The sequence below is a fragment of the Carcharodon carcharias genome, chromosome 12 (genome assembly GCF_017639515.1).
Source record: "Carcharodon carcharias isolate sCarCar2 chromosome 12, sCarCar2.pri, whole genome shotgun sequence".
Lineage (NCBI taxonomy): Eukaryota > Metazoa > Chordata > Chondrichthyes > Lamniformes > Lamnidae > Carcharodon > Carcharodon carcharias.
This window is the reverse complement of record NC_054478.1, coordinates 14298736-14442914: the sequence shown is the minus strand read 5'-3', so window position 1 is coordinate 14442914 and position 144179 is coordinate 14298736. Positions and strand designations below refer to the sequence as shown.

Genomic DNA, 144179 nt, shown 5'->3' with positions numbered 1-144179 from the left:
ACACTATGGTGCACCCTGACACTATGGTGTTTCCTGACATTATGTTGTTCCCTGATATCGTGGGTGCCCCGTGGCAATATGGTGTACACTGACACTATGGTGCTCCCTGACACTATGGTGCTCCCTGATACTATGGTGCTCCCTGACACTATGGTTCTCCCTGTCACTGTGGGTGTTCCCTGACACTATGGTGCACCCTGATACTATGGTGCTCCATGACACTATGGTGCTCCCTAACACTGTGGGTGCTCCCAGACACTATGGTGCTCCCTGACACTGTGGTGCTCACTGAATCTATGGCGCTCCCTGACACTATGGTGTACACTGACACTATGGTGCAACCTGACACTATGGTGCTCCCTGACTCTGTGGTGCTCCCTGACACAATGGTGCTCCCTGACACTGTGGTGCCCCTGACACGATGGTGCACCCTGACACTGTGGGTGCCCCCTGACACTATGGTGCGCCCTGACACCGTGGGTGCTCCCTGACACTATGGTGTTCCCTGACTCTATGGTGCTGCCTTACACTGTGGTTCTCCCTGACACTATGGTGCTCCCTGACACTATGGTCCTCCCTGACTCTATGGTGCGACTTGACACCGTGGGTGCCCCCTGACACTATGGTGCTCCCTCACACCGTGGGTGCCCTCTGACCCTATGGTGCTCCCTGACACCGTGGGTGCTCCATGACACTATGGTGTACCCTGACACTATGGTGCTCCATGACACCGTGGGTGCTCCCTGACTCTGTGGTTCACCCTGATACTATGGTGCTCCATGACACTATGGTGCTCCCTAACACTATGGGTGCTCCCTGACACTATGGTGCTCCCTGACACTGTGGTGCTACCTGACACTGTGGGTGCCCCCTGACACATTGGTGCTCCCTTACACTATGGTGCTCCCTGAAACTGTTGGTGCTCCCTGACACTATGGTGCTCCTTGACACTGTTGTGCAACCTGACACTATTGTGCTCCCTGTCAATTTGGTGCTCCCTGACACTGTGGTGTTCCCTGACATTATGTTGCTCCGTAACACTATGGTGCTCCCTAACACCGTGGGTGCCCCCTGACACTATGGTGCTCCCTGACACTGTGGGTGCACCATGACACTATGGTGTTCCCTGACACTATGGTGCTCCATGACAACGTGGGTGCTCCATGAAACTATGGAGTTCCCTGACGCTATGGTGCTCCCTGACACTGTGGTTCTCCATGACTCTATGGTGCTCCCTGACACTATGATGCCCCCGGACACCATGCGTGCTCCCTGACAATATGGTGCTCCCTGGGACCGTGGGTGCCCCCTGACACTATTTTGCTCCCTGACACTATGGTGCTCCCTGACACCGTGGGTGCCCCCTGACACTATGGTGCTCCCTGACACAGTGGGTGCCCCCTGACACTATGGAGCTCCCTGACACTATGGTGTTCCCTGACACTGTGGTGATATCTGACACTATGGTGCTCCCTGACACTGTGGGTGTTCCCTGACACTATGGGGCTCCCTGACAATGTGAGTGCTCCCTGACACTATGGTCCTCCCATCACCGTGGGTGCCCCCTGACACTATGGGGCTCCCTGACACCGTGGTTGCCCCCTGAAACTATGGTGCTCCCTGATACTATGGTGCTCCCTGACACTATGGAGCTCCCTGACACCGTGGGTGCTCCCTGACAATATTTTGCTCCCTGACACTATGGTGCGCCCTGACACTATGGTGCTCCCTGACACCGTGGGTGCCCCCTGACACTATGGTGCTCCCTGACACAGTGGGTGCCCCCTGACACTATGGAGCTCCCTGACACTATGGTGTTCCCTGACACTGTGGTGATACCTGACACTATGGTGCACCCTGACACTATGGTGCTCCCTGACACTATGGTGCACCCTGACACTGTGGGAGCTCCCAGACACTATGGTCCTCCCTGACACTGTGGGTGCTCCCTGACACGATGGTGCACCCTGATACTATCGTGCTCCCTGACACTATGGTGCTCCCTGACACTGTGTTGCTCCCTGACACTATGGTGCTCCCTGACACTATGGTGTTCCCTGACACCTTGGGTGCTCCCTGACACCATGGTGTTCCCCGAGACTATGGTGCTCAATGATATTGTGGTTCTCCCTGACGCTATGGTGCTCCCTGACACTATGGTGCTCCCTGACACCGTGGGTGCCCCCTTACTCTATGGTGCTACCTGACACCATGGGTGCCCCCTGACACTGTGGTGCTCCCTGACACTGTGGTTCTCCATGACTCTATGGTGCTCCCTGACACTATGATGCCACCGGACACTATATTGCTCCCTGACACTATGGTGCGCCCTGACACTATGGTGCTCCCTGACACCGTGGGTGCCCCCTGACACTATGGTGCTCCCTGACACAGTGGGTGCCCCCTGACACTATGGAGCTCCCTGACACTATGGTGTTCCCTGACACTGTGGTGATACCTGACACTATGGTGCACCCTGACACTATAGTGCTCCCTGACACTATGGTGCTCCCTGACACTGTGAGTGATCCCTGACACTATGGTGCTCCCTGACTCTGTGGTGCTCCCTGACACTATGGTGCTCCCTGACACTATGGTGCTCCCTGACACTATGGAGCTCCCTGACACTGTGGGTGTTCCCTGACACTACGGTACACCCTGATACTATGGTGCTCCCTGACACTATGGTGCTCCCTGACACTGTGGTTGCTCCCGGCACTATGGTGCTCCCTGACACTATGGTGTTCCCTGACACCGTGGGTGCTCCCTGACACTATGGTGCACCTTGACACTATGGTGCTCCCTGATACTATGGTGCTCCTGACACTATGGTGCTCCCTGACAACATGGGTGCTCCCTGACACTATGGTGTTCCCTGAAACTATGGTGCTCCCTGACACTCTGGTTCTCCCTGACACTATGGTGCTCCCTGACACCGTGTGTCCCCCCTGACACTACTGTGCTCCCTGACACTCTGGTTCTCCCTGACACTATGGTGCTCCCTGACACTATGGTGTTCCCTGATACCGTGGGTGCCCCCTGACACTATGGTGTTCCCTGACACCGTGGGTGCTCTCAGACACTATGGTGCACCCTGACACTATGGTGTTTCCTGACATTATGGTGTTCCCTGACATCGTGGGTGCCCCGTGGCAATATGGTGTACACTGACACTATGGTGCTCCCTGACACTATGGTGCTCCTTGACACTATGGTGCTCCTTGATACTATGGTGCTCCCTGACACTGTGGTGCTCCCTGACACCGTGGGTGATCCCTGACACTTTGGTGCTCCCTGACACTATGGTGCTCCCTGACACTATGGTTCTCCCTGATACTATGGTTCTCCCTGTCACTATGGTGCTACCTCACACTGTGGTGCTCACTGAATCTATGGTGCTCTCTGACACTATGTTGCACACTGACACAATGGTGCAACCTGACTCTATGGTGCTCCCTGACACTGTGGTGCACCCTGACACAATGGTGCTCCCTGACACTGTGGTGCCCCGGACACGATGGTGCACCCTGACACCGTGGGTGCCCCCTCACACTATGGTGCGCCCTGAAACCGTGGGTGCTCCCTGACACTATGGTGTTCCCTGACGCTATGGTGCTCCCTTACACTGTGGTCCTCATTGACACTATGGTGCTCCCTGACACTATGGTGTTCCCTGACTCTATGGTACTCCCTGACACCGCGGTTGCACCCTGACACTATGGTGCTCCCTGACACCGTGGGTGCTCCATGACACTATGGTGCACCCTGACACTATGGTGCTCCCTGACACCGTGTGTGCTCCCTGACACTAGGGTGCTCCCTTTCACTATGGTGTTCCCTGATACCATGGGTGCTCCCTGAGACTATTGTGCCCCTGCCACTATGGTCTTCCCTGACACTTTGGTGTTCCCTGACACTATGGTGCTCCCTGAAACTATGGTGCTCCCTGACACTGTGAGTGCTCCCCGACACTATGGTGCTCCCTGACTCTGTAGTGCTCCCAGGCACTATGGTGCTCCTTTACGCTATGGTGCTCACTGACACTGTGGGAGCTCCCTGACACTATGGTGCTCCCTGACAAAATGGTGCTCCCTGACACTATGGTGCTCCCTGACACTGTGGGTGTTCCCTGACACTATGGTGCACCCTGATACTATGGTGCTCCCTGACATTATGGTGCTCCCTGAAACTGTGGTTGCTCCCTGACACTATGGTGCTCCCTGACACTATGGTGTTCCCTGACGCCGTGGGTGCTCCCTGACACTATGGTATTCCCTGAAACTATGGTGCTCCCTGACACAATGGTTCTCCCTGACACTGTGGTGCTCCCTGACACTATGGTGCTCCCTGACACCGTGGGTGCACCCTGACACTATTGTGCTCCCTGGCACAGTGGGTGCTCCCTGACACTATGGTGTTCCCTGACATTATGGTGCTCCCTGACACTATGGTTCTCCCTGATACTATGGTTCTCCCTGTCACTATGGTGCTCCCTGACACTGTGGTGCTCACTGAATCTATGGTGCTCCCTGACTCTATGGTGCACACTGACACTATGGTGCTCCCTGATAGTACGGTGCTCCCTGACACTATGGTGCTCCCTGACACCGTGGTTGCTCCCTGACACTATGGTGTTCCCTGAAACGATGGTGCTCCCTGACAATATGGTGCTCCCTGGCACCGTGGGTGCCCCCTGACACCGTGGGTGCCCCCTGACACCGTGGGTGCCCCCTGACACTATGGGGCTCCCTGACACGGTGGGTGCACCCTGACACTATGGTGCTCCCTGACACTATGGTGCTCCTGGACACTATGGTGCTCCTTGATACTATGGTGCTCCCTGACACTGTGGTGCTCCCTGACACCATGGGTGCTCCCTGACTCTATGGTGTTCCCTGACACTATGGTGCTCCCTGACACTATGGTTCTCCCTGATACTATGGTTCTCCCTGTCACTATGGTGCTCCCTGACACTGTGGTGCTCACTGAATCTATGGTGCTCCCTGACACTATGGTGCACACTGACACTATGGTGCAACCTGACACTATGGTGCTCCCTGACACTGTGGTGCTCCCTGACACAATGGTGCTCCCTGACACTGTGGTGCCCCGGACACGATGGTGCACCCTGACACCGTGGGTGCCCCCTGACACTGTGGTGCGTCCTGACACCGTGGTGGCTCCCTGACACTATGGTTTTCCCTGACACTATGGTGCTCCCTTACACTGTGGTTCTCCCTGACTCTATGGTGCGCCCTGAAACCGTGGGTGCCCCCTGACACTATGGTGCTCCCTGACACCGTGGGTGCTCCATGACACTATGGTGCACCCTGACACTATGGTGCTCCCTGACACCGTGGGTGGTCCCTGACACTATGGTGCTTCCTGACACTCTGGTGTTCCCTGATACCGTGGGTGCTCCCTGACATTATGGTGCCCCCTGCCACTATGGTCTTCCCTGACACTAGTGTTCCCTGACACTATGGAGCTCCCTGACACTATGGCGCTCCCTGACACTGTGATTGCTCCCTGACACAATGGTGCTCCTTGTCTCTGTGGTGCTCCCTGGCACTATGGTGCTCCTTTACACTATGGTGCTCCCTGACACTAAGGTGCTCCCTGACACAGTGGGTGTTCCCTTACACTATGGTGCACCCTGATACTATGGTGCTCCCTGACACTAAGGTGCTCCCTGGCACTGTGGTTGCTCCCTGACACTATGGTGCTCCCTGATACTATGGTGCTCCCTGACACTCTGGTTCTCCCTGACACTGTGGTGCTCCCTGACACTATGGTGCTCCCTGACACCGTGGGTGCTCCCTGACACTATGGTGCTCCCTGGCACCGTGGGTGACCCTGACACTATGGGGCTCCCTGACACCGTGGGTGCACCCTGACACTATTGTGCTCCCTGGCACAGCGGGCGCTCCCTGACACTACGGTGCTCCCTGACACTATGGTGCTCGTTGACACTATGGTGCTCCTTGATACTATGGTGCTCCCTGACACTATGGTGCTCCCTGACACTGTGGGTGTTCCCTGACACTTTGGTGCACCCTGATACTATGGTGCTTCTGACACTATGGTGCTCCCTGACACTGTGGGTGCTCCCTGACGCTATGGTGCTCCCTGACCCTATGGTGTTCGCTGACACCGTGGGTGCTCCCTGACAATATGGTGCACCCAGTCACTCTGGTGTTCCCTGACACTATGGTGTTCCCTGACATTGTGGGTGCCCCCTGACACTCTGGTGTTCCCTGACACTATGGTGTTCCCTGACACTATGGTGCTCTCTGACAATATGGTGCTCCCTGATACTATGGTGCTCCCTGACGCTATGGTGCTCCCTGTCACTGTGGGTGTTCCCTGACACTATGGTGCACCCTGACACTATGGTGCACCCTGACACTATGGTGTTCCCTGACACTATGGTGTTCCCTCACATCGTGTGTGCCCCCTGACACTATGGTGTTCCCTGACACTTTGTTGTTCCCTGATACTATGTTGCTCCCTGATACTATGGCGCTCCCTGACACAGTGGGTGTTCCCTGACACTTTGGTGCACCCTGATACTATGGTGCTTCTGACACTATGGTGCTCCCTGACATTGTGGGTGCTCCCTGACGCTATGGTGCTCCCTGACACTATGGTGTTTGCTGACACCGTGGGTGCTCCCTGACAATATGGTGCACCCTGACACTCTGGTGTTCCCTGACACTATGGTGTTCCCTGACATTGTGGGTGCCCCCTGACACTATGGTGTTCCCTGTCACTATGGTGCTCCCTGACACTATGGTGTTCCCTGTCACTATGGTGCTCCCTGACACTATGGTGCTCCCTGATACTATGGTACTCCCTGACACTATGGTGCTCCCTGTCACTGTGGGTGTTCCCTGACACTATGGTGCACCCTGATATTATGGTGCTCCCTGACACTATGGTGCTCCCTAACACTGTGCGTACTTCCTGACACTATGGTGCTCCCTGACACTGTTGTGCTCTCTGACACTATGGTGCTCCCTGACACTATGGTGCTCCCTGACACTGTGGGGTTCCCTGACACTTTGTTGCTCCCTAACACTATGGTTCTCCCTCACACTGTGGATGCCCCCTGACACAATGGTGCTCCCTGACACTATGGTGCTCCCTGACACTGTGGTGTTCCCGGACACTTTGTTGCTCCCTAACACTATGGTTCTCCCTCACACTGTGGGTGCCCCCTGACACAATGGTTCTCCCTGACACTATGGTGCTCCCTGACACTGTTTGTGCTCCCTGACACTATTGTGCTCCATGACACTGTGGTGCTCCCTGATACTATGGTGCTCCCTGACACTATGGTGCTCCCTGACACTGTGGTGTTCCCTGACAATATGTTGCTCCGTAACACCATGGTGCTCCCTGACACCGTGGGTGCCTACTGACACTATGGTGCTCCCTGACACGGTGGGTGCTCCCTGAAACTATCGTGTTCCCTGACACTTTGGTGTTCCCTGACACTATGGTGCTCCGTGACACCTTGAGTGCTCCCTGACACTATGGAGTTCCCTGACACTATGGTGCTCCCTGACACTGTGATTCTCCCTGACACTATGGTGCTCCCTGACACTATGATGCCCCCTGACACCATGGGTGCTCCCTGACACTATGGTGCTCCCTGACACCGTGGGTGACCCATAAACTATGGTGTTCCCTGACACTATGGTGCGCCCTGACACTATGGTGCTCCCTGACACCGTGGGTGCCCCCTGACACTATGGTGCTCCCTGACACAGTGGGTGCTCCCTGACACTATGTTGCTCCCTGACAGGATGGTGTTCCCTGACACTGTGGTGCTCCCTGACACTATGTTGCTCCCTGACAGGATGGTGTTCCCTGACACTATGGTGCTCCCTGACACTGTGGTTGCTCCCTGACACTATGGTGCTCCCTGACACTATGGTGCTCCCTGACACCGTGGGTGCTCCTTGACACTATGTTGTTCCCTGAAACTATGGTGCTCCCTGACACTGTGGTTCTCCCTGACACTATGGTGCACCCTGACACCCTGGGTGCTCCCTGACACTAGGTGCTCCCTGACACCGTGGGTGCCCCCGACACTATGGTGCCCCCTGACACCGTGGGTGCTCCCTGATTCTATGGTGCTCCCTGACATCGTGGGTGCCCCCTGAAACTATGGTGCTCCATGGCAGAGTGGGTGCTCCCTGACACTTTGGTGCTCCATGACACTATGGTGCTCCTTGACACTATGGTGCTCCTTGATACTATGGTGCTCCCTGACACTATGGTTCTCCCTGACACCGTGGGTGCTCCCTGACACAATGGTGTTCCCTCACACTATGGTGCTCCCTGAAACTGTGGTTGTCCCTGACATTATGGTGCTCCCTGACACTATGGTGCTCCCTGACACCGTGGGCGCTCCCTGACACTATGGTGCTCCCTGACTCTATGGTGCTCCCTGACACTGTGGGTGCTCCCTGACACTATGGTCCTCCCTGACACTGTGGTGTTCCCTGACACTATGGTGCTCCCTGACACTATGGTGTTCCCTGACACCGTGGGTGCACCCTGACACTATGGTGCACCCTGACACTATGGTGTTCCGTGACACTATGGTGTTCCCTCACATCGTAGGTGCCCCCTGACACTATGGTGTTCCCTGACACTATGTTGTTCCCTGACACTATGGTGCTCCCTGATACTATGGTGCTCCCTGACACTGTGGGTGTTCCCTGATACTATGGTGCACTCTGATACTATGGTGCTTCCTGACACTATGGTGCTCCCTGACAGTGTGGTGTTCCCTGACAATATGTTGCTCCGTAACACCATGGTGCTCCCTGACACCGTGGGTGCCTACTGACACTATGGTGCTCCCTGACACTATTGTGTTCCCTGACACTTTGGTGTTCCCTGACACTATGGTGCTCCGTGACACCTTGAGTGCTCCCTGACACTATGGAGTTCCCTGACACTATGGTACTCCCTGACACTGTGGTTCTCCCTGACACTATGGTGCTCCCTGACACTATGATGCCCCTGACACCATGGGTGCTCCCTGACACTATGGTGCTCCCTGACACCGAGGGTGACCCTTAAACTATGGTGTTCCCTGACACTATGGTGCGCCCTGACACTATGGTGCACCCTGACACCGTGGGTGCCCCCTGACCCTATGGTGCTCCCTGACACAGTGGGTGCTCCCTGACACTATGGTGCTCCCTGACAGGATGGTGTTCCCTGACACTGTGGTGCTCCCTGATACTATGGTGCACCCTGACACTATGGTGTTCCCTGTCACTGTGGTGTTCCCTGACACTATGGTGCACCCTGATACTATGATGCTCCCTGACACTGTGGTGCTCCCTGACACTGTGTTGCTCCCTGACACTATGGTGCTCCCTGACACTGTGGGTGCTCCCTGACACTATGGTGCTCCCTGACAATGTGGTGTTTCCTGACACTATGGTGCTCCCTGACACCGTGCGTGCTCCCTGACACTATGGTGCTCCCTGACACTATGGTGCTCCCTGACACTGTGGCTGCTCCCTGACACTTTGGTGTTCCCTGACACTGTGGTGCTCCCTGACACAATGGTGCTCCCTGACACTTTGAGTGCTCCCTGACACTATGGTACTCCCTTACTCTGTGGTGCTCCCTGGCACTATGGTGCTCCCTGACACTATGGTGCTCCCGGACACTGTGGGTGCTCCCTGACACTATGGTGCTCCCTGACACTATGGTGCTCCCTGAAACTATGGTGCTCCCTGACACTGTGGGTTTTCCCTGACACTATGGTGCATCCTGATACTATGGTGCTCCCTGACACTATGGTGCTCCCTGACACTGTGGGTGCTCCCTGACACTATGGTGCTCCCTGACACTATGGTGTTCCCTGACACCATTGGTTCTCCCTGACACTATGGTGCTCCTTGAAACTATGGTCCTCCCTGATACTATGGTGCTCCCTGACACTGTGTTTCTCCCTGACACTATGGTGCTCCCTGACACTATGGTGCTCCCTGACACCGTGGGTGCTCCCTGACACTATGGTGCTGCCTGACACCGTGGGTGCCCCCTGACACTATGGTGCTCCCTGACACTATGGTGCTCCCTGACACTATGGTGTTCCCTGACACTGTGGTGCTCCCTGATTCAATGGTGCACCCTGACACTATGGTGCTCCCTGACACTTTGGTGTTCCCTGACACTATGGTGCACCCTGATACGATACTGCTCCCTGACATTATGGTGCTCCCTGACACTCTGAGTGCTCCCTGACACTATGGTGCTCCCTGACACTTTGGTGCTCCCTGACACTGTGCTGCTCCCTGACTCAATTGTGCTCCCTGACACTGTGGGTGCTCACTGACACAATGGTGCTCCCTGACACTGTGGTGTTCCCTGACACTATGGTGCTCCCTGACAGTATGGTGTTCCCTGATACTATGGTGCTCACTGACACTGTGGGTGTTCCCTGACACTATGGTGCAGCCTGATACTATGGTGCGCCCTGACACTATGGTGCTCACTGACACTGTGGGTGCTCCCTGACACTATGGTGTTCCCTGAAACTATGATGCTCCCTGACACTGTGGTACTCCCTGACACTATGGTGCTCCCTGACACTATGGTGCTCCCTGACACTATGGTGCTCCCTGACACTGTGTTTCTCCCTGACACTATGGAGCTCCCTGACACTATGGTGCTCCCTGACACCGTGGGTGCTCCCTGACACTATGGTGCTGCCTGACACCGTGGGTGCCCCCTGACACTATGGTGCACCCTGACACTATGGTGCTCCCTGACACTATGGTGTTCCCTGACACTGAGGTGCTCCCTGATTCAATGGTGCACCCTGACACTATGGTGCTCCCTGACACTTTGGTGTTCCCTGACACTATGGTGCACCCTGATACGATACTGCTCCCTGACATTATGGTGCTCCCTGACACTCTGAGTGCTCCCTGACACTATGGTGCTCCCTGACACTTTGGTGCTCCCTGACACTGTGCTGCTCCCTGACTCAATTGTGCTCCCTGACACTGTGGGTGCTCACTGACACAATGGTGCTCCCTGACACTGTGGTGTTCCCTGACACTATGGTGCTCCCTGACAGTATGGTGTTCCCTGATACTATGGTGCTCACTGACACTGTGGGTGTTCCCTGACACTATGGTGCATCCTGATACTATGGTGCGCCCCGACACTATGGTGCTCACTGACACTGTGGGCGCTCCCTGACACTATGGTGTTCCCTGAAACTATGATGCTCCCTGACACTGTGGTACTCCCTGACACTATGGTGCTCCCTGACACTATGGTGCTCCCTGACACTATGGTGCTCCCTGACACTGTGTTTCTCCCTGACACTATGGTGCTCCCTGACACTATGGTGCTCCCTGACACCGTGGGTGCTCCCTGACACTATGGTGCTGCCTGACACCGTGGGTGCCCCCTGACACTATGGTGCTCCCTGACACTATGGTGCTCCCTGACACTATGGTGTTCCCTGACACTGTGGTGCTCCCTGATTCAATGGTGCACCCTGACACTATGGTGCTCCCTGACACTTTGGTGTTCCCTGACACTATGGTGCACCCTGATACGATACTGCTCCCTGACATTATGGTGCTCCCTGACACTCTGAGTGCTCCCTGACACTATGGTGCTCCCTGACACTTTGGTGCTCCCTGACACTGTGCTGCTCCCTGACTCAATTGTGCTCCCTGACACTGTGGGTGCTCACTGACACAATGGTGCTCCCTGACACTGTGGTGTTCCCTGACACTATGGTGCTCACTGACACTGTGGGTGTTCCCTGACACTATGGTGCACCCTGATACTATGGTGCGCCCTGACACTATGGTGCTCACTGACACTGTGGGTGTTCCCTGACACTATGGTGTTCCCTGAAACTATGATGCTCCCTGACACTGTGGTACTCTCTGACACTATGGTGCTACCTGACACTATGGTGCTCCCTGACACTATGGTGCTCCCTGACACTGTGGTACTCCCTGACACTATTGTGTTCCCTGACACTCTGGTGCTCCCTGACACCGTGGCTGTTCCCTGACACTATGGTGCACCCTGATACTATGGTGCTCCCTGACACTATGTTGTTCCCTGACACCGTGGGTGCTCCCTGACACTTTGGTGCTCCTTGTCACTCTGGGGCTCCCTGATACTATGGTGCTCCCTGACACTATGGTGCTCCCTGACTCTGTGGTTCTCCCTGAAACTATGGTGCTCCCTGACACTATGGTGCTCCCTGACACCATGGGTGCGCCCTGCCACTATGGTGCTCCCTGACACCGTGGATGCCCCCTGACACTATGGTGCTCCATGACACAGTGTGTGCTCCCTGACACTATGGTGCTCCCTGACACTATGGTGTTCCCTGACACTGTGGTATTCCCTGACACTATGGTGCACCCTGTTACTATGGTGCTCCCTGACACTATGGTGCTCCCTGACACTGTGGGAGCTCCCTGACACCAGGATGCTCCCTGACACTGTGGTTCTCCCTGACACTGTGGTGCTCCCTGACACCATGGTGCTCACTGACACTGTGGGTGATCACTGACACTATGGTGCTCCCTAATAACTGTAGTGTTCGCTGACACTTTGGTGCTGCCTGATACCGTGCGTGCTCCCTGACACTATGGTCCTCCCTGACACTATGGTGCTCCCTGACACTGTGAGTTCTCCCTGACACTATGGTGTTCCCTGACTCTGTGGTGCTCCCTGGCACTATGGTGCTCCCTGACACTATGGTGCTCCCTGACACTATGGTGCTCCCTGACACTGTGGGTGTTCCCTGACACTGTGGTGCACCCTGATACTATTGTGCTCCCTGACACTATGGTGCTCCCTGACACAGTGGTTGCTCCCTGACACTATGGTGCTCCCTGACACTATGGTGCTCCCTGACACCGTGGGTGCTCCCTGACACTATGTTGTTCCCTGAAACTATGGTGCTCCCTGACACTGTGGTTCTCCCTAACACTATGGTGCTCCCTGACACTATGGTGCTCCCTGACACCGTGGGTGCTCCCTGACACTAGGTGCTCCCTGACACCGTGGGTGCCCCCGACACTATGGTGCTCCCTGACATCGTGGGTGCCCCCTGACACTATGGTGCTCCATGGCAGAGTGGGTGCTCCCTGACACTATGGTGCTCCATGACACTATGGTGCTCCTTGACACTATGGTGCTCCTTTATACTATGGTGCTCCCTGACACTATGGTCCTCCCTGATACTATGGTGCTCCCTGACACTATGGTGCTCCCTGATATCTTGGGTGCTCCCTGACACCATGGTGTTCCCTGAAACTATGGTGCTCCCTGACACTGTGTTTCTCCCTGACACTATGGTGCTCCCTGACACTATGGTGCTCCCTGACACCGTGGGTGCTCCCTGACACTGTGGTGCTGCCTGACACCGTGGGTGCCCCCTGACACTATGGTGCTCCCTGACACTATGGTGTTCCCTGACACTGTGGTGCTCCCTGATTCAATGGTGCACCCTGACACTATGGTGTTCCCTGACACTTTGGTGTTCCCTGACACTATGGTGCACAATGATACGATACTGCTCCCTGACATTATGGTGCTCCCTGACACTCTGAGTGCTCCCTGACACTATGGTGCTCCCTGACACTTTGGTGCTCCCTGACACTGTGCTGCTCCCTGACTCAATTGTGCTCCCTGACACTGTGGGTGCTCACTGACACAATGGTGCTCCCTGACACTGTGGTGTTCCCTGACACTATGGTGCTCCCTGACACTATGGTGTTCCCTGATACTATGGTGCTCACTGACACTGTGGGTGTTCCCTGACACTATGGTGCACCCTGATACTATGGTGCGCCCTGACACTATGGTGCTCACTGACACTGTGGGTGCTCACTGACACTATGGTGTTCCCTGAAACTATGATGCTCCCTGACACTGTGGTTCTCCCTGACACTATGGTGCTCCCTGACACTATGGTGCTCATTGACACCGTGGGTGCTCCCTGGCACTATGGTGCTCCCTGACACTATGGTCCTCCCTGACACTGTGGGTGTTCCCTGACACTATGGTGCACCCTGATACTATGGTGCTCCCTGACACTATGGTGCTCCCTGACACTATGTTGTTCCCTGACACCGTGGGTGCTCCCTGACACTATGGTGCTCCTTGTCACTCTGGGGCTCCCTGATACTATGGTGCTCCCTGACACTATGGTGCTCCCTGACACTATGGTGTTCCCTGACACCGTGGGTGCTCCCTGACACTATGGTGTTCCCTGAAACTATGGTGCTCCCTGACACTGTGGTTCTCCCTGAAACTATGGTGCTCCCTGACACTATGGTGCTCCCTGACACCATGGGTGCGCCCTGCCACTATGGTGCTCCCTGACACCGTGGGTGCCCCCTGACACTATGGTGCTCCATGACACAGTGTGTGCTCCCTGACACTATGGTGCTCCCTGACACTATGGTGCTCCCTGACACTGTGGTATTCCCTGACACTATGGTGCACCCTGTTACTATGGTGCTCCCTGACACTATGGTGCTCCCTGACACTGTGGGAGCTCCCTGACACTATGATGCTCCATGACACTGTGGTTCTCCCTGACACTGTGGTGCTCCCTGACACCATGGTGCTCCCTGACACTGTGGGTGCTCCCTGACACTATGGTGCTCCCTAATAACTGTAGTGTTCGCTGACACTTTGGTGCTGCCTGATACCGTGCGTGCTCCCTGACACTATGGTGCTCCCTGACACTTGGGTGTTCCCTGACACTATGGTGCTCCCTGACACTATGGTGCTCCCTGACACTGTGAGTTCTCCCTGACACTATGGTGCTCCCTGACACTATGGTGCTCCCTGACACTGTGGGTGTTCCCTGACACTGTGGTGCACCCTGATACTATTGTGCTCCCTGCCACTATGGTGCTCCCTGACACAGTGGTTGCTCCCTGACACTATGGTGCACCCTGACACTATGGTGCTCCCTGACACCGTGGGTGCTCCCTGACACTATGTTGTTCCCTGAAACTATGGTGCTCCCTGACACTGTGGTTCTCCCTGACACTATGGTGCTCCCTGACACTATGGTGCTCCCTGATACCGTGGGTGCTCCCTGACACTAGGAGCTCCCTGACACCGTGGGTGCCCCCGACACTATGGTGCCCCCTGACACCGTGGGTGCTCCCTGACACTATGGTGCTCCCTGACATCGAGGGTGCCCCCGACACTATGGTGCTCCATGCAGAGTGGGTGCTCCCTGACACTATGGTGCTCCATGACACTATGGTGCTCCTTGACACTATGGTCCTCCCTGATACTATGGTGCTCCCTGACACTATGGTGCTCCCTGATATCTTGGGTGCTCCCTGACACTATGGTGCTCCCTGAAACTATGGTGCTCCCTGACACTGTGTTTCTCCCTGACACTATGGTGCTCCCTGACACAGTTGGTACTCCCTGACACTATGGTGCTCCCTGACAGGATGGTGTTCCCTGACACTGTGGTGCTCCCTGATACTATGGTGCACCCTGACACTATGGTGTTCCCTGACACTGTGGTGTTCCCTGACTCTATGGTGCACCCTGATACTATGGTGCACCCTGACACTATGGTGCTCTCTGACACTGTGGATGCTCCCTGACACTATGGTGCTCCCTGACACTGTGGTGCTCCCTGACACTGTGCTGCTCCCTGACACTATGGTGCTCCCTGACACTGTGGGTGCTCCCTGACACTATGGTGCTCCCTGACAATGTGGTGTTTCCTGACACTATGGTGCTCCCTGACACCGTGCGTGCTCCCTGACACTATGGTGCTCCCTGACACTATGGTGCTCCCTGACACTGTGGCTGCTCCCTGACACTTTGGTGTTCCCTGCCACTATGGTGCTCCCTGACACTCTGGTGCTCCCTGACACTTTGAGTGCTCCCTGACACTATGGTACTCCCTTACTCTGTGGTGCTCCCTGGCACTATGGTGCTCCCTGACACTATGGTGCTCCCTGACACTGTGGGTGCTCCCTGACACTATGGTGCTCCCTGAAACTACGGTGCTCCCTGACACTGTGGGTTTTCCCTGACACTATGGTGCACCCTGATACTATGGTGCTCCCTGACACTATGGTGCTCCCTGACACTGTGGGTGCTCCCTGATACTATGGTGCTCCCTGACACTATGATGTTCTCTGATACCATTGGTTCTCCCTGACACTATGGTGCTCCTTGACACTATGGTCCTCCCTGATACTATGGTGCTCCCTGACACTATGGTGCTCCCTGATATCTTGGGTGCTCCATGACACTATGGTGTTCCCTGAAACTATGGTGATCCCTGACACTGTGTTTCTCCCTGACACTATGGTGCTCCCTGACACTATGGTGCTCCCTGACACCGTGGGTGCTCCCTGACACTATGGTGCTGCCTGACACCGTGAGTGCCCCCTGACACTATGGTGCTCCCTGACACAGTGGGTGCTCCCTGACACTATGGTGTTCCCTGACACTTTGGTGTTCCCTGACACTATGGTGCACCCTGATACGATACTGCTCCCTGACATTATGGTGCTCCCTGACACTCTGAGTGCTCCCTGACACTATGGTGCTCCCTGACACTTTGGTGCTCCCTGACACGGTGCTGCTCCCTGACTCTATTGTGCTCCCTGACACTGTGGGTGCTCACTGACACTATGGTGCTCCCTGACACTGTGGTGTTCCCTGACACTATGGTGCTCCCTGACAGTATGGTGTTCCCTGATACTATGGTGCTCACTGACACTGTGGGTGTTCCCTGACACTATGGTGCACCCTGATACTATGGTGCGCCCTGACACTATGGTGCTCACTGACACTGTGGGTGCTCCCTGACACTATGGTGTTCCCTGAAACTATGATGCTCCCTGAAACTGTGGTACTCCCTGACACTACGGTGCTCCCTGACACTATGGTGCTCCCTGACACTGTGTTTCTCCCTGACACTATGGTGCTCCCTGACACTATGGTGCTCCCTGACACCGTGGGTGCTCCCTGACACTATGGTGCTCCCTGACTCTGTGGTGCTCCCTGGCACTATGGTTCTCCCTGACACTCTGGTGCTCCCTGACACTATGGTGCTCCCTGACACTGTGGGTGTTCCCTGACACTGTGGTGCACCCTGATACTATTGTGCTCCCTGCCACTATGGTGCTCCCTGACACAGTGGTTGCTCCCTGACACTATGGTGCTCCCTGACACTATGGTGCTCCCTGACACCGTGGGTGCTCCCTGACACTATGTTGTTCCCTGAAACTATGGTGCTCCCTGACACTGTGGTTCTCCCTGACACTATGGTGCTCCCTGACACTATGGTGCTCCCTGATACCGTGGGTGCTCCCTGACACTAGGTGCTCCCTGACACCGTGGGTGCCCCCGACACTATGGTGCCCCCTGACACCGTGGGTGCTCCCTGACACTATGGTGCTCCCTGACATCGAGGGTGCCCCCGACACTATGGTGCTCCATGCAGAGTGGGTGCTCCCTGACACTATGGTGCTCCATGACACTATGGTGCTCCTTGACACTATGGTCCTCCCTGATACTATGGTGCTCCCTGACACTATGGTGCTCCCTGATATCTTGGGTGCTCCCTGACACTATGGTGTTCCCTGAAACTATGGTGCTCCCTGACACTGTGTTTCTCCCTGACACTATGGTGCTCCCTGACACAGTGGGTACTCCCTGACACTATGGTGCTCCCTGACAGGATGGTGTTCCCTGACACTGTGGTGCTCCCTGATACTATGGTGCACCCTGACACTATGGTGCTCCCTGACACTATGGTGCACCCTGATACTATGGTGCTCCCTGACACTATGGTGCTCCCTGACACTGTGGGTGCTCCCTGATACTATGGTGCTCCCTGACACTATGATGTTCTCTGATACAATTGGTTCTCCCTGACACTATGGTGCTCCTTGACACTATGGTCCTCCCTGATACTATGGTGCTCCCTGACACTATGGTGCTCCCTGATATCTTGGGTGCTCCCTGACACTATGGTGTTCCCTGAAACTATGGTGCTCCCTGACACTGTGTTTCTCCCTGACACTATGGTGCTCCCTGACACTATGGTGCTCCCTGACACCGTGGGTGCTCCCTGACACTATGGTGCTGCCTGACACCGTGAGTGCCCCCTGACACTATGGTGCTCCCTGACACAGTGGGTGCTCCCTGACACTATGGTGTTCCCTGACACTTTGGTGTTCCCTGACACTATGGTGCACCCTGATACGATACTGCTCCCTGACATTATGGTGCTCCCTGACACTCTGAGTGCTCCCTGACACTATGGTGCTCCCTGACACTTTGGTGCTCCCTGACACGGTGCTGCTCCCTGACTCTATTGTGCTCCCTGACACTGTGGGTGCTCACTGACACTATGGTGCTCCCTGACACTGTGGTGTTCCCTGACACTATGGTGCTCCCTGACAGTATGGTGTTCCCTGATACTATGGTGCTCACAGACACTGTGGGTGTTCCCTGACACTATGGTGCACCCTGATACTATGGTGCGCCCTGACACTATGGTGCTCACTGACACTGTGGGTGCTCCCTGACACTATGGTGTTCCCTGAAACTATGATGCTCCCTGAAACTGTGGTACTCCCTGACACTATGGTGCTCCCTGACACTATGGTGCTCCCTGACACTGTGTTTCTCCCTGACACTATGGTGCTCCCTGACACTATGGTGCTCCCTGACACCGTGGGTGCTCCCTGACACTATGGTGCTCCCTGACTCTGTGGTGCTCCCTGGCACTATGGTTCTCCCTGACACTATGGTGCTCCCTGACACTATGGTGCTCCCTGACACTGTGGGTGTTCCCTGACACTGTGGTGCACCCTGATATTATTGAGCTCCCTGCCACTATGGTGCTCCCTGACACAGTGGTTGCTCCCTGACACTATGGTGCTCCCTGACACTATGGTGCTCCCTGACACCGTGGGTGCTCCCTGACACTATGTTGTTCCCTGAAACTATGGTGCTCCCTGACACTGTGGTTCTCCCTGACACTATGGTGCTCCCTGACACTATGGTGCTCCCTGATACCGTGGGTGCTCCCTGACACTAGGTGCTCCCTGACACCGTGGGTGCCCCCGACACTATGGTGCCCCCTGACACCGTGGGTGCTCCCTGACACTATGGTGCTCCCTGACATCGAGGGTGCCCCCGACACTATGGTGCTCCATGCAGAGTGGGTGCTCCCTGACACTATGGTGCTCCATGACACTATGGTGCTCCTTGACACTATGGTCCTCCCTGATACTATGGTGCTCCCTGACACTATGGTGCTCCCTGATATCTTGGGTGCTCCCTGACACTATGGTGTTCCCTGAAACTATGGTGCTCCCTGACACTGTGTTTCTCCCTGACACTATGGTGCTCCCTGACACAGTGGGTACTCCCTGACACTATGGTGCTCCCTGACAGGATGGTGTTCCCTGACACTGTGGTGCTCCCTGATACTATGGTGCACCCTGACACTATGGTGTTCCCTGACACTGTGGTGTTCCCTGACACTATGGTGCACCCTGATACTATGGTGCACCCTGACACTATGGTGCTCTCTGACACTGTGGATGCTCCCTGACACTATGGTGCTCCCTGACACTGTGGTGCTCCCTGACACTGTGCTGCTCCCTGACACTATGGTGCTCCCTGACACTGTGGGTGCTCCCTGACACTATGGTGCTCCCTGACAATGTGGTGTTTCCTGACACTATGGTGCTCCCTGACACCGTGCGTGCTCCCTGACACTATGGTGCACCCTGACACTATGGTGCTCCCTGACACTGTGGCTGCTCCCTGACACTTTGGTGTTCCCTGCCACGATGGTGCTCCCTGACACTATGGTGCTCCCTGACACTTTGAGTGCTCCCTGACACTATGGTACTCCCTTACTCTGTGGTGCTCCCTGGCACTATGGTGCTCCCTGACACTATGGTGCTCCCTGACACTGTGGGTGCTCCCTGACACTATGGTGCTCCCTGAAACTACGGTGCTCCCTGACACTGTGGGTTTTCCCTGACACTATGGTGCACCCTGATACTATGGTGCTCCCTGACACTATGGTGCTCCCTGACACTGTGGGTGCTCCCTGATACTATGGTGCTCCCTGACACTATGATGTTCTCTGATACCATTGGTTCTCCCTGACACTATGGTGCTCCTTGACACTATGGTGCTCCCTGATATCTTGGGTGCTCCCTGACACTATGGTGTTCCCTGAAACTATGGTGCTCCCTGACACTGTGTTTCTCCCTGACACTATGGTGCTCCCTGACACTATGGTGCTCCCTGACACCGTGGGTGCTCCCTGACACTATGGTGCTGCCTGACACCGTGAGTGCCCCCTGACACTATGGTGCTCCCTGACACAGTGGGTGCTCCCTGACACTATGGTGTTCCCTGACACTTTGGTGTTCCCTGACACTATGGTGCACCTGATACGATACTGCTCCCTGACATTATGGTGCTCCCTGACACTCTGAGTGCCCCCTGACACTATGGTGCTCCCTGACACTTTGGTGCTCCCTGACACGGTGCTGCTCCCTGACTCTATTGTGCTCCCTGACACTGTGGGTGCTCACTGACACTATGGTGCTCCCTGACACTGTGGTGTTTCCTGACACTTTGGTGTTCCCTGACACTGTGCGTGCTCCCTGACACTATGGTGCTCCCTGACACTATGGTGCTCCCTGACACTGTGGCTGCTCCCTGACACTTTGGTGTTCCCTGCCACTATGGTGCTCCCTGACACTATGGTGCTCCCTGACACTTTGAGTGCTCCCTGACACTATGGTACTCCCTTACTCTGTGGTGCTCCCTGGCACTATGGTGCTCCCTGACACTATGGTGCTCCCTGACACTGTGGGTGCTCCCTGACACTATGGTGCTCCCTGAAACTACGGTGCTCCCTGACACTGTGGGTTTTCCCTGACACTATGGTGCACCCTGATACTATGGTGCTCCCTGACACTATGGTGCTCCCTGACACTGTGGGTGCTCCCTGATACTATGGTGCTCCCTGACACTATGATGTTCTCTGATACCATTGGTTCTCCCTGACACTATGGTGCTCCTTGACACTATGGTCCTCCCTGATACTATGGTGCTCCCTGACACTATGGTGCTCCCTGATATCTTGGGTGCTCCCTGACACTATGGTGTTCCCTGAAACTATGGTGCTCCCTGACACTGTGTTTCTCCCTGACACTATGGTGCTCCCTGACACTATGGTGCTCCCTGACACCGTGGGTGCTCCCTGACACTATGGTGCTGCCTGACACCGTGAGTGCCCCCTGACACTATGGTGCTCCCTGACACAGTGGGTGCTCCCTGACACTATGGTGTTCCCTGACACTTTGGTGTTCCCTGACACTATGGTGCACCTGATACGATACTGCTCCCTGACATTATGGTGCTCCCTGACACTCTGAGTGCCCCCTGACACTATGGTGCTCCCTGACACTTTGGTGCTCCCTGACACGGTGCTGCTCCCTGACTCTATTGTGCTCCCTGACACTGTGGGTGCTCCCTGACACTATGGTGCTCCCTGACACTGTGGTGTTCCCTGACACTATGGTGCTCCCTGACAGTATGGTGTTCCCTGATACTATGGTGCTCACTGACACTGTGGGTGTTCCCTGACACTATGGTGCACCCTGATACTATGGTGCTCCCTGACACTATGGTGCTCCCTGACACTGTGGGTGCTCCCTGATACTATGGTGCTCCCTGACACTATGATGTTCTCTGATACCATTGGTTCTCCCTGACACTATGGTGCTCCTTGACACTATGGTCCTCCCTGATACTATGGTGCTCCCTGACACTATGGTGCTCCCTGATATCTTGGGTGCTCCCTGACACTATGGTGTTCCCTGAAACTATGGTGCTCCCTGACACTGTGTTTCTCCCTGACACTATGGTGCTCCCTGACACTATGGTGCTCCCTGACACCGTGGGTGCTCCCTGACACTATGGTGCTGCCTGACACCGTGAGTGCCCCCTGACACTATGGTGCTCCCTGACACAGTGGGTGCTCCCTGACACTATGGTGTTCCCTGACACTTTGGTGTTCCCTGACACTATGGTGCACCTGATACGATACTGCTCCCTGACATTATGGTGCTCCCTGACACTCTGAGTGCCCCCTGACACTATGGAGCTCCCTGACACTTTGGTGCTCCCTGACACGGTGCTGCTCCCTGACTCTATTGTGCTCCCTGACACTGTGGGTGCTCCCTGACACTATGGTGCTCCCTGACACTGTGGTGTTTCCTGACACTATGGTGCTCCCTGACACCGTGCGTGCTCCCTGACACTATGGTGCTCCCTGACACTATGGTGCTCCCTGACACTGTGGCTGCTCCCTGACACTTTGGTGTTCCCTGCCACTATGGTGCTCCCTGACACTATGGTGCTCCCTGACACTTTGAGTGCTCCCTGACACTATGGTACTCCCTTACTCTGTGGTGCTCCCTGGCACTATGGTCCTCCCTGACACTATGGTGCTCCCTGACACTGTGGGTGCTCCCTGACACTATGGTGCTCCCTGAAACTACGGTGCTCCCTGACACTGTGGGTTTTCCCTGACACTATGGTGCACCCTGATACTATGGTGCTCCCTGACACTATGGTGCTCCCTGACACTGTGGGTGCTCCCTGATACTATGGTGCTCCCTGACACTATGATGTTCTCTGATACCATTGGTTCTCCCTGACACTATGGTGCTCCTTGACACTATGGTCCTCCCTGATACTATGGTGCTCCCTGACACTATGGTGCTCCCTGATATCTTGGGTGCTCCCTGACACTATGGTGTTCCCTGAAACTATGGTGCTCCCTGACACTGTGTTTCTCCCTGACACTATGGTGCTCCCTGACACTATGGTGCTCCCTGACACCGTGGGTGCTCCCTGACACTATGGTGCTGCCTGACACCGTGAGTGCCCCCTGACACTATGGTGCTCCCTGACACAGTGGGTGCTCCCTGACACTATGGTGTTCCCTGACACTTTGGTGTTCCCTGACACTATGGTGCACCTGATACGATACTGCTCCCTGACATTATGGTGCTCCCTGACACTCTGAGTGCCCCCTGACACTATGGTGCTCCCTGACACTTTGGTGCTCCCTGACACTGTGCTGCTCCCTGACTCTATTGTGCTCCCTGACACTGTGGGTGCTCACTGACACTATGGTGCTCCCTGACACTGTGGTGTTCCCTGACACTATGGTGCTCCCTGACAGTATGGTGTTCCCTGATACTATGGTGCTCACTGACACTGTGGGTGTTCCCTGACACTATGGTGCATCCTGATACTATGGTGCGCCCTGACACTATGGTGCTCACTGACACTGTGGGTGCTCCCTGACACTATGGTGTTCCCTGAAACTATGATGCTCCCTGACACTGTGGTACTCCCTGACACTATGGTGCTCCCTGACACTATGGTGCTCCCTGACACTGTGTTTCTCCCTGACACTATGGTGCTCCCTGACACTATGGTGCTCCCTGACACCGTGGGTGCTCCCTGACACTATGGTGCTGCCTGACACCGTGGGTGCCCCCTGACACTATGGTGCTCCCTGACACTATGGTGCTCTCTGACACTATGGTGTTCCCTGACACTGTGGTGCTCCCTGATTCAATGGTGCACCCTGACACTATGGTGCTCCCTGACACTTTGGTGTTCCCTGACACTATGGTGCACCCTGATACGATACTGCTCCCTGACATTATGGTGCTCCCTGACACTCTGAGTGCTCCCTGACACTATGGTGCTCCCTGACACTTTGGTGCTCCCTGACACTGTGCTGCTCCCTGACTCAATTGTGCTCCCTGACACTGTGGGTGCTCACTGACACAATGGTGCTCCCTGACACTGTGGTGTTCCCTGACACTATGGTGCTCACTGACATTGTGGGTGTTCCCTGACACTATGGTGCACCCTGATACTATGGTGCGCCCTGACACTATGGTGCTCACTGACACTGTGGGTGTTCCCTGACACTATGGTGTTCCCTGAAACTATGATGCTCCCTGACACTGTGGTACTCTCTGACACTATGGTGCTACCTGACACTATGGTGCTCCCTGACACTGTGGTGTTCCCTGACACTATGGTGCTCCCTGACACTATGGTGTTCCCTGATACTATGGTGCTCACTGACACTGTGGGTGTTCCCTGACACTATGGTGCACCCTGATACTATGGTGCGCCCTGACACTATGGTGCTCACTGACACTGTGGGTGCTCCCTGACACTATGGTGTTCCCTGAAACTATGATGCTCCCTGACACTGTGGTACTCCCTGACACTATGGTGCTCCCTGACACTATGGTGCTCCCTGACACTATGGTGCTCCCTGACACTGTGGTACTCCCTGACACTATGGTGTTCCCTGACACTCTGGTGCTCCCTGACACCGTGGCTGTTCCCTGACACTATGGTGCACCCTGATACTATGGTGCTCCCTGACACTATGGTGCTCCCTGACACTCTGTTGTTCCCTGACACCGTGGGTGCTCCCTGACACTATGGTGCTCCCTGACACTGTGGTTCTCCCTGACACTGTGGTGCTCCCTGACACCATGGTGCTCACTGACACTGTGGGTGATCACTGACACTATGGTGCTCCCTAATAACTGTAGTGTTCGCTGACACTTTGGTGCTGCCTGATACCGTGCGTGCTCCCTGATACTATGGTGCTCCCTGACACTGTGGGTGCTCCCTGACACTTGGGTGTTCCCTGACACTATGGTCCTCCCTGACACTATGGTGCTCCCTGACACTGTGAGTTCTCCCTGACACTATGGTGTTCCCTGACTCTGTGGTGCTCCCTGGCACTATGGTGCTCCCTGACACTATGGTGCTCCCGGACACTATGGTGCTCCCTGACACTGTGGGTGTTCCCTGACACTGTGGTGCGCCCTGATACTATTGTGCTCCCTGCCACTATGGTGCTCCCTGACACAGTGGTTGCTCCCTGACACTATGGTGCTCCCTGACACTATGGTGCTCCCTGACACCGTGGGTGCTCCCTGACACTATGTTGTTCCCTGAAACTATGGTGCTCCCTGACACTGTGGTTCTCCCTGACACTATGGTGCTCCCTGACACTATGGTGCTCCCTGACACCGTGGGTGCTCCCTGACACTAGGTGCTCCCTGACACCGTGGGTGCCCCCAACACTATGGTGCTCCCTGACATCGTGGGTGCCCCCTGACACTATGGTGCTCCATGGCAGAGTGGGTGCTCCCTGACACTATGGTGCTCCATGACACTGTGGTGCTCCTTGACACTATGGTGCTCCTTGATACTATGGTGCTCCCTGACACTATGGTCCTCCCTGATACTATGGTGCTCCCTGACACTATGGTGCTCCCTGATATCTTGGGTGCTCCCTGACACTATGGTGTTCCCTGAAACTATGGTGCTCCCTGACACTATGGTGCTCCCTGACACCGTGGGTGCTCCCTGACACTGTGGTGCTGCCTGACACCGTGGGTGCCCCCTGACATTATGGTGCTCCCTGACACTCTGAGTGCTCCCTGACACTATGGTGCTCCCTGACACTTTGGTGCTCCCTGACACTGTGCTGCTCCCTGACTCAATTGTGCTCCCTGACACTGTGGGTGCTCACTGACACAATGGTGCTCCCTGACACTGTGGTGTTCCCTGACACTATGGTGCTCCCTGACAGTATGGTGTTCCCTGATACTATGGTGCTCACTGACACTGTGGGTGTTCCCTGACACTATGGTGCACCCTGATACTATGGTGCGCCCTGACACTATGGTGCTCACTGACACTGTGGGTGCTCCCTGACACTATGGTGTTCCCTGAAACTATGATGCTCCCTGACACTGTGGTTCTCCCTGACACTATGGTGCTCCCTGACACTATGGTGCTCCCTGACACTGTGGGTGTTCCCTGACACTATGGTGCACCCTGATACTATGGTGCTCCCTGACACTATGGTGCTCCCTGACACTATGGTGTTCCCTGACACTGTGGGTGCTCCCCGACACTATGGTGTTCCCTGAAACTATGGTGCTCCCTGACACTGTGGTTCTCCCTGACACTATGGTGCTCCCTGACACTCTGGTGCTCCCTGACACTGTGGCTGTTCGCTGAAACTATGTTGCTCCCTGACTCTGTGGTGCTCCCTGGCACTATGGTGCTCCCTGACACTATGGTGCTCCCTGACACTATGGTGTTCCCTGACACTGTGGGTGTTCCCTGACACTATGGTGCACCCTGATACTATGGTGCTCCCTGACACTATGGTTCTCCCTGACACTATGTTGTTCCCTGACACCGTGGGTGCTCCCTGACACTATGGTGCTCCTTGTCACTCTGGGGCTCCCTGATACTATGGTGCTCCCTGACACTATGGTGCTCCCTGACACCGTGGGTGCTCCCTGACACTATGGTGTTCCCTGAAACTATGGTGCTCCCTGACCCTGTGGTTCTCCCTGAAACTATGGTGCTCCCTGACACTATGGTGCTCCCTGACACCATGGGTGCTCCCTGACACTATGGTGCTCCCTGACACCGTGGGTGCCCGCTGACACTGTGGTGCTCCCTGTGACCGTGGGTGCCCCCTGACACTATTTTGCTCCCTGACACTATGGTGCGCCCTGCCACTATGGTGCTCCCTGACACCGTGGGTGCCCCCTGACACTATGGTGCTCCATGACACAGTGTGTGCTCCCTGACACTATGGTGCTCCCTGACACTATGGTGTTCCCTGACACTGTGGTATTCCCTGACACTATGGTGCACCCTGTTACTATGGTGCTCCCTGACACTATGGTGCTCCCTGACACTGTGGGAACTCCCTGACACTATGATGCTCCCTGACACTGTGGTTCTCCCTGACACTGTGGTGCTCCCTGACACCATGGTGCTCCCTGACACTGTGGGTGCTCCCTGACACTATGGTGCTCCCTAATAACTGTAGTGTTCGCTGACACTTTGGTGCTGCCTGATACCGTGCGTGCTCCCTGACACTATGGTGCTCGCTGACATCGTGGGTGCCCCCTGACACATTGGTGTTCCATGGCAGGGTGGGTGCTCCCTGACACTATGGTGCTCCATGACACTATGGTGCTCCTTGACACTATGGTGCTCCTTGATACTATGGTGCTCCCTGACACTATGGTGCTCCCTGACACCGTGGGTGCTCCCTGACACTATGGTTTTCCCTCACACTATGGTGCTCCCTGACACTGTGGTTGTCCCTGACATTATGGTGCTCCCTGACACTATGGTGCTCCCTGACACCGTGGTTGCTCCCTGACACTATGGTGCTCCCTGACACTATGGTGCTCCCTGACACTGTTTGTGCTCCCTGACACTATGGTGCTCCATGACACTGTGGTGCTCCCTGATACTATGGTGCTCCCTGACACTATGGTGTTCCCTGACACTGTGGTGTTCCCTGACAATATGTTGCTCCATAACACCATGGTGCTCCCTGACACCGTGGGTGCCTACTGACACTATGGTGCTCCCTGACACGGTGGGTGCTCCCTGACACTATCGTGTTCCCTGACACTTTGGTGTTCCCTGACACTATGGTGCTCCGTGACACCTTGAGTGCTCCCTGACACTATGGAATTCCCTGACACTATGGTGCTCCCTGACACTGTGGTTCTCCCTGACACTATGGTGCTCCCTGACACTATGATGCCCCCTGACACCATGGGTGCTCCTTGACACTATGGTGCTCTCTGACACCGTGGGTGACCCTTAAACTATGGTGTTCCCTGACACTATGGTGCGCCCTGACACTATGGTGCTCCCTGACACCGTGGGTGCCCCCTGACACTATGGTGCTCTCTGACACTGTGGGTGCTCCCTGACACTATGGTGCTCCCTGACACTGTGGTGCTCCCTGACACTGTGTTGCTCCCTGACACTATGGTGCTCCCTGACACTGTGGGTGCTCCCTGACACTATGGTGCTCCCTGACAATGTGGTGTTTCCTGACACTATGGTGCTCCCTGACACCGTGCGTGCTCCCTGACACTATGGTGCTCCCTGACACTATGGTGCTCCCTGACACTGTGGCTGCTCCCTGACACTTTGGTGTTCCTTGACACTATGGTGCTCCCTGACACTATGGTGCTCCCTGACACTTTGAGTGCTCCCTGACACTATGGTACTCCCTTACTCTGTGGTGCTCCCTGGCACTATGGTGCTCCCTGACACTATGGTGCTCCCTGACACTGTGGGTGTTCCCTGACACTATGGTGCTCCCTGACACTATGGTGCTCCCTGAAACTATGGTGCTCCCTGACACTGTGGGTTTTCCCTGACACTATGGTGCACCCTGATACTATGGTGTTCCCTGACACTATGGTGCTCCCTGACAATGTGGGTGCTCCCTGACACTATGGTGCTCCCTGACTCTATGGTGTTCTCTGACACCATTGGTTCTCCCTGACACTATGGTGCTCCTTGACACTATGGTCCTCCCTGATACTATGGTGCTCCCTGACACTATGGTGCTCCCTGATATCTTGGGTGCTCCCTGACACTATGGTGTTCCCTGAAACTATGGTGCTCCCTGACACTGTGTTTCTCCCTGACGCTATGGTGCTCCTTGACACTATGGTGCTCCCTGACACCGTGGGTGCTCCCTGACACTATGGTGCTCCCTGACACCGTGGGTGCCCCCGACACTATGGTGCTCCCTGACACAGTGGGTGCTCCCTGACACTATGATGCTCCCTGCCACCCTGGGTGCCCCCTGACACTATGGTGCTACCTGACACAATGGGTGCTCCCTGACACTATGGTGCTCCCTGACACTATGGTGTTCCCTGACACTGTGGTGCTCCCTGATTCTATGGTGCACCCTGACACTATGGTGTTCCCTGACACTTTGGTGTTCCCTGACACTATGGTGCACCCTGATACGATGCTGCTCCCTGACATTATGGTGCTCCCTGACACTCTGAGTGCTCCCTGACACTATGGTGCTCCCTGACACTTTGGTGCTCCCTGACACTGTGCTGCTCCCTGACTCTATTGTGCTCCCTGACACTGTGGGTGCTCGCTGACACTATGGTGCTCCCTGACACTGTGGTGTTCCCTGACACTATGGTGCTCCCTGACACTATGGTGTTCCCTGATACTATGGTGCTCACTGACACTGTGGGTGTTCCCTGACACTATGGTGCTCCCTGACACTATGGTGTTCCCTGACACCGTGGGAGCTCCCTGACACTATGGTGCACCCTGACACTATGGTGCTCACTGATACTGTGGCTGCTCCCTGACACTATGGTGCTCCCTGACACTATGGTGTTCCCTGACACCGTGGGAGCTCCCTGACACTATGGTGCACCCTGACACTATGGTGTTCCCTGACACTATAGTGTTCCCTGACATCGTGGGTGGCCCCTGAAACTATGGTGTACCCTGACACTATGGTGCTCCCTGATACTATGGTTCTCCCTGATAATATGGTTCTCCCTGACACTACGGTGCTCCCTGACACTGTGGTGCTCCCTGAAACTATGGTGCTCCCTGACACTATGGTGCACACTGACACTATGGTTTTCCCTGACACTATGGTTCTCCCTGACACTGTGGTGTTCCCTGACACTATGGTGCTGCCTGTCACTGTGGTGTTCCCTGACACTATGGTGCACCCTGACACCATGGGTGCTGCCTGACACTATGATGCACCCTGACACCTTGGGTGCCCCCTGACACTATGGTGTTCCCTGACACCATGGGTGCTCCCTGACACTATGGTGTTCCCTGACACTATGGTGCGCCCTCACACTGTGGTTCTCCCTAACACTATGGTGCTCCCTGACACTATGGTGCTCCCTGACTCTATGGTGAGCCCTGACACCGTGGGTGCCCCCTGACACTATGGTGCTCCCTGACACCGTGGGTGCCCCCTGACACAATGGTGTTCCCTGACACTATGGTGTTCCCTGACACTATGGTTTTCCCTGATACTATGTTCCTCCCTGACACTATGGTGCTCCCTGACACTGTGGTGCTCCCTGACTCTGTGGTGCTCCCTGACACAATGGTGCTCCCTGACACTGTGGTTCCCCCCTGACACTGTGGTGCTCCCTGACACTGTGGTGCTCCCTGACACTATGGTACTCCCTGATAACGTGGGTGCCCCCTGACACTATGGTGCTCCCTGACACTATGGTACTCCCTGACACTATGGTGCTCCCTGACATCATGGGTGCTCCCTGACATCGTGGGTGTTCTCTTACACTATGGTGCACCCTGACACTATGGTGCTCCCTGACACTATGGTGCTCCCTGACATCCTGGGTGCTCCCTGACACTATGGTGCTCCCTGACACCGTGGGTGCTCCCTTACACTATGGTGCACCCTGACACTATTATGCTCCCTGACATTATTGTGCTCCCTGACACCATGGGTGTTCCCTGACACTGTGGTGTTCCCTGACACTATGTTGTTCCCTGACACTATGGTGCTCCCTGACACTGTGGGTGCTCCCTGACACTATGCTGCTCCCTGACACCGTGGGTGCTCCCTGACACTATGGTGCACCCTGACACCGTGGGTGCTCCCTGACACTGTGGTGCTCCCTGACACTATGGTGCTCCCTGACACTATGTTGCTCCCTGACACCGTGGGTGCTCCCTGACACTATGGTGCACCCGACACTATGGTGTTCCCTGACACTATGGTGCTCCCTGACTCTATTATGCGCCCTGACACCGTGGATGCCCTCTGACACTATGGTGCTCCCTGACACCGTGGGTGTCCCCTGACACTATGGTGCTCCATGACACCATGGGTGCTCCCTGTCATTATGCTGCACCCTGACACTATGGTGATCCCTGACTTGGTGTTTGCTCCCTGACACTATGGTGTTCCCTGACACTATGGTGCTCCCTGACTCTATTATGCGCCCTGACACCGTGGATGCCCCCTGACACTATGGTGCTCCCTGACACCTTGGGTGCCCCCTGACACTATGGTGCTGCATGACACCATGGGTGCTCCCTGACATTATGGTGCACCCTGACACTATGGTGCTCCCTGACATCGTGTTTGCTCCCTGACACTATGGTGCTCTCTGACACTATGGTGTTCCCTGACACCGTGGGTGTTCCCTGACACTATGGTGCACCCTGACACTATGGTGTTCCCTGACACTATGGTGTTCCCTGACATCGTGGGTGGCCCCTGAAACTATGGTGTACCCTGACACTATGGTGCTCCCTGACACTATGGTTCTCCCTGATAATATGGTTCTCCCTGACACTACGGTGCTCCCTGACACTGTGGTGCTCCCTGAAACTATGGTGCTCCCTGACACTGTGATGCTCCCTGACACTATGGTGCTCCCTGACACTATGTTGCTCCCTGACACCGTGGGTGCTCCCTGACACTACGGTGCACTCTGACACTATGCTGTTCCCTGACACTATGGTGCTCCCTGACACTGTGGGTGCTCCCTTACACTATGGTGCACCCTGACACTATTATGCTCCCTGACACTATTGTGCTCCCTGACACCATGGGTGTTCCCTGACACTGTGGTGTTCCCTGACACTATGTTGTTCCCTGACACTATGGTGCTCCCTGACACCGTGGGTGCTCCCTGACACTATGGTGCTCCCTGACACCGTGGGTGCTCCCTGACACTATGGTGCTCCCTGACACCGTGGGTGCTCCCTGACACTGTGGTGCTTCCTGACACTATGGTGCTCTCTGACACTATGTTGCTCCCTGACACCGTGGGTGCTCCCTGACACTATGGTGCACCCTGACACTATGCTGTTCCCTGACACTGTAGTGCTCCCTGACTCTATTATGCGCCCTGACACCGTGGATGCCCCCTGACACTATGGTGCTCCCTGACACCGTGGGTGCCCCCTGACACTATGGTGCTCCATGACACCATGGGTGCTCCCTGTCATTATGGTGCACCCTGACACTATGGTGCTCCCTGACTTCGTGTTTGCTCCCTGACACTATGGTGTTCCCTGACACTATGGTGCTCCCTGACTCTATTATGCGCCCTGACACCGTGGATGCCCCCTGACACTATGGTGCTCCCTGACACCGTGGGTGCCCCCTGACACTATGGTGCTCCATGACACCATGGGTGCTCCCTGACATTATGGTGCACCCTGACACTATGGTGCTCCCTGACATCGTGTTTGCTCCCTGACACTATGGTGCTCTCTGACACTATGGTGTTCCCTGACACCGTGGGTGTTCCCTGACACTATGGTGCACCCTGACACTATGGTGTTCCCTGACACTATAGTGTTCCCTGACATCGTGGGTGGCCCCTGAAACTATGGTGTACCCTGACACTATGGTGCACACTGACACTATGGTTTTCCCTGACACTATGGTGCTCCCTGACACTGTGGTGCTCCCTGACACTATGATGCTCCCTGACACTATGGTGCCCCCTGACACTAAGGTGCACCCTCTCACCATGGGTGCTGCCTGACACAATGATGCACCCTGCCACCCTGGGTGCCCCCTGACACTATGGTGCTCCCTGACACCATGGGTGCTCCCTGACACTATGGTGTTCCCTGACACTATGGTGCGCCCTCACACTGTGGTTCTCATTAACACTATGGTGCTCCCTGACACTATGGTGCTCCCTGACTCTATGGTGAGCCCTGACACCGTGGGTGCCCCCTGACACTATGGTGCTCCCTGACACCGTGGGTGCCCCCTGACACTATGGTGTTCCCTGACACTATGGTGTTCCCTGACACTATGGTGCTCCCTGATACTATGTTCCTCCCTGACACTATGGTGCTCCCTGACACTGTGGTGCTCCCTGACTCTATGGTGCTCCCTGACACAATGCTGCTCCCTGCCACTGTGGTTCCCCCCTGACACTGTGGTGCTCCCTGACACTGTGGTGCTCCCTGACACTATGGTACTCCCTGATAACGTGGGTGCTCCCTGACACTATGGTGTTCCCTGACACTATGGTACTCCCTGACACTATGGTGCTCCCTGATATCGTGGGTGCTCCCTGACATCGTGGGTGTTCTCTGACACTATGGTGCACCCTGACACTATGGTGCTCCCTGACACTATGGTGCTCCCTGACATCCTGGGTGCTCCCTGACACTATGGTGCTCCCTGACACCATGGGTGCTCCCTGACATTATGGTGCACCCTGACACTATGGTGCTCCCTGACATCGTGTTTGCTCCCTGACACTATGGTGCTCTCTGACACTATGGTGTTCCCTGACACCGTGGGTGTTCCCTGACACTATGGTGCACCCTGACACTATGGTGTTCCCTGACACTATAGTGTTCCCTGACATCGTGGGTGGCCCCTGAAACTATGGTGTACCCTGACACTATGGTGCTCCCTGACACTATGGTTCTCCCTGATAATATGGTTCTCCCTGACACTACGGTGCTCCCTGACACTGTGGTGCTCCCTGAAACTATGGTGCTCCCTGACACTATGGTGCACACTGACACTATGGTTTTCCCTGACACTATGGTGCTCCCTGACACTGTGGTGCTCCCTGACACTATGGTGCTCCCTGACACTGTGGTGCCCCCTGACACTAAGGTGCACCCTCTCACCATGGGTGCTGCCTGACACTATGATGCACCCTGACACCCTGGGTGCCCCCTGACACTATGGTGCTCCCTGACACCATGGGTGCTCCCTGACACTATGGTGTTCCCTGACACTATGGTGCGCCCTCACACTGTGGTTCTCCCTAACACTATGGTGCTCCCTGACACTATGGTGCTCCCTGACTCTATGGTGAGCCCTGACACCGTGGGTGCCCCCTGACACTATGGTGCTCCCTGACACCGTGGGTGCCCCCTGACACTATGGTGTTCCCTGACACTATGGTGTTCCCTGACACTATGGTGCTCCCTGATACTATGTTCCTCCCTGACACTATGGTGCTCCCTGACACTGTGGTGCTCCCTGACTCTATGGTGCTCCCTGATACAATGCTGCTCCCTGCCACTGTGGTTCCCCCCTGACACTGTGGTGCTCCCTGACACTGTGGTGCTCCCTGACACTATGGTACTCCCTGATAACGTGGGTGCCCCCTGACACTATGGTGTTCCCTGACACTATGGTACTCCCTGACACTATGGTGCTCCCTGATATCGTGGGTGCTCCCTGACATCGTGGGTGTTCTCTGACACTATGGTGCACCCTGACACTATGGTGCTCCCTGACACTATGGTGCTCCCTGATATCGTGGGTGCTCCCTTACACTATGGTGCACCCTGACACTATGGTGCTCCCTGACACTATGGTGCTCCCTGACATCCTGGGTGCTCCCTGACACTATGGTGCTCCCTGGCACCGTGGGTGCTCCCTTACACTATGGTGCACCCTGACACTATTATGCTCCCTGACACTATTGTGCTCCCTGACACCATGGGTGTTCCCTGACACTGTGGTGTTCCCTGACACTATGTTGTTCCCTGACACTATGGTGCTCCCTGACACTGTGGGTGCTCCCTGACACTATGGTGCTCCCTGACACCGTGGGTGCTCCCTGACACTATGGTGCTCCCTGACACCGTGGGTGCTCCCTGACACTGTGGTGCTCCCTGGCACTATGGTGCTCCCTGACACTATGATGCTCCCTGACACTATGGTGCTCCCTGACACCGTGGGTGCTCCCTGACACTATGGTGCTCCCTGATACTATGGTGCTCCCTGACACCGTGGGTGCTCCCTGACACCGTGGGTGTTCCCTGACACTATGATGCTCCCTGACACTATGGTGCTCCCTGACACCGTGGGTGCTCCCTGACACTATCAGCCTATGCCCATCATCACGGGCATTCCTAGATGGAGACTCTTGCAGTTGGGAGAGCCCTGATCATCAGGAGATCTTTCTCCTTTGTGTAGAAAGGCTGAGGTAGAGAAGGGACAGCATATCTTTTGGAAGGAGAGCTATCAGCAAAGGCAAATGTTGCAACATGGGGTTAAATAGCAAAAAGGAAGTTCCTCGAATGAGCGGGTGAGATTGGGACCACACAGGTGGTCCAATAGAGCTTTGAATATGGATTGTGAACTACATTCATAGATTGTGAAAATCTCAATGGGAAATCAGAATTCATCCTCACTGAACTTCCACATTGAACTGATACCAGTTCAGTGTAGAATTCATTGTCAGAATCCTAACTGCTGAGGTTAAAAGGAAGGAGAGAGACAATGGAATGAATATTACTTCAAAAATGCCAAGCTTTAGGATTTTAAAGTCCAAACAGTATCTCATCTTTTGCCTCTTTGTTTTTCTTTTTAAATGCTGGATTTGAATATTAATTCCCATTAAACTCCTCACAGAAAATTAGGGCTGGAACTTCATGTGTCACTGACCCCTCACTGTCCTCACTGACCCCCTCACTGTGTCACTGACCCCTCACTGTCCTCACTGACCCCCTCACTGTGTCACTGACCCCTCACTGTCCTCACTGACCCCTCACTGTCCTCACTGACCCCCTCACTGTGTCACTGACCCCTCACTGTGTCCCACCCCTCACTGTCCTCACTGACCCCCTCACTGTGTCACTGACCCCTCACTGTGTCACTGACCCCTCACTGTCCTCACTGACCCCTCACTGTGTCACTGACCCCTCACTGTCCTCACTGACCCCCTCACTGTGTCACTGACCTCTCACTGTCCTCACTGACCCCCTCACTGTGTCACTGACCCCTCACTGTGTCACTGACCCCTCACTGTCCTCACTGACCCCCTCACTGTGTCACTGACCCCTCACTGTTTCACTGACACCACCACCACCCCCCCTCCCCATTCTCTCCTGTTCGCAGCATCTGACCAACTCTGGCAGTGTCCCTGTTTGCCCACCAGATGGCAGTGAGGTGGCACAGCCCAGGAATCTCAATTGTGACTGGTCACACAGCACATGTAGATCCCAGGAAAAGGAGAGATCTCAGGACATGGGAAGAGATCCCAGGATACAGGGAGTTCCCAGGATGCAGGGAAAGGTCCCAGGATCCCAAGACATGTGAATGGATCCAGGACATGGGAAGATTATTATCAGTCACATTGCTGTTTGTGGGAGCTTGCTGTGCACTAATTGCCTGTCACTTTTCCTGCATTACAACAGAGACTCAATTTCAAAGTCATTAATTAGATAAGAAATTTGTTGGAATGTCACAGGGTTTTAAAGATGCTAGATAAATACAATCTCTTCTGCACCACCCCCCCCCCACCCCTTCCACCTCTCCAGTGCAGCTCATGCCCCACCTTCTACTCCCCACTGCCTGATATTCCTGCTATAGATTAAGAGAAAGGTTGAGGTTCCTGTGTTGAATTCTACCTGGCAAGTAGGAGCGGAATCCCTGATGGTCTGAACCAAAACAGTCTGCATCAGGAGCTGTACAAACCTTCATTAAAATGCAAGCAAATCCATTTTTCAATTCAACAATACTTCATTTATATTAAACCCTGAATGTAGATGAGCATCATAGACACACAGGAGGGTTATCTGACTAAAATTGGCTTCAAGTTGTTTTCAGAGAGGAAACTCAGAACATTTTTTACTCATTCACAGGATGTGGGTGTCGCTGGCTGGGCCCAGCATTTATTGCCCATCCCTAATTGCCCCTTGAGAAGGTGGTGGTGAGCTGCCTTCTTGAACCGCTGCAGTCCCTGTGGTGTAGGTACACCCACAGTGCTGTTAGGGGGGGAGTTTCAGGATTTTGACTTTATCTAATATAGCGTTTAATTACATAGAATTTAAACCACAGGAACTGCCAATTCAGCCCAAACTGGTGTTGTGCCAGCATTCCGAGCCTCCTCGCGCTCCTCTTCACCTCACCCGTAAACATATCCTTCTATTCCTTTCTCGCTCCTGTGTTTTTCCAGCTTCCCCTTTATACACATCGATACTCTTCACCACAACCACTCCCTGTGGTAGCGAGTTCCACATTCTCACCAGACTCTCTGGGTGTCTCCCCAACGAGTGAAGCACCATTTCCACATCAACCATATCGAGCCACTTCATAATTATAAAGATCAGGTCGCCTCTCACAATAACACAGGAAAAAGGGGCCCTTGAGCCAGTTCTGCCATTCAATGGAGCACGGCTAATCATCTACCTCAACACCATTTTCCTGCACTATACACATATCCCCTGCTATCTTTAACATCTAGAAATCTGTTGATCTCTGTCTTGAATATACTCGATGATTGAATCTCCCATTTTCCAAGGAAAAGAGCCCCAGCCTGTTCACTCCTTCCTGACAGTAGCACTCTCTTAGTTCTGGTTCAACTCTTGTAAATTTTGTTACAGTTTCTCCAGTGTTTCTGTCTCATTGTTGTGTATGGAGACCAGAACAGTGCACAGTACTCTAAGTATGGTCTAAGCAAGGTTCAATTCAAGTTTAACATAACTTCAAAACAAAAACAGAATTACCTGGAAAAACTCAGCAGGTCTGGCAGCATTGGCGGAGAAGAAAAGAGTTGAAGTTTCGAGTCCTCATACCCTTCGACAGAACTTGCGTTCGAGTCCAAGAAAGAGTTGAAATATAAGCTGGTTTAAGGTGTGTGTGTGGGGGGCGGAGAGATAGAGAGACAGAGAGGTGGAGGGGGGGTGGGGGTGTGTGGTTGTAGGGACAAACAAGCAGTGATAGAAGCAGATCATCAAAAGATGTCAACGACAATAGTACAATAGAACACATAGGTGTTAAAATTAAAGTTGGTGATATTATCTAAACGAATGTGCTAATTAAGAATGGATGGTAGGGCACTCAAGGTATAGCTCTAGTGGGTTTTTTTATATATATAATGGAAATAGGTGGGAAAAGGAAAATCTTTATAATTTATTGGAAAAAAAAGAGAAGGGGGAAACAGAAAGGGGGTGGGGATGGGGGAGGGAGCTTACGGCCTAAAGTTGTTGAATTCAATATTCAGTCCAGAAGGCTGTAAAGTCCCTAGTCGGAAGATGAGGTGTTGTTCCTCCAGTTTGCATGAAGAGAGCATGAAGCGGCGTCAGGACTTGGAAAAATTTATTAATTTTGCTTCCAATCTCCACCCCTCCATCATTTTCACGTGGTCCATCTCTGACACTTCCCTTCCCTTCCTTGACCTCTCTGTCTCAATCTCTGGTGATAGACTGTCCACCAATATCCATTACAAACCCACCGACTCCCACAGCTATCTCGACTACAGCTCCTCACACCCTGCTTCCTGTAAGGACTCCATCCCATTCTCTCAATTCCTTCGCCTCCGTCGCATCTGTTCCGATGATGCTACATTCAAAAACAGTTCCTCTGACATGTCCTCCTTCTTCCTTAACCGAGGTTTTCCACCCACGGTCGTTGACAGGGCCCTCAACCGTGTCCGGCCCATCTCCCGCGCATCCGCCCTCACGCCTTCTCCTCCCTCCCAGAAACATGATAGGGTCCCCCTTGTCCTCACTTATCACCCCACCAGCCTCCGCATTCAAAGGATCATCCTCCGCCATTTCCGCCAACTCCAGCATGGTGCCACCACCAAACACATCTTCCCTTCACCCCTCTTATCGGCATTCCGTAGGGATTGCTCCCTCCGGGACACCCTGGTCCACTCCTCCATCACCCCCTACTCCTCAACCCCCTCCTATGGCACCACCCCATGCCCACGCAAAAAATGCAACACCTGCCCCTTCACTTCCTCTCTCCTCACCGTCCAAGGACCCAAACACTCCTTTCAAGTGAAGCAGCATTTCACTTGCATTTCCCCCAACTTAGTCTACTGCATCCGTTGCTCCCAATGTGGTCTCCTCTACATTGGAGAGACCAAACGTAAACTGGGCGACCGCTTTGCAGAACACCTGCGGTCTGTCCGCAAGAATGACCCAAACCTCCCTGTCGCTTGCCATTTCAACACTCCACCCTGCTCTCTTGCCCACATGTCTGTCCTTGGCTTGCTGCATTGTTCCAGTGAAGCCCAACGCAAACTGGAGGAACAACACCTCATCTTCCGACTAGGGACTTTACAGCCTTCTGGACTGAATATTGAATTCAACAACTTTAGGCCGTAAGCTCCCTCCCCCATCCCCACCCCCTTTCTGTTTCCCCCTTCTCTTTTTTTTCCAATAAATTATAAAGATTTTCCTTTTCCCACCTATTTCCATTATATATATAAAAAAACCCACTAGAGCTATACCTTGAGTGCCCTACCATCCATTCTTAATTAGCACATTCGTTTAGATAATATCACCAACTTTAATTTTAACACCTATGTGTTCTATTGTACTATTGTCGTTGACATCTTTTGATGATCTGCTTCTATCACTGCTTGTTTGTCCCTACAACCACACACCCTCACCCCCCCCTCCACCTCTTTGTCTCTCTATCTCTCCGCCCCCCACACACACACCTTAAACCAGCTTATATTTCAACTCTTTCTTGGACTCGAACGCAAGTTCTGTCGAAGGGTCATGAGGACTCGAAACGTCAACTCTTTTCTTCTCCGCCGATGCTGCCAGACCTGCTGAGTTTTTCCAGGTAATTCTGTTTTTGTTTTGGATTTCCAGCATCCGCAGTTTTTTTGTTTTTTAACATAACTTCTCTGCTTTTGAATCCTATTCCACCAGAAATGAATCCCAGCACTTTTTTTATGGCTTTATTAACAGTATCACTATTTTCAGTGATGTGTGTACCTGTATCACCAAATCCCTCTGTTCCTCTATCCCATTTAGGCATTTATTTGTCCAGGAGTATGTGCCCTCCTACTTCTTCCTATAAAAATGCACCAACAGTCGCTTGGTAACACAGAACTTGAATATTGCTGAAAAGAGAGACCTGTCACTGAAGCTTTTCATCTTGCACTCATCAGGACAAACACAAGAATGGCAAATTTCAAACAATCACAATTTATATTACAGGAGAAAAGGATGCTGATTGGTTGACAAGTCAACTCTGATTGACTGAAGTGTTGCCATGGAGAAAGCAATGGGGAACTATGGGTTCCCCAAGGTCTCTGGTATTCCAAAAAGGTGCAGGCCTTGAATATATTCCTTCTGTTTGCGGAGAACAGATCCTTGTATATGAATGTATATCACTTCCAGCAAGCAAGCCACACATTGAGCTCGGCCGATTAACTTAAATTGGTTGTTAGCATGGCAGCCGTTAAACCAGCCCATAATCCCTTTTGGCTTCTCCAATTGTTTTTTTATCTTTTCTAAGCTCTCCAAGTTCTCTTCTTTCATTCTGTACGGGTTTAGTGTATACCTTTTATCTCTTTATTCATTCATGATATTTCATTATTGGTCAGTTTGTTCATGTTTTTTGGAAGAATATATTTCTCCTGAAACTCAATTGATTACCTTCTAAAATATATCCCAGTGTTGTTTTTATGATTTTGCTATTTTTTTTTGTTTCACCTTTCCTAGCTCTATCCTCATTCCCTCACATCACTCTGGTCTTGTCATCCTTATGTCTCTATCAGTCATTAATCTTGTTGTGTTGTGATTGCTATTGACTGTATGCTTGCCTGCCTCCACCAACTCCCACCCCCACTGCTCCCCTTAGCTGTGCTAGTTCATTTCCCATTACTTGAACCAGCAATGATTCCTCTCTGGTTGGGCTTCTTATGTATTGAGTAAATATCCCTCTCCCTGGCAACAGCCTGAGATTAAGCCAGTCAGTTCGCAAACTTGGTGTCACATTTGATCCTGAGATGAACCTCTGACCTCATACTTGCACCAACACTAAGACTGCTTATTTCCACCTCTGTAACAAATTCACTCCTGCCTCAGCTCATCTGCTGCTGAAACCCAAATCCATGCCTTTGTTACCTTGAATCTTCCAAAGCCCTCCTGGCTGGTTTCCCACATTCTACCCTCTGGAAACTTAAGGTCTAAAACTCTGATGCCCTTATGTTCGTATTTCTCTTGATTCATTCACTAGCAATCTAACCACTGTAAGCACAGATGCTGCTGTCATTGTCTCCAAGTGTGAACACCTTATATCTTCTTTCCAGCAAAATAACCCAAGCCTTCCTTTAATCTTTAACAGGCATGTCTGCCAGGCCTGTTGTCAGGCAGACTTCAGAATAGCTCAGGATGACACACCCCTTTATTTTATACTAAATTAATACACAATCCCAAATCATATCAATCTTATAAACCTCATATTTGTAACAAAATGCTCAAAACGTCAGAGTTGGAGGAACACTGAGGTTTGTAGGGCTGGAGGAGGTTAGGGCTGGAGGAACACTGAGGTTTGTAGGGCTGGAGGAGGTTAGGGTTGGAGGAACACTGAGGTTTGTAGGGCTGGAGGAGGTTAGGGCTGAAGGAACACTGAGGTTTGTAGGGCTGGAGGAAGTTAGGGCTGGAGGAACACTGAGGTTTGTAGGGCTGGAGGAGGTTAGGGCTGGAGGAACACTGAGGTTTGTAGGGCTGGAGGAGGTTACAGGCATAGGGAATCACAAGACCATGCACAGTTTTACAGTTGGAGGAATTGAGGGCCTGGGACTTGACAGAGGTCAGCAAGTGATGGGTGATCAGGACTTGGTGCAGGTTAGGATTAATACCTCAGAGCTTTGGATAAACTGTGATTTATGGAGCTGGAGAGTCAAAATTGTGGAAGATTTGAGTATATTCTGGAAAGTGAAACAATCGGAGGATTTTGATCACTGTGATATCAATTAGTGGTGGACTCATTGTTGTTCCAGTGTGTCTAAGCTGTAAGTGACGCTCTCAAACATTTGAAGGGTTTAAGATTGACACTGAGGAGGTATTGGATAGGCTGCCTGTACTTAAAGTTGATAAGGCACCAGGACTGGATGAGATGTATCCAAGGATACTGAGGGAAGTGAGAGTGGAATTGGGGAAGGCACTGGCCATAATTTTTCATCCTTCCTTAGACTCAGGGGTGGTGCCAGAGGACTGCAGAATTACAAATGTTCAAAAAAAAGGTATAAAAATAACTACAGGCCAATCAGTTTAACTTCAGTGGTGGGAAGCTTCTAGAAACATTAATTCAGGACAGAGCTAATAATCACATGGACAAATGTAAGTTAAGGAAAGCCAGCATGGATTTCTTAGGGGAAAATGTGGTATAATTAACTTGCTGGCATTTTTTGAAGAGGTAAGTGAGAGGGTTGATGAAGACAAAGCTGTTGATGTGATGTATATGGACTTCCAAAAGGCATTTTATACAGTGCCATACAACAGACATGGGAGCAAAGTTATAGCTCATGAAATAAAAGGACAGTAGCTACATGGGTATGAAATTGGCTGAGTGACAGGAAACAGAAAGTAGTGGTTAATGGATGTTTTTTGGGCTGAAGGAAGGTTTGTAGTGGAGTTTCCCAAGGTTGAGACCCTTGCTTTCCCTGATATATATTAATAACCTAGACCTTGGTGTACAGGGCACAATTTCAAATTTGCAAATGGTACAAAACTTCGAAGCATTTTGGACTGTGAGGAGGATAATGTAGAACTTCGAAGGGACACTGACTGGGTGGTGGAATAGACAGACAAGTGGCAAATAAAATTTAATGCAGAGAAGTGTGAAGTGGGAAGTGGGATCTTGTTGGGAAGAACATGGAGAAACAATATAAAATAAAGGGCACAATTCTAAAGGGACTTGAGTGTATATGGGCATAACTCATTGAAGGTGGTAGGACAGATTGAGAGCACAATTAATAAAGCATACAGTATTCTAGATGTTATTAATAGGGGCTTTGAATAGAAGAGCATGTTGAACTTGTTTTAAGATGCGGATTTGGCCTCAGCTGGAGTATGGTGTCGAATTCTGGGTGCCAGAAAGATATGATGGCATGTTAAGACTGATGCAGTTGGTAAAGTGGAGTTATTTAAAAATCCCAGAGGGAAACTTTAAATAACTGTCACAACCTATAATTTTTACTCTTATGTTTGAGATGGGACTCTAAATTCAGGAATCAGACCAACAGTTCTCAAGGTTGTATATTAAACTAAGTTAAACATGTTATTAATTTACACACATTAAACTATATATACACATGGATACAAATTACTTCCATCATAACTTTTAACAAATTCCTAAATTAATCTCCATTAAGGCAACAGCAACCCATAGACTTAACCAAACACCAGGCAAAACATTTTCACCTTACAAATTCAAAATGAGATTCTTTGGATCCTGGGGAGCCAGTTGGGAGGCTTACACCTGCTTTTTAATCTCACATTGCCTCTGCTCTGCACACCCAAGACCTGCTGAAGTTATACCTACCACTCCCATTGAATGTAAATTCTCATTGCACCAACAACATCTGAACTAAACCTCTAACAATAAAGCCTCTTTCACAGTACAAATTTTATTAGTAATATAAACATATTGCCTGGTAGCTGCTAGATAGGCATCAGTTTTCACCCCACTTTTTGAATGCTATTTTCAAAAAATGCAAATGCACGCTATCTCTATTACGTATCAAAACTAGTGCCCATCAAAGCATGGCTAGGGAGGGGATGCAGGTCTTGAATCTACCTCAGCAAAACAAGTGTTGAATGCCCTGCTGTTGCACTATCCTGATCCACATGCCAGCCATCCAAAGCTAAAAAGAGATTATAATGGAACGGGAAAAGAATCAAAGGTTGAGTCTGGAGGAGGTGTAGCATCTTGTGTATCACTACTAATTAAATATCCAATGCGTTTGTGGCAACAAGCATTGTGCAGCAAGGATGTCCTGTGCCTCCCCAACTCTTCAATCACTTCTTTGCTGCAATGCTCTAAGGAAGCCAGAGAGATGTTCCTGCAGGCATCATCATTAGGCATTATCCAGGGAAGCTCTTCAAATTTGACTGCGTGCCTCCACCAAGGCTGCAGAGACAGTAATCAGAGAGATTCCATATATCGATCACTGTGTCCCAGGTGCCCACAACTGGGAAAATATCCAGACTATCACAAACAAATTCACGGGTGCTGCCAAAATATTTTTTTAAAAATCAGTGTCTCCAAGACTGAGGTTATGGTTTAGCCAGCACCAGGCACACACCATGAAGCACCAGACCTAACCATTGATGGTACCATTCTCAAAGCTGCAGAAAAATTCTCATATTTGTTAGTGTGCTCTCTGGGGATGCCACTAGTGATAAAGATATATGTGCACAAGTCCAGAGAGTAAGTTCTATTCACTAACGACTCCATGATCATGTATGGAAGCAGCACGGCATTACACTTATTGAAAAGACAAGCAAAGAAGAGATTGAAGAGTTGGGGAGCCATGATGTACCTTTGCTTCACACTGCTTATTATCGCAAAGGCATTCGATTTTTAACCAGAAGTGACCCACAAGATCTTACACCTCCTCTAGATATAACCATTGATCCTTTTCTTATGTCATTGTCATCTCTTTTTAGCTTGTGATGTCATACCTTGTTGTTTAATATCTCTCACCTTGTACTCCATCACAAACCTTCCTTTTAGTTTATCTCTCTCCCCACTGCTCCCCCCTCCCCCCTGCCTTTCCCTGCCTCTGTACTTGTTTAACAATAGTTACGTCGTTAACCAGTCCAAGTTCCTTTGCAGGGTCATAGACCTGAAATTTTGAATGAGATTTTAACTCATTCACAAACCACCCATTTGCACGAAGTTAAAATAGGTCCCCTTAACTTTCTTTCTACCTCCACAGGTGCTGAGTGAGCAGCTGAGTATTTCTGGCATTTTCTGTTTTTATTTCAGATATTTAGTACTTTATTGACTATTTTCCTCCTCCTTTTTGTTTCTTCCACCGCCCCAAAGCCTGTGGAGGGTTTATGATCTGATTGTCTCCGTCCTTCAGCAATGGCGGAGGGGCTATCCCAGGCTGCCTCGCGGCAGGGAAAGGCTCCCATTCGCCCCGCCCCCCACCCCTGACTGGAACTGCAGGCGAGCCTTGGCCGCCTGTCAGCGGGGGTCCTGAAGCCGGAAGTGGTTGCGGCCTTGTTTCCGGGCGGGCCTGGATTTTTGAGCAGAGGCTGAGAGCGGGAGAGCGAGTCCGAGCGCCGCCACCATGATTCTGCTGGAGATCAACAACCGCATCGTGGAGGAGACCCTGAGCCTGAAGCTGGAGAACGCGCTGGCGGGGTAGAGACTCCCGGGGAGGGGAGCGGGAGGGAGGCCGGGGCGCGGGGTCGGGTCGGCTCCTCTCCTCGGGCGGGGCCCGCTTCCTCATTCCTGGGCCCGGGCGGGGCTGGGCTCCCCCACCATAGTCACAGGGATAGTGAGACCCACACCCCCCCCCCCCCCCCCCCCCCCTCCCAATGCAGTACTGAGGGAGTGCTGCACTGTCGGGGCGGTCAGTACTCAGGGGATGCTGCACTGTCAGAGGGTCTGTACTGAGGGAGTGATGCACTGTCAGAGGGTCAGTACTGAGGGAGTGCTGCACTGTCGGGGCGGTCAGTACTCAGGGGATGCTGCACTGTCAGAGGGTCTGTACTGAGGGAGTGATGCACTGTCAGAGGGTCAGTACTGAGGGAGTGCTGCACTGTCAGAGGGTCAGTACTGAGGGAGTGCTGCACTGTCAGAGGATCAGTCCTGAGGGAGCGCTGCACTGTCAGAGGGTCAGTCGTGAGGGAGCGCTGCACTGTCAGAGGGTCAGTACTGAGGGAGTGCTGCACTGTCAGAGAGCCAGTCCTGAGGGAGCGCTGCACTGTCAGAGGGTCAGTAGTGAGGGAGTGCTGTACTTTCAGAGGGTCAGTACTGAGGGAGCGCCGCACTGTCGGAGGGTCGGCAGTGAGGGAGCGCCGCGCTGTCGGAGGGTCGGCAGTGAGGGAGCGCCGCGCTGTCGGAGGGTCGGCAGTGAGGGAGCGCCGCGCTGTCGGAGGGTCGGCAGTGAGGGAGCGCCGCGCTGTCGGAGGGTCGGCAGTGAGGGAGCGCCGCGCTGTCGGAGGGTCGGCAGTGAGGGAGCGCCGCGCTGTCGGAGGGTCGGCAGTGAGGGAGCGCCGCGCTGTCGGAGGGTCGGCAGTGAGGGAGCGCCGCGCTGTCGGCGGGTCGGCAGTGAGGGAGCGCCGCGCTGTCGGAGGGTCAGTGCTAGGAATTTAGGAGTAGGCCATACCCACTAGGGGAGATAGTGCCGTAGTGATATTGTCTCTGGATTGGTAATCCAGAGACCCTGGGAAATGCTCTGTGGTTTGGGGTTCGAATCCCACCATGGCAGATAGCGGAATTTCAATTCCATAAATAAAAATCTGGAATTGAAAGTCTAATGACCATGGATTGTCATAAGTAAAAGTTTTACTGTATTGTCGTAAAAACCCATCCGGTTCACGAATGTCCTTTACCTGGTTTGGCCTACACGTGACTCCAGACTCTTAAATGACTTCTAACAAGTTCAGTTAGGGATGCACAATTAATGTTGGCCTAGCCAGTGGCTCCCACATCCCATGAACGAGGTACTAAAAAAGTCATTTGAGTCTGTCGTTCATGGCTGATCTGGTTAAAGTCTCAATTCCACTTTCCTGTCTCCCCCCATAACCCTTGTCTATCAAAAATCTGATTAAATTCAATCCAGGCTCCATTGTTCACTGGGGAAGATAATTTCACAGACTAATGACCCTCAGGAAAAAAAATCCTTGTCTCTGTCTCAAAAGGGAGATCTCCCTTATTATTAAACTGTGTCCCCTAGTTCTAGTGGCCCCCATGAGTAGAAACATCCTTTCAGCATCCACTCTGTCAAACCACCTTAGGATCTCTTATGTTTTAATAAGATCACCTCTCATTCTTCTAAACTGGCCCAACTTTTTCAACCTTTCCTCATAAAACAACACCTTCATCCCAGGAATGAGTTCAGGGAATCTTGTCTGAATTGTCGCTAATGCAATTATATCTTTTTTTCAAATAATGAGACCACAGTACTCCGGATGTGATCTCACCAATGCTCTTTGCAGCTACAGTAAAACTTCCCTACTTTTATATTCCATTCCCCTTGCAATAAACACCAGCATTCCATTTGCCTTCCGAATCACTACTTTTACCTGTGTACTAACTTCTTGTGATTCATGTAACAGGACATCCATTTCTCTCTGTACCTCAGAGTTCTGCAGTCTCTCTCCGTTTAAACAGTATACTGCTTTTCTACTCTTCCTGCCAAAGTGGACAAGTTCACATTTACCCACGTTATACTCCATCTGCCAAATTTTTGCCCACTCACTTCACCTCTGTATACCCTTTTGCAGACTCTCTACCTCCTCTTGACAAATTACTCCTACCTATCTTGGTTTCATCAGCAAATTTAGCAACTATACATTCGTTCCCTTCAGGCAAATCATTGATGTAAATACTGAGGGACTGCTGCACTGTCTGAGTTGCCATGTCTCGGATGAACAGCAGTTTTGCCTGCTGTCCTGGACAATATTTACCTCACAACCAGTATCTCCACCTGACCTCATTGCTATCTATGCTGTCTTGCTGCGTACAAATCCGGCAAAGATTCAGCTGCATCAGCTGACTTATTAATTAAATATCTCTGCTCCATAACATGAAGGGTGAGGTCGGGATACACCACATTGATTCCAACACTTGGTTTCCAGCTGAGAGGGCAAATTGCACCCGATCTGAGACACTGCACCTCTGACAGTGCGGCACTCCCACCATCCAGCTCGGGGAGTTTCAGTCTGGATTGCGTTCTCAAGTCTCCAGAGTGGAGCTTGAACCCATGACATTCTGATTCAGAAGTGGGAGAGCCACACACTGAGTCAAGCTGCCATTTGGTGCTGTGATGCATCTGGTGAGAGGAGCTGACCCTGTTTGGCTGTTGTGCCTGTCAACACTCTCTTGTCCTTCAGAGGGTCCTGTGGGTGAGATTTCAGGGCACTTGTTGCCTATGAAATTCAGGCCCTGGTTACCACCAGTGTCTGGGAGAGAAGTGGGACCGGGGAGTGTTTGAACCTGTTAATATTACCACATTTTACCAGACAATCAAGAACAGTTTTAAAATTAAAACATTTGGGAGATGAGAGTTGTTGACTGGAACTGAAGAAAGAGGATTGGGATTCTAGAGTTGAGTAAAAGACTATTTTGAGTGTGTTGATTACAGAGATTGATACCTGCTTGCTTTGTAGGAGTTAACTCCAGTTCCTGTTCTTTAGCCAGCTTCCTGTTCTCTATTTTACATGTTTTGTTCCTCCAGACAAGAAAGGGTTAGCCAAGAATAAGGCTGCAATTGCAGAACCTGACCTAGCTCAGCTTTGTCACAGAAACCTAGCTTGTTTCCTTATTTGTTTTCCAGAATCTCAATCAGTGGGGTTTTACTTTTATTGATTTAAAAGCTAGTAACAGCAGAGCAGGTAACTGAGCCGAGAGTTTAATGAATCCACCCTGAGGTTGAGGGTCCGGTTTCTTCCCCACCCCCAAGGTGTGGGTGGGGTCCCCTGGGGGGTTTTCCTCAATCAGAACTGTGATTCATGTCCATACCCCTGGGTTAGGGAGCTGGGTATGGGGGAAAATAGCAGCTGTGTATGAACATAGGGTGAGGGCAGGATCGGCCACAGTTGAGAAGCCTGCCAGCATCGATAGTTTGGGTTCACAATGCAAGATGGATGAGCAAAACCCTGGTGAGGGATGAAAATCACCACCATTTGGAGTCCCACAGTTTGAGGAGAGTCGTTGTGTGGGGGGGGGGGGGGCATTGGTCCCAATGCTCCGGGTAAGAATGAGTTTGACTCAGAAACAGTGGTTCCAGGTTTCAACACAAGGAGGAAGTGTGTGCACGATAGGGAATTTGCATCATGCAGGAGAGGGACACAGACTCAGTTGTGTTAATCCCATGTGAAAATTTGCATTGGCAATAAAGCATTAGATGACTTGGAAGTGCATCATCGCTTCAGATAGTGAAGAGAAATCAATCACGTCATGTAGGCAGGTGCACACAGTAAGTGAATTGGAAGACTCGTTTGTGTTTTAGTGTGTTGTTTGAGGGAGGGATGTTGGCCAGGACACAGAGAGTACTCCCTGTTTTTTAAGTAGTGCCACATTTCAGAAACAACCAGCCCTCTAGTCTGATGAGAAAGATGATTGAGAGACAGTGAGAGAAGCTTGAGGTGGAATGTGGAGTGAGCAGAGGGATACATCACATCTTTAGCCCTGGTAGCACTGCCCTTTTGTACAGAAAAGAATATTTTTTTACTCCTGATCACGCTATTCCTGTGTGTTGTGTTAAATAAGGAGAGTACAGTATTAATGTTTATTCCTAATGGCACACCTATCAACAGTCAGGCATTTGACCCATCCCGTTGTGTGTTTGCACTCTAGCTGATTGAAGCTATGATTTGAGTTGTGTGGGTATCTCTTACTGAATGAAATTCCTGTCTGAGGTAACTCTTTCTTTCTTTACAGCAACAAACCAGATACAGTGGAAGTCACTTTTGCAGGTAAGCAATGGTCTCTGGTGTTTTGCTGCTGCCATTGATATGTGACTTTGTACCCTGGGGCTGACAGAGGCTGCAGCTGCTCTTAGTGAGGATCCTCGCATAGATTCAGCATGAGTTGCTTCTGTCTTGACATCATAGAGTCATTTTGGCACAGAAGGAGGGCATTGAGTCCATCGAATTCATGCTGGTTCTGTGGAGCAACCCAGCCAGCACCATTTCCTCATTCTATCCCTGTAGCCTTGCAGGTTTATTTCCCTCAGCTGTTTACCCAGTTTCCTTTTGAAATCTTCTCATCCACCGCCCTCATGGGCAGCAAGTTCCACGCCATTACTGTTCATTGCATAGCAAATTTCTTCTCACATCTGGCTACCCCCCCAACCCCTCGTATTTCTTGCCCAAACAGTTCAATCTGTGTCCCCTAATCTTTGTACCATCAGCCACTGGGAACAGCTTTTCTTTGTCTACCTTATCCAAACCTGTCATAATCTTGTCCCCCTCTATCAAGTCTCCTCTCCATTTCCTTTGCTCCAAGGAGAACAATCCCAGCTTCTCCAACAAACCTTGTAACTAAAATTCCCACCATCCCTGGAATTCTGGTAAATGTCCTTTGCACCCTCAAGGCTTTTGACAAGGTCCCACATGGGAAAAATAAAAGCCCATAGGATCCAGGGGAACGTAGCAAACTAGATACAAAATTGGCTCAGCGGCAGGAAACAAAGGGTAAATGTTGACTGGTTCTTTTGTGACTGGAAGGCTGTTTCCAGTGGGTTCCGCAGGGCTCGGTACTAGGCCCCCTGCTTTTTGTGGCATATGTTAACAATTTGGACGTAAATGTTGGGATATGGTCAAGAAGTTTGTAGACCATGCACAAATTGGCCACATGGTTGATAGCAAGGACCGCTGTAGACTCCAGGAAGATATCAATGGACTGGTCAGGTGGGCAGAAAAGTGGCAACTGGACTTTAACCTGGGGAAGTGTGATGTGATGCATTTGGGGAGGTCAAAGAAGGCAAAGGATTACACAATAAATGGGAGGAAGCTGAGAGGTGCAGAGGTAGTGAGGGACCCTGGGGTGAATATCCACAGGACAGGTTGATAAGGTGGTTAAGAGAGCATATGGAATCCCTTTTGTTTATTAGCCGAGGTGTTGAATATAAGAGCAGGGAAGTTAAGCTGGAACAATATAAAACAGTAGTTAAGCCACAGCTTGAGCCCTGTGTGCAGTTCTGGTTACCTCAATACAGAAGGGACCTACTTGCATTAGAGAGGGGACAGAGGAGATTTACGAGATTGTTGCCAGGACTGGAAAATTGCAGCCAAGAGGAAAGATTGGAAAGGCGGGGGCTGTTCTCCTTGGAACACAGGAGGCTGAGGGCAGATTTGATTGAGATGAACAAAATTGTGAGGGGCCTGGATGGAAAGGATAGGAAGGGCCTATATACCACAGCAAAAAGGTCAGTGACTAGGGGGCATAGATTTAAAGTGATTGGTAGAAAGATTAGAGGGGTGATGAGGAAGAATATTTTCACCCAGAGGGTTGTGGGGTTCTGGAACTCACTGCCTGAAAGAGTAGTAGAGTCAGAAACCCTCAGCCCATTTAAAAGGTGTTTGGATATGCACCTCAAGCGCTGTAACCTGCAGGGCTATGGACCTAATGCTAGAAAGTGGGATTAGGCTGGGTGGCTCATTTCTCAGACAGCGCAGACACAATAAGTGGCCTCTTTCTGTGCTGTAAACTTTCTGTGATTCAAGAATCTTCACATCCTTCCTCAAGTGTGGTGACCAGAACTGGATGTAATACTCTAGTTGTGACCTAACCAAAGCTTGATATAAATTCAGCATAACCTCTCTGATTTTGTACTCGGTGTCTCTATTTATGAAGACCAATATGCTTTGTTAACTATTCTCAGCCGAAGTTGTAGCTATATAACCAATTTCCAGCTCAGTAAACTGGCCATTTCAGGATTGAGCCTTTTGGTGTGTGCGGACTCTGGCTTAGTTTCTGCCCTGTGCTGTGTGCAGAGGGCAGAGATCAGGACACTACAATTATCTGAACTCCCCAACCGCTGGCAGGCTAATCCAGTGGTCCACAAGGGGCACAGGGTGAGGCATTTGGTTTGGCTGTGATATCATATGCTCCCTCCTGTGCCCTAAGATTCTACGATAATGTGCAGATCGAAGGCACTGAGTCAGCTCTTCTCCTCTCTCTTCCTCCCATATCTGGCACGCGGTTTGGGTGGTTGTGTCAGACAGGGGAATAGGATGATCTCATGGAGGAGCCGAGGGTCTGGGTTACTGAGGGATAGTTGGTGTTGAGGTATTTCTGATGTTTCCTCTTTGCTCCAGATTTCGATGGGGTCCTTTACCACATTTCCAACCCAAATGGAGACAAGACCAAGGTGATGGTCAGCATTTCACTAAAGTTCTACAAAGAGCTGCAGGATCACGGAGCAGATGAGGTGAGTGTAACCGGATGGGGGCAAGAAGACTATCACCTGGTTATTACCAACTTGCATTTGTGTAGCTTTTAACATTCTGAGGCCCTTCACAGGGACATCATCGTCATCACAGAAAATTTGATACATTCACTTAAGGAACTGTTAGGTCAGGTGACCAGAATCTTTAAGGAGTGTCTTAAAAGAGAGGAAAGACACAGAGAGGTTCAGGGATTCCCAGAGTTTCGTGCCTAGGCAGCTGAAGGCTCGGCTGTCAATAGTGGGATGATAAATATCAGGGATACTGAAGAAGTCAGCATTTGAGGAGCACAGAGATCGGAGGTTAGAGATTGGAAGGGGCTAGACCATGGACAGATTGGAAACTGAGGGTGAGAATTTGTAAAGGGAGGTGTTTTTGGAACAGGGTTTGTGCTGAAGTCGATGTGATGAGTTGTCTACCTCTCTCCTCATCCCTGGGATTTCCAGAATTCCTTGTTTTATTTTTGTTGCCCTAACAGAAGGGATCCCTCAAAATTCTTCACATGATGAATTTGGTCCTTAGTGAATGGTTGCAGGGAAAAGATGCAATTCTGCATCAGTAAACACCGTACACAATGAGCTGAATGCTCTGTTACCCGGGTCTCTCTATCTATTTACACCTGTCTTTTTAGATGAGATGTTTTTCCACTGGCACCAGGATCACAGGACAGTTTTAAAGTGATTGGCAAGGAAACCAGAGAGGAGATTAACACAAGTGAGTTGTCGGGATCCTGTTTCAAAGGATGGTGGAGGTGGATTCAATGGTACCTTTCAAAAGGAATGGGACTAATTGGACAGCTCTTCCAAAGGGCCCGCACAGGTATGATGAGCCAAATGGTCACCCCTTGTCGTGTGAGATTCTAGAACCTCACTTCCTGTGGATGACTGTGGGTTTGAAGCATGGGGAACAAGTTCATTATCAAAAAGCTATTAATCAAATACAATACGTCTAGTGAGATAAGTAATTGGGGAAAGATGGTGAAGCAGTAACAATGAGCTCACGATAATCGGACAAGGCTCCATAAAGGAAGGATTGATTGATACCGTGAGTCAATAGGAACCAGCTTAATAACCTTTTCTCATCCCTAGGAAGTTGGATGAATTAAAGAGTTATAAGTCACCCAATCTTAATTGGAGAAAAAGACAATTAGTTCTCCCCCCCCCCCCCCCCCCCCCCCCACACTGGCCTCCGTGCTCTTTGAGCACACTCCCTCTGGTTCTGCACTGCACCCGCTCTATGTGAGCGTGCTGTTTGTCCAGGGCTATTGCAGATTGTTGGAAAAACCCAACAGGTTCACTGTTGGCTTTGGGGAAGGAAACCTGCCATCCTTACCCAATCCTGGCCAGACAGTGTGGTTGACTCTTAATTGCCCTCTGAAGTGGCTTGGCAAATCACTCAGTTATATCAAAACACAGCAGATTTTGAGAAGGAAGCCCACCAACACCACCCCTGGGCAACTAGGGGTAGTTAAAAAATACTGTGTTTTTCAGTAACGCCAATATCCCAAGAGTTTTTTATTTAAATAAAACATAAGGATTAAGTTTGAAACTTTCCTCCTCTATGTGACAGGGTCAGCAGGGTGTGACTGCAAGTGAGGCAGGTAGAGGGATCCTGTGTTCAGGAACAGAGGAGCCTCAGCTCTTGGCCTTGTCCAACAGGCACGAGGTACTTGCTCCCTGTGTGGATGAGGAACAGGGCTGTAGGGAGGATGAGCCAGCTGACCACGGCACCGTGGCACAGGAGACCATTCAAGAGGGGGGAGCAAAAAGACAAGTGGTAGTTGTAGGGGATTCTATAATTAGGGGAATTGATAGCATCCTTTGTAAACAGGATTGAGAGTCCCGCATGGTATGTTGCCTGCCCTGTGCCAGAGTGAGGGACATCTCTGACCAGCTTGAGAGGATATTGGTGAGGGAGGAGGAGGATCCAGTTGTTGTGGTCCACGTTGGGACAAATAACATAGGTAGGACTAGGAAAGAGGACCTGTTTAGGGATTATCAGGAACTAGGAACTAAATTAAAGAACAGGTCCTCAAGGGTTATAATCTCCGGATTACTACCCGAGCCACGTGCAAATTGGCATTGGGACGCGAGAATAAGGGAAGTAAACACATGGCTAAATGAGTGGTGCGGGAAAGATTGGTTATATTTCGTGGGGCACTGGCATCAGTATTGGAACAGGAGGGGTCTGTACCGTTGGGACGGTCTCCACCTGAACCGATCTGGGACCAATGTTCTAGCGAAAAGGGTAAATAGGGTGGTCAACAGGACTTTAAACTAGAAAGTGGGAGGGGGGGGTAAAATTCCAAGAAGTATGACTAATGGGAAACAAAGCAGCAGGTTAGCATGTGGTGGTGCGGATTCAACTTCATGGAAATTTATGAAAAAACTGAAAAGAAAGGAGAGCCCAGAAGAGGCTATTAAAGTCTCCAGAACACAAAATAGGACAGAGTGTTTGGAAAGGGCTAGGAATCTAACTTCAAGCACATCAGATAAAGGGATGACAATGAGAAAGGGGACAGGAAATACAGGACTGAAGGTGTTGTATCTGAATGCACGCCGTATACGAAAAAAGGTAAATGAGCTTGTGGCGCAGATTGAAATTGGCAGGTATGATGTGGTGGGCATCACAGAGACATGGCTGCAAGGGGATCAGGACTGGGAGCTGAATATCCAAGGATATACATCCTCTCGAAAAGATAGGCAGGTTGGCAGAGGGGATGGGGATGCGTTGCTAGTAAGAAATGAAATTAAATCGATAGCAAGAAATGATGTAGGGTCAGATGATGTAGAATCTGTGTGGGTAGAGTTGAGGAACCACAAAGGTAAAATAACCATAATGGGAGTTATGTACAGGCCTCCAAACAGTAGTCAGGATGTGGAGCACAAGATACACCAGGAGATAGAAAAGGCGTGTAAGGAAGACAAGGTTACAGTGATCATGGGGGATTTCAATATGCAGGTAGATTGGGAAAATCAGGTTGGTCGTGGATCCCAAGAAAAGGAATTTGTGGAATGTCTATGAGATGGCTTTTTGGAGCAGCTTGTGGTGGAGCCCACTAGAGAACAAGCAATTCTAGATTTAGTGATGTGTAATGAGGCAGATTTGATAAGCGAGCTTAAGATGAAGGAGCCCTTAGGAGGAAGTGACCGTAATATGATAGAATTTACGCTGCAATTTGAGAGGAAAAAGCTGGAATCAGATATAACGGTATTACAGTTGAATAAAGGCAACTACAGAGGCATGAGGGAGGAGCTGGCCAGAATTGACTGGGAGATGAGCCTAGAAGGAAAAACAGTGAAACAGCAACGGCAGGAGTTTCTGGGAGTAATTTGGGAGAGACAGCAAAAATTCATCCCTAGGAAGAAGAAGCATACTAAAGGGAGGACAAGGCAACCATGGCTGACAAGGGAAGTCAGGGACAGCATAAAAGTTAAAGAGAAAGCATACAATGTGGCAAAGAGCAGTGGGAAACCAGGGGATTAGGAAGCCTACAAAGACCAACAGAGGACAACTAAAAAAGAAATAAGGAGGAAGAAGATTAAGTATGAGGGAAAACTAGCCAATAATATAAAAGAAGATTGCCAGAGTTTTTTTTAGATATATAAAGGGCAAAAGTGGACATTGGGCCGCTGGAAAATGACGCTGGGGAAGTAGTAGTGGGGAACAAAGAAATGGCGGAGGAACTGAATAGGTACTTTGTGTCAGTCTTCACAGTGGAAGACATGAGTAACATCCCCAAAGTTCAAGAGAGTTGGGGGGCACAGGTGAGTATGGTGGCCATTACCAAAGAGAAGGTGCTAGGAAACTGAAAGGTCTGAAGGTGGATAAATCACCTGGACCAGATGGATTACATCCCAGAGTTCTCAAGGAGATAGCTGAAGAGATGATGGAGGTGTTAGTGGTGATCTTTCAGGAATCACTGGAGTCAGGGAGGATCCCAGAGGACTGGAAAATCGCTAATGTAACCCCCCTGTTTAAGAAGGGAGTGAGGTAAAAGATGGGAAATTACAGGCCGATTAGCCTGACCTCGGTCGTTGGTAAGATTTTAGAGTCCATTATTAAGGATGAGATTTCAGAATACTTGGAAGTGCATGGTAAAATCGGGCAAAGTCAGCATGGTTTCATCAAGGGGAGGTCATGCCTGACAAATCTGTTAGAATTCTTTGAGGAGGTAACGAGTAGGTTAGACAAAGGAGAGCCAATGGATATTATCTACTTGGACTTCCAGAAGGCCTTTGACAAGGTGCCGCACAGGAGGCTGCTCAGTAAGATAAGAGCCTATGGTGTTAGAGGTAAGGTACTAGCATGGATAGAAGATTGGCTGTCTGACAGGAGGCAGAGAGTGGGGATAGGGAGGTCCTTCTCAGGATTGTGGCCAGTGACTAGTGGAGTTCCACAGGGGTCAGTGTTGGGACCACAAATTTTCACTTTATACATTAATGATGTAGATGAAGGAACTGAGGGCATCCTGGCTAAGTTTGCAGATGATACAAAGATAGGTGGAGGGACAGGTAGTATTGAGGAGGTGGGGAGGCTGCAGAAGGATTTGGACAGGTTAAGAGAATGGGCAAAGAAGTGGCAGATGGAATACAACGTGGGGAAGTGTGAGGTCATGCACTTTGGTAGGAAGAATAGAGGCATAGGCTATTTTCTAAATGGGGACAGAATTCAGAAATCTGGAGTGCAAAGGGACTTGGGAGTCCAAGTCCAGGATTCTCTTAAGGTTAACTTGCAGGTTGAGTCGATAGTTAGGAAGGCAAATGCAATGTTGGCATTTATTTCAAGAGGACTAGTATATAAAAGCAGGAATGTGCTGCTGAGGCTTTATAAGGCTCTGGTCAGACTACATTTAGAATGTTGTGAGCAATTTTGGGCCCCGTATCTCAGGAAGGATGTGATGGCCCTGGAGAGGGTCCAGAGGAGGTTCACGAGAACAATCCCAGGAATGAAAGGCTTAACATATGAGGAATGTTTGAGGACTCTGGGTCTATACTCAATGGAGTTTAGAAGGATGAGGAGCGTTCTGATTGAAACGTACAAAGTACTGAAAGGCCTGGATAGAGTGGACGTGGGGAAGATGTTTCCATTAGTAGGAGAGACTAGGACCCGAAGGCACAGCCTCAGAGTAAAGGGAAGACCTTTTAGAACAGAGATGAGGGGAAACTTCTTTAGCCAGAGAGTGGTGAATCTATGGAATTCATTGCCACAGAAAGCTGTGGAGGCCAGGTCATTGAGTGTATTTAAGACCAAGATAGATAGGTTCTTGATTGGTAAGGGGATCAAAGGTTACGGGGAGAAGGCAGGAGAATGGGGTTGCGAAACTTATCAGCCATGATTGAATGGCGGAGCAGACTCGATGAGCCGAATGGCCTAATTTCTGCTCCTATGTCTTATGGTCTTTTGGTGACCCCCATCACCATCTTGTATAATAAATAAATTGCCCACTTCCTTTATCACTTGTACCCGAAAGAGAAAACTTAGTAAGGAAATCAGACTGCAGGTATCTACACAACTGGAAATCTGTAAGCTTAGTGAGCAAGTTATGCTGTAGACTGTGCAAAGCTCAGCAGCTACTCCGACTGCCTGCATTGCTAATTTAAACCCCAGGACTCCCACCCCTGTGACTTCCTGTCAGTGGTTTTAATTTTCACTCAAGCGCAGAGAAAGATGAAATCATTAACTGACAATCAGCGGCGATCTCCTGAACACCCAAAGTCACCCTTTAGTGACTGATTGTAACAGGAATTATACAGCAGCCATGACCACTCAGTTGTCCAAGACTGGATAAAAGCTTAGCTGATGGATGGGTTAAAGTGGCAGTGACATTTTGAGCCTGCACCAGCGCTGGAAATGTCTGCCCAATTAATCAGCATCTGAAAGAGAAAGGCAGCATAACTTCCTGTTCCGGTGGTTTCCAACAGAGCATCTCATGTGTACAGCCTGCCCTTGTCTTCCTGCTTCTGCCATTCATTAGCCACTGATCTTTCTCCTTCCTCAGTCCTTTCCCTCCAGTTTAGAGCCCATTGCCCTGTAAAAGGTGGCGTAGTGATATTGTCACTGGACTGGTAATTCAGAGACCCAGGGTAATGCTCTGGGGACTAGGGTTCGAATCCCACCACGGCAGATGGTGAAATTTGAATTTTAAAAGTCTAATGATATTGAAGCCATTGCCAATTGTCGTAAAAACCCATCTGGTTCACTAATGTCCTTTAGGGAAGGGAGATCTGCTGTCTGGCCTGCACGCGACTCCAGATCCACAGCAATGTGATTGGCTCTTAAATGCCCTCTGAACAAGGGCAATTAGGATTAGGCAATAAATGCTGGCCTAGCCAGCGGCGCCCACATCCCATGAGTGAATAAAAAGAAGCTCTGAAATGCTTATTCACTGTTTATACAGGAATGTTGCAGTAATGTATATATGTACGCCATTTTGATCTGAATCCAGGAAACTTCACACTCCTATACTGTGTTATTGTAGCTCAGGGCTAATGATTAACTTACCCAGCACCGGTAAGATTCTCACTCCATCTCTCATCGAAGTGAAACGTATGAAACTCTACACCCACAACATACAGGCTAAAACCGCTGAATGAATTTATTTGCAATTATGGTTTTCCGAAGCAAAGACCTGAACAAAATTGACTTTTTTTTTGTGGAATATGAGAGTAATTGGCAGGGTCAGCGTTTGTTGCCCATCCGTTATTGCCCCTGAACTGGTGACTTGCTGGGCCATTTGAGAGGGCAGTTAAGAATCAACCAAATTACTGTGGGTGGAGTCACATGTAGGCCAAACCAGGTAAGGACAGCAGATTTCCTCCCCTAAAGGAATTAATGAACCAGATGGGTTTTTATGGCAAATGATAGTTTCATGCTCACCATTACGGAGACTAGCTTTCAATTCCAGATTTTCTTAATTGAATTTAAATTCCACCAGTTGCCATGGTGTGATTTGAACCCTTGACCCCAGACCATTCGCCAGGGCCTCTGGATTACTATCCAACAACATTGCCGCTACACTATGTCTCCCCCTAATTCACGATAATAAACTAGGAAAGCCTTTTAAGCTTCTGTAATCCCGCTCGCTTCTGACCAACTCTTGAATGGATATTATCTTGGAAAAGTGTGAGGTTATGCATTTGGGGAGGGCAAACAAAGCAAGGGAATACTCAATAAACTGGAAGTGAGAGACCTTGGAGTGCATGTCCACAGGCCCCTGAAGGTGGCAGGACAGGTGGACAAGTTGATCAAGAAAGCATATGGAATGCTTTCCTTTTATTGGGCAAGGTATTGAATACAAAAGCAGGGATGTAATGATGGAACTGCATAAAACACTGGTTAGGCCACAGCTGGAATTTTGAGTATAGTTCTAGTCACCACCTTACAGGAAGGACATAATTGCTCTGGAGAGAGTACAGAGGTGATTTACAAGAATGTTACCAGGGCTTGAAAATTGCAGCTATGAGGAGAGATTGGATAGGCTGGGGTTGTTTTCCTTAGACCAGGGGAGGCTAAGAGGTGACCTAATTGAGGTGTACAAATTATGAGGGGCCTAGATAGCGTAGACAGGAAAGACCTGTTTCCCCTAGTTGACAAGTCAGTTCCCAGAGGGCACAGATTTAAGGTGATTGTAGAAGGATTAGAGGGGACATGAGGAAAAACCTTTTCACCTAGAGGTCTGGAATTCACTGCCTAAGTTGGTGGTTGAGGCTGAAACACTCAGCTCATTTAAAAGGAACCTGGATCTGTATCTGAAATACTGTAACCTGCAAGGCTATGGACCAGGAGCTGGGAAATGGGATTAAAATGAGCAGCTAGTTTCTTTTTTTCTCTTTTTGGCCGGCACAGACACAATGGGCTGAATGGCCTCTTCCTGCACCATAACTTGACTATGGTTCTAAGTAACTGCTTAGATGCTCATACACCCACTATATCAGCAAAATGACATGAAGTCATTGGTTCAAAGATTTAAGTTCTTTTTCGATTGTCCTTATGCATCCACCAACCATTCAACTTCCCTTCCTGACCCTCAATTTGGCTGATCACCTTAACAGTTCCCCCTCCTTGAGTACTGTCCACCCTCCTGATCAAATTGTCAGCCCTCCTCAAAGCACCAACCCTTCACCCCTCGGTCCTTGCAAACCACTGCCTATCTCCCAGCTGCCTCTGCTCCAAAACCGTTCAAATGTCACCCCCTCAAATCCATGCCCGACTTTCCCAGAACTCCATGTTTCAATCCCGCCAGCCTGGTTACTGCTCCTGCCACGGTTCTGAACCAGCTCTTACCAAAGACACAAATGACATCCTCAGTGACTCTGACAAACTTTTTCTTCTTGACCTGTCTGCAGCCTCTGACACGGTTGACCACACCATCCTCCTCCAACACCTGTCATCCAGCTGGGTGGGACTGCACTCACCTGGTTCCATTCTTAACCAGCTAATCATATCCTGTGTATTACCTGCAAAGGCCTCTCTTCCTGTTCCCACACCGTTACCTCTAGTGTTCCCCAAGGATCGGTCCTTGGCCCCTCCTATTTCTCATCTACTCACTGCCCCTTGGTGACATCATCCAAAAATAAGTTCATTTTCACAAGTACACTGACAACACCCAGCTGTACCTCACCACCACCTCGCTTGTCTCCTCTACGGTTGCAAAATTATCAGTTTATTATGCAGTTTTGGTCTCCACCTTTAAGAAAGGATATACTTACATTGGAGGCGGTACAGCGAAGGTTCACTAAGTTGGTCCCTGGGATGAGGGGGATGTCCTATGATGAGAAGCTGAGTATACTAGGTCTATATTCTGTGGAGTTTAGAAGAATGAGAGGTGATCTCATTGAAGCATGCAAAACTCTGAGGGAACTTGATAGGGTGGAGGCTGAGAGATTGTTTCCGCTGGTCAGGGAATCTAAAACACGGGGACACAGTCTCAGGATAAGGAGCCGATCATTTAGGACTGAGATGAGGAGATATTATTTCACTCAAAAGTTTGTGGATCTTTGGAATCCCCTACCCCAGAGAGTTGTGGATGCTGCATCGTTTAATAAATTTCAGGATGGGACAGACAGGTTTTTAGTCTCTCGGGATTAAGGAATATGGTGGGTGGGCAGGAAAGTGGAGTTGAAGTCCAAGATTAGCCATGATTGTATTGAATGGGGGAGCAGGCTCGATGGGCTGTGCGATCTACTCCTGCTCTCATTGCGTTCTTGTGTATCAGACTGCTTACCAGACTGACATCCGGTATGAGTTGAGCAGAAATTTCCTCCAAGTAACTATTGGGAAAATTGAAGCTATTATTTGCAGCCTGCACTCCAAACTCTATTCACCAGCTTGTGACTCCATCCCTATCCCTGGAAACAGTCTGAGATGGTCAGTCTGTTCGCAACCTCGGTGTCACATTTAACCCCAGGATCAGCTTCTGACCTCACATTCATGCAATCAGGAAGACCGCCTATTCCCACTTCCGTGATCACCCGTCTTCTCTCTTGGCTCAGCTGATCTGCTGCTGAAATCCTCACCCATTCCCTCGTGACCATTCCAGCACACTCCATTCTGGCCTCCCACATGTTACACTCCGTGAGCTTGAGAACATCCAAAACTCTGCTGCCCCCGTCTTAAATTACAACAAGCCCCTTTCCCCTATTACTCTGTGCTCACTGACCTAGTTTGGCTCCCAGTCAGCAATGCCTTGATTTTTAAAATTCTGATCCTTGTTTTCAAATCCCCCCCATGGCCTCACCCCTCCCTATCACCGAGATCTCCTCCAGCCCAACAAGCCTCCCAGATGTCTGCGCTCATCTAATTCTGGCCTCTTGAGCATCCCCGATTTTAATCATTGTCATCGGCGGCCGTTCTTTCAGCTGCCTGAACCCTAAACTCTGGAATTCCCTCTCTAAGCTTTCTGCATCCCACCCACCTCTCTCCTTTAAGACGTTCTTTAAAATCTACATCTTTGACCAATTTTTTGGCCACCTGACCTAATTTCTCCTTACATGACTCAGTCATATTTTGTTTAGTAACACTCCTGTGAAGCACCTCGATGTTTTAATACATTAAAGGTGCTATATGAATGCAAAGTTGTTGACAGAGCACCAGTGGGCAGCTATGTGTCACTAGCTGCATCAGTTTCATGGAATTAATTAACCAACTAGACAGGAAGAGAGGAGCAGGTGCATTGACCCTCACCCACTCCATCATCTTGCTGTGAAAACCTGACCCCCACCCAGCTCGCTAATGTCCCAACCCACCAGTAGCCAAATTCTCATTGCTGGGGATGGTGTGTTGGTGGAAGAAGGGGCGGTGCCTGCAGGGGTCTGTCAGTGCAGGGATGCATGTCAGGAACCCTGCCCTGGAGGTGCAGCTATAACCATAATGTGCGGTCTGTGTGGTTAGAATCAACTCAACTCTGAGCACAGCACAACCAGACCTTTTATGGTATTTCACTGTTGATGTCGAGAGACAGGAAGTTCTGACTCATCTAAAGCAACTGTCCAATGAGGTCGCCACCTCAATCTTCAACAAACCCACTCTAATCCGCTTCATATCATCACAAAATTCAATCCCTAAGAACCAACTTTAGGATTTTATTTTCTCAATGAGTTTCATCAAGGTGAGGGACCTTGGGCCTAAGAAAATAGTTTTGGTGTCTTTGCCCAGATACAGGGTTAGATACAGAGTGAAGCTCCCTCTGCACTGCCCCATCAAACACTCCCAGGACAGGTACAGCATGAGGTTAGATATGGAGTAAAGCTCCCACTACACAATCCCCATCAACCACTCCCAGGACAGGTACAGCCCGGGGTTAGATACAGCGTAAAGCTCCCTCTACACTGTCCCCATCAAACACTCCCAGGACAGGTACAGCATGGGGTTAGATACAGAGTAAAGCCCCCTCTACACCGTCCACATCAAACACTCCCAGGACAGGTACAGCACTGGGTTAGATACAGAGTAAATCTCCCTCTACACTGTCCCCATCAAACACTCCCAGGACAGGTACAGCACGGGGTTAGATACAGAGTAAAGCTCCCTCTACACTGTCCCCATCAAACACTACCAGGACAGGTACAGCATGGGGTTAGATACAGAGTAAATCTCCCTCTACACTGTCCCCATCAAACACTCCCAGGACAGGTACAGCACGGGGTTAGATACAGAGTAAAGTTCCCTCTACACTGTCCCCATCAAACACTCCCAGGACAGGTACAGCACGGGGTTAGATACAGAGTAAAGCTCCCTCTACATGAGGCTTGTCCAAGCTTTTCATGTGAGGGGCCAATTTTACATTTTCCTTCCTGACTCAAGGGGCCGATGAGCAAATTACAGAAAAATAAGGTTTGCCGCAGCATTAAACGTGAATTTCAAAAAACAAGTTGACATCTGAAGAAAAGAAACAACATCCGATATCAAAGAAGTAAATTGAAAATTTAAAAATGAGGAATTAATAAAGGTTTGCATGAGAGTGTGAGCAGATGTGTGTGTCCTGCTCAGTTCCACTGTCAGGGAGTTCACTCGCTCACCCTCACCCACAGTGTGTGACAGTGTGTGTTGGTGTGTGGGGATGAATGTGAGTGAGAACCCTGAGATTGTAGGTAAACCAGACACAGACTTTCACACACGCAAACTCTCTGTCTCTCTCTCTCACTCGCTCTCTGTCTGTCTCTCTCTCACTCGCTCTCTGTCTGCCTCTCTCTCTCACTCGCTTCTGTCTGTCTCTCTCTCTCACTCGCTCTCTGTCTGCCTCTCTCTCTCACTCGCTCTCTGTCTGTCTCTCTTTCTCACTCGCTCTCTGTCTGTCTCTCTCTCTCACTCGCTCTCTGTCTGCCTCTCTCTCTCACTCGCTCTCTGTCTGTCTCTCTCTCTCACTCGCTCTCTGTCTGTCTCTCTCTCTCACTCGCTCTCTGTCTGCCTCTCTCTCTCACTCGCTCTCTGTCTGTCTCTCTCTCTCACTCGCTCTCTGTCTGTCTCTCTCTCTCACTCGCTCTCTGTCTGCCTCTCTCTCTCACTCGCTCTCTGTCTGCCTCTCTCTCTCACTCGCTCTCTGTCTGCCTCTCTCTCTCACTCGCTCTCTGTCTGCCTCTCTCTCTCACTCGCTCTCTGTCTGCCTCTCTCACAAATGCGCGCACACTATCTCTCTGGCTCACTCACCAAGGCACACACCCTCCCTTCTTCCCTCCCCCAAACGCTCACCCTCTCACACTGTCAATCACCAATAAACACACACACACACACACACACATTCACACAGAGAAACTCTCAAACATACACACACTCTCAGGCAGGCCGCCCCCTCCCCCCACCTCAGGCAGGAGGCCCCCTCCCCCCCCACCTCAGGCAGGAGCCCCCCCCCCCCCCCCTCAGGCAGGCCGCCCCCTCCCCCCACCTCAGGCAGGAGGCCCCCTCCCCCCCCCACCTCAGGCAGGAGCCCCCCCCCCCCTCAGGCAGGAGGCCCCCTCCCCCCCCACCTCAGGCAGGAGCCCCCTCCCCCCCAACCTCAGGCAGGAGCCCCCCCCCCCCTCAGGCAGGCCGCCCCCTCCCCCCACCTCAGGCAGGAGCCCCCCCCCCCCCTCAGGCAGGCCGCCCCCTCCCCCCCCCTCAGGCAGGAGGCCCCCCCCCTCCCCCCCCCTCAGGCAGGAGCCCCCTCCCCCCCCCTCAGGCAGGAGCCCCCTCCCCCCCCCCTCAGGCAGGAGCCCCCTCCCCCCCCCTCAGGCAGGAGGCCCCCCCCCCCCCCCCCCCCCTCAGGCAGGCCGCCCCCTCCCCCCACCTCAGGCAGGAGCCCCCTCCCCCCCCCTCAGGCAGGAGGCCCCCTCCCCCCACCTCAAGCAGGAGCCCCCCCCCCCCCCCCCCCCTCAGGCAGGCCGCCCCCTCCCCCCACCTCAGGCAGGCCGCCCCCTCCCCCCCCCCCCCTCAGGCAGGAGGCCCCCCCCCCCCCCCCTCAGGCAGGAGGCCCCCTCCCCCCCCCCTCCCTCAGGCAGCCACTCCCCCCACTCCTTCACCCCCCAGCAACCCCACGTCTCCTTCATCCCTCTTCTCTCCCTCCCTGCCCACTCCAGGCAGGCCACTCTTTCCCCCTCCCCCTCAGGCAGGCCCTCTGTGTCTCTTGTCCTTCTCTCTCTCTCTCTCTCTCTCTCATTCCTTCCCCCAACCTGACCTGGAAACTTCTTCCTCCCCCGCATTCTCGGCCTCTGTGGCTGCTCCAATCACAGGCTACTCCTATCCAGTATTTGCTTGTGATAGGCTCACTGTGATTGAGGGAGTGGCTCCTTGCAGAATCCTCCACTCCGCTTAGCAACATTTTGGAAATGGCCTCCACAGATCAGCATGGTGATGCATGGCGGGCTCTACACTGTCCTATCAAACACTCTGAGCGCAGGTACAATGATGGATAGAGTAATGATCGTCCAAGTCTTTGCCTTAATCCAGGGGTTGGAAGAAGAAAAGGGGGAGGGGTAAAGGATGTGTTAATAGGGAACTTATTGTCTTTAGTTTATGTGCAAAACTGAACCTCCCTTGAAGGGCTTTGTGTTTCTTGACCCCCTGGATTAGATTAGGGGGTTTGGTGAGGGAATCTTCTTATCTCCCTGTTAACTGTCTGCTGTGCTTGTCCCTACAGTTACTGAAGAGAGTTTATGGCTCTTACCTCGTGGCTCCTGAGGAAGGTAAATTATTTCTTTCTTTAATGTTTCAAATAAGTGATCAATCTTCGCAGATTGGGACATATTAAAGTTTCACTACTTCAGAGTATTATATCTGTAAAGCTGAAATTTCTGAGAGGGGGAAATAAGACCATAAGACATAGGAGCTGAAATTAGGCCATTCAGCCCATCAAATCTGCTCCGCCATTCAATCATGGCTGATACATTTCTCAACCCCATTCTCCCCGTAACCCCTTACCAATCAAGAACCTATCTATCTCGGTCTTAAATGCACTCAGTGACCTGGCCTCCACAGCCTTCTGTGGCAATGAATTCCATAGATTCACCACTCTCTAGCTAAAGAAGTTTCTCCTCATCTCTGTTCTAAAAGGTCTTCCCTTTACTCTGAGGCTGTGCCCTCGGGTCCTAGTCTCTCCTACTAATGGAAACATCTTCCCCACGTCCACTCTATCCAGGCCTTTCAGTATTCTGTAAGTTTCAATCAGATCCCCCCTCATCTTTCTAAACTCCATCGAGTATAGACCCAGAGTCCTCGAAAGTTCCTATGTTAAGCCTTTCATTCCTGGGATCGTTCTTGTGAACCTCCTCTGGATCCTCTCCAGCACCAGAACATCCCTCCTGAGATATGGGGCCCAAAATTGCTCACAATATTCTAAATGTGGTCTGACCAGAGCCTTATAAAGCCTCAGCAGCACATTCCTGCTTTTATATTCTAGTCCTCTCGAAATAAATGACAATATTGCATTTGCCTTCCTAACTACTGACTCAACCTGCAAGTTAACCTTAAGAGAATCCTGGACTAGGACTGTCAAGTCCCTTTGCACTCCAGATTTCTGAATTCTCTCCCCATTTAGAAAATAGTCTATGCCTCTATTCTTCCTACCAAAGTGCATGACCTCACACTTCCCCAGGTTGTATTCCATCTGCCACTTCTTTGCCCATTCTCCTAACCTGTCCAAATCCTTCTGCAGCCTCCCCGCCTCCTCAATACTACCTGTCCCTCCACCTATCTTTGTATCATCTGCAAACTTAGCCAGGATGCCCTCAGTTCCTTCATCTAGATCATTAATGTATAAAGTGAAAAATTGTGGTCCCAACACTGACCCCTGTGGAACTCCATTAGTCACTGGCCACCATCCTGAGAAGGACCCCCTTATCCCCACTCTCTGCCTCCTGCCAGACAGCCAATCTTCTATCCATGCTAGTACCTTGCCTCTAACACCATGGGCTCTTATCTTACTGAGCAGCCTCCTGTGCGGCACCTTGTCAAAGGCCTTCTGGAAGTCCAAGTAGATAACATCCATTGGCTCTCCTTTGTCTAATCTACTCGTTACCTCCTCAAAGAATTCTAACAGATTTGTCAGGCATGACCTCCCCTTGATGAAACCATGCTGACTTTGCCCTATTTTATCATGCACTTCTAAGTATTCTGAAATCACATCCTTAATAATGGACTCAAATCTTACGAACGTCCGAGATCAGGCTAATCGGCCTGTAATTTTCCGTCTTTTGTCTCACTCCCTTCTTAAACAGGGGGGTTACATTAGCGATTTTCCGGTCCTCTGGAACCCTCCCTGACTCCAGTGATTCCTGAAAGATCACCACTAATCAGACATGGTTCCTGATCCTGATCACTGTCATCATGTGTAGTTAGACATTGCTGAGTGAGGCCAGGACAAACTGGCAAGGGACTTTCCTCAAACTACCCCACCTGCAGTATACCTACCACTCAACCACAGGTATTTTGCATTGTTTGGCTGGTCACTTGTGTTTGACCATTGGAGAGAGGTGGGGTTAATCAGTGATGGCAGGGAGTGTATGGGAAAGGCTGCAGGGAATGGCTCAGAGTGAATTCAGATTCTCAAATTGTCAGGGTGGGATTTGAGCTGGCGTTCTGGATGAATTGTCCAGTAACCTCACCATTTCAATGCTGTGCTTGTGAAGGTGTGCCCAGTGTCTCCCATTGGATAATGTGAAAGAAGTGGGTACGTCTTGTCAAGATGATCTGATCAAATACTCATGATTGATTCCTGAGCTGTGTGTTCAGCTGCTCGTGTTCTGTGTCCTGTTTGTTCAGTGGGTGTGTGTTTAATAAATACTGTGGTGTAAAGAGTAGTTTACAATGGAGATTATGCCAATTGTTGACACACTCTGTCTACACTGGGCGCTCTGTCGTTCTGAGAGCACCTTGCTGGGAGTGACCATTCTAAGAACACCTTGTTGGGGCTACCAGCCCCACCTTCCCTCTTACCCCACGGGCTCTGTTGGTTCCCCAGTGATCCTGAGGCTAGTTCATTTGTGGTATTCAGGCCAACATTAGTAAGCTCTGCTCCAGTCTCAGTGTGAGGGTCAGCTCTGTGCCTTCCCAACATCTCATACACCTGGAGCTGTGGTAAACAATCCAATACATCCATGGCAGTATCTGTGTTGCATGTTTATCCCCTCCTCTCTGTCCTTGTACTTTGTGGGTGAGCCTAGGCAGTTGTGGGGCATCACAGACCATCCTAACAGTGAGGGGGTGCCAGTGCTCTGGACACTGTCACAGGGAGCAAGGGGGTGCCAGTGCTCTGGACACTGTCGCAGGGAGCAAGGGGGTGCCAGTGCTCTGGACACTGTCGCAGGGAGCAAGGGGGTGCCAGTGCTCTGGACACTGTCGCAGGGAGCAAGGGGGTGCCAGTGCTCTGGACACTGTCGCAGGGAGCAAGGGGGTGCCAGCGCTCTGGACACTGTCACTGGGAACAGGAGGAGGGACATTGCCCTGGAGTAAGGGGGTGTCAGTGCCCTGGGTACTGTCTCTGAAAGACTTTACTAGATTTCAGAATATGTAATTGGCAAACTAACCTAAATGTCGATATGTGTGAGGGTGTACGTTTTTGAAGGAAGAATAAAGAAAACTAAAGTGTCTGACATGATGGTGGAACAGAGAGATCTGAGGGTGCAGATAATAACTAGAAATCTCGAACAATAATGACACCGGTTATTAAGACGATTAAAGATACAAATAAAGCAATGCAGTGCTTTCTCGAGGGATAGAATTCAGAAGCAAACACTGCACTTGCTGAGGTTAGAACTAACATGGAGTACTGTTCTGGTCTCCAAATTAGAAAAAGTATATGGAGGCACTGGTGAAGATGTGAAAATAATTAACAAGAATGACACCAGAATAATGAATACTATCATATAGTGATATACCACCAGGAGAAGCTGAACAGGCTCGTGTTCTTTTCTCTAGCTTGGAGGAGGCTTAGGGATGATCTGAAAGAGGCCTTTCATGTTATTTAAGGGTATGATTGGGTCAACAGCAAAAATGCTCCTCCTTGTGTTAGCCAGAATTAGGGCCGTAAATATAAGATCGCCACAAGAAGCTCCTTCACCCAGAGATTGATGAGAATGTGGAACCCACTACCGCATGAAGCAGCTGAGGCAAATAAAGTAGATACATTTAAGGGGAAGTTGGATAAAGACAAAAGTGAGGAAGGAATAGAAGGATATGTTGATGGGTTCAGTGAAGAGAGGTGGCAAGATGCTCGTAGAACAGAGCATGGCTTGAACATTTTGCCTTGCTCACCTTCATTGCTTTCCATTTCCCTCCTGGTGTTTGACAAGGTGTTTACTAAAACCCGCTTTCACAGCCATATCTCCTTTCTCAGTGACTGTCTCCGTCTCCGACTTACCCCACGTGGATTTCAACTGAAATTCCACCCCTCATGTTTCGAACCCACCCAGTTTTACAGGTATCTCCGGGACATAAAACGTTTCTCGGACTGCTGTTCCCGTCACATTCTGAAATCCACACTCAGTGCCATGCGCCGCCATATGAACACACTCGACCTCTCCCTCCAGCAGCACTGCCGTACCCTTTTTCAAAGCTGCGCGTGCCCTCAGTTTCATTTTATCCTTCGGCTCATCCGACGCCTCAACAAGAAACTTTTTCTCTTTCTCTCAAGTGCTAAGGAACGCAAGCTCCAACAACTCATCGACACCAACACCCATCTAGGACCCTCCACCCCTGCCTGTCCCTCCGTCCCCACCCCATCTTCCAATCCCAGCCCCAGCCGTGTATTCACTATACCCCCTGACCTTCCCCTCTCTGATGCTGAATGTTCAGTGCTCAGCAAAGGACTTAGTTTCATACCCATACGCCCTCACCTCAATGAATTTCGGGCTTGGCACGATGCTGAACTCTTCTTCCGCTGTCTTCGTCTCCGGGCTCACTTCTTTGGGCAGGAGTCCTCTCCCCATTCAACGGATCCTTTTACCCATCTCCAATATTCTCCCTCCACCTGGACCCTTCCCTCTGGAATCTTACCTTCTCTTGATCTTTTCATTGAGAACTGTCGGCGCGACATTAGTCGTCTCTATTTCTCTGCTCCTCTCACCCATTCTAATCTCTCTCTCTCTGAACTTACTGCACTCCATTCTCTCAGGACCAACCCTGACATTGTCATCAAACCCGCTGACAAGGGTGGTGCTGTTGTCTGGCGCACTGACTTCTACCTCGCGGAGGCTGAGCGTCAACTCTCAGACACTTCCTCCTACCTCTCCCTGGACCATGACCCCACCACTGAACATCAAGCCATTGTTTCCAGGACTGTCACAGACCTCTGGAGATCTTCCTCCCACAGCTTCCAACCTGATAGTCGCCCAACCTCGGATGGCCCGCTTCTATCTCCTACCCAAAATCCACAAACAGAACTGCCCCGGTAGACCGATCGTCTCAGCTTGCTCCTGCCCCACAGAACTCATTTCTCGTTATCTTGACTCCTTTCTCTCTCCCCTTGTCCAGTCCCTTCCCACCTACATCCATGATTCCTCTGACACCTTACGTCATATCAACAATTTCCAGTTCCCTGGCCCCAACTGCTTCCTCTTCACCATGGACATCCAATCCCTCTACACCTCCATCCCCCACAAGGATGGTCTGAGGGCCCTTAGCTTCTTCCTTGAACAGAGGCCCAAACAATCCCCATCCACCACTACTCTCCTCTGTCTGGCTGAACTTGTTCTCACACTGAACAATTCTCCTTCAACTCCTCTCACTTCCTCCAAATAAAAGGTGTGGTTATGGGTACCCGCATGGGCCCCAGCTGCACCTGTCTCTTTATGGGGTATGTGGGACATTCCTTGTTCCAGTCCTACTCCGGCCCCCTTCCACAACTCTTTCTCCGGTACATCGATGATTACTTCGGTGCTGCTTCATGCTCTCGTCGGGACTTGGGAAAATTTATTAATTTTGCTTCCAATCTCCACCCCTCCATCATTTTCACGTGGTCCATCTCTGACACTTCCCTTCCCTTCCTTGATCTCTCTGTCTCAATCTCTGGTGATAGACTGTCCACCAATATCCATTACAAACCCACCGACTCCCACAGCTACCTCAACTACAGCTCCTCACAGCCCGCTTCCTGTAAGGACTCCATCCCATTCTCTCAGTTCCTTCGCCTCCGTCGCATCTGTTCTGATGATGCTACCTTCAAAAACAGTTCCTCTGACATGTCCTCCTTCTTCCTTAACCGAGGTTTTCCACCCACGGTCGTTGACAGGGCCCTCAACCGTGTCCGGCCCATCTCCTGCGCATCCGCCCTCACGCCTTCTCCTCCCTCCCAGAAACATGATAGGGTCCCCCTTGTCCTCACTTATCACCCCACCGGCCTCCGCATTCAAAGGATCATCTTCCGCCAACTCCAGCATGATGCCGCCACCAAACACATCTTCCCTTCACCCCCCCTATCGGCATTCCGTAGGGATCGTTCCCTCCGGGACACCCTGGTCCACTCCTGCATCACCCCTACTCCTCAACCCCCTCTTATGGCACCCACCCCATGCCCACGCAAAAGATGCAACACCTGCCCCTTCACTTCCTCTCTCCTCACCGTCCAAGGGCCCAAACACTCCTTTCAAGTGAAGCAGCATTTCACTTGCATTTCCCCCAACTTAGTCTACTGCATTCGTTGCTCCCAATGTGGTCTCCTCTACATTGGAGAGACCAAACGTAAACTGGGCGACCGCTTTGCAGAACACCTGCGGTCTGTCCGCAAGAATGACCCAAACCTCCCTGTCGCTTGCCATTTTAACACTCCACCCTGCTCTCTTGCCCACATGTCTGTCCTTGGCTTGCTGCATTGTTCCAGTGAAGCCCAACGCAAACTGGAGGAACAGCACCTCATCTTCCGACTAGGCACCTTACAGCCTTCCGGACTGAATATTGAATTCAACAACTTTAGGTCTTGAGCTCCCTCCTCCATCCCCCCTCCCTTTCTGTTTCCCCCTTCCTTTTGTTTTTTTCCAATAAATTATATAGATTTTTCTTTTCCCACCTATTTCCATTGTTTTTAAATATTTTTAAATCTTTTATGCTCTCCCCACCCCCACTAGAGCTATACCTTGAGTGCCCTACCATCCATTCTTAATTAGCACATTCGTTTAGATAATATCACCAACTTTAACACCTATGTGTTCTTTTGTTCTATTGTTTGTGACATCTTTTGATGATCTGCTTAATCATTCTTAATTAGCACATTCATTTAGATAATATCACCAACTTTAATTTTAACACCTATGTGTTCTATTGTACTATTGTCGTTGACATCTTTTGATGATCTGCTTCTATCACTGCTTGTTTGTCCCTACAATCACACCCCCCCACCCCCCCCTCCACCTCTTTGTCTCTCTATCTCTCCGCCCCCCACACACACACCTTAAACCAGCTTATATTTCAGCTCTTTCTTGGACTCGAACGCAAGTTCTGTTGAAGGGTCATGAGGACTCGAAACGTCAACTCTTTTCTTCTCCGCCGATGCTGCCAGACCTGCTGAGTTTTTCCAGGTAATTCTGTTTTTGTTTTTGCTTCTATCACTGCTTGTTTGTCCCTACAACCACACCACCCCCTTCCACTTCCTTCTCTCTCTCTCTCTTCCCCCCCCCCCTCCGCCCACACACACACACCTTAAACCAGCTTATATTTCAACTCTTTCTTGGACTCATTCAACTTCTGTCGAAGGGTCATGAGGACTCGAAACGTCAACTCTTTTCTTCTCCGCCGAGGCTGCCAGACCCTGCTGAGTTTTTCCAGGTAATTCTGTTTCTGTTTTTGTTTTGGATTTCCAGCATCCGCAGTTTTTTTTTGTTTTTATGGCTTGAACATGTTGGGCTGAATGGTCTGTTTCTGTGCAGGGTCCCTTGGCTCCTTTTGTTGTTGTTTTTTGACCATACTGAGGCCTCCCTTTGTCTTTTGCAGGGTACAATGTATCTCTGCTGTTTGATCTGGAAAATATTCCACCCAACACAGATGAGGTTGTGCATCAGGCCGGCATGCTGAAAAGGAATTGCTTCGCCTCTGTCTTTGAGAAGTACTTCAACTTTCAGGCGGAGGGGAAGGAAGGAGAGAGACGGGCACTGATCCATTACCGTGATGACGAGACTATGTGAGTGTTCAGGGCTGGAGGGAGGGCGGTGTCTCTGGCCCTGGGCAGGATTCATTTTGCTGGAAAGCTGCCCATCCCCCACTGAAACCTTTCCCACCTCCACACTTTTGATGCTCAAAGCTTTTCTCCCCTCCTCTACCTTCTATAAATTTTTCATCGGAAGCTCTGCTGAACTCTCACGCTCTGCTTTGCCAACCCAGCAGCACAAATCATTGTGCTAATGGGCTGCGCCCTATAGTGCCACAGTACAATAGGAAACTGAGAAACAGAGGGGACCAGTCTGCCTTTGGCTTCGGAATCCGAAATAGCTCAAAGGAAGGTCTTAAAAAGGCTCATTCTTCCCTGTTAAGCAAAGCTGCCCCACTTTGAAATAATAGCTGCAGTGGCAGACCAGAAACAGGGAATCTACACAAATTGAACAAGGACTAAAACCCTTTCAGCAAACTGTGGCAGAAGCCATTTTAGATTTGGAATATTAAGCTTGGTTACAAACTCGTGTCAAAATCTGCAGAATTTCTTATGAATTGGATCTGAACAGCTACTCCCAGACCTTTGACCTGCAAGGTTTTGGGGTCATCATCACCAGATGATTGTCATTGATTGGCTGTCAATCCTGCATTCCCACCAACTCTCACCAACTTTGCGTATGAAGCAGTGATTCACTCTCCCTAACCAAGACCAGCAGTACCGTTCTGTTGCGGGACAATTCGATCGCCCAAACCGTCCCCTGTCTGGTTGCGCTTTGATATATTTCAGTTCTATGTTATCCCTGTGACTGACCTGTGATTCCACTGCCTTCCAGGTATGTGGAGGCCAAAAAGGACCGAGTGACGGTGGTCTTCAGCACAGTTTTCAAGGATGACGACGATGTTGTGATTGGGAAGGTCTTCATGCAGGTAGGAGGAGCGGGTCTTGATGATTTACCCATTGGCCATGTCACCCGGCTGTGTCTCTCCCCCACCCCCGGCCCCCTGTACCCTGTCCGTGTGCCTCACTCACCCCTCCCCCTCCACCCCCAGCTACAGTTAGATGCACCCTAGCCAGGCCCCTCACCCACCCTCCGCTCCCTTATGTCCTAGCTGTGTCCCCTGCAGGTGTGACCATGTACCTATCGGCAAGGATTCATTGTAACCTCTCACTTTAATTCCAGTGTTTGTGATATAAGCTGCACATTGTTTACTATGAGATGTTCTCACCTTTGTCTGTCTTATTTTAATTACTGGTTATAATTTGAAACTCTTCAAACAGCTGAAGGAGTGTTCTCACACAAACTGGATGCATGCCAGTGTCAGGAGCAACATGTGCAGATTCTCCCTTATTTAATTAGGAACAGGGTCAGGGGTGAGAGATTTGCAACTGGGGTCAATTCAAATTACAGCAGATTTCTCCATGTTCTTTGTGCTTTATTTAAATGTTGCACATTTGCATGAGGTTAAGTAAGTGTTACAGGAAGACACCAGTGAATGGGCCTGAACTTTCATTGGGGTACTAGAAGTTGCCAGCAGCTGGGGGCGTTGGTGTGTATGGGCTGTACTGGAGGAATCACTGTGGATGGGGAGCCAAAATCTAGCACCCAGGGAGTAGCACTATAGTGCCAAGAGTTTGCACTGGTAGGAAAGGGGTCCAACACCTGGGGGTGGGGTATTTGTGACTATACAATAGCGCACTATTGTGGGGGTATGTGCACTGTCCCACGGCATAATGATCTTCGGGAAGAGTGGGACAAATTTTCGGATGGGGAGAATAAATTCCAAAACTTGACATCACAGGACATATTCAGTTCAGCTGGTGTGAAGTTTTGGAATTGGCTCAATCTCCCCTTGTGCCCAGTCAGGTGATGGATGAAGAGCTCTAGATACAGAGCTGACCCCAGCCACTTTGTCCAAATTGCTGATATATATTTTTCATTGTTGCACCTGTCTTAGGAGTTCAAAGAGGGTCGGAGAGCAAGTCACACAGCTCCCCAGGTGCTGTTCAACCACAGAGAGCCTCCCCTGGAGCTCAAAGACACGGATGCAGCAGTGGGTGACAACATTGGCTATATCACTTTCGGTAAGTGCTTCCTCACTGCCAGTTGCTGACAGGATTTATCTTTGTTTGGTTTGAGCCTAGAATCAGAATCTCCAAGGTTCAAGTCGAGGGGAAAGTGGTCCCTTGAGGCCCCAGATACCAGGTGAAATTCATATTAACGTAAGATTAAAACAGACCAATTAAACAAATACAAAATGCACTTTAAAAAAAACCCTTTTCCAGGGCCCACCAGTATTCTAAACTTCTGCTGTCAGCCAGGCAGGAATCCACGAGCAGCTTCAACTGCCATGTTAGTGACCGTTGTGTTGCATCTTGCTAGCTAACTCCACATACTGTGAGCAGAGGGATAGGTTCCCCAAGCTCCCAGATAATTCTAAAAAGGCGCAAGGCTTGAACGTATTCCTTTTGTTTGCAGAGAATAGGCCGCTGCGTATGAATGTGTGCCACTTCTAGTAAGCATAAGTGAGCCATATTATGAGCTTGACTCATGTTAAAATGGTTGTTAGTATAGCTATTAGCACACTCAGGGTTGTCAGATTGCTGATAATTTAATAACTTCGAAATGATCCAGACCCTGACTTTTAATACCTCTTCAAACCACCTCTGACAAGAGCTTATGGAACCCTTCTTATTGTGTCCTGTAGAGAGGTACATAGATATTTAGTCTTCATGCAGGCGTGTTTTGGATGCCACTGTCTCTGCTTGCCACAAATCCCTCTCCAGTTTGTTCCATCTGGTGAGACTTAATAAGCTGGGGACGTGGGACTTAGGAGCAGGAGTAGGCCATTTGGCCCTTCAAGCCTACTCTGCCATACAACAAGATCATGGCTGATCTGGTTGTGGCCTCAACTCCACTTTCCTGTCTGCCCCCCATAACCCCTGACTCCCTTGTCTCTCAAGAATCTGTCTTAACTCAGCCTTGAATAAATTTAAAGACTCCACTGCTTTCTGGGGAAGAGAATTCCACAGACCAACGAATCTGTGAGATAAAAAAAAATTCTCCTCATCTCTGTCTTAAAAGGTAGACCTCTTATTCTTAAATTATAACCCCTGGTTAATAATCTCTCCCACAAGTGGAAACATCCTCCCTTTATCTACCCTATCAAACCCCCTCAGGAACTTTTAGGTTTCAATAAGATCACCTCTTATTCTTCTTGGGTATAGGCCCAACCTGTTCCACCTTTCTTCATAGGATAAGCCCTTCATCCCAGGAATGAATCCAATGTACCTTCTCTGAACTGCTTCCAAAGTAGTCATATCCTTTTTCAAATGAGAGCAAAACTGTACACAGTACATTTTTTTTATTCATTCATGGGATGTGAGCATCACTGGCTAGGTCAGCATTTTTGCCCATCCCTAATTACCCTTGAGAAGGTGGTGGTGCCTTCTTGAACCGCTGCAGTTCCTGTGGTGTAGGTACACCCACAGTGCTGTTAGGGAGGGAGTTCCAGGATTTTTACCCAGTGACAGTGAAGGAACAGCGATATATTTCCAAGTCAGGATGGTAAGTGGCTTGGAGTGGAACTTCCAGGTGGTGGTGTTCCCATGTGTCTGCTGCCCTTGTCCTCCTAGGTGGTAGCAGTTGTGAGTTTGGAAGGTGCTGTCTAAGGGACCTTGGTAAGTTCCTTTTTTCAATTAAGGAGACCAAAATGCTGCAGATGTGGTCTCACCAAGGCCCTGTACAGTCACAGCAAAACCTCCCTACTTTTATATTCCATTCCCCTTGCAATAAATGCCAACATTCCTTCTGCCTTCCTAATCACTTCCTGCACCTGCATACTAATTTTATTTGGTTCATGTACCAGGATACTCTGATCCTTCTATACTATCATGTTCCACAATCTTTCTCCATTTAAGTAGTATACTGCTTTTCTATTCTTCCTGCCAAAATGAACAAGTTCGCATTGTCCCACATTAAAAAACTGGCAGATGGAGTATACCCATTTACTTAACCTGTCTATATATCCGTTGCAGACTCTCCACCTCCTCTTGACAACTTACTTTCCTACCTATCTTGGTGTCATCAGCAAATTTAGATATCATACATTTGGTCTCTTCATTCAAATCATTTATTTAGACTGTAAGATGATGAGGCCCCAGCACTGATTGCTGTGTCACTACACTAGATACAGCTTGCCCATCTGAAACAAGCCCATTTACCCTGCTCCCTGCTTCCTTTAGCTAACCAATCCTTTATCTTTGCTAATATGGTTCAATGAAGAGTGCAGGAGGACATGACAGGAGCAGCACCAGGCACACCTAAAAATGAGGTGTCAGCCTGGTGAAGCTATAACACAGGACAACTTGCATGCCACACAGCATAAGCAGCAAGTGTTAGACAGAGCTATACGATCCCACAACCAATGGATCAGATCTAAGCTCTGCAGTCCGGCCACATCCAATCCTGAATGGTGCTGGACAATTAAACAGCTCACTGGAGGAGGAGGCTCCACAAATATCCCCATCCTCAATGATGGAGGAGCCCAGCAGATAAGTGCAAAGATAAGGCTGAAGCATTTGCTACAATCTTCAGCCAGAAATGCCGAGGGGATGATCCATCTTAGCCTCCTCCGGAGGTCCCCAGCATCACAGATGCCAGTCTTCAGCCAATTCGATTCACTCCACATGATATCAAGAAACAGCTGAAGGCACTGGATACTGCAAAGGCTATGGGCCCTGACAATATTCCAGCAATAGCACTGAAGACTTGTGCTCCAGAACTTGCCGTGTCCCTAGCCAAGCTGTTCCAGTACAGCTACAACACTGGCATCTACCTGGCTATGCGGAAAATTGCCCAGGTATGTCCTGTACACACAAATCAGGACAAATCCAACCAGGCCAATTACCGCCCCATCCGTCTACTCTCCATCATCAGTAAAGTAATGGAAGGGGTCATCAACAGTGCTATCAAGCAGCACTTGCTTACCGTAACCTGCTCACTGACAACCAGTTTGGGTTCCGCCAGGGCCACTCAGCTCCTGCCCTCATTACAGCCTTGGTTCAAACATGGACTAAAGAGCTGAACTCGTGAGGTGAGAGTGACTGCCCTTGACATCAAGGCAGCATTTGACAGAGTGTGGCATTGAGGAGCCCTAGCAAAACTGGAGCCGATGGGAATCAGGGGGAAAACTTTCTGCTGGTTGGAGTCATACCTAGCACAAAGGAAAATGGTTGTGGTTGTTGGAGGTCAGTGAGCTCAGCTCCAGGACATCACTGCAGGAGTTCCTTAGGGTAGTGTCCTCGGCCCAACCATCTTCAGCTGCTTCATCAATGACCTTCCTTCCATCACAAGGTCAGAAGTGGGAATGTTCGCTGATGATTGCACAATGTTCAGCACCATTTGTGACTTCTCAGATACTGAAGCAGTCCATGTCCAAATGCAGCAAGATCTGGACAATATCCAGGCTTGGGTTGAGAAGTGGCAAGCAACATTTGCACCACATAAGTGTCAGGCAATGACCATCTCCAACAAGAGAGAATCCAGCCATCACCCCTTGATGTTCAATGGCATTACCATCACTGAATCCCCCACTATCAACATCCTGGGAGTTACCATTGACCAGAAACTGAACTGGAGAAGCCATATAAATACTGTGGCTACAAGAGCAGGTCAGAGACTAGGAATAGTGTGACGAGTAACCCACTTCCTGACTCCCCAAAGCCTGTCCACCATCTACAAGGCACAAGTCAGGAATGTGATGAAATACTCTCCACTTGCCTGGATGAGTGCAGCTCCCACAACACTCAAGAAGCTTAACATCATCCAGAACAAAGCAGCCTGCTTGATTGGCACCACATCCACAAATATTCACTCCCTCCACCACTGACGCACAGTAGCAGCAGTATGTGCCATCTACAAAATGCACTGCAGAAATTCACCAAGGCTCCTTAGACAGCATCTTCCAAACCCATGACCATGACCATCTAGAAGGATAAGGTCAGCAGATAGATGGGAACACCAGCACTTGGAAGTTTCCCTCCGAGTCACTCACCATCTTGACTTGGAAATATATCACTGTTCCTTCACTGTTGCTGGGTCAAAATCCTGGAATTCCCTCCCTAACAGCACTGTGGGTGTACCTACACCACATAGACTGCAGCGGTTCAAGAAGGCAGCTCATCACCACCTTCTCAAGGGCAATGAGGGATGGTCAATAAATGCTGGCCCAGCCAGCAAAGCCCCACATCCCATGAATGATTTTAAAAAAATATTACTCCCTACACCCTGTAATCTTAAATATAAGGGAGTGGAATATCATCTCCCTAAACTGGGCAAACCTGTTCAATACATATAAACCGTTCAAAACACTTAAGCCACATAATATTTTTATAGTGAGGTAACATCCCAAAATTGGTTTCTACATTATTTGGAGGTTTTTGTCTGTTCCATGCGGGAGTGTGTGTGTGTTTGTGTGTGTTTGTGTGTGTTTGTGTGTGTTTGTGTGTGTTTGTGTGTGTGTGTGTGTGTGTGTGTGTGTGTGTGTGTGTGTGGGTGTGTGTGTGGGTGTGTTGTAGTGGACAGGTCTGGGCTTGGGAGCTGTGTTCCAAACCTGGCAGCCTCCATTTCACTGACCATTTTTGTTTCTATTTTGCCAGTGCTGTTCCCTCGACACACCAATCCCAACACCCGTGACAACACCATCAACCTGATCCACACCTTCAGGGATTACCTGCATTACCACATCAAATGCTCCAAGGTGAGGAGGCATCAGTATATTCCAACATCCAGTGTTCAATAGCTGCCAAGTGGTGGTGGTAATAAAGGGTGAGGAGGTGTCTCATTTGTACTGAGGACCCACTGCTGCTACAGATATCAATTAATGAAAACCACACTTCTCTCCCTGTGGAAGTCAAAACCTTGAACTGGGCATTGGAATGTTCTCAGGCCCTGTATCTCTCTAACTGGACTGTGTGATTGCAGGGCTTAGGGTCAGTGCAAGAGAGGAGTAGGACGAACTGGGTAGCTCTTTCAAAGAGCCAGCGTAGTTATGATGGAATGAATGGCTTTCTGCACTGCTCCCTGCACCAGGTGTTTGCAACCCAAGGAACTTCAGATCCAAGTTAAGGACCTGGAGTCCGAGATGCAGACATTGCACCACATCAGGGAGGGAGAAGTTACCTGGAAACTTTGCTCCAGGAGGTGGTCATATCCCTCAGATTAGGTAATTCAAATTTGGTCTGTGATCAGGGACAGGAGGGTGTGACTGGAGGTGAAGCAGGTTTGGGGACCCGGGGGAAGCGTTCGAGGGGCGCTTGCAAGCTGTGTGGCTGAAAGCAGTGACTGCAAGGGGGGGATGAGCGAACTGATCATGACACCGTGATACAGGGAGTCATTCAAGTGGGGGGAGGAAATGGGAACGTAGTATTAGGAGGGGACAGTATAATTAGGGGGGGTAGATGCTGTTCTCTGCAGCCATGAGTGAGAGTCCTGAAGGCTGTGTTGCCTGCCCAGTGTCAGGATTAAGGACATCTCCAGACCTGAGGAGAACTTGGAGTGGGAGGGGAGGGATCCAGTTGTTGTCGTCCATGTTGGTACCAGCGACATTGATAGGACTGGAAAGGAGGTTCTGCTGAAAGAATTTGAACGGTTAGGAGCTAAATTAAAAAGCAGAACCTCAAAGGTAATAATCTCAGGATTACTCCCTTAGCCACAGGCAAACTGGCATAGGGTAAATAAAGTCAAGGAGTTAAATACATGGCTCAGAGATTGGTGTGTGAGGAATGGGTTTCAGTTCATGAGGCACTGGCACCAGTACTGGGATAAAAGGGAGCTGTTCTGGTGGGACGGGCTTCACTTGAACGGTGCTGGGACCAGTGTCCTCCCTGGCAAATTGAATGACTAGGGCTGTGGAGAGAGCTTTAACTAAATAGTGGGAGGGAGGGTTCTGGAGAGGGGACAAGTAGGCTTACAAAGCAAAAGGATATGTCGGCATTGCAGGGCAGCTATTTAGGTATTGATACCCAGAGTGTATTTAAAAGAGACAGTGTACAAACATTAAAAAAAAGCAGTAAATAGGGTCAAAAGGGGGAAAAATGGTAAAAAGACAAAATTAATGGTTCTTTACTTAAATGCACTTAGTGTTCAGAACAAAACAAATGAATTAATGGCACAAATTGAGGTTAATGGGTATGATCTTATAGCCATTATGGAGACGTGGTTACAAGGAGGTCAAAGCTGGGAACTAAATATTCAGGACCATGTGACCTTTCAAAAAGACAGGCCAAAAGGAAAGGGTGGTGGGGTAGCTTTGTTAGTACGAGATGGAATAAGTACGATAGCCAGAAAGGATCTTGGATCGGAAGATGTGGAATCCATATGGGTGGAGGTAAGAAATAACAAGGGGAAGACGACACTGGTGGGAGTAGTCTATAAGCCCCCTGATAGCTATACTGTAGGACGGAATAAATCAGGAGATAATGAGAACATGTAAAAAAGGCAGTATATTAATCATGGGTGACTTCAATCTTCATGTAGATTGGGAACATCAAATTGGCAGAAGTAGACATGAGCAAGAATTCATAGTGTATTCGGGGCAGTTTCTTAGAACTATGTTGTGAATCCAACCAGAGCTCAGGCTATTTTGGATCTGGTAATATGTAATGAGGCAGGCTTAATGATCCCCTAGGAAACAGTGACCATAACATGGTAGAATTTAGCATTCAGTTTGAGTGTGAGAAACTTGGGTTGGAAACAACTGTGCTAAACTTAAATAAGGGTAATTACAATGGAATGAGGACAGAGTTGGCTGGAGTGGACTGGGAAAGGAGTTTAGCAGAAAAGGCAGTTGATGAACAATAGCAGACGTTTAAGAAGATAATTCATGACTTTCAACAAAGATATACCCCAGTGAGGAAGAAGGATTCAAGGAAGGGGATAAAGCAACCATGGTTAACCTAGGAAGTTAAGGACAGTGTCAAATTGAAAGAAAAAACATACAACGTGGCAAAGATTAGTGGTAATCCAGAGGATTGGGAAAGTTTTAAAAACTAATAAAAGATGGCCAAAAAATAATGAGGAAGAAAATAAACTTTGAGGGTAAATTGGCAAGTAATATAAAAATGGACAGTAAGAGCTTCTTTAAATATATAAAAAGGAAAAGAAAGGCCAAAGTGAACATAGGCCCCTTAGAGAATGATAGGGAACCAGGAAATGACAGAGGAGTTGAATAAATACTTTGCATCAATCTTCACGGTAGAAGATACTAATAGCATTCCAAAAATACCAAATAATCAAGGGGCAAAAGGGGGTATGATATAAATACAATAACTATCACTGGAGAAAAAGTATTAGGGAAACTAATGGGGATAAAGGCTGATAAGTCCCCTGGACCTGATGGGTTGCATCCTGGGATATTAAAAGAAGTAGCGACAGAGATAGTGGATGTACTGGTAGTAATCTTCCAAGAATCCCTAGATGCTGGAAAAGTCCCAGAGGATTGGAGAGCAGCCAATGTAACACCCTCATTCGAAAAGGAAGGGAGACAAAAAACAGGTAACTGTAGGCCAGTTAGCTTAACATCTGCCATTGGGAAAACGTTAGTGTCTATTACAAAGGATGTAATAGCAGAGCATTTAGAAATACATAATATAATCAAGCAGAGTCAGCATGGCTTCATGAAGGGGAAGTCATGCCTGACAAATTTATTAGAATTCTTTGAGGAGGTAACAAGCGGGATAGATAAAGGGGAAACAGTAGATGTAATATATTTGGATTTCCAAATGGCATTCGATAAAGTACCGCACATAAGGCTACTAAATAAGATAAGAGCCATGGTGTTGGGGGTAGTATATTAGCATGGATAGGGGATTGGCTAACTAATAGGAGACAGAGAGTTGGGATAAGGGAGGGATTTTCAGGAAGGCAACCTGTAACTAGTGGAGTGCCATAGGGATCAGTGCTGGGGCCACAATTATTTACAATATATTAATGACTTGGATGAGGGAAATGAATGTGCTATCGTCAAGTTTGCGGGTGGCATAAAAATAGGTGGGAAGATGAAAGTGGTAAGGATGACAAAGAGCCTACAGAGGTTAAGTGAGTGGGGAAAAAAGGTAGCAGATGGAATATAATGTGGGAAAATGTGAGATTTTGCATTTTGGCAGGAAGAATAGAGGAGCTGAATATTATTTAAATGGAGAAAGCTGCAGCACAGAGGGATTTGGGAATCCTCGTGTATGATTCCCAAAAACTAGCATACAAGTTCAGCAGGTAATAGGGAAGGTAAATGGAATGTTGGCCTTTATTTCAAAGGGAATGGAGTATAAAAATAAGGAAGTTTTGCTAAAACTATGCAAGACGCTAGTTAGACCACACCTAGAATACTGTGAACAGCTTTGGTTCCCTTATCTAAGGAAAGATACACTGACATTGGGGGCAGTCCAGAGAAGGTTCACTAGGTTGATCCTGGATATGGAGGGATTTTCTTTTGAAGAGAGGATGAGTAGGTTGGGCCTGTACTTATTGGAGTTTAGAAGAATGAGAGGTGACCTTATTGAAACATATAAGATTCTTAGGAGGCTTGACAGGGTAGATGCTGAGAGGTTGTTTCCCCTTGTGGGAGGGTCTGGGACCAAAGGGCATAATCTCAGAGTAAGGGGGCACCCATTTAAAACAGAGATGAGGAGGAATTTCTTCTCTCAGAGGGTAGTGAATCAGTGGAATTCTTTACCACAGAGAGCTATAGAGGCTGGGTTGTTAAGTATATTCAAGGCTGAGACAGACAGATTTTTAATCAGTGAGGGAATCAAGGGTTATGGGGAAAAGGCAGGAAAGTGGAGTTGAGGATTATCAGATCAGCCATGATCTCATTGAATGATGGAGCAGTACAGCTCCTATGTCTTGTGGTCTGCACTGTATGATTCTATGAAGCCCTATGTGCCACATGCCTCTGACACCACGTTATTCACTTCTTTTGGGGAGGTGGTTCTACAATGTCCTGTCATACGCTGGTACCAAGTGATCTCCCTGTGTACAATGACCTGAGTGGTGAATATCAGTGGCTGTTCCACTACCAGTGGCATCACAGTGAAGCTCGACCTACCAAAGTATCTGCCACCTTGCCCTTGATATAAGAGTGGCTGGAATGCCGTCCCTTCCTCATCAGACACCAAAGTCTAGCAGGAGGGACCATCTAACATCTACCCCGAATGAGACTCTCCAAAGGCAGTGACCAAGTTCTACACTATAATGTGTTGCCCCACTCGACCATCAAGGCAATACCATCTTAGTGTAGGTTTAAAAATCACGCGGACAGCATGAGCATCCTTTCACCCTGCGAGCGTCACACCTTTCCCAGTAACTCCTGTAGCCCCACCCCTCACACCCACTGACCACGAGCAATACCACGGGAGGTCAGCCACACTCTAAATCTTGGTGAACTGAAGTATTCTTGAGGCTCAGCGTTGGGCTGATTTGAGGACAACTCACGTTTCCAGTGTCTTTATTTTGCTCACAGGCTTATATCCACACTCGCATGAGGGCCAAGACCTCGGACTTCTTGAAGGTTTTGAACCGTGCGCGGCCAGAGACTGAGAAGAAGGAGATGAAAACAATGTCGTGAGTACAGGGAGGGAGGGGCCAAGTAATCTCAGCTCAGGGTGGTGTCAATCATCTGTCTGGTTCACTAGGCTGAAGGAGATGGTTGTAAGTCACCACAAGCCTCCGAGCTTCTTGTCTCTGCTCTCTGGACAGGTCACACGGCACTGAGGGTCCCAATGCTGTCGATTTAGGTACCCGAGGATCTTGGTTTGGGAGGGGGTAGACCCTGGAGGGGGAGTAGCCGAGTGGAACAGTTATCAAGTGAAGGAGCTGAAGCAAAGTGATCTGAAAATCAGGCCATTCAGCCCAAATAATCCTATGCTGGCGCTTAATTCAGCTTCAAATGGACCATCAATGTGTTTTAATTACAGGAATGTAAAAGATTTGCCAGTACTGTACAAACCATTTTATACACTTTGTTTGATTAATAAGACAGGTTATTGCTCTCCTCTGACTTGAATTCAGCCCATTACAAAACCCTTCCAAGAAACTAACAATATAAAGTGTACACCTTCACTTACCATGACCGATAGTAAACAATCAGAGCTCCACATTGAATCACACCTGCTTTTGATTTAATGGAAACTGATGTGGTTTTATGATGCCTCACAGGGGGAACATAACTACCCAACTAGTCTAATGCAAAGGGTTTGAAACTACCTGTGGGCGTGGGACCATTGTACAGACTGGGAAAACCCCAGCTTCCGGCCCTGGCCCTGCTCAGTTTGAGGAGGGTAATCAGAGCATTGGAAATAGCCTCACTGCCTGTGGACTGGTTAGGGGTTGATGGTGTGGGGCTAAATAAATCTCAAAGGAGATCCCTGCTCCTTGTTTCTGTTCAGTCCTCCCACTAGAAATGTGTAAACTTAACTGTGATGCCACCTTGGCCAAATGTCTACCCATGCTTGCCAACTAGCCTCACAGGTGGAAAGATGCCCTTGAGTGAGGTACCGCTGAGCAGCGACACTGGGGAAGGTGGGTTCAGGGATGGGAACGAGGCAGGGTCACCAAAGGCAGTGATTCCCTCGATACTGTGTCCAACATAATCTGTTTGCTCACCACAGCTGGTTTCCAAGATAAATCTTACAGAATAAGGTATTATTTTTATTCCTGCCTTCCACTGCCCAGCTAGGTGCAGGGGGTCAGTGCAATGGGAACAGTCAGGAAGCCTGTGTGTGTCAGGTGTGCCCCTGTCTTCTCACAACCTTCAACCATTAGTCAAAGACTTCACTGAGACCTCAGTCAATTACCGCTTTGCCTGATAGGCTGAAAGCCCGAGGGAGCTGTTTGAGGTTCTGGGTGATTTGGGGGAGACCAAAACTGGTCAAGAGGGGCCTGTGGACCAACAGGTTTCGCTTTCCTTGTCCCTGTACCTTTGCGTGCTGTCATGACCTGTGGTGGTTTCTGGAATGTTTCCATTCACTTTGCATCCCATTTATTTGTTGCATCAGTTCATCTAATGAAAGAATATTTTGTGTATAATTTGAATTCTGCTTTGCATTGTCTCTGTGTGCTAGAATGGTTTTGTTCCGAGGCAATCTTCAGTATCTGCACTCCACTATCTCACAATTCACCCTTTCTCAAAATTCAAACAGGCCCAGTGCGTTTTCCTGTTACATTTTAGCAAATTAGAATCAATAAACCAGGAAAACTGCAATAACAGAAAGTGAGGCGTGAGATACTTAATTCTTCTCCACTGTTGACGGACAGAACCAATGGTACTGTACCCCAGTGCAATACAGTCACAGACCTGTCCCCACCAGTACTGCACCCCAGTGCAACACAGTCACAGACCTGTCCCCACCAGTACTGTATCCCAGTGTTATACAGTGACAGACCTGTCCCCACCAGTACTGTACCACAGTGTTATACAGTGACAGACCTGTCCCCACCAGTACTGTACCACAGTGTTATACAGTGACAGACCTGTCCCCACCAGTACTGTACCCCAGTGTTATACAGTGACAGACCTGTCCCCAGCAGTACTGTACCCCAGTGTTATACAGTGACAGACCTGTCCCCACCAGTACTGTGCCCCAGTGTTATAAAGTGACAGACCTGTCCCCACCAGTACTGTACCTGAGTGTTATACTGTGACAGACCTGTCCCCACCACTACTGTACCCCAGTGTTATACAGTGACAGACCTGTCCCCACCAGTACTGTACCCCAGTGTTATACAGAGACAGACCTGTCACCACCAGTACTGTACCCCAGTATTGTACAGTGACAGACCCGTCCCCACCAGTACTGTACCCCAGTGCAACACAGTCACAGACCTGTCCCCACCAGTACTGTATCCCAGTGTTCTACAGTGACAGACCTGTCCCCACCAGTACTGTACCACAGTGTTATACAGTGACAGACCTGTCCCCACCAGTACTGTACCCCAGTGTTATACAGAGACAGACCTGTCCCCACCAGTACTGTACCCCAGTGTTATACAGTGACAGACCTGTCCCCACCAGTACTGTACCGAGTGTTATACTGTGACAGACCTGTCCCCACCACTACTGTACCCCAGTGTTATACAGAGACAGCCCTGTCACCACCAGTACTGTACCCCAGTGTTATACAGTGACAGACCCGTCCCCACCAGTACTGTACCCCAGTGGTATACAGTGACAGACCCGTCCGCACCAGTACTGTACCCCAGTGTTACACAGTGAAAGACCTTCCCCCACCAGTACTGTACGCCAGTGTTAGACAGTGAAAGACCTGCCCCCACCAGTGCTGTACCCCAGTGTTATACAGTGACAGACCTGTCCCCACTACTACTGTACCCCAGTGTTATACAGTGACAGACCCGTCCCCACCAGTACTCTACCCGTGTTATACAGTGACAGACACATCCCCACCAGTACTGTACCCCAGTGTTACACAGTGAAAGACCTGTCCCCACCAGTACTGTACCCCAGTGTTATACAGTGACAGACCTGTCCCCCACCAGTACTGTACCCCAGTGTTATACAGTGAAAGACCTGCCCCCACCAGTACTGCACCCCAGTGTTATACAGTGACAGACCTGCCCCACCAGTAATGTACCCCAGTGTTATACGGTGACAGACCTGTCCCCACGAGTACTGTACCCCAGTATTATACAGTGAAAGACCTGCCCCCACCAGTACTGTACCCCAGTGTTATACAGTGACAGACCTGTCCCCACCAGTACTGTACCCCAGTGTTATACAGTGACAGACCTGCCCCCACCAGTACTGTACCCCAGTGTTATACAGTGACAGACCCATCCCCACCAGTACTGTACCCCAGTGTTATACAGTGGCAGACCTGTCCTGACCAGTACTGTACCACAGTGTTATACAGTGACAGACCTGTCCCCACCAGTACTGTACCCCAGTGTTATACAGTGACAGACCTGTCGTCACCAGTACTGTAACCCAGTGTTATCCTGTGACAGACCTGTCCCCACCAGTACTGTACCCCAGTGTTATACAGTGACAGACCTGTTCCCACCAGTACTGTACCATAATGTTATACAGTCACAGACCTGTCCCCACCAGTACTGTACCACAATGTTATACAGTGACAGACCTGTCCCCACCAGTACTGTATCACAATGTTATACAGTGACAGACCTGTCCCCACCAGTACTGTACCCCAGTGCAACACAGTCACAGACCTGTCCCCACCAGTACAGTATCCCAGTGTTATACAGTGACAGACCTGTCCCCACCAGTACTGTACCACAGTGTTATACAGAGACAGACCTGTCCCCACCAGTACTGTACCCCAGTGTTATACAGTGACAGACCTGTCCCCACCAGTACTGTACCCGAGTGTTATACTGTGACAGACCTGTCCACACCACTACTGTACCCCAGTGTTATACAGTGACAGACCTGTCCCCCACCAGTACTGTACCCCAGTGTTATACAGTGAAAGACCTGTCCCCACCAGTACTGCACCCCAGTGTTATACAGTGACAGACCAGCCCCACCAGTAATGTACCCCAGTGTTATACGGTGACAGACCTGTCCCCACCAGTACTGTACCCCAGTGTTATACAGTGACAGACCTGTCCCCACCTGTATTGTACCCGAGTGTTATACTGTGACAGACCTGTCCCCACCACTACTGTACCCCAGTGTTATACAGTGACAGACTTGTCCCCCACCAGTACTGTACCCCAGTGTTATACAGTGACAGACCTGTCCCCACCAGTACTGTACCCGAGTGTTATACTGTGACAGACCTGTCCCCACCACTACTGTACCCCAGTGTTATACAGTGACAGACCTGTCCCCCACCAGTACTGTACCCCAGTATTATACAGTGAAAGACCTGCCCCCACCAGTACTGTACCCCAGTGTTATACAGTGACAGACCTGTCCCCAACAGTACTGTACCCCAGTGTTATACAGTGACAGACCTGTCCCCACCAGTACTGTACCCCAGTGTTATACAGTGACAGACCTGTCTCCACCTGTACTGTACCCCAGTGTTATAAAGTGACAGACCCATCCCCACCAGTACTGTACCCCAGTGTTATACAGTGACAGACCTGTCCCCACCAGTACTGTACCCCAGTGTTATACAGTGACAGACCTGTCCCCACCAGTACTGTACCCCAGTGTTATACAGTGACAGACCTGTCCCCACCAGTACTGTACCCCAGTGTTATACAGTGGCAGACCTGTCCTGACCAGTACTGTACCACAGTGTTATACAGTGACAGACCTGTCCCCACCAGTACTGTACCCCAGTGTTATACAGTGACAGACCTGTCGTCACCAGTACTGTAACCCAGTGTTATCCAGTGACAGACCTGTCCCCACCAGTACTGTACCCCAGTGTTATACAGTGACAGACCTGTTCCCACCAGTACTGTACCATAATGTTATACAGTGACAGACCTGTCCCCACCAGTACTGTATCACAATGTTATACAGTGACAGACCTGTCCCCACCAGTACTGTACCCCAGTGCAACACAGTCACAGACCTGTCCCCACCAGTACAGTATCCCAGTGTTATACTGTGACAGACCTGTCCCCACCACTACTGTACCCCAGTGTTATACAGTGACAGACCTGTCCCCACCAGTACTGTACCCCAGTGTTATACAGAGACAGACCTGTCACCACCAGTACTGTACCCCAGTATCATACAGTGACAGACCCGTCCCCACCAGTACTGTACCCCAGTGCAACACAGTCACAGACCTGTCCCCACCAGTACTGTATTCCAGTGTTCTACAGTGACAGACCTGTCCCCACCAGTACTGTACCACAGTGTTATACAGTGACAGACCTGTCCCCACCAGTACTGTAACCCAGTGTTATACAGAGACAGACCTGTCTCCACCAGTACTGTACCCCAGTGTTATACAGTGACAGACCTGTCCCCACCAGTACTGTACCCGAGTGTTATACTGTGACAGACCTGTCCCCACCACTACTGTACTTCAGTGTTATACAGAGACAGACCTGTCACCACCAGTACTGTACCCCAGTGTTATACAGTGACAGACCCGTCCCCACCAGTACTGTACCCCAGTGTTATACAGTGACAGACCCGTCCACACCAGTACTGTACCCCAGTGTTACACAGTGAAAGACCTTCCCCCACCAGTACTGTACGCCAGTGTTATACAGTGAAAGACCTGCCCCCACCAGTGCTGTATCCCAGTGTTATACAGTGACAGACCTGTCCCCACTACTACTGCACCCCAGTGTTATACAGTGACAGACCCGTCCCCACCAGTACTCTACCCGTGTTATACAGTGACAGACCCATCCCCACCAGTACTGTACCCCAGTGTTACACAGTGAAAGACCTGTCCCCACCAGTACTGTACCCCAGTGTTATACAGTGACAGACCTGTCCCCCACCAGTACTGTACCCCAGTGTTAAACAGTGAAAGACCTGCCCCCACCAGTACTGCTCCCCAGTGTTATACACTGACAGATCTGCCCCACCAGTACTGTACCCCAGTGTTATACAGTGACAGACCTGTCCCCCACCAGTACTGTACCCCAGTGTTATACAGTGACAGACCTGTCCCCACGAGTACTGTACCCCAGTACTATACAGTGAATGACCTGCCCCCACCAGTAGTGTACCCCAGTGTTATAAAGGGATAGACCCGTCCCCACCAGTCCTGTACTCCAGTGTTATACACTGACAGACCCGTCCCCACCAGTACTGTACCCCAGTGTTATACAGTGACAGACCTGTCCCCACTAGTACTGTACCCCAGTGTTATACAGTGACAGACCTGTCCCCCACCAGTACTGTACCCCAGTGTTATACAGTGAAAGACCTGCCCCCACCAGTACTGCACCCCAGTGTTATACAGTGACAGACCTGCCCCACCAGTAATGTACCCCAGTGTTATACGGTGACAGACCTGTCCCCACGAGTACTGTACCCCAGTATTATACAGTGAAAGACCTGCCCCCACCAGTACTGTACCCCAGTGTTATACAGTGACAGACCTGTCCCCACCAGTACTGTACCCCAGTGTTATACAGTAACAGACCTGTCCCCACCAGTACTGTACCCCAGTGTTATACAGTGACAGACCTGTCCCCACCAGTACTGTACCCCAGTGTTATACAGTGACAGACCTGTCCCCACCAGTACTGTACCCCAGTGTTATACAGTGGCAGACCTGTCCTGACCAGTACTGTACCACAGTGTTATACAGTGACAGACCTGTCCCCACCAGTACTGTACCCCAGTGTTATACAGTGACAGACCTGTCGTCACCAGTACTGTAACCCAGTGTTATCCAGTGACAGACCTGTCCCCACCAGTACTGTACCCCTGTGTTATACAGTGACAGACCTGTTCCCACCAGTACTGTACCATAATGTTATACAGTCACAGACCTGTCCCCACCAGTACTGTACCACAATGTTATACAGTGACAGACCTGTCCCCACCAGTACTGTATCACAATGTTATACAGTGACAGACCTGTCCCCACCAGTACTGTACCCCAGTGCAACACAGTCACAGACCTGTCCCCACCAGTACAGTATCCCAGTGTTATACAGTGACAGACCTGTCCCCACCAGTACTGTACCACAGTGTTATACAGAGACAGACCTGTCCCCACCAGTACTGTACCCCAGTGTTATACAGTGACAGACCTGTCCCCACCAGTACTGTACCTGAGTGTTATACTGTGACAGACCTGTCCCCACCACTACTGTACCCCAGTGTTATACAGTGAAAGACCTGCCCCCACCAGTACTGCACCCCAGTGTTATACAGTGACAGACCAGCCCCACCAGTAATGTACCCCAGTGTTATACAGTGACAGACCTGTCCCCACCAGTACTGTACCCGAGTGTTATACTGTGACAGACCTGTCCCCACCAGTACTGTACCCCAGTGTTATACAGTGACAGACCTGTCCCCACCAGTACTGTACCCGAGTGTTATACTGTGACAGAACTGTCCCCACCACTACTGTACCCCAGTGTTATACAGTGACAGACCTGTCACCACCAGTACTGTACCCCAGTGTTATACAGTGACAGACCCGTCCCCACCAGTACTGTACCCCAGTGTTATACAGTGACAGATCCGTCCACACCAGTACTGTACCCCAGTGTTACACAGTGAAAGACCTTCCCCCACCAGTACTGTACGCCAGTGTTATACAGTGAAAGACCTGCCCCCACCAGTGCTGTACCCCAGTGTTATACAGTGACAGACCTGTCCCCACTACTACTGCACCCCAGTGTTATACAGTGACAGACCCGTCCCCACCAGTACTCTACCCGTGTTATACAGTGACAGACCCATCCCCACCAGTACTGTACCCCAGTGTTACACAGTGAAAGACCTGTCCCCACCAGTACTGTACCCCAGTGTTATACAGTGACAGACCTGTCCCCCACCAGTACTGTACCCCAGTGTTATACAGTGAAAGACCTGCCCCCACCAGTACTGCTCCCCAGTGTTATACACTGACAGATCTGCCCCACCAATACTGTACCCCAGTGTTATACAGTGACAGACTGTCCCCCACCAGTACTGTACCCCAGTGTTATACAGTGACAGACCTGTCCCCACGAGTACTGTACCCCAGTACTATACAGTGAATGACCTGCCCCCACCAGTACTGTACCCCAGTGTTATACAGGGATAGACCCGTCCCCACCAGTCCTGTACTCCAGTGTTATACACTGACAGACCCGTCCCCACCAGTACTGTACCCCAGTGTTATACAGTGACAGACCTGTCCCCACTAGTACTGTACCCCAGTGTTATACAGTGACAGACCTGTCCCCCACCAGTACTGTACCCCAGTGTTATGCAGTGAAAGACCTGCCCCCACCAGTACTGCACCCCAGTGTTATACAGTGACAGACCCATCCCCACCAGTAATGTACCCCAGTGTTATACGGTGACAGACCTGTCCCCACGAGTACTGTACCCCAGTATTATACAGTGAAAGACCTGCCCCCACCAGTACTGTACCCCAGTGTTATACAGTGACAGACCTGTCCCCACCAGTACTGTACCCCAGTGTTATACAGTGACAGACCTGTCCCCACCAGTACTGTACCCCAGTGTTATACAGTGACAGACCTGTCTCCACCTGTACTGTAACCCAGTGTTATACAGTGACCGACCCATCCCCACCAGTACTGTACCCCAGTGTTATGCAGTGGCAAACCTGTCCTGACCAGTACTGTACCACAGTGTTATACAGTGACAGACCTGCCCCCACCAGTACTGTATCACAATGTTATACAGTGACAGACCTGTCCCCACCAGTACTGTACCCCAGTGCAACACAGTCACAGACCTGTCCCCACCAGTACTGTACCCGAGTGTTATACTGTGACAGACCTGTCCCCACCACTACTGTACCCCAGTGTTATACAGTGACAGACCTGTCCCCCACCAGTACTGTACCCCAGTGTTATACAGTGAAAGACCTGCCCCCACCAGTACTGCACCCCAGTGTTATACAGTGACAGACCGGCCCCACCAGTGATGTACCCCAGTGTTATACAGTGACAGACCTGTCCCCCACCAGTACTGTACCCCAGTGTTATACAGTGGCCGACCTGTCCCCACCAGTATTGTACCCGAGTGTTATACTGTGACAGACCTGTCCCCACCACTACTGTACCCCAGTGTTATACAGTGACAGACCTGTCCCCCACCAGTACTGTACCCCAGTGTTATACAGTGACAGACCTGTCCCCACCAGTAATGTACCCGAGTGTTATACTGTGACAGACCTGTCCCCACCACTACTGTACCCCAGTGTTATACAGTGACAGACCTGTCCCCCACCAGTACTGTACCCCAGTATTATACAGTGAAAGACCTGCCCCCACCAGTACTGTACCCCAGTGTTATACAGTGACAGACCTGTCCCCAACAGTACTGTACCCCAGTGTTATACAGTGACAGACCTGTCCCCACCAGTACTGTACCCCAGTGTTATACAGTGACAGACCTGTCTCCACCTGTACTGTACCCCAGTGTTATAAAGCGACAGACCCATCCCCACCAGTACTGTACCCCAGTGTTATACAGTGACAGACCTGTCCCCACCAGTACTGTACCCCAGTGTTATACAGTGACAGACCTGTCCCCACCAGTACTGTACCCCAGTGTCATACAGTGACAGACCTGTCCCCACCAGTACTGTACCCCAGTGTTATACAGTGGCAGACCTGTCCTGACCAGTACTGTACCACAGTGTTATACAGTGACAGACCTGTCCCCACCAGTACTGTACCCCAGTGTTATACAGTGACAGACCTGTCGTCACCAGTACTGTAACCCAGTGTTATCCAGTGACAGACCTGTCCCCACCAGTACTGTACCCCAGTGTTATACAGTGACAGACCTGTTCCCACCAGTACTGTACCATAATGTTATACAGTGACAGACCTGTCCCCACCAGTACTGTATCACAATGTTATACAGTGAAAGACCTGCCCCCACCAGTACTGCACCCCAGTGTTATACAGTGACAGACCAGCCCCACCAGTGATGTACCCCACTGTTATACAGTGACAGACCTGTCCCCCACCAGTACTGTACCCCAGTGTTATACAGTGACAGACCTGTCCCCACCAGTATTGTACCCGAGTGTTATACTGTGACAGACCTGTCCCCACCACTACTGTACCCCAGTGTTATACAGTGACAGACCTGCCCCCCACCAGTACTGTACCCCAGTGTTATACAGTGACAGACCTGTCCCCACCAGTACTGTACCCGAGTGTTATACTGTGACAGACCTGTCCCCACCACTACTGTACCCCAGTGTTATACAGTGACAGACCTGTCCCCCACCAGTACTGTACCCCAGTATTATACAGTGAAAGACCTGCCCCCACCAGTACTGTACCCCAGTGTTATACAGTGACAGACCTGTCCCCAACAGTACTGTACCCCAGTGTTATACAGTGACAGACCTGTCCCCACCAGTACTGTACCCCAGTGTTATACAGTGACAGACCTGTCTCCACCTGTACTGTACCCCAGTGTTATAAAGTGACAGACCCATCCCCACCAGTACTGTACCCCAGTGTTATACAGTGACAGACCTGTCCCCACCAGTACTGTACCCCAGTGTTATACAGTGACAGACCTGTCCCCACCAGTACTGTACCCCAGTGTCATACAGTGACAGACCTGTCCCCACCAGTACTGTACCCCAGATTTATACAGTGGCAGACGTCTCCTGACCAGTACTGTACCACAGTGTTATACAGTGACAGACCTGTCCCCACCAGTACTGTACCCCAGTGTTATACAGTGACAGACCTGTCGTCACCAGTACTGTAACCCAGTGTTATCCAGTGACAGACCTGTCCCCACCAGTACTGTACCCCAGTGTTATACAGTGACAGACCTGTTCCCACCAGTACTGTACCATAATGTTATACAGTGACAGACCTGTCCCCACCAGTACTGTATCACAATGTTATACAGTGACAGACCTGTCCCCACCAGTACTGTACCCCAGTGCAACACAGTCACAGACCTGTCCCCTCCAGTACAGTATCCCAGTGTTATACAGTGACAGACCTGTCCCCACCAGTACTGTACCCCAGTGTTATACAGTGACAGACCTGTCCCCACCAGTACTGTACCCGAGTGTTATACTGTGACAGACCTGTCCCCACCACTACTGTACCCCAGTGTTATACAGTGACAGACCTGTCCCCACCAGTACTGTACCCCAGTGTTATACAGAGACAGACCTGTCACCACCAGTACTGTACCCCAGTATCATACAGTGACAGACCCGTCCCCACCAGTACTGTACCCCAGTGCAACACAGTCACAGACTTGTCCCCACCAGTACTGTATTCCAGTGTTCTACAGTGACAGACCTGTCCCCACCAGTACTGTACGCGAGTGTTATACTGTGACAGAACTGTCCCCACCACTACTGTACCCCAGTGTTATACAGTGACAGACCTGTCACCACCAGTACTGTACCCCAGTGTTATACAGTGACAGACCCGTCCCCACCAGTACTGTACGCCAGTGTTATACAGTGACAGACCCGTCCACACCAGTACTGTACCCCAGTGTTACACAGTGAAAGACCTTCCCCCACCAGTACTGTACGCCAGTGTTATACAGTGAAAGACCTGCCCCCACCAGTGCTGTACCCCAGTGTTATACAGTGACAGACCTCTCCCCACTACTACTGCACCCCAGTGTTATACAGTGACAGACCCGTGCCCACCAGTACTCTACCCGTGTTATACAGTGACAGACCCATCCCCACCAGTACTGTACCCCAGTGTTACACAGTGAAAGACCTGTCCCCACCAGTACTGTACCCCAGTGTTATACAGTGACAGACCTGTCCCCCACCAGTACTGTACCCCAGTGTTATACAGTGAAAGACCTGCCCCCACCAGTACTGCTCCCCAGTGTTATACACTGACAGATCTGCCCCACCAGTACTGTACCCCAGTGTTATACAGTGACAGACCTGTCCCCCACCAGTACTGTACCCCAGTGTTATACAGTGACAGACCTGTCCCCACGAGTACTGTACCCCAGTACTATACAGTGAATGACCTGCCCCCACCAGTACTGTACCCCAGTGTTATACAGGGATAGACCCGTCCCCACCAGTCCTGTACTCCAGTGTTATACACTGACAGACCCGTCCCCACCAGTACTGTACCCCAGTGTTATACAGTGACAGACCTGTCCCCACTAGTACTGTACCCCAGTGTTATACAGTGACAGACCTGTCCCCCACCAGTACTGTACCCCAGTGTTATACAGTGAAAGACCTGCCCCACCAGTACTGCACCCCAGTGTTATACAGTGAGAGACCTGCCCCACCAGTAATGTACCCCAGTGTTATACGGTGACAGACCTGTCCCCACGAGTACTGTACCCCAGTATTATACAGTGAAAGACCTGCCCCCACCAGTACTGTACCCCATTGTTATACAGTGACAGACCTGTCCCCACCAGTACTGTACCTCAGTGTTATACAGTGACAGACCTGCCCCCACCAGTACTGTACCCCAGTGTTATACAGTGACAGACCTGTCTCCACCTGTACTGTAACCCAGTGTTATACAGTGACAGAGATAAAAACAAAAAAACTGCGGATGCTGGAAATCCAAAACAAAAACAAAATTACCTGGAAAAACTCAGCAGGTCTGGCAGCATCGGCGGAGAAGAAAAGAGTTGACGTTTCGAGTCCTCATGACCCTTCGACAGAACTTGAGTTCGAGTCCAGGAAAGAGCTGAAATATAAGCTGGTTTAAGGTGTGTGTGTGGGGGGCGGAGAGATAGAGAGACAGAGAGGTGGAGGGGGTTGGTGTGGTTGTAGCGACAAACAAGCAGTGATAGAAGCAGATCATCAAAAGATGTCAACAACAATAGTACAATAGAACACATAGGTGTTAAAGTTAAAGTTGGTGATATTATCTAAACGAATGTGCTAATTAAGAATGGATGGTAGGGCACTCAAGGTATAGCTCTAGTGGGTTTTTTTTTTATATAATGGAAATAGGTGGGAAAAGGAAAATCTTTATAATTTATTGGGAAAAAAAAAAGGGGGAAACAGAAAGGGGGTGGGGATGGGGGAGGGGACTCACGACCTAAAGTTGTTGAATTCAATATTCAGTCCGGAAGGCTGTAAAGTCCCTAGTCGGAAGATGAGGTGTTGTTCCTCCAGTTTGCGTTGGGCTTCACTGGAACAATGCAGCAAGCCAAGGACAGACATGTGGGCAAGAGAGCAGGGTGGAGTGTTAAAATGGCAAGCGACAGGGAGGTTTGGGTCATTCTTGCGGACAGACCGCAGGTGTTCTGCAAAGCGGTCGCCCAGTTTACGTTTGGTCTCTCCAATGTAGAGGAGACCACATTGGGAGCAACGAATGCAGTAGACTAAGTTGGGGGAAATGCAAGTGAAATGCTGCTTCACTTGAAAGGAGTGTTTGGGTCCTTGGACGGTGAGGAGAGAGGAAGTGAAGGGGCAGGTGTTGCATCTTTTGCGTGGGCAAGGGGTTGTGCCACAGGAGGGGGTTGAGTAGTAGGGGGTGATGGAGGAGTGGACCAGGGTGTCCCGGAGGGAGCGATCCCTACGGAATGCCGATAAGGGGGGTGAAGGGAAGATGTGTTTGGTAGTGGCATCATGCTGGAGTTGGCGGAAATGGCGGAGGATGATCCTTTGAATGCGGAGGCTGGTGGGGTGATAAGTGAGGACAAGGGGGACCCTATCATGTTTCTGGGAGGGAGGAGAAGGAGTGAGGGCGGATGCGCGGGAGATGGGCCGGACACGGTTGAGGGCCCTGTCAACGACCGTGGGTGGAAAACCTCGGTTAAGGAAGAAGGAGGACATGTCAGAGGAACTGTTTTTGAATGTAGCATCATCGGAACAGATGCGACGGAGGCGAAGGAACTGAGAGAATGGGATGGAGTCCTTACAGGAAGTGGGGTGTGAGGAGCTGTAGTCGAGATAGCTGTGGGTGTCGGTGGGTTTGTAATGGATATTGGTGGACAGTCTATCACCAGAGATTGAGACAGAGAGGTCAAGGAAGGGAAGGGAAGTGTCAGAGATGGACCACGTGAAAATGATGGAGGGGTGGAGATTGGAAGCAAAATTAATAAATTTTTCCAAGTCCTGACGAGAGCATGAAGCAGCACCGAAATAATCATCGATGTACCGGAGAAAGAGTTGTGGAAGGGGGCCGGAGTAGGACTGCAACAAGGAATGTTCCACATACCCCATAAAGAGACAGGCATAGCTGGGGCCCATGCGGGTACCCATAGCCACACCTTTTATTTGGAGGAAGTGAGAGGAGTTGAAGGAGAAATTGTTCAGCGTGAGAACAAGTTCAGCCAGACGGAGGAGAGTAGTGGTGGATGGGGATTGTTCGGGCCTCTGTTCGAGGAAGAAGCTAAGGGCCCTCAGACCATCCTGGTGGGGGATGGAGGTGTAGAGGGATTGGACGTCCATGGTGAAGAGGAAGCGGTAGGGGCCAGGGAACTGGCACGGATGTAGGTGGGAAGGGACTGGACAAGGGGAGAGAGAAGGGAGTCAAGATAACGAGAAATGAGTTCTGTGGGGCAGGAGCAAGCTGAGACGATCGGTCTACCGGGGCAGTTCTGTTTGTGGATTTTGGGTAGGAGATAGAAGCGGGCCGTCCGAGGTTGGGCAACTATCAGGTTGGAAGCTGTGGGAGGGAGATCCCCAGAGGAGATGAGGTCAGTGACAGTCCTGGAAACAATGGCTTGATGTTCAGTGGTGGGGTCATGGTCCAGGGAGAGGTAGGAGGAAGTGTCTGCGAGTTGACGCTCAGCCTCCGCGTGGTAGAGGTCAGTGCGCCAGACAACAACAGCACCACCCTTGTCAGCGGGTTTGATGACAATGTCAGGGTTGGACCTGAGAGAATGGAGTGCAGTAAGTTCAGAGAGAGACAGGTTAGAATGGGTGAGAGGAGCAGAGAAATTGAGACGACTAATGTCGCGCCGACAGTTCTCAATGAAAAGATCGAGAGAAGGTAAGAATCCAGAGGGAGGGGTCCAGGTGGAGGGAGAATATTGAAGATGGGTAAAAGGATCCGTTGAACTTGGAGAGGACTCCTGCCCAAAGAAGTGAGCCCGGAGACGAAGACGGCGGAAGAAGAGTTCAGTATCATGCTGAGCCCGAAATTCATTGAGGTGAGGGCGTAAGGGTATGAAACTAAGTCCTTTGCTGAGCACTGAACGTTCAGCATCGGAGAGGGGAAGGTCAGGGGGTATAGTGAATACACGGCTGGGGTTGGGATTGGAAGGTGGGGTGGGGACGGAGGGACAGGCAGGGGTGGAGGGTCCTAGATGGGTGTTGGTGTCGATGAGTTGTTGGAGCTTGCGTTCCTTAGCACTTGAAAGAAAGAGAAAAAGTTTCTTGTTGAGGCGTCGGATGAGCCGAAGGATAAAATGAAACTGGGGGCACGCGCAGCTTTGAAAAAGGGTACGGCGGTGCTGCTGGAGGGAGAGGTCGAGTGTGTTCATATGGCGGCGCATGGCACTGAGAGTGGATTTCAGAATGTGACGGGAACAGCAGTCCGAGAAACGTTTTATGTCCCGGAGATACCTGTAATCCTGGGTGGGTTCGAAACATGAGGGGTGGAATTTCAGTTGAAATCCATGTGGGGTAAGTCGGAGACGGAGACAGTCACTGAGAAAGGAGATATGGCTGTGAAAGCGGGTTTTAGTAAACACCTTGTCAAACACTAGGAGAGAAATGGAAAGCAATGAAGGTGAACAAGGCAACAGAGAAATCCGGAAATCTTGTCGCAGAGAGGAACAGAACTTCTTCAAGGAGGTAGGCATTTCTTGAAGAGCAGTGGCAGTCAATTAAACACAGAGATAAAAACAAAAAAACTGCGGATGCTGGAAATCCAAAACAAAAACAGAATTACCTGGAAAAACTCAGCAGGTCTGGCAGCATCGGCGGAGAAGAAAAGAGTTGACGTTTCGAGTCCTCATGACCCTTCGACAGAACTTGAGTTCGAGTCCAGGAAAGAGCTGAAATATAAGCTGGTTTAAGGTGTGTGTGTGGGGGGCGGAGAGATAGAGAGACAGAGAGGTGGAGGGGGTTGGTGTGGTTGTAGCGACAAACAAGCAGTGATAGAAGCAGATCATCAAAAGATGTCAACAACAATAGTACAATAGAACACATAGGGTTGACGTTTCGAGTCCTCATGACCCTTCGACAGAACTCAAGTTCTGTCGAAGGGTCATGAGGACTCGAAACGTCAACTCTTTTCTTCTCCGCCGATGCTGCCAGACCTGCTGAGTTTTTCCAGGTAATTCTGTTTTTGTTTTGGATTTCCAGCATCCGCAGTTTTTTTGTTTTTAGAACACATAGGTGTTAAAGTTAAAGTTGGTGATATTATCTAAACGAATGTGCTAATTAAGAATGGATGGTAGGGCACTCAAGGTATAGCTCTAGTGGGTTTTTTTTTTATATAATGGAAATAGGTGGGAAAAGGAAAATCTTTATAATTTATTGGGAAAAAAAAAAGGGGGAAACAGAAAGGGGGTGGGGATGGGGGAGGGGACTCACGACCTAAAGTTGTTGAATTCAATATTCAGTCCGGAAGGCTGTAAAGTCCCTAGTCGGAAGATGAGGTGTTGTTCCTCCAGTTTGCGTTGGGCTTCACTGGAACAATGCAGCAAGCCAAGGACAGACATGTGGGCAAGAGAGCAGGGTGGAGTGTTAAAATGGCAAGCGACAGGGAGGTTTGGGTCATTCTTGCGGACAGACCGCAGGTGTTCTGCAAAGCGGTCGCCCAGTTTACGTTTGGTCTCTCCAATGTAGAGGAGACCACATTGGGAGCAACGAATGCAGTAGACTAAGTTGGGGGAAATGCAAGTGAAATGCTGCTTCACTTGAAAGGAGTGTTTGGGTCCTTGGACGGTGAGGAGAGAGGAAGTGAAGGGGCAGGTGTTGCATCTTTTGCGTGGGCAAGGGGTTGTGCCATAGGAGGGGGTTGAGGAGTAGGGGGTGATGGAGGAGTGGACCAGGGTGTCCCGGAGGGAGCGATCCCTACGGAATGCCGATAAGGGGGGTGAAGGGAAGATGTGTTTGGTAGTGGCATCATGCTGGAGTTGGCGGAAATGGCGGAGGATGATCCTTTGAATGCGGAGGCTGGTGGGGTGATAAGTGAGGACAAGGGGGACCCTATCATGTTTCTGGGAGGGAGGAGAAGGAGTGAGGGCGGATGCGCGGGAGATGGGCCGGACACGGTTGAGGGCCCTGTCAACGACCGTGGGTGGAAAACCTCGGTTAAGGAAGAAGGAGGACATGTCAGAGGAACTGTTTTTGAATGTAGCATCATCGGAACAGATGCGACGGAGGCGAAGGAACTGAGAGAATGGGATGGAGTCCTTACAGGAAGTGGGGTGTGAGGAGCTGTAGTCGAGATAGCTGTGGGTGTCGGTGGGTTTGTAATGGATATTGGTGGACAGTCTATCACCAGAGATTGAGACAGAGAGGTCAAGGAAGGGAAGGGAAGTGTCAGAGATGGACCACGTGAAAATGATGGAGGGGTGGAGATTGGAAGCAAAATTAATAAATTTTTCCAAGTCCTGACGAGAGCATGAAGCAGCACCGAAATAATCATCGATGTACCGGAGAAAGAGTTGTGGAAGGGGGCCGGAGTAGGACTGCAACAAGGAATGTTCCACATACCCCATAAAGAGACAGGCATAGCTGGGGCCCATGCGGGTACCCATAGCCACACCTTTTATTTGGAGGAAGTGAGAGGAGTTGAAGGAGAAATTGTTCAGCGTGAGAACAAGTTCAGCCAGACGGAGGAGAGTAGTGGTGGATGGGGATTGTTCGGGCCTCTGTTCGAGGAAGAAGCTAAGGGCCCTCAGACCATCCTGGTGGGGGATGGAGGTGTAGAGGGATTGGACGTCCATGGTGAAGAGGAAGCGGTAGGGGCCAGGGAACTGGCACGGATGTAGGTGGGAAGGGACTGGACAAGGGGAGAGAGAAGGGAGTCAAGATAACGAGAAATGAGTTCTGTGGGGCAGGAGCAAGCTGAGACGATCGGTCTACCGGGGCAGTTCTGTTTGTGGATTTTGGGTAGGAGATAGAAGCGGGCCGTCCGAGGTTGGGCAACTATCAGGTTGGAAGCTGTGGGAGGGAGATCCCCAGAGGAGATGAGGTCAGTGACAGTCCTGGAAACAATGGCTTGATGTTCAGTGGTGGGGTCATGGTCCAGGGAGAGGTAGGAGGAAGTGTCTGCGAGTTGACGCTCAGCCTCCGCGTGGTAGAGGTCAGTGCGCCAGACAACAACAGCACCACCCTTGTCAGCGGGTTTGATGACAATGTCAGGGTTGGACCTGAGAGAATGGAGTGCAGTAAGTTCAGAGAGAGACAGGTTAGAATGGGTGAGAGGAGCAGAGAAATTGAGACGACTAATGTCGCGCCGACAGTTCTCAATGAAAAGATCGAGAGAAGGTAAGAATCCAGAGGGAGGGGTCCAGGTGGAGGGAGAATATTGAAGATGGGTAAAAGGATCCGTTGAACTTGGAGAGGACTCCTGCCCAAAGAAGTGAGCCCGGAGACGAAGACGGCGGAAGAAGAGTTCAGTATCATGCCGAGCCCGAAATTCATTGAGGTGAGGGCGTAAGGGTATGAAACTAAGTCCTTTGCTGAGCACTGAACGTTCAGCATCGGAGAGGGGAAGGTCAGGGGGTATAGTGAATACACGGCTGGGGTTGGGATTGGAAGGTGGGGTGGGGACGGAGGGACAGGCAGGGGTGGAGGGTCCTAGATGGGTGTTGGTGTCGATGAGTTGTTGGAGCTTGCGTTCCTTAGCACTTGAAAGAAAGAGAAAAAGTTTCTTGTTGAGGCGTCGGATGAGCCGAAGGATAAAATGAAACTGGGGGCACGCGCAGCTTTGAAAAAGGGTACAGCGGTGCTGCTGGAGGGAGAGGTCGAGTGTGTTCATATGGCGGCGCATGGCACTGAGAGTGGATTTCAGAATGTGACGGGAACAGCAGTCCGAGAAACGTTTTATGTCCCGGAGATACCTGTAATCCTGGGTGGGTTCGAAACATGAGGGGTGGAATTTCAGTTGAAATCCATGTGGGGTAAGTCGGAGACGGAGACAGTCACTGAGAAAGGAGATATGGCTGTGAAAGCGGGTTTTAGTAAACACCTTGTCAAACACTAGGAGAGAAATGGAAAGCAATGAAGGTGAACAAGGCAACAGAGAAATCCGGAAATCTTGTCGCAGAGAGGAACAGAACTTCTTCAAGGAAGTAGGCATTTCTTGAAGAGCAGTGGCAGTCAATTAAACACAGAGATAAAAACAAAAAAACTGCGGATGCTGGAAATCCAAAACAAAAACAGAATTACCTGGAAAAACTCAGCAGGTCTGGCAGCATCGGCGGAGAAGAAAAGAGTTGACGTTTCGAGTCCTCATGACCCTTCGACAGAACTTGAGTTCGAGTCCAGGAAAGAGCTGAAATATAAGCTGGTTTAAGGTGTGTGTGTGGGGGGCGGAGAGATAGAGAGACAGAGAGGTGGAGGGGGTTGGTGTGGTTGTAGCGACAAACAAGCAGTGATAGAAGCAGATCATCAAAAGATGTCAACAACAATAGTACAATAGAACACATAGGTGTTAAAGTTAAAGTTGGTGATATTATCTAAACGAATGTGCTAATTAAGAATGGATGGTAGGGCACTCAAGGTATAGCTCTAGTGGGTTTTTTTTTTATATAATGGAAATAGGTGGGAAAAGGAAAATCTTTATAATTTATTGGGAAAAAAAAAAGGGGGAAACAGAAAGGGGGTGGGGATGGGGGAGGGGACTCACGACCTAAAGTTGTTGAATTCAATATTCAGTCCGGAAGGCTGTAAAGTCCCTAGTCGGAAGATGAGGTGTTGTTCCTCCAGTTTGCGTTGGGCTTCACTGGAACAATGCAGCAAGCCAAGGACAGACATGTGGGCAAGAGAGCAGGGTGGAGTGTTAAAATGGCAAGCGACAGGGAGGTTTGGGTCATTCTTGCGGACAGACCGCAGGTGTTCTGCAAAGCGGTCGCCCAGTTTACGTTTGGTCTCTCCAATGTAGAGGAGACCACATTGGGAGCAACGAATGCAGTAGACTAAGTTGGGGGAAATGCAAGTGAAATGCTGCTTCACTTGAAAGGAGTGTTTGGGTCCTTGGACGGTGAGGAGAGAGGAAGTGAAGGGGCAGGTGTTGCATCTTTTGCGTGGGCAAGGGGTTGTGCCACAGGAGGGGGTTGAGGAGTAGGGGGTGATGGAGGAGTGGACCAGGGTGTCCCGGAGGGAGCGATCCCTACGGAATGCCGATAAGGGGGGTGAAGGGAAGATGTGTTTGGTAGTGGCATCATGCTGGAGTTGGCGGAAATGGCGGAGGATGATCCTTTGAATGCGGAGGCTGGTGGGGTGATAAGTGAGGACAAGGGGGACCCTATCATGTTTCTGGGAGGGAGGAGAAGGAGTGAGGGCGGATGCGCGGGAGATGGGCCGGACACGGTTGAGGGCCCTGTCAACGACCGTGGGTGGAAAACCTCGGTTAAGGAAGAAGGAGGACATGTCAGAGGAACTGTTTTTGAATGTAGCATCATCGGAACAGATGCGACGGAGGCGAAGGAACTGAGAGAATGGGATGGAGTCCTTACAGGAAGTGGGGTGTGAGGAGCTGTAGTCGAGATAGCTGTGGGTGTCGGTGGGTTTGTAATGGATATTGGTGGACAGTCTATCACCAGAGATTGAGACAGAGAGGTCAAGGAAGGGAAGGGAAGTGTCAGAGATGGACCACGTGAAAATGATGGAGGGGTGGAGATTGGAAGCAAAATTAATAAATTTTTCCAAGTCCTGACGAGAGCATGAAGCAGCACCGAAATAATCATCGATGTACCGGAGAAAGAGTTGTGGAAGGGGGCCGGAGTAGGACTGCAACAAGGAATGTTCCACATACCCCATAAAGAGACAGGCATAGCTGGGGCCCATGCGGGTACCCATAGCCACACCTTTTATTTGGAGGAAGTGAGAGGAGTTGAAGGAGAAATTGTTCAGCGTGAGAACAAGTTCAGCCAGACGGAGGAGAGTAGTGGTGGATGGGGATTGTTCGGGCCTCTGTTCGAGGAAGAAGCTAAGGGCCCTCAGACCATCCTGGTGGGGGATGGAGGTGTAGAGGGATTGGACGTCCATGGTGAAGAGGAAGCGGTAGGGGCCAGGGAACTGGCACGGATGTAGGTGGGAAGGGACTGGACAAGGGGAGAGAGAAGGGAGTCAAGATAACGAGAAATGAGTTCTGTGGGGCAGGAGCAAGCTGAGACGATCGGTCTACCGGGGCAGTTCTGTTTGTGGATTTTGGGTAGGAGATAGAAGCGGGCCGTCCGAGGTTGGGCAACTATCAGGTTGGAAGCTGTGGGAGGGAGATCCCCAGAGGAGATGAGGTCAGTGACAGTCCTGGAAACAATGGCTTGATGTTCAGTGGTGGGGTCATGGTCCAGGGAGAGGTAGGAGGAAGTGTCTGCGAGTTGACGCTCAGCCTCCGCGTGGTAGAGGTCAGTGCGCCAGACAACAACAGCACCACCCTTGTCAGCGGGTTTGATGACAATGTCAGGGTTGGACCTGAGAGAATGGAGTGCAGTAAGTTCAGAGAGAGACAGGTTAGAATGGGTGAGAGGAGCAGAGAAATTGAGACGACTAATGTCGCGCCGACAGTTCTCAATGAAAAGATCGAGAGAAGGTAAGAATCCAGAGGGAGGGGTCCAGGTGGAGGGAGAATATTGAAGATGGGTAAAAGGATCCGTTGAACTTGGAGAGGACTCCTGCCCAAAGAAGTGAGCCCGGAGACGAAGACGGCGGAAGAAGAGTTCAGTATCATGCCGAGCCCGAAATTCATTGAGGTGAGGGCGTAAGGGTATGAAACTAAGTCCTTTGCTGAGCACTGAACGTTCAGCATCGGAGAGGGGAAGGTCAGGGGGTATAGTGAATACACGGCTGGGGTTGGGATTGGAAGGTGGGGTGGGGACGGAGGGACAGGCAGGGGTGGAGGGTCCTAGATGGGTGTTGGTGTCGATGAGTTGTTGGAGCTTGCGTTCCTTAGCACTTGAAAGAAAGAGAAAAAGTTTCTTGTTGAGGCGTCGGATGAGCCGAAGGATAAAATGAAACTGGGGGCACGCGCAGCTTTGAAAAAGGGTACGGCGGTGCTGCTGGAGGGAGAGGTCGAGTGTGTTCATATGGCGGCGCATGGCACTGAGAGTGGATTTCAGAATGTGACGGGAACAGCAGTCCGAGAAACGTTTTATGTCCCGGAGATACCTGTAATCCTGGGTGGGTTCGAAACATGAGGGGTGGAATTTCAGTTGAAATCCATGTGGGGTAAGTCGGAGACGGAGACAGTCACTGAGAAAGGAGATATGGCTGTGAAAGCGGGTTTTAGTAAACACCTTGTCAAACACTAGGAGAGAAATGGAAAGCAAATGGAAAGGACTTTACAGCCTTCCGGACTGAATATTGAATTCAACAACTTTAGGTCGTGAGTCCCCTCCCCCATCCCCACCCCCTTTCTGTTTCCCCCTTTTTTTTTCCCAATAAATTATAAAGATTTTCCTTTTCCCACCTATTTCCATTATATAAAAAAAAACCCACTAGAGCTATACCTTGAGTGCCCTACCATCCATTCTTAATTAGCACATTCGTTTAGATAATATCACCAACTTTAACTTTAACACCTATGTGTTCTATTGTACTATTGTTGTTGACATCTTTTGATGATCTGCTTCTATCACTGCTTGTTTGTCGCTACAACCACACCAATCCCCTCCACCTCTCTGTCTCTCTATCTCTCCGCCCCCCACACACACACCTTAAACCAGCTTATATTTCAGCTCTTTCCTGGACTCGAACTCAAGTTCTGTCGAAGGGTCATGAGGACTCGAAACGTCAACTCTTTTCTTCTCCGCCGATGCTGCCAGACCTGCTGAGTTTTTCCAGGTAATTCTGTTTTTGTTTTATACAGTGACAGACCCATCCCCACCAGTACTGTACCCCAGTGTTATACAGTGGCAGACCTGTCCTGACCAGTACTGTACCCCAGTGTCATACAGTGACAGACCTGTCCCCACCAGTACTGTACCCCAGATTTATACAGTGGCAGACGTCTCCTGACCAGTACTGTACCACAGTGTTATACAGTGACAGACCTGTCCCCACCAGTACTGTACCCCAGTGTTATACAGTGACAGACCTGTCGTCACCAGTACTGTAACCCAGTGTTATCCAGTGACAGACCTGTCCCCACCAGTACTGTACCCCAGTGTTATACAGTGACAGACCTGTTCCCACCAGTACTGTACCATAATGTTATACAGTGACAGACCTGTCCCCACCAGTACTGTATCACAATGTTATACAGTGACAGACCTGTCCCCACCAGTACTGTACCCCAGTGCAACACAGTCACAGACCTGTCCCCTCCAGTACAGTATCCCAGTGTTATACAGTGACAGACCTGTCCCCACCAGTACTGTACCCCAGTGTTATACAGTGAGACCTGTCCCCACCAGTACTGTACCCGAGTGTTATACTGTGACAGACCTGTCCCCACCACTACTGTACCCCAGTGTTATACAGTGACAGACCTGTCCCCACCAGTACTGTACCCCAGTGTTATACAGAGACAGACCTGTCACCACCAGTACTGTACCCCAGTATCATACAGTGACAGACCCGTCCCCACCAGTACTGTACCCCAGTGCAACACAGTCACAGACTTGTCCCCACCTGTACTGTATTCCAGTGTTCTACAGTGACAGACCTGTCCCCACCAGTACTGTACGCGAGTGTTATACTGTGACAGAACTGTCCCCACCACTACTGTACCCCAGTGTTATACAGTGACAGACCTGTCACCACCAGTACTGTACCCCAGTGTTATACAGTGACAGACCCGTCCCCACCAGTACTGTACGCCAGTGTTATACAGTGACAGACCCGTCCACACCAGTACTGTACCCCAGTGTTACACAGTGAAAGACCTTCCCCCACCAGTACTGTACGCCAGTGTTATACAGTGAAAGACCTGCCCCCACCAGTGCTGTACCCCAGTGTTATACAGTGACAGACCTCTCCCCACTACTACTGCACCCCAGTGTTATACAGTGACAGACCCGTGCCCACCAGTACTCTACCCGTGTTATACAGTGACAGACCCATCCCCACCAGTACTGTACCCCAGTGTTACACAGTGAAAGACCTGTCCCCACCAGTACTGTACCCCAGTGTTATACAGTGACAGACCTGTCCCCCACCAGTACTGTACCCCAGTGTTATACAGTGAAAGACCTGCCCCCACCAGTACTGCTCCCCAGTGTTATACACTGACAGATCTGCCCCACCAGTACTGTACCCCAGTGTTATACAGTGACAGACCTGTCCCCCACCAGTACTGTACCCCAGTGTTATACAGTGACAGACCTGTCCCCACGAGTACTGTACCCCAGTACTATACAGTGAATGACCTGCCCCCACCAGTACTGTACCCCAGTGTTATACAGGGATAGACCCGTCCCCACCAGTCCTGTACTCCAGTGTTATACACTGACAGACCCGTCCCCACCAGTACTGTACCCCAGTGTTATACAGTGACAGACCTGTCCCCACTAGTACTGTACCCCAGTGTTATACAGTGACAGACCTGTCCCCCACCAGTACTGTACCCCAGTGTTATACAGTGAAAGACCTGCCCCACCAGTACTGCACCCCAGTGTTATACAGTGACAGACCTGCCCCACCAGTAATGTACCCCAGTGTTATACGGTGACAGACCTGTCCCCACGAGTACTGTACCCCAGTATTATACAGTGAAAGACCTGCCCCCACCAGTACTGTACCCCATTGTTATTCAGTGACAGACCTGTCCCCACCAGTACTGTACCTCAGTGTTATACAGTGACAGACCTGCCCCCACCAGTACTGTACCCCAGTGTTATACAGTGACAGACCTGTCTCCACCTGTACTGTAACCCAGTGTTATACAGTGACAGACCCATCCCCACCAGTACTGTACCCCAGTGTTATACAGTGGCAGACCTGTCCTGACCAGTACTGTACCACAGTGTTATACAGTGACAGACCTGTCCCCACCAGTACTGTATCACAATGTTATACAGTGACAGACCTGTCCCCACCAGTACTGTACCCCAGTGCAACACAGTCACAGACCTGTCCCCACCAGTACAGTATCCCAGTGTTATACAGTGACAGACCTGTCCCCACCAGTACTGTACCACAGTGTTATACAGAGACAGACCTGTCCCCACCAGTACTGTACCCCAGTGTTATACAGTGACAGACCTGTCCCCACCAGTACTGTACCCGAGTGTTATACTGTGACAGACCTGTCCCCACCACTACTGTACCCCAGTGTTATACAGTGACAGACCTGTCCCCCACCAGTACTGTACCCCAGTGTTATACAGTGAAAGACCTGCCCCCACCAGTACTGCACCCCAGTGTTATACAGTGACAGACCAGCCCCACCAGTGATGTACCCCAGTGTTATACGGTGACAGACCTGTCCCCACCAGTACTGTACCCCAGTGTTATACAGTGACAGACCTGTCCCCACCAGTATTGTACCCGAGTGTTATACTGTGACAGACCTGTCCCCACCACTACTGTACCCCAGTGTTATACAGTGACAGACCTGTCCCCCACCAGTACTGTACCCCAGTGTTGTACAGTGACAGACCTGTCCCCACCAGTACTGTACCCGAGTGTTATACTGTGACAGACCTGTCCCCAACAGTACTGTACCCCAGTGTTATACAGTGACAGACCTGTCCCCACCAGTACTGTACCACAGTTTTATACAGTGACAGACCTGTCTCCACCTGTACTGTACCCCAGTGTTATAAAGTGACAGACCCATCCCCACCACTACTGTACCCCAGTGTTATACAGTGACAGACCTGTCCCCACCAGTACTGTACCCCAGTGTTATACAGTGACAGACCTGTCCCCACCAGTACTGTACCCCAGTGTTATACAGTGACAGACCTGTCCCCACCAGTACTGTACCCCAGTGTTATACAGTGGCAGACCTGTCCTGACCAGTACTGTACCACAGTGTTATACAGTGACAGACCTGTCCCCACCAGTACTGTACCCCAGTGTTATACAGTGACAGACCTGTCGTCACCAGTACTGTAACCCAGTGTTATCCAGTGACAGACCTGTCCCCACCAGTACTGTACCCCAGTGTTATACAGTGACAGACCTGTTCCCACCAGTACTGTACCATACTGTTATACAGTGACAGACCTGTCCCCACCAGTACTGTATCACAATGTTATACAGTGACAGACCTGTCCCCACCAGTACTGTACCCCAGTGCAACACAGTCACAGACCTGTCCCCACCAGTACAGTATCCCAGTGTTATACAGTGACAGACCTGTCCCCACCAGTACTGTACCACAGTGTTATACAGAGACAGACCTGTCCCCACCAGTACTGTACCCCAGTGTTATACAGTGACAGACCTGTCCCCACCAGTACTGTACCCGAGTGTTATACTGTGACAGACCTGTCCCTACCACTACTGTACCCCAGTGTTATACAATGACAGACCTGTCCCCACCAGTACTGTACCCCAGTGTTATACAGAGACAGACCTGTCACCACCAGTACTGTACCCCAGTATCATACAGTGACAGACCCGTCCCCACCAGTACTGTACCCCAGTGCAACACAGTCACAGACCTGTCCCCACCAGTACTGTATTCCAGTGTTCTTCAGTGACAGACCTGTCCCCACCAGTACTGTACCACAGTGTTATACAGTGACAGACCTGTCCCCACCAGTACTGTAACCCAGTGTTATACAGAGACAGACCTGTCCCCACCAGTACTGTACCCCAGTGTTATACAGTGACAGACCTGTCCCCACCAGTACTGTACCCGAGTGTTATACTGTGACAGACCTATCCCCACCACTACTGTACCCCAGTATTATACAGTGACAGACCTGTCCCCACTACTACTGCACCCCAGTGTTATACAGTGACAGACCCATCCCCACCAGTACTCTACCCATGTTATACAGTGACAGACCCATCCCCACCAGTACTGTACCCCAGTGTTACGCAGTGAAAGACCTGTCCCCACCAGTACTGTACCCCAGTGTTATACAGTGACAGACCTGTCCCCCACCAGTACTGTACCCCAGTGTTATACAGTGAAAGACCTGCCCCCACCAGTACTGCTCCCCAGTGTTATACACTGACAGATCTGCCCGACCAGTACTGTACCCCAGTGTTATACAGTGACAGACCTGTCCCCCACCAGTACTGTACCCCAGTGTTATACAGTGACAGACCTGTCCCCACGAGTACTGTACCCCAGTACTATACAGTGAATGACCTGCCCCCACCAGTACTGTACCCCAGTGTTATACAGGGATAGACCCGTCCCCACCAGTCCTGTACTCCAGTGTTATACACTGACAGACCCGTCCCCACCAGTACTGTACCCCAGTGTTATACAGTGACAGACCTGTCCCCACTAGTACTGTACCCCAGTGTTATACAGTGACAGACCTGTCCCCACCAGTACTGTACCCCAGTGTTATACAGTGGCAGACCTGTCCCGACCAGTACTGTACCACAATGTTATATAGTGACAGACCCATCCCCACCAGTACTGTACCCCAGTGTTCTACAGTGACAGACCTGTCGTCACCAGTACTGTAACCCAGTGTTATACAGTGACAGACCTGTCCCCACCAGTACTGTACCCCAGTGTTACACGGTGAAAGACCTTCCCCCACCAGTACTGTACCCCAGTGTTATACAGTGAAATACCTGCCCCCACCAGTACTGTACCCCAGTGCTGTACAGTGACAGACCTGTCCCCACTACTACTGTACCCCAGTGTTATACAGTGGCAGACCTGTCCCCACCAGTACTGTATCCCAGTGTTATACAGAGACAGACCTGTCATCACCAGTACTGTACCCCAGTGTTATACAGTGACAGACCTGTCCCCACCAGTACTGTACCCCAGTGTTATACAGTGACAGACCTGTCCCCACCAGTACTGTACCCGAGTGTTATACTGTGACAGACCTGTCCCCACCACTACTGTACCCCAGTGTTATACAGTTGCAGACATGTCCCCCACCAGTACTGTACCCCAGTGTTCTACAGTGAAAGACCTGCCCCCACCAGTACTGCACCCCAGTGTTATACAGTGACAGACCTGCCCCACCAGTAATGTACCCCAGTGTTATACGGTGACAGACCTGTCCCCACCAGTACTGTATCCCAGTGTTATACAGTGACAGACCTGTCCCCACCACTACTGTACGCCAGTGTTATACAGTGACAGACCTGTCCCCCACCAGTACTGTACCCCAGTGTTATACAGTGACAGACCTGTCCCCACCAGTACTGTACCCGAGTGTTATACTGTGACAGACCTGTCCCCACCACTACTGTACCCCAGTGTTATACAGTGACAGACCTGTCCCCCACCAGTACTGTACCCCAGTATTATACAGTGAAAGACCTGCCCCCACCAGTACTGTACCCCAGTGTTATACAGTGACAGACCTGTCCCCACCAGTACTGTACCCCAGTGTTATACAGTGACAGACCTGTCCCCACCAGTACTGTACCCCAGTGTTATACAGTGACAGACCTGTCTCCACCTGTACTGTACCCCAGTGTTATAAAATGACAGACCCATCCCCACCAGTACTGTACCCCAGTGTTATACAGTAACAGACCTGTCCCCACCAGTACTGTACCCCAGTGTTATACAGTGACAGACCTGTCCCCACCAGTACTGTACCCCAGTGTTATACAGTGACAGACCTGTCCCCACCAGTACTGTACCCCAGTGTTATACAGTGGCAGACCTGTCCTGACCAGTACTGTACCACAGTGTTATACAGTGACAGACCTGTCGTCACCAGTACTGTACCCCAGTGTTATACAGTGACAGACCTGTCGTCACCAGTACTGTAACCCAGTGTTATCCAGTGACAGACCTGTCCCCACCAGTACTGTACCCCAGTGTTATACAGTGACAGACCTGTTCCCACCAGTACTGTACCATAATGTTATACAGTGACAGACCTGTCCCCACCAGTACTGTATCACAATGTTATACAGTGACAGACCTGTCCCCACCAGTACTGTACCCCAGTGCAACACAGTCACAGACCTGTCCCCACCAGTACAGTATCCCAGTGTTATACAGTGACAGACCTGTCCCCACCAGTACTGTACCACAGTGTTATACAGAGACAGACCTGTCCCCACCAGTACTGTACCCCAGTGTTATACAGTGTACAGACCTGTCCCCACCAGTACTGTACCCGAGTGTTATACTGTGACAGACCTGTCCCCACCACTACTGTACCCCAGTGTTATACAGTGACAGACCTGTCCCCACCAGTACTGTACCCCAGTGTTATACAGAGACAGACCTGTCACCACCAGAACTGTACCCCAGTATCATACAGTGACAGACCCGTCCCCACCAGTACTGTACCCCAGTGCAACACAGTCACAGACCTGTCCCCACCAGTACTGTATTCCAGTGTTCTACAGTGACAGACCTGTCCCCACCAGTACTGTACCACAGTGTTATACAGTGACAGACCTGTCCCCACCAGTACTGTAACCCAGTGTTATACAGAGACAGACCTGTCCCCACCAGTACTGTACCCCAGTGTTATACAGTGACAGACCTGTCCCCACCAGTACTGTACCCGAGTGTTATACTGTGACAGACCTGTCCCCACCACTACTGTACCCCAGTGTTATACAGAGACAGACCTGTCACCACCAGTACTGTACCCCAGTGTTATACAGTGACAGACCCGTCCCCACCAGTACTGTACCGCAGTGTTATACAGTGACAGACCCGTCCACACCAGTACTGTACCCCAGTGTTACACAGTGAAAGACCTTCCCCCACCAGTACTGTACGCCAGTGTTATACAGTGAAAGACCTGCCCCCACCAGTGCTGTACCCCAGTGTTATACAGTGACAGACCTGTCCCCACTACTACTGCACCCCAGTGTTATACAGTGACAGACCCGTCCCCACCAGTACTCTACCCGTGTTATACAGTGACAGACCCATCCCCACCAGTACTGTACCCCAGTGTTACACAGTGAAAGACCTGTCCCCACCAGTACTGTACCCCAGTGTTATACAGTGACAGACCTGTCCCCCACCAGTACTGTACCCCAGTGTTATACAGTGAAAGACCTGCCCCCACCAGTACTGCTCCCCAGTGTTATACACTGACAGATCTGCCCCACCAGTACAGTACCCCAGTGTTATACAGTGACAGACCTGTTCCCACGAGTACTGTACTCCAGTGTTATACAGTGACAGACCTGTCCCCACCAGTACTGTACCCCAGTGTTATACAGTGGCAGACCTGTCCCGACCAGTACTGTACCACAATGTTATATAGTGACAGACCCATCCCCACCAGTACTGTACCCCAGTGTTCTACAGTGACAGACCTGTCGTCACCAGTACTGTAACCCAGTGTTATACAGTGACAGACCTGTCCCCACCAGTACTGTATCACAATGTTATACAGTGACAGACCTGTCCCCACCAGTACTGTACCCCAGTGCAACACAGTCACAGACCTGTCCCCACCAGTACAGTATCCCAGTGTTATACAGTGACAGACCTGTCCCCACCAGTACTGTACCACAGTGTTATACAGAGACAGACCTGTCCCCACCAGTACTGTACCCCAGTGTTATACAGTGTACAGACCTGTCCCCACCAGTACTGTACCCGAGTGTTATACTGTGACAGACCTGTCCCCACCACTACTGTACCCCAGTGTTATACAGTGACAGACCTGTCCCCACCAGTACTGTACCCCAGTGTTATACAGAGACAGACCTGTCACCACCAGAACTGTACCCCAGTATCATACAGTGACAGACCCGTCCCCACCAGTACTGTACCCCAGTGCAACACAGTCACAGACCTGTCCCCACCAGTACTGTATTCCAGTGTTCTACAGTGACAGACCTGTCCCCACCAGTACTGTACCACAGTGTTATACAGTGACAGACCTGTCCCCACCAGTACTGTAACCCAGTGTTATACAGAGACAGACCTGTCCCCACCAGTACTGTACCCCAGTGTTATACAGTGACAGACCTGTCCCCACCAGTACTGTACCCGAGTGTTATACTGTGACAGACCTGTCCCCACCACTACTGTACCCCAGTGTTATACAGAGACAGACCTGTCACCACCAGTACTGTACCCCAGTGTTATACAGTGACAGACCCGTCCCCACCAGTACTGTACCGCAGTGTTATACAGTGACAGACCCGTCCACACCAGTACTGTACCCCAGTGTTACACAGTGAAAGACCTTCCCCCACCAGTACTGTACGCCAGTGTTATACAGTGAAAGACCTGCCCCCACCAGTGCTGTACCCCAGTGTTATACAGTGACAGACCTGTCCCCACTACTACTGCACCCCAGTGTTATACAGTGACAGACCCGTCCCCACCAGTACTCTACCCGTGTTATACAGTGACAGACCCATCCCCACCAGTACTGTACCCCAGTGTTACACAGTGAAAGACCTGTCCCCACCAGTACTGTACCCCAGTGTTATACAGTGACAGACCTGTCCCCCACCAGTACTGTACCCCAGTGTTATACAGTGAAAGACCTGCCCCCACCAGTACTGCTCCCCAGTGTTATACACTGACAGATCTGCCCCACCAGTACTGTACCCCAGTGTTATACAGTGACAGACCTGTTCCCACGAGTACTGTACTCCAGTGTTATACAGTGACAGACCTGTCCCCACCAGTACTGTACCCCAGTGTTATACAGTGGCAGACCTGTCCCGACCAGTACTGTACCACAATGTTATATAGTGACAGACCCATCCCCACCAGTACTGTACCCCAGTGTTCTACAGTGACAGACCTGTCGTCACCAGTACTGTAACCCAGTGTTATACAGTGACAGACCTGTCCCCACCAGTACTGTACCCCAGTGTTACACGGTGAAAGACCTTCCCCCACCAGTACTGTACCCCAGTGTTATACAGTGAAATACCTGCCCCCACCAGTACTGTACCCCAGTGCTGTACAGTGACAGACCTGTCCCCACTACTACTGTACCCCAGTGTTATACAGTGACAGACCTGTCCCCACCAGTACTGTATCCCAGTGTTATACAGAGACAGACCTGTCATCACCAGTACTGTACCCCAGTGTTATACAGTGACAGACCTGTCCCCACCAGTACTGTACCCCAGTGTTATACAGTGACAGACCTGTCCCCACCAGTACTGTACCCGAGTGTTATACTGTGACAGACCTGTCCCCACCACTACTGTACCCCAGTGTTATACAGTGACAGACCTGTCCCCCACCAGTACTGTACCCCAGTGTTCTACAGTGAAAGACCTGCCCCCACCAGTACTGCACCCCAGTGTTATACAGTGACAGACCTGCCCCACCAGTAATGTACCCCAGTGTTATACGGTGACAGACCTGTCCCCACCAGTACTGTATCCAGTGTTATACAGTGACAGACCTGTCCCCACCACTACTGTACCCCAGTGTTATACAGTGACAGACCTGTCCCCCACCAGTACTGTACCCCAGTGTTATACAGTGACAGACCTGTCCCCACCAGTACTGTACCCGAGTGTTATACTGTGACAGACCTGTCCACACCACTACTGTACCCCAGTGTTATACAGTGACAGACCTGTCCCCCACCAGTACTGTACCCCAGTATTATACAGTGAAAGACCTGCCCCCACCAGTGCTGTACCCCAGTGTTATACAGTGACAGACCTGTCCCCACCAGTACTGTACCCCAGTGTTATACAGTGACAGACCTGTCCCCACCAGTACTGTACCCCAGTGTTATACAGTGACAGACCTGTCTCCACCTGTACTGTACCCCAGTGTTATAAAGTGACAGACCCATTCCCACCAGTACTGTACCCCAGTGTTATACAGTAACAGACCTGTCCCCACCAGTACTGTACCCCAGTGTTATACAGTGACAGACCTGTCCCCACCAGTACTGTACCCCAGTGTTATACAGTGACAGACCTGTCCCCACCAGTACTGTACCCCAGTGTTATACAGTGGCAGACCTGTCCTGACCAGTACTGTACCACAGTGTTGTACAGTGACAGACCTGTCGTCACCAGTACTGTAACCCAGTGTTATCCAGTGACAGACCTGTCCCCACCAATACTGTACCCCAGTGTTATACAGTGACAGACCTGTTGCCAGCAGTACTGTACCATAATGTTATACAGTCACAGACCTGTCCCCACCAGTACTGTACCACAATGTTATACAGTGACAGACCTGTCCCCACCAGTACTGTATCACAATGTTATACAGTGACAGACCTGTCCCCACCAGTACTGTACCCCAGTGTTATACAGTGACAGACCTGTCCCAACCAGTACTGTACCCCAGTGTTATACAGAGACAGACCTGTCACCACCAGTACTGTACCCCAGTATCATAGTGACAGACCCGTCCCCACCAGTACTGTACCCCAGTGCAACACAGTCACAGACCTGTCCCCCACCAGTACTGTACCCCAGTGTTCTACAGTGAAAGACCTGCCCCCACCAGTACTGCACCCCAGTGTTATACAGTGACAGACCTGCCCCACCAGTAATGTACCCCAGTGTTATACGGTGACAGACCTGTCCCCACCAGTACTGTATCCCAGTGTTATACAGTGACAGACCTGTCCCCACCACTACTGTACCCCAGTGTTATACAGTGACAGACCTGTCCCCCACCAGTACTGTACCCCAGTGTTATACAGTGACAGACCTGTCCCCACCAGTACTGTACCCGAGTGTTATACTGTGACAGACCTGTCCCCACCACTACTGTACCCCAGTGTTATACAGTGACAGACCTGTCCCCCACCAGTACTGTACCCCAGTATTATACAGTGAAAGACCTGCCCCCACCAGTACTGTACCCCAGTGTTATACAGTGACAGACCTGTCCCCACCAGTACTGTACCCCAGTGTTATACAGTGACAGACCTGTCGTCACCAGTACTGTACCCCAGTGTTATACAGTGACAGACCTGTCTCCACCTGTACTGTACCCCAGTGTTATAAAGTGACAGACCCATCCCCACCAGTACTGTACCCCAGTGTTATACAGTAACAGACCTGTCCCCACCAGTACTGTACCCCAGTGTTATACAGTGACAGACCTGTCCCCACCAGTACTGTACCCCAGTGTTATACAGTTACAGACCTGTCCCCACCAGTACTGTACCCCAGTGTTATACAGTGGCAGACCTGTCCTGACCAGTACTGTACCACAGTGTTGTACAGTGACAGACCTGTCGTCACCAGTACTGTAACCCAGTGTTATCCAGTGACAGACCTGTCCCCACCAATACTGTACCCCAGTGTTATACAGTGACAGACGTGTTGCCAGCAGTACTGTACCATAATGTTATACAGTCACAGACCTGTCCCCACCAGTACTGTACCACAATGTTATACAGTGACAGACCTGTCCCCACCAGTACTGTATCACAATGTTATACAGTGACAGACCTGTCCCCACCAGTACTGTACCCCAGTGTTATACAGTGACAGACCTGTCCCCACCAGTACTGTACCCCAGTGTTATACAGAGACAGACCTGTCACCACCAGTACTGTACCCCAGTATCATACAGTGACAGACCCGTCCCCACCAGTACTGTACCCCAGTGCAACACAGTCACAGACCTGTCCCCACCAGTACTGTATTCCAGTGTTCTTCAGTGACAGACCTGTCCCCACCAGTACTGTACCACAGTGTTATAAAGTGACAGACCTGTCCCCACCAGTACTGTAACCCAGTGTTATACAGAGACAGACCTGTCCCCACCAGTACTGTACCCCAGTGTTATACAGTGACAGACCTGTCCCCACCAGTACTGTACCCGAGTGTTATACTGTGACAGACCTGTCCCCACCACTACTGTACCCCAGTGTTATACAGAGACAGACCTGTCACCACCAGTACTGTACCCCAGTGTTATACAGTGTACAGACCTGTCCCCACCAGTACTGTACCCGAGTGTTATACTGTGACAGACCTGTCCCCACCACTACTGTACCCCAGTGTTATACAGTGACAGACCTGTCCCCACCAGTACTGTACCCCAGTGTTATACAGAGACAGACCTGTCACCACCAGAACTGTACCCCAGTATCATACAGTGACAGACCCGTCCCCACCAGTACTGTACCCCAGTGCAACACAGTCACAGACCTGTCCCCACCAGTACTGTATTCCAGTGTTCTACAGTGACAGACCTGTCCCCACCAGTACTGTACCACAGTGTTATACAGTGACAGACCTGTCCCCACCAGTACTGTAACCCAGTGTTATACAGAGACAGACCTGTCCCCACCAGTACTGTACCCCAGTGTTATACAGTGACAGACCTGTCCCCACCAGTACTGTACCCGAGTGTTATACTGTGACAGACCTGTCCCCACCACTACTGTACCCCAGTGTTATACAGAGACAGACCTGTCACCACCAGTACTGTACCCCAGTGTTATACAGTGACAGACCCGTCCCCACCAGTACTGTACCGCAGTGTTATACAGTGACAGACCCGTCCACACCAGTACTGTACCCCAGTGTTACACAGTGAAAGACCTTCCCCCACCAGTACTGTACGCCAGTGTTATACAGTGAAAGACCTGCCCCCACCAGTGCTGTACCCCAGTGTTATACAGTGACAGACCTGTCCCCACTACTACTGCACCCCAGTGTTATACAGTGACAGACCCGTCCCCACCAGTACTCTACCCGTGTTATACAGTGACAGACCCATCCCCACCAGTACTGTACCCCAGTGTTACACAGTGAAAGACCTGTCCCCACCAGTACTGTACCCCAGTGTTATACAGTGACAGACCTGTCCCCCACCAGTACTGTACCCCAGTGTTATACAGTGAAAGACCTGCCCCCACCAGTACTGCTCCCCAGTGTTATACACTGACAGATCTGCCCCACCAGTACTGTACCCCAGTGTTATACAGTGACAGACCTGTTCCCACGAGTACTGTACTCCAGTGTTATACAGTGACAGACCTGTCCCCACCAGTACTGTACCCCAGTGTTATACAGTGGCAGACCTGTCCCGACCAGTACTGTACCACAATGTTATATAGTGACAGACCCATCCCCACCAGTACTGTACCCCAGTGTTCTACAGTGACAGACCTGTCGTCACCAGTACTGTAACCCAGTGTTATACAGTGACAGACCTGTCCCCACCAGTACTGTACCCCAGTGTTACACGGTGAAAGACCTTCCCCCACCAGTACTGTACCCCAGTGTTATACAGTGAAATACCTGCCCCCACCAGTACTGTACCCCAGTGCTGTACAGTGACAGACCTGTCCCCACTACTACTGTACCCCAGTGTTATACAGTGACAGACCTGTCCCCACCAGTACTGTATCCCAGTGTTATACAGAGACAGACCTGTCATCACCAGTACTGTACCCCAGTGTTATACAGTGACAGACCTGTCCCCACCAGTACTGTACCCCAGTGTTATACAGTGACAGACCTGTCCCCACCAGTACTGTACCCGAGTGTTATACTGTGACAGACCTGTCCCCACCACTACTGTACCCCAGTGTTATACAGTGACAGACCTGTCCCCCACCAGTACTGTACCCCAGTGTTCTACAGTGAAAGACCTGCCCCCACCAGTACTGCACCCCAGTGTTATACAGTGACAGACCTGCCCCACCAGTAATGTACCCCAGTGTTATACGGTGACAGACCTGTCCCCACCAGTACTGTATCCAGTGTTATACAGTGACAGACCTGTCCCCACCACTACTGTACCCCAGTGTTATACAGTGACAGACCTGTCCCCCACCAGTACTGTACCCCAGTGTTATACAGTGACAGACCTGTCCCCACCAGTACTGTACCCGAGTGTTATACTGTGACAGACCTGTCCACACCACTACTGTACCCCAGTGTTATACAGTGACAGACCTGTCCCCCACCAGTACTGTACCCCAGTATTATACAGTGAAAGACCTGCCCCCACCAGTGCTGTACCCCAGTGTTATACAGTGACAGACCTGTCCCCACCAGTACTGTACCCCAGTGTTATACAGTGACAGACCTGTCCCCACCAGTACTGTACCCCAGTGTTATACAGTGACAGACCTGTCTCCACCTGTACTGTACCCCAGTGTTATAAAGTGACAGACCCATTCCCACCAGTACTGTACCCCAGTGTTATACAGTAACAGACCTGTCCCCACCAGTACTGTACCCCAGTGTTATACAGTGACAGACCTGTCCCCACCAGTACTGTACCCGTGTTATACAGTGACAGACCTGTCCCCACCAGTACTGTACCCCAGTGTTATACAGTGGCAGACCTGTCCTGACCAGTACTGTACCACAGTGTTGTACAGTGACAGACCTGTCGTCACCAGTACTGTAACCCAGTGTTATCCAGTGACAGACCTGTCCCCACCAATACTGTACCCCAGTGTTATACAGTGACAGACCTGTTGCCAGCAGTACTGTACCATAATGTTATACAGTCACAGACCTGTCCCCACCAGTACTGTACCACAATGTTATACAGTGACAGACCTGTCCCCACCAGTACTGTATCACAATGTTATACAGTGACAGACCTGTCCCCACCAGTACTGTACCCCAGTGTTATACAGTGACAGACCTGTCCCAACCAGTACTGTACCCCAGTGTTATACAGAGACAGACCTGTCACCACCAGTACTGTACCCCAGTATCATAGTGACAGACCCGTCCCCACCAGTACTGTACCCCAGTGCAACACAGTCACAGACCTGTCCCCCACCAGTACTGTACCCCAGTGTTCTACAGTGAAAGACCTGCCCCCACCAGTACTGCACCCCAGTGTTATACAGTGACAGACCTGCCCCACCAGTAATGTACCCCAGTGTTATACGGTGACAGACCTGTCCCCACCAGTACTGTATCCCAGTGTTATACAGTGACAGACCTGTCCCCACCACTACTGTACCCCAGTGTTATACAGTGACAGACCTGTCCCCCACCAGTACTGTACCCCAGTGTTATACAGTGACAGACCTGTCCCCACCAGTACTGTACCCGAGTGTTATACTGTGACAGACCTGTCCCCACCACTACTGTACCCCAGTGTTATACAGTGACAGACCTGTCCCCCACCAGTACTGTACCCCAGTATTATACAGTGAAAGACCTGCCCCCACCAGTACTGTACCCCAGTGTTATACAGTGACAGACCTGTCCCCACCAGTACTGTACCCCAGTGTTATACAGTGACAGACCTGTCGTCACCAGTACTGTACCCCAGTGTTATACAGTGACAGACCTGTCTCCACCTGTACTGTACCCCAGTGTTATAAAGTGACAGACCCATCCCCACCAGTACTGTACCCCAGTGTTATACAGTAACAGACCTGTGCCCACCAGTACTGTACCCCAGTGTTATACAGTGACAGACCTGTCCCCACCAGTACTGTACCCCAGTGTTATACAGTGACAGACCTGTCCCCACCAGTACTGTACCCCAGTGTTATACAGTGGCAGACCTGTCCTGACCAGTACTGTACCACAGTGTTGTACAGTGACAGACCTGTCGTCACCAGTACTGTAACCCAGTGTTATCCAGTGACAGACCTGTCCCCACCAATACTGTACCCCAGTGTTATACAGTGACAGACGTGTTGCCAGCAGTACTGTACCATAATGTTATACAGTCACAGACCTGTCCCCACCAGTACTGTACCACAATGTTATACAGTGACAGACCTGTCCCCACCAGTACTGTATCACAATGTTATACAGTGACAGACCTGTCCCCACCAGTACTGTACCCCAGTGTTATACAGTGACAGACCTGTCCCCACCAGTACTGTACCCCAGTGCAACACAGTCACAGACCTGTCCCCACCAGTACTGTATTCCAGTGTTCTTCAGTGACAGACCTGTCCCCACCAGTACAGTACCACAGTGTTATAAAGTGACAGACCTGTCCCCACCAGTACTGTAACCCAGTGTTATACAGAGACAGACCTGTCCCCACCAGTACTGTACCCCAGTGTTATACAGTGACAGACCTGTCCCCACCAGTACTGTACCCGAGTGTTATACTGTGACAGACCTGTCCCCACCACTACTGTACCCCAGTGTTATACAGAGACAGACCTGTCACCACCAGTACTGTACCCCAGTGTTATACAGTGACAGACCCGTCCCCACCAGTACTGTACCCCAGTGTTATACAGTGACAGACCCGTCCACACCAGTACTGTACCCCAGTGTTACACAGTGAAAGACCTTCCCTCACCAGTACTGTACGCCAGTGTTATACAGTGAAAGACCTGCCCCCACCAGTGCTGTACCCCAGTGTTATACAGTGACAGACCTGTCCCCACTACTACTGCACCCCAGTGTTATACAGTGACAGACCCGTCCCCACCAGTACTCTACCCGTGTTATACAGTGACAGACCCATCCCCACCAGTACTGTACCCCAGTGTTACACAGTGAAAGACCTGTCCCCACCAGTACTGTACCCCAGTGTTATACAGTGACAGACCTGTCCCCCACCAGTACTGTACCCCAGTGTTATACAGTGAAAGACCTGCCCCCACCAGTACTGCTCCCCAGTGTTATACACTGACAGATCTGCCCCACCAGTACTGTACCCCAGTGTTATACAGTGACAGACCTGTCCCCCACCAGTACTGTACCCCAGTGTTATAAAGTGACAGACCTGTCCCCATGAGTACTGTACTCCAGTGTTATACAGTGACAGACCTGTCCCCACCAGTACTGTACCCCAGTGTTATACAGTGGCAGACCTGTCCCGACCAGTACTGTACCACAATGTTATATAGTGACAGACCCATCCCCACCAGTACTGTACCCCAGTGTTCTACAGTGACAGACCTGTCGTCACCAGTACTGTAACCCAGTGTTATACAGTGACAGACCTGTCCCCACCAGTACTGTACCCTAGTGTTACACGGTGAAAGACCTTCCCCCACCAGTACTGTACCCCAGTGTTATACAGTTAAATACCTGCCCCCACCAGTACTGTACCCCAGTGCTGTACAGTGACAGACCTGTCCCCACTACTACTGTACCCCAGTGTTATACAGTGACAGACCTGTCCCCACCAGTACTGTATCCCAGTGTTATACAGAGACAGACCTGTCATCACCAGTACTGTACCCCAGTGTTATACAGTGACAGACCTGTCCCCACCAGTACTGTACCCCAGTGTTATACAGTGACAGACCTGTCCCCACCAGTACTGTACCCGAGTGTTATACTGTGACAGACCTGTCCCCACCACTACTGTACCCCAGTGTTATACAGTGACAGACCTGTCCCCCACCAGTACTGTACCCCAGTGTTCTACAGTGAAAGACCTGCCCCCACCAGTACTGCACCCCAGTGTTATACAGTGACAGACCTGCACCACCAGTAATGTACCCCAGTGTTATACGGTGACAGACCTGTCCCCACCAGTACTGTATCCCAGTGTTATACAGTGACAGACCTGTCCCCACCACTACTGTACCCCAGTGTTATACAGTGACAGACCTGTCCCCCACCAGTATTGTACCCCAGTGTTATACAGTGACAGACCTGTCCCCACCAGTACTGTACCCGAGTGTTATACTGTGACAGACCTGTCCCCACCACTACTGTACCCCAGTGTTATACAGTGACAGACCTGTCCCCCACCAGTACTGTACCCCAGTATTATACAGTGAAAGACCTGCCCCCACCAGTACTGTACCCCAGTGTTATACAGTGACAGACCCATCCCCACCAGTACTGTACCCCAGTGTTATACAGTAACAGACCTGTCCCCACCAGTACTGTACCCCAGTGTTATACAGTGACAGACCTGTCCCCACCAGTACTGTACCCCAGTGTTATACAGTGGCAGACCTGTCCTGACCAGTACTGTACCACAGTGTTGTACAGTGACAGACCTGTCGTCACCAGTACTGTAACCCAGTCTTTTCCAGTGACGGACCTGTCCCCACCAATACTGTACCCCAGTGTTATACAGTGACAGACCTGTTCCCACCAGTACTGTACCATAATGTTATACAGTCACAGACCTGTCCCCACCAGTACTGTACCACAATGTTATACAGTGACAGACCTGTCGTCACCAGTACTGTAACCCAGTGTTATACAGTGACAGACCTGTCCCCACCAGTACTGTACCCTAGTGTTACACGGTGAAAGACCTTCCCCCACCAGTACTGTACCCCAGTGTTATACAGTTAAATACCTGCCCCCACCAGTACTGTACCCCAGTGCTGTACAGTGACAGACCTGTCCCCACTACTACTGTACCCCAGTGTTATACAGTGACAGACCTGTCCCCACCAGTACTGTATCCCAGTGTTATACAGAGACAGACCTGTCATCACCAGTACTGTACCCCAGTGTTATACAGTGACAGACCTGTCCCCACCAGTACTGTACCCCAGTGTTATACAGTGACAGACCTGTCCCCACCAGTACTGTACCCGAGTGTTATACTGTGACAGACCTGTCCCCACCACTACTGTACCCCAGTGTTATACAGTGACAGACCTGTCCCCCACCAGTACTGTACCCCAGTGTTCTACAGTGAAAGACCTGCCCCCACCAGTACTGCACCCCAGTGTTATACAGTGACAGACCTGCACCACCAGTAATGTACCCCAGTGTTATACGGTGACAGACCTGTCCCCACCAGTACTGTATCCCAGTGTTATACAGTGACAGACCTGTCCCCACCACTACTGTACCCCAGTGTTATACAGTGACAGACCTGTCCCCCACCAGTATTGTACCCCAGTGTTATACAGTGACAGACCTGTCCCCACCAGTACTGTACCCGAGTGTTATACTGTGACAGACCTGTCCCCACCACTACTGTACCCCAGTGTTATACAGTGACAGACCTGTCCCCCACCAGTACTGTACCCCAGTATTATACAGTGAAAGACCTGCCCCCACCAGTACTGTACCCCAGTGTTATACAGTGACAGACCTGTCCCCACCAGTACTGTACCCCAGTGTTATACCGTGACAGACCTGTCCCCACCAGTACTGTACCCCAGTGTTATACAGTGACAGACCTGTCCCCACCAGTACTGTACCCCAGTGTTATACCGTGACAGACCTGTCCCCACCAGTACTGTACCCCAGTGTTATACAGTGACAGACCTGTCTCCACCTGTACTGTACCCCAGTGTTATAAAGTGACAGACCCATCCCCACCAGTACTGTACCCCAGTGTTATACAGTGACAGACCTGTCCCCACCAGTACTGTACCCCAGTGTTATACAGTGGCAGACCTGTCCTGACCAGTACTGTACCACAGTGTTGTACAGTGACAGACCTGTCGTCACCAGTACTGTAACCCAGTCTTTTCCAGTGACGGACCTGTCCCCACCAATACTGTACCCCAGTGTTATACAGTGACAGACCTGTTCCCACCAGTACTGTACCATAATGTTATACAGTCACAGACCTGTCCCCACCAGTACTGTACCACAATGTTATACAGTGACAGACCTGTCCCCACCAGTACTGTATCACAATGTTATACAGTGACAGACCTGTCCACACCAGTACTGTACCCCAGTGCATCACAGTCACAGACCTGTCCCCACCAGTACAGTATCCCAGTGTTATACAGTGACAGACCTGTCCCCACCAGTACTGTACCACAGTGTTATAAAGAGACAGACCTGTCCCCACCAGTACTGTACCCCAGTGTTATACAGTGACAGACCTGTCCCCACCAGTACTGTGCCCCAGTGTTATACAGTGACAGACCTGTCCCCACCAGTACTGTACCCCAGTGTTATACAGAGACAGACCTGTCCCCACCAGTACTGTATCCCAGTGCTATACAGTGGCATACCTGTCCTGACCAGTACTGTACCCCAGTGTTATACAGAGACAGACCTGTCCCCACCAGTACTGTACCCCAGTGTTATACAGTGACAGACCCGTCCCCACCAGTACTGTGCCCCAGTATTATACAGTGATGGACCTGTCCCCACCAGTACTGTACCCCAGTGTTATACAGTGGCAGACCAGTCCTGACCGGTACTGTATCCCAGTGTTATACAGAGACAGACCTGTCCCCACCAGTACTGTACACCAGTGTTATACAGTGGCAGACCTGTCCTGACCGCTACTGTATCCCAGTGTTATACAGAGACAGACCTGTCCCCACCAGTACTGTACCCCAGTGTTATACAGTGGCAGACCTGTCCTGACCGGTACTGTATCCAAGTGTTATACAGAGACAGACCTGTCCCCACCAGTACTGTACCCCAGTGTTATACAGTGGCAGACCTGTCCTGACCGGTACTGTATCCCAGTGTTATAGAGTGACAGACCTGTCCCCACCAGTACTGTACCCGTGTTATACAGTGACAGACCTGTCCCCACCAGTACTGTATCCCAGTGCTATACAGTGGCATACCTGTCCTGACCAGTACTGTACCCCAGTGTTATACAGTGACAGACCTGTCCCCACCAGTACTTTACCCCAGTGTTATACAGTGGCAGACCTGTCGTCACAAGTACTGTACCCCAGTGTTATACAGTGACAGACCTGTCCCCCCCAGTACTGTACCCCAGTGTTATACAGAGACAGACCTGTCCCCACCAGTACTGTACCCCAGTGTTATACAGTGACAGACCCGTCCCCACCAGTACTGTGCCTCAGTATTATACAGTGATGGACCTGTCCCCACCAGTACTGTACCCCAGTGTTATACATTGGCAGACCTGTCCTGACCGTTACTGTATCCCAGTGTTATACAGAGACAGACCTGTCCCCACCAGTACTGTACACCCGTGTTATACAGTGGCAGACCTGTCCTGACCGGTACTGTATCCCAGTTTTATACAGAGACAGACCTGTCCCCACCAGTACTGTACCCCAGTGTTATACAGTGGCAGACCTGTCCTGACCGGTACTGTATCCCAGTGTTATACAGAGACAGACCTGTCCCCACCAGTACTGTACCCCAGTGTTATACAGTGGCAGACCTGTCCTGACCGGTACTGTATCCCAGTGTTATAGAGTGACAGACCTGTCCCCACAAGTACTGTACCCCAGTGTTATACAGTGACAGACCTGTCCCCACCAGTACAGTACCCCAGTGTTATACAGTGACAGACCTGTCCCCACCAGTACTGTACCCCAGTGCTATACAGTGGCATACCTGTCCTGACCAGTACTGTACCCCAGTGTTATACAGTGACAGACCTGTCCCCACCAGTACTTTACCCCAGTGTTATACAGTGGCAGACCTGTCGTCACAAGTACTGTACCCCAGTGTTATACAGTGACAGACCTGTCCCCCCCAGTACTGTACCCCAGTGTTATACAGTGGCAGACCTGTCGTCACAAGTACTGTACCCCAGTGTTATACAGTGACAGACCTGTCCCCACCAGTACTGTACCCCAGTGCAACACAGTGACAGACCTGTCCCCACCAGTACTGTACCACAGTGTTATACAGTGACAGACCTGTCCCCACCAGTAATGTACCCCATTGCAACACAGTCACAGACCTGTCCCCACCAGTACTGTACCCCAATGTTATACAGAGACAGACCTGTCCCCACCAGTACTGTACCCCAGTGTTATACAGTGACAGACCTGTGCCCGCCAGTACTGTACCCGAGTGTTATACTGTGACAGACCTATCCCCACCAGTAGTGTACCCCAGTGTTATACAGTGACAGACCTGTCCCCACCAGTACTGTACCCCAGTGTTATACAGAGACAGACCTGTGCCCACCAGTACTGTACCCCAGTGTTATACAGTTAAAGACCTGCCCCCACCAGTACTGTACCCCAGTGTTATACAGTTAAAGACCTGCCCCCACCAGTACTGTACCCCAGTGTTATACAGTGACAGACCTGTCCCCACCAGTACTGTACCCCAGTATTATACAGTGGAAGACCTGCCCCCACCAGTACTGTACCCCAGTGTTATACAGTGATAGACCTATCCCCACCAGTACTGTACCCCAGTTTTATACAGTGAAAGACCTGCCCCCACCAATACTGCACCCCAGTGTTATACACTGACAGATCTGCCCCACCAGTACTGTACCCCAGTGTTATACAGTGACAGACCTGTCCCCCACCAGTACTGTACCCCAGTGTTATACAGTGATAGACCTGTCCCCACCAGTACTGTACCCCAGTGTTATACAGTGACAGACCTGTCTCCACCAGTACTGTACCCCACTGTTATACAGTGACAGACCTGTCTCCACCAAAACTGTACCCCAGTGTTATACAGTGACAGACCTGTTCCCACCAGTACTGTACCCCAGTGTTATACAGTGACAGACCTGTCCCCACCAGTACTGTACCCCAGTGTTATACAGTGACAGGCCTGTCCCCACTAGTACTGTACCCCAGTGTTATACAGTGGCAGACCTGTCCTGACCAGTCCTGTACCACAGTGTTATACAGTGACAGACCTGTCTCCACCAGTACTGTACCCAAGTGTTATACAGTGACAGACCTGTCGTCACCTGTGCTGTACCCCAGTGTTATACAGTGACAGACCTGTTCCCACCAGTACTGTACCATAATGTTATACAGTCACAGACCTATCCCCACCAGTACTGTACCACAATGTTATACAGGGACAGACCTGTCCCCACCAGTACTGTATCACAATGTTATACAGTGACAGACCTGTCCCCACCAGTACTGTATCACGATGTTATACAGTGACAGACCCATCCCCACCAGTACTGTGCCCCAGTATTATACAGTGATGGACCTGTCCCCACCAGTACTGTACCCCAGTGTTATACAGTGACAGACCTGTCCCCACCAGTACTGTACCCCAGTGTTATACAGTGACAGACCCGTCCCCACCAGTACTGTGCCCCAGTATTATACAGTGATGGACCTGTCCCCACCAGTACTGTACCCCAGTGTTATACAGTGGCAGACCAGTCCTGACCGGTACTGTATCCCAGTGTTATACAGAGACAGACCTGTCCCCACCAGTACTGTACACCAGTGTTATACAGTGGCAGACCTGTCCTGACCGCTACTGTATCCCAGTGTTATACAGAGACAGACCTGTCCCCACCAGTACTGTACCCCAGTGTTATACAGTGGCAGACCTGTCCTGACCGGTACTGTATCCCAGTGTTATACAGAGACAGACCTGTCCCCACCAGTACTGTACCCCAGTGTTATACAGTGGCAGACCTGTCCTGACCGGTACTGTATCCCAGTGTTATAGAGTGACAGACCTGTCCCCACCAGTACTGTACCCGTGTTATACAGTGACAGACCTGTCCCCACCAGTACTGTATCCCAGTGCTATACAGTGGCATACCTGTCCTGACCAGTACTGTACCCCAGTGTTATACAGTGACAGACCTGTCCCCACCAGTACTTTACCCCAGTGTTATACAGTGGCAGACCTGTCGTCACAAGTACTGTACCCCAGTGTTATACAGTGACAGACCTGTCCCCCCCAGTACTGTACCCCAGTGTTATACAGTGGCAGACCTGTCGTCACAAGTACTGTACCCCAGTGTTATACAGTGACAGACCTGTCCCCACCAGTACTGTACCCCAGTGCAACACAGTCACAGACCTGTCCCCACCAGTACTGTAACCCAGTGTTATACAGTGACAGACCTGTCCCCACCAGTACTGTACCACAGTGTTATACCGTGACAGACCTGTCCCCACCAGTACTATACCCCAGTGCAACACAGTCACAGACCTGTCCGCACCAGTACTGTATCCCAGTGATATACAGTGACAGACCTGTCCCCACCAGTACTGTACCCCAGTGTTATACAGTGAGACCTGTCCCCACCAGTACTGTACACCAGTGTTATACAGAGACAGACCTGTCCCCACCAGTACTCTACCCCAGTATTATACAGTGACAGACCTGTCCCCGCCAGTACTGTACCCGAGTGTTATACTGTGACAGACCTATCCGCACCAGTAGTGTACCCCAGTGTTATACAGTGACAGACCTGTCCCCACCAGTACTGTACCCCAGTGTTATACAGAGACAGACCTGTCCCCACCAGTACTGTACCCCAGTGTTATACAGTGACAGACCTGTCCCCACCAGTACTGTACCCCAGTGTTATACAGAGACAGACCTGTCCCCACCAGTACTGTACCCCAGTGTTATACAGTGACAGACCCGTCCCCACCAGTACTGTGCCCCAGTATTATACAGTGATGGACCTGTCCCCACCAGTACTGTACCCCAGTGTTATACAGTGGCAGACCTGTCCTGACCGTTACTGTATCCCAGTGTTATACAGAGACAGACCTGTCCCCATTTCTACTGTACCCCTGTGTTATACAGTGACAGACCTGTCCCGACCAGTACTGTACCCCAGTGTTATACAGAGACAGACCTGTCACCACCAGTACTGTACCCCAGTGTTACACAGTGACAGACCCGTCCCCACCAGTACTGTACCAGAGTGTTACACAGTGAACGACCTGTCCCCACCAGTACTGTTCACCAGTGTTATACAGTGACAGACCTGTCCCCCAACAATACTGTACCCCAGTGTTATACAGTGAAAGACCTGCCCCCACCAGTACTGTACCCCAGTGTTATACAGTTAAAGACCTGCCCCCACCAGTAGTGTACCCCAGTGTTATACAGTGACAGACCTGTCTCCACCTGTACTGTACCCCACTGTTATACAGTGACTGACCTGTCACTACCAGTACTGTATCCCAGTGTTATACAGAGACAGACCTGTCACCACCAGTACTGTACTCCAGTGTTATACAGTGACAGACCTGTCCCCCACCAGTAATGTACCCCAGTGTTATACAGTGAAAGACCTGCCCCCACCAGTACTGTACCCCAGTGTTATACAGTTAAAGACCTGTCCCCACCAGTAGTGTACCCCAGTGTTATACAGTGACAGACCTGTCTCCACCTGTACTGTACCCCAGTGTTATACAGTGACAGACCCATCCCCTCCAGTACTGTACTCCAGTGTTATACACTGACAGACCCGTCCCCACCAGTACTGTACCCCAGTGTTATACAATGACAGACCTGTCCCCACTAGTACTGTTCCCCAGTGTTATACAGTGACAGACCTGTCCCCACCAGTACTGTACCCCAGTGTTATACAGTGGCAGACCTGTCCTGACCAGTACTGTACCACAGTGTTATACAGTGACAGACCTGTCCCCACCAGTACTGTACCCCAGTGTTATACAGTGACAGACCTGTCGTCACCAGTACTGTAACCCAGTGTTATACAGTGACAGACCTGTCCCCACCAGTACTGTACCACAATGTTATACCGTGACAGACCCATCCCCACCAGTACTGTACCCCAGTGTTATACAGTGACAGACCTGTCCCCACCAGTACTGTACCCCAGTGTTATACAGTGACAGTCCTGTTCCCACCAGTACTGTTCCATAATGTTATATAGTGACAGACCTGTCCCCGCCAGTACTGTATCCCAGTGTTATACAGAGACAGACCTGTCCCCACCAGTACTGTACCCCAGTATTATACAGTGGCAGACCTGTCCTGACCGGTACTGTATCCCAGTGTTATACAGGGACAGACCTGTCCCCACCAGTACTGTACCCCAGTGTTATACAGTGACCGACCTGTCTCCACCAGTACTGTACCCCACTGTTATATAGTGACAGACCTGTCTCCACCAGTACTGTACCCCAGTGTTATACAGTGACAGACCTGTTCCCACCAGTACTGTACCCCAGTGTTATACAGTGACAGACCTGTCCCCACCAGTACTGTACACCAGTGTTATACAGTGACAGACCTGTCCCCACCAGTACTGTACCCCAGTGTTATACAGTGGCAGACCTGTCTTGACCAGTACTGTACCACAGTGTTATACAGTGACAGACCTGTCCCCACCAGTACTGTACCCAAGTATTATACAGTGACAGACCTGTCGTCACCTGTGCTGTACCCCAGTGTTATACAGTGACAGACCTGTCCCCACCAGTACTGTACCCCAGTGTTTTACAGTGACAGACCTGTCCCCACCAGTACTGTCCCCCAGTGTTTTACAGTGACAGACCTGTCCCCACCAGTACTGTACCATAATGTTATACAGTGACAGACCTGTCCCCGCCAGTACTGTATCCCAGTGTTATGCAGAGACTGACCTGTCCCCACCAGTACTGTACCCCAGTGTTATACAGTGGCAGACCTGTCCTGACCGGTACTGTATCCCCGTGTTATACAGTGACAGACCTGTCTCCACCAGTACTGTACCCCAGTGTTATACAGTGGCAGACCTGTCTCCACCAGTACTGTACCCAAGTGTTATACAGTGACAGACCTGTCGTCACCTGTGCTGTTCCCCAGTGTTATACAGTGACAGACCTGTCCCCACCAGTACTGTACCCCAGTGTTATACAGTGACAGACCTGTTCCCACCAGTACTGTACCATAATGTTATACAGTGACAGACCTGTCCCCACCAGTACTGTATCACAATGTTATACAGTGACAGACCTGTCCCCACCAGTACTGTATCACAATGTTATACAGTGACAGACCCATCCCCACCAGTACTGTACCCCAGTGTTATACAGTGATGGACCTGTCCTCACCAGTATTGTACCCCAGTGTTATACAGTGGCAGAGCAAAAACAGAATTACCTGGAAAAACTCAGCAGGTCTGACAGCATCGGCGGAGAAGAAAAGAGTTGACGTTCCGAGTCCTCATGACCCTTCGACAGAACAGTTCTGTCGAAGGGTCATGAGGACTGGAAACGTCAACTCTTTTCTTCTCCGCCGATGCTGCCAGTCCTGCTGAGTTTTTCCAGGTAATTCTGTTTTTGTTTTGGATTTCCTGCGTCCGCAGTTTTTTTGTTTTTATACAGTGGCAGACCTGTCCTGACCGGTACTGTATCCCAGTGTTATACAATGACAGACCTGTTCCCACCAGTACTGTACCATAATGTTATACAGTCACAGACCTGTCCCCACCAGTACTGTACCACAATGTTATACAGTGACAGACCTGTCCCCACCAGTACTGTATCACAATGTTATACAGTGACAGACCCATCCCCACCAGTACTGTCCCCCAGTGTTATACAGTGACAGACCTGTCCCCACCAGTACTGTACCATAATGTTATACAGTGACAGACCTGTCCCCACCAGTACTGTACCACAATGTTGTGCAGTGACGGACACCATGTGTACATTTTGCATGTCGCTCTGCATGTAGCATGTTGCTTTGTATGTTATGGTGCTTTTTCTATTTCTCCCTTCCCCCAGGTGTTTCCATGGCAGACTCTATTCTGGCTTTGTGCAGCAGAGTGCCTTTGGTGATAGTCCAATAGCTACAGTGCCTAGAGAGTGGACAGACAGTGCAGTGCAGTCCAGAACTGTCAGGTCTTCTGATAGGATACACGCGTGAGTGATACAGGGAGGGCAAGTGACCAGGTTACTGGAGTGGAGGAGTTGCCTTCCCTGCCAACTGATCTTACCCGCTCTCTTCGAAATAAGTAGTTACAGCAAAACACAGCTCACACGAAGCCAGAGTGCAGAGATCGCAGCCCAGTCCAATCACATCGAAGCTCGTTATCCAGACTAGGTTTGACCCTTGCTCCATACTCAATCACTGAAGAGGTTGAGCTATGATATGGCTTTGCCCCAGACAGGAGAGAAAACACTTTGCCCCTTAGCGGCTGTGGGATAATCTCCCTGCTGGGCAAGGACAGTGTCCCCCTGTAATAGTGGAATAGCCAGCAGATATCCACTGGGCTGACCTGTGAAGACTGGCCATTTGGGGGATGGGGAGTCAGTGTTTATGGGGGTAAGAAGCCTGAGGAGAACGTGGGAAAACCAAGTGAATGGAGAGCACTGAGGGTTCAGTGTCTTACTTCACTGATTGAACAGAAATTCAACTTTAAGTTGGTTTCTCAAAGCAGGAAGAAAGCTTACGGTTTTCTGACTATTGTGATTGCTGCACAGGACAGGAGTGAGTGAGTGGGGATATTATAAAATTACTGAAAGTGCTGGTTGAACAAAGTTTGCTACATGCCCAGGCAGGGTTAATGGGGCGTGTGTGTCAGTTCCAGGCACGCTCTCCTCCATAAGACATAGGAGCAGAAATTAGGCCACTCGGCCCATCGAGTCTGCTCCTCCATTCAATCATGGCTGATAAGTTTCTCAACCCCATTCTCCTGCCTTCTCCCCGTAACCTTTGATCCCCTTACCAATCAAGAACCTATCTGTCTCGGTCTTAAATACACTCAATGACCTGGCCTCCACAGATATATATATATATATATATATATATATATATATGGCCTCCAGTTGATTTTAACCTGATGGAGTTTGAGCCTGTGTGTGTTCATTCTCGAGTGCTGCATCATTTCTCATTCTCCCTGCGCCTGACTTTGGTCTTTTGATGTAAAGTGTCTCAGACTGGAATGTCACTGAGTTTGTGTTGACCTGTGCCCATTGTCTCACTCCTCCTGTCCTGCTGGTAGCTACTCCTACCAGGAGACCTGCTGCCATGGAAACTCATCAACATAACATGACTAACTATGGGGCTTACACTGTGCAAGATCCCATGCTCTTCACCGGTGACTGGCGGTGGCATAGTGGTATTGTCACTTACCACCTGGTTCACTAATGTCCTTTAGGGAAGGAAATCTGCTATCCTTTCCTGGTCTGGCCCACATGTGACTCCAGACCCGCAGCAGGTCGGATGGGCGATAATGCCCACATCCCAAGAATAAATTTTTTAAAACGTTGTCATTCCTCCACTCACTGCTTGGGATTTTCTGCTGTTCCACACCTGCTGCCGCATTGAGATCCCGGTATTGGTGTGCATATTATTTGGAGTCATAGTGGAAGCCCTTTTGACGTGAGTATGTGGCTTGGCAGGGGACCTAGGTTATTAGCCCTCTCAAATCTCCCATATACACACACACTTCAGTATAATCCCTTATCACAATCAGCGGTGGTTCCCCTCAGCACTCACCTGTTGCTTTAGGCAGTGTCACATGTCCTGTTTGCTTTGCATGAGGTGGATGTGGGATAAGCCAGAAATCAGCCCTTCCACATCCATCCAGGGGACCTGTGTCTGTACAGACCTTTATCGCATCCCTAGAACATCCCAGAACACAGTGTCCAACCGTTTCCCGCGTGCACAGTGTATATTCCCATGTCCCTGGTTATTGGGCTGGGATGTGATGAGAGTTGGTTGCCAGGCTATTGGAAAGTGCTGGAGGAATGATGACAATAAAAGGCCGAATTGCAGTGCTGCCGCTAGCAGTTTGTTCTCAGTGTGCAGCACGATGACAAAACTCCTTGAAGCGAACATCAGTCTGACCTCTCGCACATCACAGGCAACAGAAGAGAGGGATCTTCCACGATGCTGCCCTGTAATATCCTGAAACCAGAGCCAGGGTGAGGGGGCAGAGCTGGGCTGAACTAGGAGAGGGGTGGGGTTAGGGAGCCAGGGGGAGGGTGGAGGGAGCTGGTATCTTTAACCTGTTCCTGATTGTCCTATTCTGTCCACAGGGGGAAGACTTTTTCAGCTCGATAATAAATGTTTGGGCTGCTGAGTCTGAAGCTGATAATATTCGCATGGATCTCCAGCACATGGTCAGTCAGAGCTCTGTGGAGTGCGATCCAGGATTTGGTTTTCTTTATCTGATTTATTTGAGAGCAATTCTCGACTGCGCTTTGCTTGCGGTGGTTTCCTGTTGTCTTGTGGTGCCTAGCAGCACTTGTATAATCAATAAAAAAACATTCCATCTTTCAGCCGCTTCCCTTCTCTCTGTCCACTAATGTTTTCCTCTGCTTTATCTGACCATTAACAATGAAAACAGTATTTGATGCTCCAGCCCAGCCAGCGCTCTGAAACAGGACAAGTGGCAGGAACTGTAAGCGCATTCAAAAGAATAAATCTTTTATATCACAGCTGCCTATCTGACTTTCATTTCAGTCTTGTTTTGAGTGTAGATTTTTGAACATAGATGATTGACATCACTGCTGGAATAGTACACTCGTTAGTTCAGGTTCTAGAGTAAAGCTCCCTCTACACTGTCCCCATCAAACACTCCCAGGACAGGTATAGCACAGGGTTAGATACAGAGTAAAGCTCCCTCTACACTGTCCCCATCAAACACTCCCAGGACAGGTACAGCACATACTCATGGGTTTGTGCTTTTGGAAAGTTCTGGAGGGAGGATAATAAAATGCTGAGTTGCAGTATCACCACCAACTGTTTGTTCTCTGTGTGCTACTCAATGTAAATTAAAGGCTTGCTAACAGTGCATGTAGCATTCATAACAGATGAATTGACAGCACAAATAGAAATATGTCTATGATCTGATAGCAATTACAGAGACATGGCTACAGGGTGACCAAGACACGGTCCTGAATATTCCAGGGTACGTGATATTTAGGAAGGACAGGAAGCTAGGAAAAGGTGGAAAAGTAACTTTGTTAAATAAAGATATCATTAGTACAATCAGTTCTGAAGATCAAGATGTAGAACCAGTTTGGGTAGAGATGCAAAACAGTAAAGGTAAGCCAATTGTGGGAGGTAATCAACAGTGCTATCAAGCAGCACTTACTTAGCAACAACCTGCTCACTGATGCCCAGTTTGGGTTCCGCCAGAGCCACTCAGCTCCTGACCTCATTACAGCCTTGGTTCAAACATGGACTAAAGAGCTGAACTCCCCAGTTCGGTTGAAGTGAGAGTGTCTGCCCTTGACATCAAGGCAGCATTTGACAGAGTGTGGCATCAAGGAGCCCTAGCAAAACTGGAGTCAATGGGAATCAGGGAAAATTCCCCACTGGTTGGAGTCATGCTCAGCACAAAGGAAGATGGTTGTGGTTGTTGGAAGTCAATCATCTCAGTTCCAGGACATCACTGCAGGAGTTCCTCAGGGTTGTGTCCTCGGCCCAACCATCTTCAGCTGCTTCATCATACATAAGATCAGGAGTGGGGATGTTCGCTGATGATTGCACATTGTTCAGCACCATTCACAACTCAAATACTGAAGCAGTCCGTGTCCAAATACAGCAAGACCTGGACAATATCCAGGCTTGGGCTGACAAATGGCAAGTAACACTTGCACCACACAAGTGCCAGGCAATGACCATATCCAACAAGAGAGAACCTAACCATCGCCCCTTGATGTTCAATGCTTTTACCATCACTGAATTTCCCCACTATCAACGTCCTGGGGGTTACCATTGACCAGAAACTGAACTGGACTAACCATATAAATACTGTGGCTACAAGAGCAGGTCAGAGGCTAGGAATTGTGTGACAAGTAACTCACCTCCTGACTCCCCAAAGCCTGTCCACCATCTAAAAGGCACAAGTCAGGAGTGTGATGAAATATTCCCCACTTGCCTGGATGAGTACAGCTCCCACAACACTTAAGAAGCTTTCACTATCCAGGACAAAGTAGTCTACTTGATTGACGCCGCATCCACAAACATTCACTCCCTCCACCACCAACGCACAGTAGCAGCAGTGTGTGTACCATCTACAAGATGCATTGCAGAAATTCACCAAGGCTCCTGACAGCACCTTCCAAACCCACGACCACTACCATCCAAAAGGACAAGGGCAGCAGATACATGGGAACACCACCACCTGGAAGTTCCCCTCCAAGTCACTCACCATCCTGACTCGGAAATATATCGCCGTTCCTTCACTGTCGCTAGGTCAAAATCCTGGAACTCCTTCCCTAACAGCACTGTGGGTGTTCCTACACCACATGGACTGCAGTGGTTCAAGAAGGCAGCTCACCACCACTTTCTCAAGGGCAACTAGGGATGGGCAATAAATGCTGGCCCAGCCAGCAAAGCCCCAAATCTTGTGAATGAATGAAAAAGAGAGAGAAAATGGTGAGGGTGCTGGGACCTGTACAAGGTGAACGGATTACATCTGAACCAGAATGGGACCAACATCCTTGTGGGGAGGTTTGCTAGTGCTGTTGGGGAGATTTTAAACTAACTTGGCAGGGGGATAGGATCCTGAGAGGAGGTTCAGCAGGGGGAGATGCACAGCCAGAATTAGAAGAGAGAGCAAGTGAGCCTGGAAGGCATAGAAATTAAAGGCCGGTTAAGGCACAAGGGAGTTTGGCAAGGTTGGATGGTATTTATTTTAATGCGAGGAGTCTGACAAATAAGGCAGATGAGTTGAGGGCACAAATTAACACATTAAGTATGATGTCATTGCTGTCACAGAGACATGGTTGAGTGAGGGGCAGGATTGGCAGCTCAATATTCCAGGATATAGGGTCTTCAGGTGAGACGGAAGGAGGTAAAACAGGAGGGGGTATCGCAATATTGATCAAGGAATCAATTATAGCAGTAAGGAGGGATGACATCTCAGAAGGGTCCTCAAATGAAGCCATATGGGTAGAACTTAAAAACAAAAAAGGAGCAATCACATTGCTGGGAGTGTACTATAGGCCCCCAAACAGAGAAATAGAAGAGCAGATATGTAGACAAATTGTAAAAATAATAGGGTAATAGTGGGGGATTTCAACATCCCCAACATTAACTGGGTTAGTCATAGTGTAATAGGTTTAAAGGGAGCGAAATTCTTAAAATGCATCCAGGAGAGCTTTTTAAGCCAGTTCGTAGAAGGCCCTACAAGAGAAGGGGTGGTCCTGGACTTAATTTTAGAGAATGAAGCTGGGCAAGTGGCAGAGGTATCAGTGGGGGAGCATTTTGCAGATAGTGATCATAATTCCGTTAGATTCAAGGTTGTTATGGAAAAGGATAAGGATGGGCCAGAAACCAGAGTTCTAAATTGGGGGAAGGCCGATTTTAATAAGATCAGATATGATTTGGCCAGTGTGGACTGGGAGCAGCTACTTTTGGGTAAATCTGCATCAGAGCAGTGGGACTCATTCAAGAAGGAAATAGGGACAGTACAGGGCCAACATATCCCAGTAAAGACAAAGGGTGGAACCAACAAATCCAGGGAACCCTGGATGTCAAGGGACATACAGGTTTGGATAAAGAGAAAAAGGGAAGCTTATGGCAGATACCGAGGGCTCAAAACAGCGGAAGCCCTAGAGGAGTATAGAATGTATAGGGGGAACTTAAAAAGGAAATTAGGAGAGCAAAAAGAGGGCATGAAAAAATGTTGGCAGGTAAAATAAAGGAAAGTCCAAAGTTATTTTGCAAGTACATTATGAGTAAGAGGATAACTAGGGAAAGAGTAGGGCCCATTAAGGGCCATAGTGGTAATTTGTCTATGGAGCTGGAAGACGTAGGTAGGGTTCTAAATGAATACTTTGTGTCAGTGTTCACAAGTGAGAGGGACGAAGTGGGTATGGAAATCAGGCAGAAGGTCTGTGATCTTATTAAAGAAATTAGCACAGAAAGGGAGGAGGTTCTAAGTGGTCTGGCAGGTTTATAAGTAGATAAATCTCCAGGCCCGGATGAAATGTATCTCAGGCTGTTGAGTGAGGCAAGGGAGGAGATAGCAGGGGCGCTGGCAATAATTTTCAATACCTCTCTGGCCACAGGAGAGGTGCCAGAGGACTGGAGGACAGCCAATGTGGTACCGTTATTCAAGAAGGGAGGAAGGGGTAAACCAGGGAACTACAGGCCAGTCAGTCTAAACTCAGTGATAGGAAAACTATTGGAAGCAATTCTGAGGGACAGAATTAATCTACACTTGGAGAGGCAGGGATTAATCAAGGACAGTCAGCAGGTTTTGTTAAGGGGAGGTCATGTCTGACCAATTTGATTGAATTTTTCAAAGAGGTGAGCAGGTGTGTAGATGAGGGCATTGCATTTGACATAGTCTACTTGGACTTCAGCAAGGCTTTTGATAAGGTCCTGCATGAGAGACTGATAATGAAGGTCAGAGCCCATGGGATCCAAGGCAATTTGACAATTTGGATCCAGAATTGTTTGAGTGACAGGAAGCAGAGGGTGATGGTCAAGGGGTGTTTTTTTGACTGGATGCCTGTGTCCAGTGGGGTTCCACAGGATCGTTGTTGGGTCTCTTGCTGTTTGTGGTATATATAAACGATTTAGACTTGAATGTAGGAGGGTTGATCAGTAAGTTCACGGATGACACAAAAATTGGCGTGGTAAATAGTGAGGAGGATAGCCTTAGATTACAGGAGGATATAGACAGGCTGGTCAGATGGGCTGAACAGTGGCAAATGGAATTTAATCTGGATAAGTGTGAGGTGATGCACTTGGGCAGGACAAACAAGGCACGGGAATACACGATGAATGGTAGGACCCTGGGAAGTACCAAGGATCAGAAGGACCCTGGTGTGCATGTCCACCAGTCCCTTAAGGTAGCGGGACAGGTAGATAAAGTGGTTAAGAAGCCATATGGGATACTCGCCTTTATTAGCCGAGGCATAGAATATAAGAGCAGGGAGGTTATGCTGGAACTGTATAAAATGCTGGTCAGGCCACAGCTAGAGTATTGCGTGCAGTTCTGGAATCCACATTATAGGAAGGATGTGATTGCACTAGAGAGAGTGCAGAGGAGATTTACCAGGATGTTGCCTGGGCTGGAGAGTTTTAGTTGTGAGGAGAGATGGGATAGACTGGGGTTATTTTCCCTGGAGCAGAGGAGGTTGAGGGGCGACATGATTGAGGTATATAAAATTATGAGGGGCATAGATAGGGTAGACAGGAAGGAACTTTTCCCCTTGGTGGAGGGATCAATAACCAGTGGGCATAGATTTATGGTAAGGGGCAGGAGGTTTAGAGGGGATGTAAGGAAGAATTTTTTCACCCAGTGGGTGGTGAGAATCTGAAACTTGCTGCCTGAAAGGGTGGTAGAGGCAGAAACCCTCATAACATTTAAGAAGTATTTGGATGTGCACTTGCGATGCCACAGCATACAAGGCTATAGGCCTAGTGCTGGAAAATGGGATTAGAATAGTTAGGTACTTGTTTGACTGGCGCAGACTTTATGGGCCGAATGGCCTTTTACTGTGTTGTGGACCTCTAAGACAGAATGAGTAAATTAGCCAGAAATATTACAGCAGATTGTAAGTGTGTTACAAAGATGTAAAAAGAAAGATACTAGCACAAGTAAATGTGGCTTCAATGAGTGAGACAGAATAAATTATAATGGTGAAAAGGGAAATGGCAGATATTTTAAATAAATATTTTGTGACTACCTTCATAATAGAAGATGCAGAAAACATACCGGATATTTTTGGGAACCAAGGTCTAATGAGAGTGAGGAACTTAATTAACATTAGTAAGGAAAAGCTATTAGAGAAATTAGTTGGATTTAAAAGCTTACAAATATACTGGACCTGATTATCTAGAGCCGAGGGCTTCACGAATAGTCGATGTATTACTTTTGATGTTCCAGAATTGCCTGAAATCTAGAACAGTGAATTGGAAGTTAGCAAATGTAACCCTGCTGTTCAAGAAAGGAGAGAGAGAGGCAAAAACCAGAACTCTATCCCTGTTAGCCTGAGATCAGCCCTGGGGAAAACGCTCGAATCTATTATTTAAGGATGTGGTATTAGGACACTTAGAAAATCATAATATGATCAGGCAGAGCCAATGTGGTTTTACGAAAGGAAAGTCAAGTCTGACATTCTAATGGAGATTTTTGAGGATTGGACTGAAGGCTGGGTCCTCTGGTTACTGACCTTCCTGCCTCTGGAAACAGTTTCTCCTTATTTACTTTCTCTGGCCTCAAATCTGCTACTTCACAGAGAAGGAAAGAATGGTCAGGGTTCCTGCTCTTGTTTGTTAACCAATGACCCAATGAGTTGCAAATGTGGACTGGCTGTGATACCCTTCAAATATCCTGCTGGCACTCACTGCCTGTTTACAGACATAGGCTGGTATTCCACTTTGGGTCAGCACTGCCTGAGGTGGGTACCTAGCAGCTGACTGGGCTAAGTCACTACAGAGCAGGCATTGAACCTGGGGCCCTGTGTGGCTGATATCCAGACCTAGAAGGCACACTCCAACATAAATTACTGCACATGGAAGTGAGAGTCACCTTTATGATCAAGCTTATTGTCATTGTTCTTTATATCAGGCACGGAACCCAATGAAGCTGAGTCTTGGGGCTGCAGGTTTGAAGACTTCATCCAGTATTTCATGTATTCAGAGCCCAGATAGTCCTGGATCGTCAACTGTGGGAAGCGTCACAGCTGAGCCTGATCCTGTACCATCCAGCCCTTGAGTGGATGTGTAGATTTGGGAATGTGTGTAATATAAAGATGCCTGTGATCCCCACAAACCTGCCTTGGGAGTTGTTGCTGCCAACATCCAGGATGAGCTACAATCCCCACCGAGGATTCCCAATCTTCCCATTCTGAACAAAAGTAAAGGTCATTAATATAAGATAGTTACTAACAAATCCAATTGGGAATTCAGGAGAAAATTCTTTACACAGAGAGTGGGGAGAATATACAACTTGCGACCACAGGCAATGGTTGAGGTAATTAGCGTAGATAATGTTAAGGAGAAGCTAGATAAACATAAGGGAAACAGG

The 144179-nt window shown here is 50.3% G+C and overlaps 1 protein-coding gene and 1 non-coding gene across 3 annotated transcripts; both read left to right on the top strand.

The window, feature by feature from the left end:
• Positions 1-44953: 44953 nt before the first annotated feature.
• On the top strand, positions 44954-137622 carry arpc2 (actin related protein 2/3 complex, subunit 2). Of its 2 annotated transcripts, XM_041201694.1 has the most exons (10): positions 44954-45127; positions 49376-49410; positions 51757-51869; positions 65498-65543; positions 72778-72964; positions 73767-73860; positions 74890-75016; positions 79592-79692; positions 84451-84551; positions 137221-137622. In XM_041201694.1, exons 1-10 carry the CDS (start codon positions 45054-45056, stop codon positions 137243-137245), a joined length of 903 nt encoding a protein of 300 aa, XP_041057628.1. In that variant the 5' UTR covers positions 44954-45053; the 3' UTR covers positions 137246-137622. The 2 variants fall into 2 exon arrangements, with proteins under 2 accessions (XP_041057628.1, XP_041057629.1); XM_041201695.1 differs by lacking the exon at positions 137221-137622 and having other exon boundaries at positions 84451-84555.
• LOC121285360 lies at positions 136922-137035 on the top strand. Its single transcript, XR_005944651.1, has one exon. It is a non-coding gene; the product is annotated as a small nucleolar RNA SNORD89 (small nucleolar RNA).
• Positions 137623-144179: the final 6557 nt, after the last annotated feature.

Bases quoted from the DNA above. Each gene is read 5' to 3' on its own strand.
- arpc2 (XM_041201694.1), top strand. From the start codon at position 45,054: ATGATTCTGCTGGAGATCAACAACCGCATCGTGGAGGAGACCCTGAGC. The intron at 73,861-74,889 runs GTAGGAGGAGCG...CACCTGTCTTAG, and splicing joins TTGGGAAGGTCTTCATGCAG to GAGTTCAAAGAGGGTCGGAG. The intron at 75,017-79,591 runs GTAAGTGCTTCC...CTATTTTGCCAG, and splicing joins CATTGGCTATATCACTTTCG to TGCTGTTCCCTCGACACACC.